Source organism: Perca fluviatilis, chromosome 13 (genome assembly GCF_010015445.1).
Source record: "Perca fluviatilis chromosome 13, GENO_Pfluv_1.0, whole genome shotgun sequence".
NCBI lineage: Eukaryota > Metazoa > Chordata > Actinopteri > Perciformes > Percidae > Perca > Perca fluviatilis.
In genome coordinates, this window is record NC_053124.1 from 14,753,086 (window position 1) to 14,896,635 (window position 143,550).

General features: G+C 40.3%; 10 protein-coding genes and 1 long non-coding RNA gene across 27 annotated transcripts in view; 5 read left to right on the forward strand and 6 right to left on the reverse strand.

Annotated features, from left to right (window-relative positions):
- Positions 1–8,829, reverse strand: part of igf2bp3 (insulin-like growth factor 2 mRNA binding protein 3) — a 19,802-nt gene extending 10,973 nt beyond the window's left edge. Inside the window, exons 1-3 of the mRNA XM_039820753.1 lie at positions 8,190–8,829; positions 7,189–7,249; positions 2,018–2,066 (exon numbers count right to left, since the gene is read on the reverse strand). Of these exons, the coding sequence (XP_039676687.1) occupies positions 2,018–2,066; positions 7,189–7,249; positions 8,190–8,364 (285 nt within the window). The 5' untranslated portion in view covers positions 8,365–8,829. The remainder of the gene's footprint in view (positions 1–2,017; positions 2,067–7,188; positions 7,250–8,189) is intronic.
- A 7,127-nt stretch (positions 8,830–15,956) lies between these two features.
- Positions 15,957–21,397, reverse strand: tra2a (transformer 2 alpha homolog). Of its 2 annotated transcripts, none has more exons than XM_039820427.1 (9): positions 21,229–21,397; positions 19,594–19,727; positions 19,285–19,450; positions 18,714–18,770; positions 17,858–18,046; positions 17,385–17,500; positions 16,920–17,063; positions 16,769–16,839; positions 15,957–16,601 (listed from the first exon to the last, which is right to left on the reverse strand). In XM_039820427.1, exons 1-9 carry the CDS (start codon positions 21,262–21,264, stop codon positions 16,591–16,593), a joined length of 924 nt encoding a protein of 307 aa, XP_039676361.1. In that variant the 5' UTR covers positions 21,265–21,397; the 3' UTR covers positions 15,957–16,590. The 2 variants fall into 2 exon arrangements, with proteins under 2 accessions (XP_039676361.1, XP_039676360.1); XM_039820426.1 differs by having other exon boundaries at positions 16,914–17,063.
- Positions 21,398–22,107: 710 nt separating this feature from the next.
- ccdc126 (coiled-coil domain containing 126) lies at positions 22,108–27,469 on the reverse strand. The gene is made up of 3 exons (XM_039820428.1): positions 27,119–27,469; positions 24,342–25,063; positions 22,108–24,159 (listed from the first exon to the last, which is right to left on the reverse strand). The coding sequence occupies exons 2-3, from the start codon at positions 24,577–24,579 to the stop codon at positions 23,909–23,911; spliced, it is 489 nt and encodes a 162-aa protein (XP_039676362.1). The 5' UTR covers positions 24,580–25,063; positions 27,119–27,469; the 3' UTR covers positions 22,108–23,908.
- Positions 27,470–27,790: 321 nt separating this feature from the next.
- On the forward strand, positions 27,791–30,904 carry fam221a (family with sequence similarity 221 member A). The gene is made up of 6 exons (XM_039819369.1): positions 27,791–27,974; positions 28,234–28,407; positions 28,550–28,740; positions 28,842–28,915; positions 29,075–29,207; positions 30,699–30,904. Exons 1-6 carry the CDS (start codon positions 27,910–27,912, stop codon positions 30,809–30,811), a joined length of 750 nt encoding a protein of 249 aa, XP_039675303.1. The 5' UTR covers positions 27,791–27,909; the 3' UTR covers positions 30,812–30,904.
- An 8,304-nt stretch (positions 30,905–39,208) lies between these two features.
- On the reverse strand, positions 39,209–50,946 carry LOC120571742. 3 transcript variants are annotated; one of them, XR_005641285.1, is made up of 5 exons: positions 50,802–50,946; positions 50,503–50,565; positions 47,656–48,534; positions 42,056–43,154; positions 39,209–40,296 (listed from the first exon to the last, which is right to left on the reverse strand). It is a non-coding gene; the product is annotated as an uncharacterized LOC120571742 (long non-coding RNA). The 3 variants fall into 3 exon arrangements; XR_005641284.1 differs by having other exon boundaries at positions 47,656–47,846; positions 48,371–48,534; positions 50,503–50,946; XR_005641283.1 differs by having other exon boundaries at positions 50,503–50,946.
- Positions 41,157–43,984, forward strand: npy (neuropeptide Y). Its single transcript, XM_039820826.1, has 4 exons — positions 41,157–41,288; positions 41,573–41,760; positions 43,444–43,533; positions 43,638–43,984. The coding sequence occupies exons 2-4, from the start codon at positions 41,573–41,575 to the stop codon at positions 43,657–43,659; spliced, it is 300 nt and encodes a 99-aa protein (XP_039676760.1). The 5' UTR covers positions 41,157–41,288; the 3' UTR covers positions 43,660–43,984.
- On the forward strand, positions 45,114–67,911 carry mpp6b (membrane protein, palmitoylated 6b (MAGUK p55 subfamily member 6)). 6 transcript variants are annotated; one of them, XM_039820817.1, is made up of 14 exons: positions 45,114–45,244; positions 51,208–51,270; positions 54,009–54,267; positions 59,486–59,604; positions 60,168–60,320; positions 62,285–62,437; positions 62,566–62,793; positions 63,623–63,754; positions 63,852–63,948; positions 64,248–64,316; positions 64,408–64,569; positions 64,666–64,868; positions 65,308–65,436; positions 66,664–67,911. In XM_039820817.1, the coding sequence occupies exons 3-14, from the start codon at positions 54,135–54,137 to the stop codon at positions 66,838–66,840; spliced, it is 1,755 nt and encodes a 584-aa protein (XP_039676751.1). In that variant the 5' UTR covers positions 45,114–45,244; positions 51,208–51,270; positions 54,009–54,134; the 3' UTR covers positions 66,841–67,911. The 6 variants fall into 6 exon arrangements, with proteins under 6 accessions (XP_039676751.1, XP_039676753.1, XP_039676754.1 ...); XM_039820819.1 differs by having other exon boundaries at positions 59,486–59,586; XM_039820820.1 differs by lacking the exon at positions 54,009–54,267.
- On the reverse strand, positions 54,242–91,203 carry ago2 (argonaute RISC catalytic component 2). 8 transcript variants are annotated; one of them, XM_039820810.1, is made up of 21 exons: positions 90,957–91,203; positions 89,401–89,448; positions 88,480–88,675; positions 88,274–88,394; positions 87,950–88,131; positions 87,335–87,471; positions 87,116–87,250; positions 86,453–86,540; positions 86,188–86,335; positions 85,970–86,089; positions 84,729–84,851; positions 84,448–84,581; positions 83,227–83,411; positions 82,450–82,609; positions 82,209–82,299; positions 81,137–81,331; positions 79,950–80,090; positions 79,436–79,537; positions 79,009–79,208; positions 78,446–78,580; positions 54,242–54,261 (listed from the first exon to the last, which is right to left on the reverse strand). In XM_039820810.1, the coding sequence occupies exons 1-20, from the start codon at positions 90,973–90,975 to the stop codon at positions 78,472–78,474; spliced, it is 2,634 nt and encodes an 877-aa protein (XP_039676744.1). In that variant the 5' UTR covers positions 90,976–91,203; the 3' UTR covers positions 54,242–54,261; positions 78,446–78,471. The 8 variants fall into 8 exon arrangements, with proteins under 8 accessions (XP_039676744.1, XP_039676743.1, XP_039676747.1 ...); XM_039820809.1 differs by lacking the exon at positions 54,242–54,261 and adding an exon at positions 71,118–74,498; XM_039820813.1 differs by lacking the exon at positions 54,242–54,261 and having other exon boundaries at positions 71,118–78,580; positions 79,950–80,084; positions 88,480–88,660.
- A 281-nt stretch (positions 91,204–91,484) lies between these two features.
- On the forward strand, positions 91,485–95,369 carry dlx5a (distal-less homeobox 5a). 2 transcript variants are annotated; one of them, XM_039820824.1, is made up of 4 exons: positions 91,485–91,798; positions 93,701–94,059; positions 94,481–94,665; positions 94,861–95,369. In XM_039820824.1, exons 2-4 carry the CDS (start codon positions 93,702–93,704, stop codon positions 95,173–95,175), a joined length of 858 nt encoding a protein of 285 aa, XP_039676758.1. In that variant the 5' UTR covers positions 91,485–91,798; position 93,701; the 3' UTR covers positions 95,176–95,369. The 2 variants fall into 2 exon arrangements, with proteins under 2 accessions (XP_039676758.1, XP_039676757.1); XM_039820823.1 differs by lacking the exon at positions 91,485–91,798 and having other exon boundaries at positions 93,496–94,059.
- Positions 95,370–99,348: 3,979 nt separating this feature from the next.
- On the reverse strand, positions 99,349–102,018 carry dlx6a (distal-less homeobox 6a). Its single transcript, XM_039820825.1, has 3 exons — positions 101,203–102,018; positions 100,346–100,539; positions 99,349–100,103 (listed from the first exon to the last, which is right to left on the reverse strand). The coding sequence occupies exons 1-3, from the start codon at positions 101,507–101,509 to the stop codon at positions 99,864–99,866; spliced, it is 741 nt and encodes a 246-aa protein (XP_039676759.1). The 5' UTR covers positions 101,510–102,018; the 3' UTR covers positions 99,349–99,863.
- Positions 102,019–141,094: 39,076 nt separating this feature from the next.
- sem1 (SEM1 26S proteasome complex subunit) lies at positions 141,095–143,378 on the forward strand. The gene is made up of 3 exons (XM_039819176.1): positions 141,095–141,292; positions 141,807–141,900; positions 143,185–143,378. The coding sequence occupies exons 1-3, from the start codon at positions 141,217–141,219 to the stop codon at positions 143,225–143,227; spliced, it is 213 nt and encodes a 70-aa protein (XP_039675110.1). The 5' UTR covers positions 141,095–141,216; the 3' UTR covers positions 143,228–143,378.
- The last annotated feature ends 172 nt before the right edge of the window (positions 143,379–143,550 follow it).

A 143,550-nucleotide genomic window follows, 5' to 3' on the forward strand; every position in this document is an offset into this window, starting at 1 on the left:
CACATGACTACTCTCTCCGCTATACTCTTGCTGTAGGGCTACACACACACACACACATCTACCTGATAAGATAGATACAAGTTCTTTGCATCAAAAGATCCCATTCTATTCCTCCCTTCTAACCACTCTGAGGGGGAGAAACCTCCATGTCACCTTTTGAGAAAGCAAACAGCTTGTGCGCTACATGCTAGGAACATGGGTGGATCTGGAGTTGAGGGACACGCGTAGGCAAAGCGAGCCCTCCATTACAAAACACTGAGCCTGTCCGTGGCTAGGTGATCACACTGAATCGGGCTAAAATCTAAAGCCATGCATTAACCTTATAAATTTAGAATACTAAATTGTGCAATTCAATATAATAATCTCAATAGGCTCCCATACTCTTTATGGAGCAGAAAATGTATTGAGCACAACAGGCACACGCCATCAACGCTAAACCTTTGATGAGGAAGGCAGAGGGGGGTCACGTAAAGCTGCGTTATGTCAGATGAGATTCCACGTGGATGTTAACAATGGAATCTTGACTTTGACACGTTTGTGAAATTTGTCAGACAATTTAAAAAAAATGTTTTGTCCAGATACATTTATGTGCCCAGTAGATTAGTATGTAATCAAAGTAGGATGCGTAGCTGCCACTGAATACTGAAGTTTAAAAATTAATTAAAAACGCTTCTCACATGCAGAGAAAAAGACAAGCACTGCATGGACACCTGCTCACCGCTTGTTTTGTCTTTTACTAATCAGGCAGCGGATTAATTCAAAACATGATTTTCTGATGAATTTGTCACAGAATGTGGGGGTGTATTTTTGCCTAAAATAACAAGGGTCACAGGCTTAATTCAAGATTCGGTCAAATAAATCAAGCAGTGTTGGAATGGTTGTCTGTACAACTATCATTTGTGAGGATTTAGATTTTTCTTAAAAATGTGGGACCTCTAGTCTAGGCGGTTTGTATATGAATGTGCTAGCAGATGAAATTGGCATAATAAAAACTTGTTTCAGATTTATTATGCTGCATCTCTCCTGAAAAATGGTATTGTACTTTATTAAAGTTTATACCATTTCACTTGTTAAGTGTTAACCGTATGCAGTAAATTAAGGGATTGATTCTGTAATTTTGACCATAAAAATGCCTTGTAATATATTTGTGGACACCATAAACCATGCCCTTAAATTAGAATACATTTGAATTTCTTACATACTTAAAATTACCATTAACAACAAAAGCCTCAGACATCCCACGTTTCCTTGCATGGCCAGTGATTTGATTGCATTCATTTGTGCATGGGCCAATTAAGTTTTCTCAACCCTATAGATGTCAAGGAAACCCTGACATGTGCATCTTAAATACATTCAAATCACTTCATTTACAGACTGTGTGAATTAACACAAAATGCCACAAAGTACTGATTAACTACATAGATTTTTATTGGAAATATCCCATAAACCATATATAAGGGTTAATGGGCTACAAGGGTTTCTCCCCCCGCAAGAAAACACATTGTGTGGAAAGATTCACTTTCAAACTTGCACATGTGATTAGTATTGAAAGACACCATGACAGAACAAGTAGTCACTTTTGCTTCTGTATAGCCCCATAATCAATTCCACAGCAAGCCTTTTAAAAATAGTTTAAATACTTGCCTACTAGGCAGCCAGCAAGTGTAGCAATATTAAGCAACAAAGACCATTAACTGTTTAAATCAAATCACCTGCCATCCTTACTTTAATTCTTCCAATGTTTGTTTAGTAAACAAGCTCCTGTGTCGCTAAATTATTTAACCCTAAAAATCCTTATTACCTTATTACATTTGCAATCATTTGTATTCTACCAATCACAGTTCCACCCACTGGTCTGTGTGTTACTATGGCCTGATCTTGTAGCCTTGTTCAAATGAATCATGAAGCGCATGCTCAATTGAAACCCAAAGGGAGGCAAGGTGACTCCAGAGGCCACTAAATGAGCCCAGTTGGGCTGCCCCACCCTGGAAGCAGTTAGCAGCCTGTTAGCACTCACCTCCCACTGCATGTGAGGGGGGATGTTCCTGATCTGCAGCTTACAGCTCCTGGAGAGAGAACCAGAGGAAGAGAGTGGGGGATGGATAAGAGGAGGGAGAGAAAAGAATTGATGAAGGTAGGAAAGAGAAATGGAGACCGTTAATAGCTGACAATACCAAGAGCACAATGACACAAATGACAGATTTTAACTACAACATTCCCTCCGCCATCTAACTAGAGGGACCAGGGTGGAGAAGCTGCAGATATGACTTCTGCTTTAGTTCCAGTCCTGACCCAGCAGGTGCACTGAGACAACCTGGGTAAAACACAGGAGGAAGAAGCAGGCAAATGGGTGATTTGGAATCACCATTGGGTGGCTTGAAATTGGAGTTGTGGGTGCTCAAAATTTAAATTAGGCTAAAAACGCACCACGCCCTTTGTCCCAAATCACCAATTGTGTCAGAGCTCAAAGAATGATGAAAAGCAGGACTGAAGCGGCAGAAAAGAGTAGCAAGGAGGCATCAAGGACGAGAGCAAAAAAAAAATAAAAAAAAAATGGAAAAGCAAAGATGCATCAGAATGTCTTGTCTACACAGTTTGAGTCAAGCATGTGCCCTGTAGTATTGCATCATGAGGATTTAACCACTGCAAACCTCAAGCCCACTCTTTCCAACTAAAATAGACACTTAACCATGAGCATCCAGGGGTTGTATTAAAAATGGGGAAAGGGAGGGAGTGGTGCTGCAGGTGCCAAACAGAAACTAAAGGGAATCTCCACTAGGTGCGTCGCACTAAAAGAAAAAAAAAAAAAAAAAAAAAAAAAAAAAAAATCAAAATTGCGTGCTTGTACATAGTGTGTGCATACACCAGAAGCAACTGGAGACTAGCAGTTACAATGGTGCTGCTGTGCTCTGTCACTTGACACAAGGACAGAAATCCCCAATCCATCCTTTTAGCTTGAAGGTCCACACATTTAGTTGGACTTTGTGTACAGCAGCGTAAGTATACCAGCTATGTGTGGAGGTCATACAGAATGTAGATTGAGTCTCAGTTTGTATAAAAATGTGAAAAAAAGTGCAGGCCACTCCGAAGTCCACTGCCTGTTGATACACAGAAATCTAAAAAGGAACAAAATGTACATATGGCTGGAATCTCTCACACACACACACACACACACACACACACACACACACCTAATTTAATTAATATATTGTGTAGACTTAATTTCCGGTCTTTGAAGAAAAAAAAAAATGTTTAAGTTATACTAAACGCATCTTATTCTTTCCCTTAGGCTTGACTGAGCTGTTAAAAATGTCTAAATGCAGCTCATCTACTTGTACAGACTGCTCCACTGCTGGTGGTTGTTTCCTAATCTGCTGTGTATAACGTTACACTTTACAACATGCGGCTTTTATTAACTCACCATTTACTTTTTAAAAAAAAAAAAAAAGCACATCTATGCAGTGAAAAACGTATGGCACATGTGCAACAAGGGCCGCAGTAGTTGAAATTCCTCAGCCACTACGACCATAATCAAGCCAACAGCAGTTCAACATTTAATGTGAGACATTAGGAAACAACTTTTAAATGAGCAAATTGTAAAGAAAATTCCCAAATAACTTCTAAATAATAAAGAGGAATTCCAGCCCTTTCCGGCCCACTGTGCCATTCCTGGCTGATGGCCCCCCTCTATCCACACATTCTGTATGCTCTGCATTGCGGTGGGAACGCCATGCGAAATGTGCAAATGCACCAAGCACTTCCAGTCGGATTAACCTATAGCTCTACACACAGAAGAAGTCAGCCAGGGTGTGGGGTGGGGGTTGGTATACATTCCCTAGTCCAAGCCTTTGATTGGTGGGGGGGGGTGAGGTGGGGTGTGGTGTTTTTTGGGGGGATGGGGGGACTAACTCTGTTTCAGGCAAGGGTAACAAGGGCCCTCTCTGCCCTGTGGGGGTGGGGCCCTGTTGCCATGGACACGGACAAGTCCACTGACAGGAACATGTAGAGCAGAGTTAAAAGTGGAAGGGGGAGGGAAGGGCCAGGAGTAACTGGGGTTGGTTCGTCATGTGATGGCCAGGAGGAGGCCGGGCTCCTTATTTACTTTTAAAAATGGACCAATATTTTACATGTTCGCCCACTTCCTTCGCTGCCCATCTGAGACCTAAGGCCCTGCACCATGGACATCATGAACACAAGTGGTTGTATAAACACGTATGCAAGCATGCACATGCAGCCATATTTTAAAAAGAAAAAACTGGATTCACAAGCCAAGCACCTTGAGACTACACCACACCTGTATTCTCTCTCCATTTCTTAATCATCCCTCACTGAAGCACTATACGTCAACACCATCAGGGACGGTGGGGGACACAAGACCTGTGCTCAATGCATCCACAGGCCATAGACTATTCAGTATGCAGAGGTTCTGAATGACTGAACCCCACACAGGCTGCTTTCCACTGCCCTCTCACAGGCCTGATATGCACACTGTGCGCCTAATAATCTAAATTCTGAACTTGCATTTGGATAGATTGGATTTTCTGAGGGAATTCCAAACCAATCCGTTTAATAAAACGGACACACACACACACACACACACACACACACCTTAAGGAACTTTGCTTGCAGTCTGGGTAAAACAAGGGGCCACATTCATAACTCTGGCTCCCCAAGTCTCTGTCCCAAATCCCCGTTATTGCAGGTGGGGCCCCAGAGTGACCCCATGACCCAGAATTCTTGTAATAAGAGCCAGCAGCCATTTCTACAAAAAAAAAAAAAACTACTGATACGATCTACCCTTTTGTTTCAATTTATGGAGTTTTCGTACTGCTCGGTTTTTTAAAAAAAAGGTCAAAAGGGCTGAAACGTTAAACCACTCAATGAGAACAATTTCTATGAATGTTAAGAAAGCATTAAGTTGCACACATATCTAAGTATTAACGTCCGTTTCCCATACACTCACAAAACACACTTGGGGGAGTCACCCCTCATACAGCCAAGTCATATTTCTGTACATGCTACATTTGTTTAATTTATCCAAAAAGGGGAGCATAATTTGACCCAGGAAGTTAAATCAGAGTGTACACATTAATGACACTGCAGAAACTCAGTTTGGCTTACAATTGATTAAATACAATAGAGTGAAAAATGGCTGTTTTAACTGAAATTTAAATACACCTGTAAGATTCGGATGAATGCTTGGTTTCCCCATCATAGAATTTACATGACATTAAATAAATAAAAGCTCAAGATATTGTCAAGAACGAGTGGGTGTCCTCTATAAATGCCAGAGAGAGAGATACACACTTTTGTTTTAACAAAGCCAAGCACAAAACGTTTTCATAAGTCAGACAGTGACATGTAATGTCCATAACTTGGCTGAAAGTAGTTCTAATACAATGAGTCTGTGGAGGAGGTTTTTTCAATTTACAGAATTTTGTTGTGTCATGTTGGTAATGCATACAGTACATTTCTACAAGTCACTATTGAACGCATCAGATGTTTTGCTAATGCACTGGAGATTTTAGAGGGCTTCTGGCCAAAAAATGAGGAACGTACATCAAATGGTTTCATTACATGTATTTTGGCCAATGTGAAACACCACACTGCATAAATCTTTGAGCCCCAAACTATAGCCACCCTACTTTTATCTTGGGTCTATGTAGCACTTCCCCTTGCTGGTGGGTTCAAAGGTTAAGCCATGATGACTGGCCGTGCCTCCAGTTGATATTTGCAGGTTGGAATGCGAAGAGGGGCCCCAGTATGAGAAAGTGTGTGTGTGTGTGTGTGTGTGTGTGTGTGTGTGTGTGTCCTACACTCCAAATACTGTTCCCATTGACTAGTTATGTTCCATGTTGTGAAGGGAGGGCACGTTTTACTTTTTTGAAGTGTGGCTGAAACTCGACTCTGTTGCTGTTACAGCCACCACAGCAGGCTGCACTAAAGACAGCAACGTCACCAGTTTCTCGTGATCAGGAAAATTTGGGGAGTAAGATTTGACGCAAAATTCCCTACAGCAGCTCACCTGGTTTATTTAGCCAATATACAATTTTGACAAACTGCCTATACCAAGCTGCCAGGAGAATCGTAAAATACATTACACGTAAAGATGTTAAAAAAAAAAAAAAATCCCCTGCTTGATTCTTTCATCTCCACGCACGTTCTATCAATTTAGAGCACGTATAATAGATTACGTTAAAAAGGCACATTGTCTCACCTGACTTTAAAATGGGATTTATGCTATGCTTTTGTTTAAAAGCAGCAGATCAAACTTTAAAGACACCAAACCATGCATATATCCTAACCTAATGACATTTAGAAATCATAAAACCCAATTACCAAGCGAGAGCCATTTTAGTTTAATTCAAAAAGGGTTAATTATGAGCGAATTGCGTCATTACCTAAAAAAATAAGCAGACAATGCCAAAAGAAAGCCCCAGTATTTTACGTTTTCCGCACAGATTACGCAGACCCTACAAAAGAATATTTACAGGAAATCATTCACTGTCCAAGTGTGGCTACGGGGGTCTAACTCTGAAACTAAGGGTTTCCGTGACTTGGTCCCCAAACCTCCCATTCCACTCGCGTTTGGGAGTCCATCTCATGCAACAGCAGCACAATGTGCAGAGGAGGGCGGAAGCGCAGGGAGAATGACGAGCAGATCCTTCTCAAATGGACGACTCCACAAGGCCTGTACGCCTGCACTCACTCTTTGCACACGTTTCAACAAACACACTCAGGCTTTTACTAATCGCACAGAGGTTGGAGCACAAATAACACTTTACACAAAATGCTAGTAAATGGGCGAGCGAGAAAATACAGGCATATGTGCCGGCTAAAGCCTAATGTACGACGGTTTGAGGAGCACCCTACACCGTCATGGCGAGAGGAGGGAGTACACCACCATACGCCCCTTTCATTTGACCCCAGAGCATTCAGAAAAAAAAAAAAAAAAAAAAAAAAAAAGAAAAAAAAAAAAAAAAAAAAAAAAAAAAAAAACCTCATTTATCCACAATAATAAAATAAAAATACTGAATTAACATCGTTCAACAGCAACATAAACACATTTCCGGCAAATTACACTGGGTTAAAAAAAAAAAAAAAAAAGGCTTCTTGAAGAAAATGGTTAAGGAAATAAAAGTTCCCATGAATTGAACAAAGTAGCACTTTTTTTTTTTTTAAACCTACCTTTGACGTTTAGGGACCGAGTGCTCCACTTCGAGAACTTTCCCATGAAGTTCAACTTTACCTAAAAAACAAAAACAAGAGACCATTACTGTCAATAATCATTTGACCTCATTCGCGGGCCTACTTTCTTTCCTGCTTGGATATGTATTTGGAGTTAGTGTTTACTACTCATTTTGTGTAGTGGACTAAAATCTTCACTAGGTATTATGTAGCCTACACATGGCAATGCCCTGGATATTTTCAGCATAGTGGGATCTTAACACAAAATGCTGAACGTGTACGAGTCTCTGATGGCACGAGACACAAATGAGCCAGGCATTAGCTCAATTCATAGAAATAAAAATCACACGACTTTAGCGAAATTGTAGGTGTCTTGTTATGAGCAAGCTTTACGTCAATTTAATATCAAACCATGAGACGAAGTGTAACATATACAAAAGCAAATGGGTCGTGTGGCTCAGTTAGTTGGCCTACATTTGACCAACACAATTAAACCACCTGGTGTGTCAGCATGGGCGAAATGGCTTCACAATGTAGCGAGTTGTTGCCACTGGAGAAGGCCTCTAGTTTGAGAGGAAGTTCAAATTGAAGCTGCAGCCCCTGCTCCTATCGTGCCAAAGTGGACGGTGTGATAAAGCCCACAATAAGGTTCACTTCACGGCGTCCACAGCCCGCTGCTCTGAACGGCAACATAACCTGCATTAGTAAAGCCAGCCTTGGTATTCCTCATCCTCATGATTGTGTTTACGCGACCATTTTATCAAGCTACACTAAGTGAAATTACAAGAGAGCAATTTCACCCAAACCCATGGCAGCTTTTTGTCTGAGCCCACAGTGTCAAAAGGCCAAGTAAAAGGTTTTGTGTGAGAGAAAGAAATGCTTGGATACTCTCTCTCTTCTCTCCCCCCCCCCCATACAGGACTCCAGTAAAGGCGATCTTCACACAACTGCAGCAGTTCGTGAGTCCTTCAAAAATAACACTTTTTACAAAGATTTCTCACCTGAAAGAACATCGATGGCCTTCATTGCAGCTTTCTCGTCCGGGCAATCCACAAACGCATAGCCAGTTTTGACAAGAAACGGACCACTGTGCGGAATCTTCCACTGCTCAAAGATAGTTTCGAAGTCCTCCTCGCTCGCCTCAGCGCTCACGTTGCCAATGTATAGCTTATTCATGTTCTGTGCAGAAAAGGGACAATCTTTACGCTGAGGGAGAGATAGTTAGTTGCTCTCACGGGTGTGCAGGGTTTGGAGTAGCCTAAATCGCCTTTACTATTACGGAGTGGCTGTGGCGTGCCTCCCGGTCGTTCGAGCCACAGATAGATTTAAACTGGCAGCCTCACTGTGCGTTTGCTCTCCCTCGCCCCTCTGTCTCTATCGCGCAATAAATAAATGCTCAATTATTAATCTCGTGTCTCCAAACGATGGCGGGCTGGGTGAAAAGGAGGAGAAACTATGTTGTGTCTTCCTCCAAACCCCTTGGTAAAGAGACAGAGAATGTCACACACGGTAAGGCTGGTGCCCGCCTCTAAATCTAGAGCCTAGAATGAGGAGAAGAAGAAGAAGGGGGTGAAAAAAAAAATCTTCTGCTATTCCGGCTTTTTTGAATGAGCCACGTGTTCAAACTACAAATCAGCCCACACGTGAGGAATCCCAATTGCTCAATTAAGTGTTTGGGATTGGGGAAAATTGCACGGGAATCTGGGGTGGGGACAGCAGAGGGGAGTGGAGAAAAAAGGAGGGGAAGAGTGGATTGGTGTTGGGAAAAACCTGGCGAGCTATGTGCGTAAAGGGATTCCGTGAGAACCCAGTGTATCTTTACTAGAATCACATTCGTGTGCCTTTCTCTGCAAAACCTCGATTATCATTGGTCGGCAGAGGAATAGTAAAACGGCAGTGCGCTCATGAACGCCCATAGCAGAAACGACGCTGATATTGCGGGGGCTGGTGCGCACGGTTGTGCTAAGTGCGCTGTACTGATGACACAGTAGGAGGAAAAGGGGGTGGGGCCATTCATAAACGATGTTGCACTATATTGTTAAATTGCATGCTGGACACATTTAATTTTGAAGAAACTTGACTAGGGAGGGCCCTGCGCCGCTGCTCGGGCCTTTGCGCAATATGGGAATGACACGTACTACTATCCACATGACGGCATCCATCTTCTCCAACTAGAGTGGAGCCATGCCCTCCCTGATCCACAACTCAAAGTCCAACAGCAGGCCCACTTTGCCCGTAGTCACACAAAATTATATTGAGGGGGCGTCTTTGGGCGAGATGAGAGCTGCCACGCCACTTGATTTTTCCAACTTTCAGACCGTTTGGCACAACGAGGAGGCGTTGGCCATGTGGACCAAATGCACATGGCGAATCCTCTGCTATACCTCCGGCATGGCTCTGCATTCACTGAGGGAAGGAGGGGTCTCCTACACTGAAGTGCCCCTAGCGTCCTATATGTAACGCACAGCCCTATTCAATCACGTGTGGAATCCATGTCTAAAATATTACACAACTGTCAATAACATATTTTGTCAATCAAAGGTGAAGGCCGACCCTTAGGTCACTCTGCAGTGAATGGCCGTATTTACAGGACTAATAATGTGTAGCTGAATCCATACCAAAGGAACAAAGGGCGGTATACTGTCAGAGCAGAAATTGTTCTAGTTTTTCCAACATCAAAATGAATATGCACACAGTTTCATGATTATCATGAGATCAAATCTGACAATGGATTTGTAGATTAGATTCGATTAGATTCAACGTTATGGTCATGGTGCAGTGTACAAGTACAAAGACAGTGAAATGCAGTTTGCATCCAACCAAGAAGTGCAAAAAAAGCAGAAAAGTGCAATGTAATATACAAAGTATAGACAGGTGGTGCATAGGCATTACAATAATATATTAGTGTTATAAGAGCAGAATAAATATGGCTATGTAATATGAACAACATGTACAGATATGTGCAATGTATTAGCAGTGACATACTAGTAGTAAGAATAATATAATAATAAAGGATGAAAGTGAAACAAAAACATAATTTCTTAAAGTTTCAGTTTCTATCTATCTATCTATCTATCTATCTATCTGCTGCCAGTTTATTAGGTGCACAAATCTAAAACTAATGCAGTCTAATACAATACATTTTACCTTAATGTAGGAATTGGACTTATTATTAGAAATGCTTCTTAATATAACGCTGCATAATTCAACAGCACTATATTTATAGCTACCAAGAAGACAATTAAGTGAAATCAACACCTCTCATTTGCTACAAGAATTGAACTTTATAAACTTAATGAATATGGAGTTTATTGCGGAATTGTTGTATTAGTCTGCATTAGTTTGAGATTTGTGTACATAATAAACTGGCAGCTGAGTGTATCTATTTATATTTAAATAGACTTCAGACTGAGGGCTTATAGTTGTCTACATACTTGTTTAGGTGTGCTCAATACACAGCACATGCAACAGTACAATTCAGATATGAAGTGTATTATCAGTCAGGCAGTTTTTTCTAGATCATGTGTGGGCATGCAGGCATCATTTATTTCCTATAATAATGGTATATGAGTTGTCCTATGTGACTTATGAATGACGTAAAAAAGTAAAGTATGAATTGTAGCCAGAAACAATGTAAACAGTTAAATAGGCTACTAGCATTACCTTATTAATTTTCATGTGAATGGATGTTTTTCATCACAACCTACATATGTATTATTTTCAAAATCAGTTAGCCTTTATACAGCTGGAGTTTGAGAAGTTGGTAAAGCTGTATTTCACCAACAAAAAAAGTGATGAAAAGTAAGATCAGGTGGGTGCAACCTCCACTGCATCCCTGCAATTGCAAGTGCAATGAGCTATGCTTTGAGCTGAAATGATAGTACTGTGTCCCTGCAGCTAATGAATAGGCCTAGGTGTGCATACTCATGTAAAGCAAGTTACAAAAGGAGTGTTGGTTTAGTGGGCCCTTCAGCCACTAGCTCAGGCTGGGGCCATGGCTGTCTCAGTGGGTTTTACTCCTCTGCTGCTGAACAAACACACAAAGCTCTCTGATTGGCCCGGAAGGCTATCCAATCAGAGAGCTGCAGCCGGCTCCGTACTACTGCTGCTGGCTCGGCCTCAACGCGCTCATTCATTGGCTCCTCGGCTCCACTATTCTATATGAATCAGCGCGCCAATAATGCATTTTCTCCCCATGTTTCCTCTGCTGGGCTTTGTCATAAGCCAAAAAGATGTAACGAAACACGAGCCAATGGCCAAATCCGCGGCACTTTTATAACCGTTCTCAACTTTTTAGGAAGTTTAGGTTGTGTTTACATGCATGGAGCAATCATATAAATAGGTTAAATGAAAAGAGAATTCAAGACAGCGTTTAAAATGCAGATTTTAGTAGCCTACGCCGTCTTCTAACTTTTAATCGTTTCATAATTTGTTTAAAGTCTCCAGAAAAGTTTTTTACTAACTTTTAACTCAGTGGTTAGATCCATAGGCTACTCTTTCAGGGAACAATACAAGGGATTTATTTTTCGTCGGCCTATAGTTAGGCGCATACATTTTTTTGTTGCCTAGTTTATTTGGCTTTAGTGATTTCCACTGCAAATTAAATAACGAAATGCACAGCAGGAACTCGGTCTACATGTAGGGTACTCCTGCCTGCTGGATAGCACCGTATAGATAGATGGTAGATTTGTATATAGAGACAGCAGTCATGTGAGTGCTCGCTTGACTGTGTCGGTTTAAATGAACTGCATGGCTGCAGTGTGTGTGTGTGTGTGTGTGTGTGTGTGTGTGTGTGTGTGTGTGTGTGTGTGTGTGTGTGTGTGTGTGCGTGCGTGTGTGTGCGTGTGCGTGTGTGTGTGTGCAGGAGGAGTAGTGAATGTATCGCTGAGGAATGTACAGAAAGTCTCCCCGCCCCCAGTTTCTCCTAGCTATGGACAAATTCCATAGGGGCAAACTGACATAAAGTTTCAGACTAGACTGCATCTTATGTGGGAAGATTTCTGCGGTTAATGTCAGTGCAGGAAAAATAACTGACAAAATCGATCTGGTTAAACATAGTCTGGGATATTTCTAGAGAGAAAGAGAAAGGAGAGAGGAGGTAGATTGTTTAAGTAAAACGCAGTTTATAGCCCAACTTTGAGCTGTTGGCCTCATTCCAAGATATAGATAGTCTACATCGCCAAGCGCAAGCCTCTTTTACAAACCCCTTTAGGCTACACTCAATCAAGGGATTCTGTTTTCCGGTGAGATTGCTTTATTTCGTATTTATTGTTAGGCGATTCTAATCTTTAACAATGTTTTATTTCCACTTGAGCCTAAGCATTCCCTGGCTGACCGCTTCGGACAGAGTCAGGAAACACAGTGGTGAACGCCATGTTGAGGAGAATCTAGAGAGCCTTTAACATTAACTGATGGAAACAATGTCGATGTTAACGTAGGCTAAGGCTTTTTTGGGGGGGTCCAGACATGTGTTTTCTATTTAGGCTACATCAATGAGTTTCATGCAGGCTCCAAAACATAAAAATATGGCTGTGTTTTCTCCACAGATGTGATGACACCCTTCATCTCATTAGAAAATGGCGGTTTGTGCCCCCTCAAAACACATGCCAAGGATTGGAAGATTTGTTTTTAACAGTAAATGACTAGTTATTGGAAACTGGTGAAATATTAAAATGGTACATATATTCAAGTTATTGTCTTTGCTATTTTTTAAGGAATAAGATTAGGAAAGAAACTATTTTTTTGTCACGATTTCTCTTCACGTGCACTCTTTTTTTCTTCAAACAAAAGCCAAATCCTGGAAAATAGAATGAGAAAGTTTACTCTATCTGGATCAACAGTTACAGAAACGATTATTTAAATGTGAGGATATTTTAAAGGAAATAGGTGGTGTCTTATTTTTGTAAAAAAACAACTCTAAAAAGCTATTGATAGCAGCCAACACAGCTACCGTCATACTATTGTTGTTTCACAAGACAAGTGGCAACATCTATCCCTATATTTTTAATGAAATATTTGTTTAATTTCAAGTCATTTGATTTAAATTCTGCACACGCTGCATTTCACGAGCTGCATAGAAGAAATAGCTTGCAATTTGTATTTATTTTTATTTCTCATTAATTCAACAAAAATCTATTTTTGTAATAATCATCTGTTGATTTTCGTATTGTTTGAAACCTTGAAATAACTGCATTTTTATTGTTGTTGACCATTTAATCAGAGTAACACCACATATTCAGGCAAGTCTAATGGAAGTGGGTGTTTTCACGCACGGTCACATGAATATTTGCAGACTTACTCACACATTGCATAATTGTATGTATGTTTGTCCCTCTTATATGAATATGTCCCTTCTGGCTGCTGTTGTTTGCTGGTTTCAGCACCTTGGTTAATTAGTTACAGTGTGTTGAGAACATTTCTCTTGGAAACAATTCAGCAATCAATTTCTTCAATATCTTGTTTTCTAAAAGCAGAGAGATGATTTGTGATTTGTTGAGCTTCAAATATTCACATTTGTAATTTCACATTAGATTTTGTTTATTCCTAAATAAAATGCATGATCTGTTGAATCTGGAATGGACCACATTGTGTATTTTCTCAAGTGGAAAGGTCTCTGCTGTATGTGAATATTGACTTGATGTAAACGTGTTGGAGGTAATCATCTATCAACTTGATGATATTGGCAATGCATTTCAGTAAAGAAATACACATTATTAGATGTGGATTTAAAATGCCATGGCAGAGTAATTACCCTTTCCGCTGTCTGAGCATTGTCACATATTAAAATCAAAGAGAACAACACTCATCACAAGTTTTAAAGGGTTTTTAAATGAATAATAACATATTTTATTATGTTGATACAAACGAGCCTACAGCCTAAACACAATAATTGCATTTAACCTCCAAAAATGTCATTTTCAGAAAACATTTCCCTCTGATTAAGATCAAGAACTTTAGATTATCCCAAAGTAAAGTGATAAAAATGTCAGGCGATATTTCTTTTGGACCATCAAGAACACTGACTGATAAGTAAGGTAATCAGCATGTGCTGTTAATGTTTCTTATTTTAAGTGGAGCCTCATGTTTACTGCGTGAACAACTTAGAAGTGAGGAATTTCAGCCTACGCCCCCCACCCCCATCATCCTGAGTTTCAAACCATATAGAATACATGAACATGCTGTTAACCTTCAGACAGTCCCTCCCAGTTTTATTCTCAGAAATACATGATTTTAAAGCTACAGGTTGCACCTGGTGTATACCTTTGGTTCTCTATTATATATCTATTATATATATATATATATGGTAAAGTTGATGGAGAACTGAGAAAAGATTAAAGTTGTGTATTTTATATAGAATGTGTCTGGCCCCAGATTGCAACAATGATGTGGCTCATCTTTTGTTTTAGTTTTGCATGGTAGGTGTGTACTGCTTCCTCCAAGCAATAGTTGACATTCCTCTTTAGATTGTCCTTTCTCTAAACCAGAAAACAATGTACTTGTAGCTATCTTTCTGAATGTCTGAGTGCAAGTTCTATAGGTGAGATGTCGCTACATGGAATCCCAATAATATCAAACTGTCTACCCATTCTGTCCCCTACTGGTCAACCTATTGGTAGATGGCCCCTGCTACACCATGACACAAGAAAAGAAATCCTTACATCACAACACAACCTCACATGTAACCAAGAAAATCAAGTTTTCCTCAATCTGCACCTCTTCTTACTGGAACGGCTAAGAAATGGCTGCACTATGAATTAGTGGAATTTTTTAATTACACAGTTATACAAGAAAAATGTGTCTGAAGGAATACCAGTGATTAATATTCACTTAACATTAAAAGCAAAAGAACTGTTGAATCTTTATTGAGAAAGACTTCATACTTTGACCTTTGTATCCTTCCGGTTAGCAGTTACTTTGGAACCTTAAGAATTATCTTTGAGTCAGTGTTAATGAATGCATAACTCTGAGGGGCCCCATGACATGTCAGCCATGATTGTTAACCCTATTTGAATGAAAGTGCCTTACCATTGAGGCTAATGTTTACAGATAAAGAGCCATCCATTCCTTCAGGTTTACTTTTGTGATTAGCCGCTCAGCATCAAGATCATATTTGTATCAACTGTGTCCATTTGGGACAAATAAAATGTGTTGATGCAATGTGCTAGGTTTGGTTAAATACAGGAAAATGCTAATTGTAACAAACTTTGCCACATTCTGTCACCTTTATAATGTAAAGAATACATTTGGCTCTTTTAAATATGTAAAGGTTCCAGTAAGGTTGTTAAAAATGAAGATCACAGTCACAAGAAAGTAAAGAAGTCGCTGCCTTTTAATGTGCACCAAAATAATGAATTTTGACAAAGCACAAGCTCTTTCGTTATTACTGTGAATAGTTACTGAATATTCTGAATAATTGTCTGTTTTCTTACATGTGAGCTTTGTATCTTATGTAATAAAAGCCAAAACTATAAAAGCTTATTAAAAGTCCCTGATTTGCATGTTTTCAGTGGTGTTAACATGAATGAGAGAAAACTCTACTTTTGGAGAATCTATTGTGGTTTGAGTGGCTCCAGATCAACGACTTTAAATTTGTGTGAACATAAACTTATCATGCACAATGTCTTGGCACTGGTCCTGTTCTGTGAAACTCTCCCAGCGCGTTTTCCCACCTCACCCACTCAATTTAAAGCATTATCTCCCATCGATGCGACCAAAGCCCGATTTCAATTTCATGCGCATTAAGTCAGAAAAACACATTACAAACTCTGGACTTTTCATATATTTGTATTTCCATACAAAGAAACAATACAAAATGTAATACATGATAATAAAACTCTGGAGAAACTCAAATGATGACTTCCTTGACTAAAAAAAAAAAAAAAAAAAAAAAAAAAAGAATGAATGTGAGCAAAAGATCTAACCACCAGTTGCTGGTAACACTCCATTTTACAGCCTGTTACCTGCTACTCACCAGTAAACTCAGTTAGTGCTAGGTAACATTGAGATCAAGCTGTGATTTACTGGACTGATACATTTATTTAATACAGGTTGTAAAATCAAATGTCACCATTATTTATCATGACAAGGGATCAGGAATATCGTTTAACCATCACTTAACAGGAAGAGAAAAAAAAAAAGGTATCATTGATGCAGAAAATGAAAAAAAGGGAAGGAAGGATGCAAGTCTAAAGAAACAGTTGCAGACTTCTTTGCTCACACTCAACATGGATACATCAAAACGTCTAAAACTTAAGACATCTATTGCATGTAAACAAGAACCATCTCAAACGTAAGAGTTCTGTTGATATAGACATGCTAATCCAAAATGTTCCCCTCAGAAACATCTTGATGAATCACACACCGTCAATTATTGGAGGGAAGCTGAACGTTGAAAGAAGAAACTTAGTATCGCCCTGCGAACAGAAAATATGAAATTCATTAGTCCAAGTACATTTCTTATAAATTCAATCTGCTGTCACCAGTGATCAAGATAATTACATCTGTTTAAATATGCATACTAACAACAGTCTGGATGCAGTTTGGCAAGCTTTCTATTGTATGCATTTCTCTTTATACTTACGTGGGCTGTAAGAGCGAGACCGTGAGCGAGACCTGTATCGACTGTAGTAGGGTGATGGAGAGCGCCTGCGACTGCAAAGAGAAAAATGTATTTACTCCCACGGAACAATGTAACAGTGACTTTATACTCAAAAATTATAACTCACCTGTACCTATAGTCATACTCGTCATATCTGTCGTAGCGCTCATAGCCACGGTCATAATGTGAGTCTCTCCCCCTCCTGCTGCTTCCACCGCCACCGCTGCCGCCGCCGCCGCCACCACCACCACTGCTGCTGCCACTGCCACCGCCATTGCTGTTGAAAAAAAAGCAAAACAAGGCCATGAGGTCCAGGTGTCTCATCTCTTGAGATTTACAGCACCATGTCAAAACTGATTTAAATTGTTACAAATCACGGCTGTGTTTCAAGAAGGGATGCACAATCAGATACAAAAATTAGTGAGCTCTGACATCAGAACTAACCCAGAATCTAACCCAGTTTCTTTGTTAAATTCTCCTGACGGCTCAAATGCACATTTAGGCTTCTTAGGGACCTTAACCATGTAATGAATATTCAATTCCACACAAGAGGTTAAGGAAACCGATATGAAAGACTTGACATTAGAGTTGCTCTTACTGAGTTGGTCGGCCCATGTAGATTCCAGGTGTGGGGGTATGCGCCCGTTTAGTAATGGAATAATCCACTCTGATGCGCCTCCCGTCCAGCTCCATGCCATTGGCTCGCTCCATTGCCTAAGGAATACAAGAGGGAGGAGAAGACAAAGATGTTATCAGACTATTGTAAGCTTTTTGGTACTAATCATGTATTTCATAAAGGCCTACCTAAATTACACTCTGTAACCCCCTTGCTATGTGATACATGACTGCAAGGAGAGGGAATTTGTGGCAAGGCAGACACCTAGTGGCATACTTATGTAATCACACCTAAATTTAAAAAATGAGGCTATTTGAAGTGGAGGACCTTTGACCCTGCATGTACTAACACTATAAAAACAGATGACAAGACAGAAAGTGCGTCACTGGGACCAGGACTGAAGAGCCTTAGGTATTTAATAAATAAACAAAACCACCACAAAACAATTCACATACCTCTTTGGAATCCTCAATTCTCTCGAAGTAAACAAAAGCGAAACCACGGGAGCGACCCGTGCGCTGGTCGTAAACCACATTGACCCCTGCCAGAGGACCGTGGCGGGAAAACACCTCCCTCAGGTCGCGCTCTGTGGTGTACAGGCTCAAACCAAACACCCCCAAGCATGTGCTGGGGTCAGGGTTCGCCTGGAAGGGACAACAGAAGGGTTATAGTTAATGGTGTGGCTTACCACGTCTAACCGTCTGCTTATTTGCATTCAAAATCCATTTACTAGTATGCAAAACATGACTCTTTATGCACACCGCAGCACTGTACATGTTTAATGCAGTGTGCACACTGTAGAGAATTCTCTCTTCAAAACGTAGCACAAAAATAACAATACTTTAAACCTTTCAAAGCCACCATATTTGTATATTGTATATACTTCAGATAATACTACCTGGCCTGATGTATTACTAAACATCAATGTTTCCAAGAGTAAAACATAATTTATCAAAACAGATTTGATTTTCTCTTAGCTGGTTTGCTTGCAAAATATCAGCCACCTGGTTACAAGAAAGTTTTAGAATGTACTGACTCAAGAAGAAGGCCTATACATATTTAGTATTTGTTATCCATAATTAATTTATTTAGTCATAATGAAAACCAGAAATACACACATAATATTGATGCAATAGAACGCAGACACACACAGACACACATCAAGATAAATATTAAAGAAACCAAAGAATCATAGTTATATTTGATCTCCAGTAGGTTGTATTTATCGATTTATTATCCTCAAGCAGCACCTTTGATGACACAAAAACATTACATTGCTCTTGCTAAAGACATGTCGGAAGGTACACATACCCTAACATCAGCATCTCCTCCCCCATGACCGTTTGATTCTTTTGTGAAGTCATGGCTCTGTTGATATAATGAAAGGAAAGGAAAGTTAATAACAAGGGATATTACATGGTGGTTTACCACAGCATTAATCACATAGTCTGAAAAATTACGATAAAACAGATAAAAGAATGGGAAAATTCAATTGCTCTTGACTTTAAACTAAGTGTTACTTAAATCATATAATCCTTGTAAATATGTTTAACAATTTAACTCGAAGCCATGTGAAAACTATTTTAGGTATTTGTGATTTTGCTTGTTATAGCCACTGATTTATCTCTCTTCCCAAAACATTTTGAGCACGACTCATTTTCTATTCACTCTATTAACTAACAGGTCATACAGTATACACTCATGTCCTCACAAATTACAGGCTAAGATTTGCAATTAGCCAATCTCCCCAAAAATCTGAATGTTTAGAGGTACTACTAACACCTTGTAAATGTGTGTGAGCATACACAACAGGTCCTGTGGTTTCCTTTTTTTTTTTTAATCCAATGTACTTTGCACCATCTTCAGATCTCATGACACTCACCCTGCTGCCAGTTTGACGGCGCCGGTTCGACATAGGGGAAGTGCTCTGGCTCTTCTTGCGGCGGTACTCGGGACTGTAGGAACGAGAGCGGGACTTCCTCCGGCGGGAATAGGACCGAGAGCGTGAGCGGCTATAGCGGCGGTTTGAGTGCCGCCTAGAATGAGACCTGAAAAGGATGTTACAGACGACAATCAGTGACAGAAAAGCATATAGTTTATAGAATATTTCAGCCCCAATGAGCATTTATTTGGATGTAATATGATGCAATTACAGTATCACATGGGCTATCATAAAATGGCAGCAACATACCTAGTTTTGGACCGAGAACGGGATCTGGACTCAGAGCGTTTGGGGGCCCGTGCTGGGCTTGGGGAGGCGGACCTGCTCTCAGACTTTGCCCGATCTGGACTCCCGCGATCCAATTTAGATGGGGAGCGTGAGCCCTATTGCCACAGCAGCATGTTAACAACTTACTCATGGACAATTACATGCATTTCTTTATACAGAAAAACAATCAAGCACAGAGTAGTAAGATGTGGTGGTAGAGTATGTTGGACACATACAGTACACCTGTCTAAATTGTACAGCTTATGTACTGAGGAGGAAAGGGTTAGTAATGCTATAGTTCCAATAAATAACTACTTTGTTTACAATGTGGCCTATAATTAACCATATAAATCAAATGTACATGACAGGCCTATTTCCATGTCCACCTGGGTCATAAAGGGAAAAATAAAACATGCATTTTCATGTTACATAAAGAGAGCATGAAGAAAAGACATTTGTGACACAAACAGTGTATTTACTTAACCTAGGGACACATTCATTCTTCCAGATTCTTTACGCTACTCCCTTTTCTCAGGATTTCTATCCTTCTTCGTTCTTCTTTTTTCAGTTTTCTCATTTTCTGATTCCAGGTCTGTTTTTCCTCTCTTCACCCAAACTGAAACCAGTTTCATTTTAGCCATTACACTGCAAGCGCTTCTATCTGACACCATTCTTCCGTCACATTTTCTCCCTTTCCACTTCTATGTTCTGCTCTGTACATGTTTTCATTAGCCTTCTTTTATCTTGAAATTTTTCTTCATCATTCTTGGATAAAACTCTTCAAATCCTTCACGGTCAATAACCTTAATGAAAAAAGAACATTTAATAAAATTAAGATCATAGGTTTAAGAAAAGTAGAATATTTTAAATAAAATGAAAAGGAACACTGAATGCAGTACAATTACATTGTTGCTACATAAAGTTTAAATATTCCAAAAAGTATGCAAATGAGCAAAGTTACAACAATTACTTTACATGCTAACAAATAAAGAGCTTAGATATATGTTTTAGCAATATTTGAATAGCAATTTGATAAAATAAGAGTGTGAAAGCAAGGAAGGAAGAGATGCTTTGAACTTAAGTTACCTCTAAAGAAATTGAACGCTAGCTAGATCAGGAAAAACAAGGTTGCCTGAAAAACGCAGGTTGCCAATGTGCTGTAATGGCTGCAGCAGTGATATCCGCACAAAAGGACGATATACAAACGTCGTAGACAGTTCGTATTAAGTTTCATAAGCAAATGTGTCAGGTGCAATATGTTCAACTAGCAAAGCAAAAACAGGAACATTTGCAAATAGTGACGTCTAATCGCGGTGATTTTAAGCTAACGATAGTTAGCATGCTAGTGGAGGAGGCTGGTTGGATCAGTCCTGCTAGCAGAGTGGGAACCGCTCATGTAAAAACTAACATTGTTGACAAAACCAGAACACTTCTCTGCCTCTATAGCACAGGAAACAAAGCACGTAAGTCAACGTCAAGCTATTAATTTAGCGTTGGCTCAAAGTTCGCTGTTACATTAACGTTAGCTATACATTATAGTTAGTGGTTTTCACCGACAGCCACACGGAAGGAATAGGAAGAAAGGGAAATATTTTATCATTCGATGCAACTACTTACCCGTCCTTCATAGTTTCCATCCTCAATATCACTCATTGTTCAGTAACGTTACAGCTCATACAACCGAGTATTTTTGATAGAAATGACTCTCACTGAGGTTTCAACACACAGTTTTATCCTGGCCGGTTATTAGCTAGAAGATGGCGCGTAAGGAGGTGGGTAATATGTTTATGTACTGCAGCATCTGTCGTCACGTCCCGTCTCGTCTTCCACGCCCCCTTAATGCAAAAATCTACTCCAACGTCTCACTAAACTTTTTCATGGTCCCCCATGATCAGCAGTGGAAGTAGCTGTATCACAAGTAATAGTCAATAGTCCTGCATTCAAAATCTTCAAAAGCATAACCCCATAATCTTGGAGAATGCCCAAATTCAGTTATAGTTGTCATATGTTATGTAGGCCTATGTTATTGAAATGATATTAATGAAACATTATTCAGTAAGCATTTCAATGTTGAAGCTGGTTGAGATTTTGCTAGTTTTAACCACTCTGTATACTTTTTGGTAGCTTTATCTGTACAAATGGATCATATTTTGTAAGCTGACCATTTTCATTTATGTAAAATCCTTATCTGCAAAGTAACTATAGTTACTTTACTTGACAACTGTCAAGTAAATGTATTGGAGTAGGATTAGAACTACCATAAAATAGAAACACTCAGTTAAGTAGGAGTTAAATTGTACTTTAGTACAGTGCTGTTGTTACTTTCCACCAGGGTAAGACATGATTTGGCTGGTAAATTATAACAATTCCCTCTGGGTTTTGCGGTGTGGTCAGTAAAAACTTGAACTAAAAACTTGTCTTTATACATTCACTTACACATGCACACACCCCTCATGGAAAATGCCCTCTTTGGGAACCAACAGCTGAATACTTGGAAAGAAGCAAATCAGTCTGGATTTATTGTCTTGTGTGGTACATGATCTCCTGAGTGACACTAGGCATATTTCCCCCAACACATTGTATGTGTAGCAATACAATTCATTTAAATGAGGGGACAATTCTTAGCATAAGGTCAATTTATTAGTAAAGCTATCTCACAGCAGCTGCCTGGCTCACCATCTTTTCTACTTTAGCATTATGAATCAAAGTACAATTATGGCATTACTCAATGCAGACATAGACAAACCAGTTTGAAAATTCAGTCTAAAGGCCTTCACGTATATTTAAGTCTGTAATGTGTAAGCAACATTATAAAGCATGTTTCCCCTCATATTTTATTATGCCACCCACATAGACTTTGTCTCATACAATCCCCAAGTAGTATTGATGAAAGTATTGCCCATCTTACTTGACGCACAAAGTCATCATGTTAATGAACATCATGATGTGCAAATTATAGATCTTCTTCCTCTGTGCAGGCACTAGACTTTCTCAGTATTATGGAAACCATACTCGGGACAATTAGAAAGGGTGGAAGAATGAATATTCCAGAGTCTGACGTCCACCCTCCTAAAAATATCCCTTCAGTCATAGTTGGAAGAGCCCAGTATTTTTAGAAAATCTCTATAGAGTCACAGTGCAACATGAACCCTGAACATGTGTAAGCAGTAGCTCAGTCATCTTAACAGCACTAAAGGGCTTAAGACTGACTACACAGTACATTCAATCAGCTACACACTTAAGTTAAAACACTGTGTCATCCGTGGACAAGGGAACCATTCGATTTCAACTGAGACAAAGCACACACACACTCATGTTTACAGTGGCAAATAGGCATCATCCCATCATATTCTACATAAACCTCAAACTGTCGTGCAGCAACTGTAAATACACAATTATATACTGCCTGCAGATAGAGTGCAAATAACATTCTTTGGATTATCTCTTCCAGGCGATCTATTCCGTTTAATTATTCTTAAAACTATGTGTAAGCTAAAGAGTCTTCGGTAACATTTTACTTTAAGGTATCTACATAAGAGTTACATGACAATGTCATGAACTCATGACACTGTCATAACACATGAACCCTAACCTTAACCCTAACCATAACTTGTCATGACTTACTGTTATGTCATAAACGTTATGACTTCTTTATAATGTTTATGACACGTTCCTGACAGTGTCATGTCACTCTTATGTAGATACCTTCAAGTAAAGTGTAACTGATTCTTCTTCATACAGTAACTAGCAACTGCACCAGCTAAAAACTGACAAATAGCAGTCTGCTATTCCTAACTATCACCGAGTGTACTACAGTTTAGTTCAGCATTTTGATATATTGAAGCAGTATTGTAAAATAGTTTACAATGTAGATAGGGGAGCACTTCAAGCCATTTTTATGATAAAGCGTATGAGAATCTGGTTCAGTTCCAAGAGTATTTATACCTCTCTGCATTTACTAACAGTCATATGATTCAAATATTGCATTATAAAAAAAATGCTAAAATCTAAGCCAAATTAAATTAGCAATGCAAATATATATATAAAAAAAAAAAGTGCTCGATAGTCTTGGTAAAAAATAAATAAATGTCAGCATATGAGAGGACAGAGCATAAAGTCTCCCTTCTTCCCTCTGAGTTGGCTGAACATTTCTAAGAATCATCCCATATGTGAAGTTTCTGGATGTCCGTATGTCTCACTATTGCTTTTCATTTCTCTGATGTTGTGACATCAGTGATAAATGCTGGAAAAGTGTGATGTGCTAAAAATAAAAAATAAATCAATACTTCTTTCAAGACTATGCTCCTTGATGTGGCCGAGGCCTATTAGGGATGTGTGGGTGAAGGCGAGATGTCTCTGGGTGGCTGCCAGGGGACTCCTGCTTTAAAGGTTTCTGTAGGGCAGCGGGAGCAGAGGCAAGAACGCCCCCTGCTGTGTGGGAGGTGTTAGTGGAGGAGGCATTGACCGCCAACTCGATTTTCCCCTCCAGTTTGACCAGCCGCGTCAGAATGTCATCCAGTAGCACAGCGATAGTCCTCTTCAGATCAGCTATGTGTGCATGTGAGAGAGGAAAAGAAGGAGGGAAAAACAAACACGAGGAAGAAAATAAGTCAACGCTTGAGTATGCTTTGTCACAACTATGAAACACAATGTTCATACAGGAGTGATTCATTTCACGCGCAGGAAAGAGAGCATTAACCCCATATATTGCACAACATTCTGCTGCTTACCATAACCAGCCATGGATGTTCCCTGCGGCCCACCTGGTGCATTCTGGTTCTCCTCTGTCAGAACTTTGACGTATCGCCGGCTGAGCTCCAGGATCTGCTCACGTAGCTCGGCGCTGCTCTGATGGCGAGGCTGCTGCACAGTGTAGCGCAGCAGCATAAGTCCCCACGCCAGGCCGAATACCAGTAGCAGCACACTCAGCTTCTGGGACATGTTCCTCCGCAAGAGTGCACCCAGCATGGTACTGCGGTGGCGAAGCGGAGGGGAGCTGCAGAGGCTCAGTCTGAGGCTGAAGGTCTTTTTTGGGGGCTGTGGCTATACCAATAAAGTGATAATTACTTGATTTCTGCAGGGAGATTCTCTTTCCCACTGTCTGTATCTAGAGAGAGTTCAGAGGTCCAAGTCCACTGCAAAGCATTCCTGAGAGCTGGTGTGGAATTAGTGCCTCACTCAAGTAAACTCCAGCAGGACACATGCTTGCATTATACCCATACAGCCAAAGACGTTTCTCTAACCACTAAAGGCATCCTGCCCCTCCTAAGAGGAGATGAGAAAGTGTTAAGCAACAGCAGCGGGGCCAGGAAGTGGAACCAGAAGTAGGGTGATGCCCACAGACACTTGTCAGTCAGGGGTTTTTGGAAAGGTGCTGTGGTTGCAAGATGTCTAACACCAAATCACCAATGCACACTGGGCGTTCAGGCAGGGGGTCCGCAGGCATTGTTGACTATGTTGGAGAAGTGCACAAAGATAGACAGAAAATATAGAATTAACAAAAAGAGAGAAACAGACATACATTAGTTATTTTCAACATTTAGAGATTAATTTAACAGATATTATTCTAATCTCCTTTCTTATATGATGCAAACATTTCCATTGTGCAATGTCATGAATTGGGAAAGGAAACTCATTCCGTTCACTAAAAGGTAATTTCTTCTTCAAGCATTTCTGTAGCTTCTTCAAAGCCCAGTTGAGCATTGTGGTTTTTATTTGTAATGACTGAGGATTTCTGGGTGGATAAATGCACTCAAATGTTCCAGCAGACACACAAACACCACTGCAAGTGGCTTACTACTATTTAGCTCTTAAAGACAGATTTCTTTGTTGCTCTTAGTCAGGGTGCACAATAGCCCAGTCATTAACAAATCAACAAATGTTTTTCAGACCTCTTAGCCCAGAAACCTGATTACCAGTTTAGATTTCATGGGACCCACTTTGCAGCTCCAGATATCAGACAGAGGCACAGAGGGCATTCATTCTCTAATCCCCACCCCCACAAGGGTTGTTCGACTGACAAATGCGGTGCACATGCAGGGCAAATTAGGTGATCATTTGTCAGTCTTCGCAAGTTTTTGTCACTGAGTTCATTCTCCGCGCTCTCTCTTTCTTGGGTGTGGTAGTGTCACTTCCTATTGAGGTCAGAGAGGGGACAGTGACTGAGGGAATAAATTATGAAAAGAAAGGTAACAGAATCCATTTAGTGATGCTTCCCAGCACACACACACACACACACACACACACACACACACACACACACACACACACACACACACACACACACACAACAAACACAAACACACACACACACACACACACACTGCATCACCACTTTTAGGTGTTGCAACGTTTAGTTTCTAGTCTCAATAAGCAATATTTGAGCATCACATTCTGAACATAAAAAGTATAAAATCGGTTTTCTTTTTTTCATAATAAGGTTATAGAAGTCATATTAAATCCAGTTTTAACTGTTCACCAAAGGGCTGTACATTTCAAATAAAACAACCAAACAAAACAAAACAAAACACACACTGCATAATGCATAGGGACCTTATGCATAATCAAGTACAGCTAATATATGCTATGTTAACAGATCAGGGTGAGCTATTACAGCCCCAAGGCAAATAAACCTTCAGGGTGATATTCTGTGCCTTCCATATGTCAGGCAACAGATCACATCAGTTTTGCTTAATTGTATGGTTGACACTTGGTAACAACCAGAAGAGTTTTGGTATACAGACACCGTCCCATCTTTCCTGTCATATCATGCTATTCACCAGGCCTGATCATTGTTCCATGGAAAGGCACACCATTTAGAGGCTTCAGACAATGTTCCACTTGTTTAGAGGACTGTTTATATATAGTATACCTAATGGGGTGATTGACAGTGATAGGGCACACAGTGTCAGCCAAAATACCTAATCTACAGGTTAAATATTGACCACAAAAGCTGTCACTTGTGTTTCAACCTTACCGTCTATCTATGGTTTCAACAGCTGGCAGGATGCTGGGCAACATACTTAATCCCCAGAGTATAAACTACAAACTGAAATGTCAATAATGTTAGGGTGGAGGAGGTAAAAGATATGAAGATGTAGATAGTGTGCATGGCATGACTCTGTAACTTTGACAAAACACACACACAGTCCTAGCTGGTAACAAAACAGACGAATAACTTGTCAAACATGTTGATCCGGTGAACTTGTCATTATGATCGCAAATTGTCAAGAGTCACATGCAAATGAAAACTTAACTAGCTAGCTAACTAACCTACACTCAGACGACGTTGGTTTTTGGATGCTTAGCTAGCTTCAAGACGTAGCCTAAAATTGATTATTTAAATTATTATTAGCAGCCGTTCAAGCTCAGTTGAAGCTATTTCCAACTCCACTAACGTTAATGTCATGTTAGCTAGCTCGACATGTCAGGTCGCCACGCGCGAACATGACCGTCAACAAAAAGGCTAAATATTATCTGCAAATGTAAGGGGAAAAAATGAATTTACCCCAGTGTGTTGAAGAAGGAATGAACAGGCTCCAGCGAAGCAGGGTCGAGGCGACTTGAGAGCTCCAGCTGCTACCTCTGGCTGACACTGAATGATGCTTGTTGTTTGGCAACCCTGGACTGTCGTTGCGGTCTCTGGGGGAAATATCTCGAGCAGCCCACAGTCTCCGTTAAAAAGATTAGCTGCCGAGCTTGATGTTGAGGTGTCAGTTCACTCTGACAGTCATTTCGGCTTCCTTATCTACGGTCTCGAGGTTACAGCAAGTACAAGTCATAAAGTCGGTAGCTAGAATAACGTTACAAGCATGCAACTGTGCAAACTGTCATGGTTCCCCTGAACGTCTACTGCGTGCGTCATTACTACGGAATTATGGGAAATGTATGCTTCTCTTTCGATTCAACACGAGTGAGGGTAAATTAAATAGCTAACATTAATTGTATAGGAAAACCCAGCCTAAAGAAAGCATATATATATATATATATATATATATATATATATATATATATATATATATATATATATATATATATATATATATATATATATATATATATACGCATATTGTTGGGAAGAGTAGAACTTAAAGAAAAAAATCAAACTGTGTATTGAAAGCACTGAAAGGGAATGGCAGAGACTATGGGAAATGACACCAACGCTGGCAGTTCGGTTTGTGGCCGTTAGAGGGACGTCTACAAACATTTCCATGGCAACTACTGTGGTAAACAGTAACGTTAGCTAGCTAGCTAGTTGTTTTCATAGCTGTGGAAGACAAAAAGCCCACAGTTTTGGCAATGGAGACAATATGTCTCGATAAATCAGCTTTACAAGCAGTGGATGACTACTGGGAGTACAGAAGGTTTGTCTCAACGTTAGACGATATGCCTTTAACTCCTGACTTTAGCTTATCTCCAGAGGGGTTTAACATGGATGTGGGTTTTAAATACTTGTGATCAAGCTACCATGTGACAACTAACAATGCTAGCTAACAGAGGAAGGAATGTAACGTGAACAGTTAAAGAACAATAAGGTTAGCTCGGTACATTTTCATGCCAACAATATTCTTTGCTGTTTTTATTGGTGGTTTTTTTGTTTTTGTTTTTTTTTTTTTTTTTAAGGATTGTGGGTGATCATGATGGAGGAAAACTGTTCACTCCAGAAGAATATGAGGAGTACAAGAGGAAGGTTCTCCCTCAACGAGTGAAAAACAGGCTGTATGTCAGCTTTGGGGTTGCAGGAGGTATCGACTGCAAACTCATTGGTCCTGAGACACAGTGTTTCTGTACACACAGGTAGCACATTACTCAATAACTCATGAAATCAGATATACTTCTCCCCTACACGCCCCCCTCTCCCAACACACACACACACACACACACACACACACGTATATACATAAATAAACACATTTGGGAGTAATACAATTTTTTCCAGATATAAGCAACATAAGACCGACTTTGAAGTGGTTCCCTCTGAACGACACCTGGCCCTACCATGCCAGGTCAGAGGATGTCATTGTTCTGCCTACCAGTATGTTCCCCGGATGGGGCCAACCCCTGTCCGCTGTGGGTGTAAACACTATCCTCAGGATCACAGTGAAGCTACTGGCAACTTGTGCAAAAAGTGTGAGTCTGAAATCACTACATTTAAAGACCGTAGTCAATCCATTCTAGCACAAATGTTCAAGATGATTTTCCACATACTTGTTTTCTAATCCATTTTTCAGGCAGGTCCTGTTCTGGGTTCAAGAGTCCCTACATCTGTGGGTGTGGCCAGCCTATCTCTGCCCATCAGACCCTGGTGAGTAGAGACAAACCTCAAAAGCAGGTCCTTGGTGTAAAAAAAAAAAAGCAAACAAACAGGCAAGTGCTGGACATAGACTTACAATATAGATACATTTACATAAAGTTGCACACTTGGAAATCAATTTGAACTCAAATCACATTATTTTCTTGGCAGGTTGAGACAAAACTAGAGAGGGAGGCACGTGGTCGGCCCATAGGCAGGGATGTCCCTTATGCTGCCATGGGTGGGCTCACAGGTTTCAGCTCCTTGTTGGATGGTTACCTTGCTTTGGAAGCCAGCAGCTCAGGTAAGCACCAGATTTGTAGCCCTTATGTGACGATTTAATCTGCAATGGAAAGCTGCAGGAGAGGGGCTACGCTATCATGTGAGAGATGCTCAACTCTATTCCTTGTAGGGTGAGTCTGGAAAATTCCATGCATTTGTAGTCACGTGGAGCAACAACAGCACCAGCAAGAACAAATACAAGCCATTTTTCAACTCAGACATTCTTTGATACACAGAATCAATGTTTTAGTGATTCAGCCTTTGTTAGCCGATGTGGGACGTGTGCATGCATTGCACTAAAGGTGAAGCAAGTTCCTTTAAGAGGCATGTGAGGGCAGCAAAGAGCAGCACATCATCAGTGTTGAACAACCAAGTGTGCAGAGTAGGGATTTGTTCAGATCAAAAGTGTATGGATCCGTTAGATTTCATTAACACATTGATTTCTCAGCCAGAATACATTTGTAGAAGAGCTCTTCGGGATGCAAAAATTGTCATAGTGTTGCAATATTAATTGAGATTTACTTATTTTAAAACACATCTTTAGTGTATGAGATGATTGCACATTGGTCCTTAACTGACATTCACAAAGTTTACATGTAAGGAGAACATTTAGTTATAATTTGACAGTGTAATTAATGGAGTTTGCGAATTATATAAGTCCCAGGCCTGTGCAATTAATCAAATTTTGATCTTGATTTCGACTTTGGCTCCAAACGATAACAAAAACAATATAATTGAGAAAAACGACTATTTTGCACATTACATTTTGCAAGTGAACTCTCATTTTGTCTTGTGTTCTGAAGGGGAATTCAAAAAGTTGAACAGGAAAAGATTTGTTTAAATGTTTCACTGTTTTTTAGGTTCAGTAAATGCAACATCCTTCTAAAAGTCATTTAGTAATCGTGTTAAATATTAACCAAAATAATTGTAATTATGATTTTTTTTCCCATTGAGCAGCCCTAATAAGACTTGACTTCTGCAGCTTTTAAGAAGTCATTTCACCTCCTCTGAAAAACGTGGAAATGTAATTAATGTATGAATGTGCAACATTTTTTACCCATTTATGTGTAGTTAATTACGTGTGATTTAATATTCTTTTGACTGATTACTCCACGATTTAGTATACTTTGCGCACACAGTGGTACTGAGTTAAGAGTTTGAAATCTCACGTTCAAATGTCACACACATTGTATGTAGCCACCATAACTTCTATTATAAAGTTATCACTCAATATATGGTTTTATCCTTAATTGCGAATAAGAAGTTTGAGTTTATTTGTGATAAATAAATGTTATGTTCATCAGTGAATGCAGATACTGTAAATGCATTGTATAAAATATAAGCCTTTACTTTTAACAATATTAACATTATCAGATCCTGGTGTATTTAATTCACAAAAGAGATTTTTTATTTTTTTATTTCAGTAAATTAAGTTTCTTGCCTATAAGGTACACAACATCCACTGCTGGTACCCATCACATGGTGTTCATAATCTCTGCCGTGTGTTTTTCAGATCAAGACAGAGAAGATGGCTGCCAGCAGAGATGCTCGGCATCAAGCATCAAAGAAACGTCTACTAAAGCACCTAGCTCTATTCATTGTAAGAGAGCAACCAAAAAACAGTGAAATGCAACCATCTTCTCAGAGTCCATCTGTCAAACCATCCATTCAATACTGGACAACATTTACAATATCTAATAAATCATACATATCTTCTGATCTGTCACATTTATTTCTTATTAAAAGCTTCAGAAGATTTTGATTGTTTCACAGCTAAACTATTTTCTTTTTCAGTGAAGTGAATGTCTTTGTCAGTGGCGTGACTTATGGGAATAATCAACTGTCAGCAGCAGTAGTGATTAAATCCCTCTTCACAACTAAACAATTAACTGACATATCGATCTAATGTGGGAGCATTACTATGATGATGAAGTTTGACACGGTCGTTTGTTAAATTTTAAGACACATCACAGTTTGACAGCCTGAAAATAATGAAATAATTCCTAAGCACAGTTAGGAGATCTTATTTGTGTTGTTTGTGTGTTCTGGCTGCCACGTGAGCTGTAGAAATACCAATGCATAAACTCACACATGTATCTGTGTGATAAAAAAAACAAAGGTTTTGAGATTAAGTATATCAAATCCAAACACTTTCAGAGTTCTTTTAAACTTTTGAGCTTTCAGGGTAAATATATTGAATTACTAGGTCATACCCAGTTTAACATGTAGTCATCTCTACTATTTAATTCTTCACAGATATATTTGATACCATAACTAACCCTTACTTTATTTATTGCTTTTATTTTTTTAGCCTTGCATTTTCTTTCTTGATACACGCTCCATAAACCGGTCAGTTTACACATCTGAGGTTTGTATGATTGATGTTCTCTTATTGAGAGAAGGCCGCCCACTCACCATGTCACCAAAATAACACCAGAACCATGGAGCTACGTGTTCAGTGATGAGCAGCGTTTTTAATTTGCAGATAGATGTACTGTCTCCGATTGATTAATCCCATTCCTCACGGCAGATCAGCAGTGATGAGAGCTGATTTAATCCACGCTGTGAATGGAGATTGAAGGAGGTCATGTTTTCTCCATTGGCAGCCTACTTTCTAACGTCTTTAACTGAGAAATAAAATTAATTTGGATCTAAATGAGAATTTACTCCTACTCAAATGTTTACACCCTGAGGACGGCAAGTCAAACTGGATCAGCATCTACACTGGTGCTGGCCAGTGCATCTCAAGTCACCTGTATTGTAATGTAAATATTACCTGAGGGAACTTGGTGAGTGTTTGTTTGTGTGTGTGTGTGTGTGTGTGTGTGTGTGTGTGTGTGTGTGTGTGTGTGTTAGTGAGCTGAACAGGTGGTCTCGAGGGAAAGGAAGTAGGGCTACATCTGAAAGGTGGCATGGATGCACCTGGGTCTCTGCATGCAGCCGGGGGGCTGAAGAGGAAGTAAAAGGGGTCCCATCTGAAAGCTGACACTTCACATTCAGCCTGTATCTGCGATGACCATGGTATCAGGTTGCCACAAGATAAAGTATGTACACACACATTTGCAGCGCATACACACTTTAAACCAATCATGTCCCCCCTTTGCTATACAGAAGTGTTTTGTTGACTCCTAGAATCAAGCATCCTTTAAGAAAAAAACACTTGACCTGTTTTTTTTTTCTTACAGAGAAAACACCAATTAATTTAAGAGGTAAAGGCCCGACCCATTAGTCTGGCACAATTACAATTTAGGGAAATTGTCTTCCTATAGCAACCCTGTTTCGGAGGCTGCAGTGGTTGAAGGGAATGACTACTACACTTCCCTTATCCCCATGGAAACCACGCCCAGCTTGACTGACAGATCCGTCACTGCAAATCAGGGCACGAGCACAGATGATTAAATTGGCAATTACTGCGCAAGGAAACACTTAATCACCCCAGTGACAGTTACGGTAAGCACACACTGAGACAAAGAACACACTCCCTAATTTCCCCACAGACAGAGAGAGAGAGACAGAGAGAGAGAGAGAGAGAGAGAGAGAGAGAGAGAGGTAACAAAAACTCAGGTGCACATGAGAGACACAACAGAGTGACAGTTACTGACAAATCACTTGAAACTTTCAGTCAGAAACGTCCCTTTTCAGAGGGAAAATACAGCTTGACATAGAATTTCTGAAATGCAAAACATCTATTGGGCATCTGACCCTTTGCTTTTATTCCCTTATAGTGATAATGATCACCCAACTCCACCGTTCTGACGCAGTCACGTAGTGAAGCATTTAGCAGTTAAAGAGCCAGATTGTTCCCTCAGGAACAGGTGGTGGAGACCTAAAACAGAGCTAAAAAAGAGTGAATGGACACTAATGTTACTCTGTCTACTTGATTTGTAAACAGGCAACAGTTTGCTAGCATGTTTGCGATATCAACTTTATAAGGTGATGTTTCCCCAAGTGGCAAAAATTAAATCTGTTAGGCTATTGCAGGTAAAAAAAAAAAAAGTTAAGAAATAAGTACATATCTGAATGACTCAAAGGTCACATAATGTTTTAGGGCGTCTAATTTACAATACCTTATTAACAGAATAATTAACACAAGCATGATTTATCCCGTGGAAACACAATACTATTTCCAAATGTGTGGAAACATTTGTTTTTATTTTAATAATTATTGTTCACATATAATAATACTGTATATGGACATCCATTGATTCACTTAAGGTCTACTCTACCGTCAGCTTTTTGTGGTAGCCAAACTTTGAATCAGCATTTCATTAAAAAATGGACCTCTATGCCATCAACTGAGATTTTCACAGTCTCAGAATATTTTTTTTCCTCCATGTACTGATTATCAGGAGAATCAGCCTGATTTCTATTTAGGACAGATTTTACTTGAACAAAATACAGCTTGTTCTGTGTCTAAGAAGAACAAAAAACCCATCACAAGCTCCTAAAAGCGAAGCACAATCCTATGTATTACTTTGACACATTGGACACATTGGACGTGTGTGTGTTGCCTCTCTTTTGTAGTAGAAACAGTGGGAAATTGACAGTGCAGCGACTTCATAGAGGCTCTGCTTCGATCCCCTCTGGTGTCGACAGACTCCATAAGGGGGATGGAGAGCGAGTCGTGAGAAATAGATTTGCTTTATCAAAAAGCACCGTAATAACAGACAGAATGGGATGTTGTATAACTGGATTAAATCAATAGTAATGTTTGACTAACAAAAGTGTGTTTAAACACATGCAGCCGCACACACCCACTCAAACATATACAGTACATACATTAATGGATTGACTTTGACCAGAAACATATACACACATGGCATACTGTATGTTTGACAGAGGGGAATTAGTGATTATAATTCTTGTATGTATAGAGCAGTGTAATCTGTGCCATTTAGCAATAAGGCACTTGTAAAGGGTCTATAAGTTGTAATATATTAAAAGGACCAAGTCAATAACAAAGGGTCGTAGGGGTTTCATGTTACAGTAAGCCCTGCTGTTATAGATCAAGTTATTATTATGCTTTTCAGAAGAGGGGGAAACAATTCATAACACAGTTTCTGTGTACTTCATTTAAGAGCAGCCACAACAGTCAATCACTGCTCATGCACACACATTCATTCTCCCTTGTGGGGGGCAGGGGCTTAGGAGACCGTTTTGGGCTTTGGGGGGGAGGGACTGAGAAGTTATTGATGTTCAAATTTTTTGGCTAAGTCCTGCATCTTTGCAGTCCTACCTACAATACCTTTAAAGCACTTTAAAGTTTGTGCCTTGGCTATTAGGTCAGGCCAAAACAAATGATGGTCATAAATCGCGATTATGGTTAATAATATCCTTCTTGTCTCAAGAATCATTTTTGACCTGGGCTTAATTTAAAGGATCTTAAACACCATACAATTCTGATCAGTAAAGCAATAATACATTGCTTATGAATTGAACCCTATACAGCCATTCCTAATTACAATACTGAACTTGTTATTAAAATGTCCCTGTAGTTGCTGCTTAAGTGTAGGAGTGTAGTGTGCTCCTTGTGTGTAACTGCTTGTGCTCACAGTAATTCAGCATTATGCACTTGAATAATAACATTAAATCTAGAAATGCCTTTAATTTGCAAAATAAGTGATTGGACACACTCAATGGCTGATTGACAGCCATGTGGAAAATGTGTTCTTTCATGAATGCGGCACCCTCTTGAGAATCCACGCTTTCAACTGCTTTCTAATGCATTAACCAGACTGCCTAAAATCATACATTTACCCTCCATTATCAGGCTCCTCGTCGGTGAAGCCTGCATCTAGCGTGGTGTCTAACATGCTGGTACTGTTTTTTAAGATGGCTGTGCCAGTGGTTATCACACTCTACAGAGCTACAGTATGGTAAATAGCTGAAAAAGGGCTGTCAAAAAGGTATTCAGCAGACGCATTAAAATACTTATTAAACCACAACAGTGACTTGGGCATTGTGACGTCTTTCTTCATTTGTCTTGTGTTTGAAGACATTGAAGTGCTCAATGGTGTTTTAAGCCCCCAACGTCTCCTTCCAGGCAGCGCTGCGACCGTTGACTTCAAGGCACCTAACCCTAACCCTAACCATAACCATTGCCTAATCCTAGTGCCTAGACGTTGAGACGTTGGGGGCTTAAAACACCGATAAACCATTAAAGCCTGTTAAATGAGGTTTTTAAAAGGTGTTTTTTTGTCTTTGTATTGCATAATACACAGGTTAAAGGTCCCATGACATGAAAATTTCACTTTATTATTTTTAACCTTAATATGCGTATATGTACATGTAGCCTGCCTATGGTCCCCCAGTGGCTAGAAATGGTGATAGGTGTAAACCGAGCCCTGGGTATCCTGCTCTGCCTTTGAGAAAATGAAAGCTCAGATGGGCCAATCTGGACTCTTGCTCTTTATGAGGTCATAAGGAGCAAGGTTACCTCCCATTTCCCTGCTTTGCCCACCCAGAGAATTTGGCCCACCCATGAGAGAGAGACATCATGGCTTTCAAACTAGCAAAGTGGCAGTTGGTCAAGGCCACACCGCCACTTTGCCGTCCACCTTGCCCCCCACCCCCTCTCTCCTCCTCAATAGCTACAGACACAGAAATGGCACATACTAAGGAAAGCTCATTGTGGGACTGGCTCTAGTGGCTGTAATTCTGTACCAAGGCTGAATTTTGGGAAAGAGACTTCAGATACAGTATTAGGGGACCACTAAGGTCTATATAAAAGCATCCAAAAAGCAGCATGTCATAGGACCTTTAAGGTCTTCTTTTTAATTCAGAACTGCCGTATTTAGACACTGCATCCATCATAACCTCTAAGGATAGTCAGCAATTCAACACTGATTTTGTAGTTTATAGTAATGTTTACGAGGAGGTCACCCATTTTAAATGTTTTCAACTCAAAAAATAATGCATATTGCAAGAAATACCACTAAATGAAAACGTTACACAGGTAAAATCAATTGAATATGAATACAGAGCACTCGTAATTATTTTGATAAACAGCACTTCTATAAGCTTGATTAGCATTTGAAATTTGTTTGTTTTTTTAAAGTTCAACAAACACGCAGACACACTGACATAACAGTGACACATCTAGACTGTTCTCGCATAGGTCACAACAGTTATTAAAATAAAGTGTAGTGCCCTTTGGCATGGTTACAGCTTTCATCAGATTTCCTAATATCAAGACTCAGAACTCTGACCTGCACACCTGAGCCAAACCAACCTGTCACAGCGTGATGGCTAGACCTGTCTGTTCATCTGTCAATCTAAAGACCTTATGATGTCACTCTTTGTGCTGCGTTCACCTCAGGAGCAGATGTGGCAGGGACACATTTATACACAGACACACACAGATCACAGAAAACAGCAAGGAACATTGAAAGAAGAGGTAAAGACAGGTACACACTGAGAGTAGATAGGGTGACTTAATTAGAGCGATAGAAGAACAAATGACAAAGGACATACTTTCTTGTTATTTGCTTATTGAGCAGTTGTCAGTATTGTACTTTCTCTGAACTGAGAGTGGAGGAAAGCTTGTGTTCTCGGAGATGTTATATGGTTCAGTAATTGATAATGAAGGCTGTCAATAAATATCAACATCCCTTAAATATGAACCTAATAAAAGGACCTCTTTATTAAAATCACTTTCAGTTTGCAGCTGCGGCCCACGTAGACAATCGGGGGTCTGTCGATGCTCCATCCAAGTAATAGTAGTGCTTGCTTATCCAAAGTAACACATTGTCACCATAGTACGATAGCGAAGTAGAAAGTAGCAATTTCAATGTCAGACGTCTGTGCAAAAGAGGTGTAATAGCCAAGAAAGTACCAAAGCTGTATGAGATGTTGCCTTTTTTCACTTGTCTTCCCAGACCATTTACATGCAACTGCCTGATAGGGACTGTAAATTTGAAAAGTGTGATTCACAGCAGCGGAAAATTACAGGCCTTTTCATCTCAACAAATCTTGGAGAGAACTTATTGTCCAAACCAGGAGGCTGATGGAAGGAAGGGAAAACCAATTTGCATTTAAACAGTTTGCTCTCTTAAGGACTTGTTCTCCATAGAAATGATTTCTGATAACGACAAACCAAGAAATTCTTTTACACAACATTTACCTAAAGGTGCTACATTTAAAGCAGCATATTGTTAAATTAATTGGGGGTATTCTGATTAGCGTAAACAACCGGGACTGTACTGGAGATGATTGGTAGCTTTTATATTATATAATATATACAGTACAGGCCAAAAGTTTGGACACACCTTCTCATTCAATGCATTTCCTTTTTATTTTCATGACTATTTACATTATAGATTCTCACTGAAGGCATCAAAACTATGAATGAACACATATGGAATTATGTACTTAACAAAAAAGTGTGAAATAACTGAAAACATGTCTTATATTTTAGATTCTTCAAAGTAGCCACCCTTTGCTTTTTTATTAATAAGGGAAAAAATTCCACTAATTAACCCTGACAAGGCACACCTGTGAAGTGCGGTTTCCCCCTGGTTGTCTTTGAGACTCCCAGGGGCGTGAAAGATATTTCAATTCCACTAATTAACCCTGACAAAGCACACCTGTGAAGTGAAAACCATTTCAGGTGACTACCTCATGAAGCTCATTGAGAGAACACCAAGGGTTTGCAGCGCTATCAAAACAGCAAAGGCTGGCTACTTTGAAGAATCTAAAATATAAGACATGTTTTCAGTTATTTCACACTTTTTTGTTAAGTACATAATTCCATGTGTTTATTCATAGTTGTGATGCCTTCAGTGAGAATCTACAATGTAAATAGTCATGAAAATAAAGGAAACGCATTGAATGAGAAGGTGTGTCCAAACTTTTGGCCTGTACTGTATATATATATATAAAATATAATATAATAATAGCATTGATATTATTAGTGCTAATGTTAATCAAAATGAATGACCATATTTCCTCTGAACTCTATTTGCCCTGCCACATCTGCCATTTGTCTTCCTTTGAGCTGGAAGAACGGCGCCCTCTTCCTCTTTTGTGCTGCACAAAAATCCAGTGGATTTTTCCCAAAATCTGACCTGGTTGTCAGAGAAATTTTAATTATAGAACATGTTATAAATATTTAATGCATAGAATACTGGCTGAGACTGATACTACCCCAAGCATAGACTTATCCACTGTATGTGCAGTGATAGCTTAACTGAGAATAAAGCTGCAAACAAGCAACGTCTTAGGGAAAAGCATCTTCCAACTCCATGGTCCCACGCTGATTTTGTTGATTATCTTTTATTAGTTTGTTGTTTGCATATTTTTAACTCGCTTTCGATACTTTAACAGGTAAGACCCAACTAGGGCTCACAGTGTTAGATGCATTGTAGAGGATGTGATGTGATCTGCAGAAGCAGCACTAGCATGAAGAGTTGTGTTTCTGTGTTCATGATTTGTTTTATTTTTACAAAGTTTAACTATCTACTAAGCTTCTCTTTCTGACTGTCTAAAGGCTGTTTGGCTCTTGGTAGTAGGGATGCATGCTGTTCAAAAAGCTAAAAATGCATCCCTAAAGACGTGGCTTTGTCTGTGTGTGTTTCTTAATCCGCTGTGTGAAAAGCATATTTAGTTTGGGATTCAACCATTATGTTGTTAACATTTAGTTCCACCAAACGTTGAAATCAAGAGCAAGCAAGGGCTATAAGAGTAATGTGAAATGAATTACTTTGGTGGAACCCAATGGTGCCTTATTTTGCTGTAAGCATTACTGAAAAGGTGAACTTTGACAATGAAGGAATACACAACAGTATTTAGGTGACACTGAGGAGAAGCCCCCAAAAATTCCCCAACCATTACATTACATTTCATTTAGCTAAAGCTTTTATCCTAAGCGACTTCCAATAAGTGCATTCCACCATGAAGAACAGCAAGAATCACATAGACGTACATGAGCTTTCAATAAGCCAAACTACAAAGTGCCACATGTAAATGCAACATTTACGTTCAATTTATTTAATTATTTTATATAACCATCATTTTCTTAGCCAAGGTGCAGTCGGAAGAGATGTTTTTTTAACCTGTGGCAGAAGATGTGTAGACTTTCAGCTGTCCTGATGTCAATGGGGAGCTTGTTCCACTATTTAGGAACCAGGACAGCAAACACCTGCAACAGTCTGTGCTGATGACACCAGACATGATCCATGGGTTTAGGTTGTTTATGCCAAATTCTGACCCTATCATCAACATAGAAACAAGGTTTCATCAGGCAATTTTCACTCCATTTAGCCATGCTAGCATCGTGGCTCTTGGGATAACAATGTAGGTTGGATGATCGGCCTTCCACTGTGGTCCAGACTGAAATATCTCAACAACTATTGGATGGAGTGCGATGATGTTCCCAGAAGATGAATCCTACTGACTTCGGTGATCCTGTGACTTTTACTGTAAGTGCCACCAGCAGGTCAGAGTTTTCACTTCAAATCTTAAGATGTCGCCTGTGACCAAAACACAGGAGTTGATGAATTGATCCCTAATGATCATAATGAGTCACTTTACTCAGTCTGATATTTGAGCAAACATTAACTGACCTCTCGACTTAGTCTACGTGCTTTATACATCTGCCTCATTCACATAGCTATAATATCAGACACTTACATAGGAGCAAGCTGTTTGCTTAAAAAAGGTACCTATTGAAGTGAGCCACTGAGTGTGTGTGCGTGTGTGTGTGTGCATGTGTGTATCCCCTGAAGAGGACTAGAAGTTCTAATTCCTGCTTGCGATCATTATGATTCCGTCATGACTTTGTGCTCCATGTTCTCTCACTTGTGTCTCATTCCTCATCTCCCTCTTAACATCCTGTGTTATACAAAAAGCCCTTAACACATCCTCTGCGCAGCACTGCTGAAGAATACTGATTTTGATAGATTATATGGCTGCGATCCGGTATACAAAAGGATTATGAATAGGAGGTAAATGAAGCACTTGGTGATACAGTTTCATTTGAAGTGCTATTTGGGTTTTCTTATTAAGTAGGTTTCTTGGAAATTGGGCTCTTCTTTGACTGACGTGTCTTGATATTCATATTTAGGCCTTTTGTTCACGTTGATGTCCCAGTCTCTCTTTCCTGATGGAATGAACTGCAAAACGAAATTGGAATGATTCAGTCGAACAGCGTGTCAAAAAAGGGCTCATGTACTGTACGTGTGAGTCTGTTTGAAATCTTTTTATTCCAGATCACCCGAGGCGTCCTCGTTGGAGCTTCTTTTGGTGAGGAGGATTAATTTGAAGTGTGCCCACAGTGTCACATTACTGCCAATCTTGTGTGACTTCAGATGGGATTATTGATCCCATTTTGCAGAAGAATCACTACTTGATTGTAAAATAATGTATCACCTTCCTCATAGAGAAGCCTCATAAACACCAAAACATCACACTTTGCATGTGTGTCTCAATCTGTTTGACAGTGTGTTTGAATGCCACAGTTATTAAGACGGTGTATATGTGCCAACCGTGTGTGTGCCTGTTTATGTACACACACACACACACACACACACACACACACACACACACACACACACACACACACACCTGCATTTGAGACATAAAATATGTTTGTTACATTAACAACACAGTAACTTAGTTTAGTAATATTTCCAAAGGGAATATTGTTAATCAGATGCTTCCCAGTGACTTTTTAGTGAACTTATCAGACTTGCTATGCTGTTATTATTACTGCAATATCCATGTAACGTTTCTATAGGAACATTAGTCTTATTTGGTTAGTATCCTAACGTGATTGTAGAATTCAAAAAAGGACTTCGTCCCTAATCCCTCTTGACTTATTTGGAAAAATAATTATTAATTTACTATAGTTTTAGTTTGTATTGTTATTTTTACGTCATGCAAATGAATTTAAACAGCTTTTTTTTAAGCACACTAATGATAGCATCACCAGTGACGTTCACGCGAAGAGAGGCAGAGACTCGCGCTAAACGGAGAGCAGCTGTGACGCGTTTTTCTGTAGCGTGTCTGGCGCACACATATAAAACCCAGCGCGCACCAAGCGCCCAGTAGAGCAGAAGATACGCCTCAGGACAGCCGAAAATATCCCTCTTATCCACTGGGAAATGTAAGTACCTTGATAAAAAATAAAAAAAAAAATATTATTATATTTATTTTAAATTTTTTTTTTTGTGTTGGTGGGTGGGGGGGGGGGGGGGGGAGGGAAAATATTTTTTTTTTATAAAAAAAAAAAAAATTTTTTTTATTTTTAAAAAAAAAGAAGGGGCTTTCGTGATAAACCTTAGGTCAATACATTGTAACAATTCATTAAAAACGGACATTTAAAGCACAGTGGAAGTGTCCAGTGATCTGGCGTTGACTAACAAAGTTGTATTGTTTTTGCTCGGTCAGATGCATCCTAACTTGATGAGCTGGCTGGGGACTCTGGGGTTTCTGGTGTGGGCGCTGCTCTGCCTGGGCGCCCTGACGGAGGGATACCCGGTGAAACCGGAGAACCCCGGGGATGACGCCCCGGCGGAGGACCTGGCCAAGTACTACTCAGCCCTGAGACACTACATCAACCTCATCACAAGACAGAGGTAGACGGACTGATTACACCTCTTTGCAAGAATATAGAGCAGAAAGCGTATTGACAGAGCTGGAGTTCATAGCTGGAGCCTATAGGTTTAAACTGGTTACAGGGAATACTTACAATACACGTGTTGTTCTCAAATAACTGGATTGGTAATATTTGTCCACTGGCTGCTACCTTATTCTAGTCTATATTATTCTGTCCATTAATATACAATTGTAACCACTGAGTAATGAGATGACTGTTTTCAGATAAAACACACTTGTAAGTTCAGTGATGCGTTAGTATATTCTTACACTTACGCCATTTTCTCCCATAGCCTTAAATACCAATTCCCAGTTCTGCTGAGTAGGATTGCAGGATTTTAATGTTGATGGTTGTTTATCATCGTGTCTGTAAGGCTCACACAAACAAAATAATATATTTAATGTTTCCTCAACATTTGGCATTTTCTGTTATGTTCTAGACATAATCTATAGGCTAACATAAACCTTTCTTGATCCCCAGAGGTAAAATTCAGTTGTTACAGTAGCACAAAGACAGCAATAGTACAGCTAATTGAGAAAGTAAAATAATAAATAAGAGGTACATAAAAAACTAAACTAAAATAAGAATAAAACAAAAAATAGAAAAACTATATAAGAACATATGAAGACAAACATAGCAAGGTAAAGTCACAGTGGTGATTAATAGCAGCAGAGTCATTAAGTCTATTACCAATGTACCAGACTGATGATTTGATTAAATAATGGCACTTAGTGTTTGTCTCTATTAATATAGAGATGTAATACAACTATGATATAGAAACTTCAAAACACATTAGCATAATCGGGTGTAAAATGATAAATTGTCATGGGATATACTATGTACGTATATGTAAATAGTATAATGTGAAAGGTATAATTTAACACAATAGGATGGAATAGAAAAGGGTATCAAATATAACAGTATAAAAGACAGTATTGGTGTAGTATAGTATAATATATGAAGTGTAATATAGTAAGTAATATATAACAGAATATATCAAATCAATATCATATGTAGCAATGTATATATAATAGGTATGTAATCCAACAGGCCAACAGTCCAGCAGAGAAAAAAAATCTGACAATAAAGTGCAAATCAAACAAAGTCCACCTAAAGTTGTGCCTGTTGGAGCTGCCAGTCTGTCTGCAGCTTTTCACATCGTGTTACAGAACAGGGAACACCCGCTGCCCAATTACCGTCTGCAAAAAAAATAAATAAATAAAATAAACACCTGAGGAGAAATGACTGCCACGGACAGCATGGTGTGTCCAATCACCCACAGTTTTCAGCTTTCCTCTGAATGTTAGGGGCTTGCATGCCGGCTGCAGGTGATTAGCCACCCAGGGGAACAAGCACGCCGGCACAGCTTATCATCTAAGGGAGGGAAAAGGAAATATGACCACCTGCGATGCAACTCCTGTCTGCCCCTGCAGGGTATCGGTCTGGCAGTGTTCAGATTTCACTAAGCTTATAATTGGACTTATGACCAAAAGGACATGCAGAGTAATAGGTTCTGTTATTTATTTCCCTGTGCTCAATTCACCCAAGGTCTCTCTCTGTGATGTTTTTTCATTTGACAGCCGAAAGGTCCAAGCCATTTAAATGTCCACCTGTCTGACTGCCTGTCTGTCTGTCTGTCTGTCTGTCTCTTTCTGTATCTCAGGTATGGAAAGAGGTCCAGTCCTGAGATTCTGGACACACTGGTCTCAGAGCTGCTGTTGAAGGAAAGCACAGACACGCTCCCACAGTCAAGGTGTGTGTGTGTGTGTGTGGTGTGTAAAAGTGTGAATATAAGAGCTCTACTTGGTTGTAACTCTCACAGGAAGCTGACCTTGTCCTGTGCTTCTCTCTCACCAGATATGACCCATCATTGTGGTGATGCTGTCATCAGAGTTGGCTCCACCTCACTGCTGCCCCGCCGCCACTGACATTCTGGCCTCTACACAGCTTTCACTACATACCCTTCTACACCACCAAATGACCACCCTGTTTCTTCCCCTTCTACCTTTATGAGCCGCCACGTATATTCAACCCCTCCTACTTATCCATCAGCTATAGTCACAACTGCTTATAGTATGTGCCATAAAATTGTAAATAGTTTATTCAGAGTTATCATCTGTGAAACATAAAAGTAAAGTGGGGGAGGGCATGTTGATGGTATTGTATAATTGTGCTATTAAAGATTAATTGTTTGAAGAAATGTATTTCTTTGCATTGTTTGAAATGTATTATTTTTTAATCAGATTTGATTTAAACCGACTGTAAGCAGGGTGCCAATTCACTAAATGTTTTTACAACTGCTCTCCTGACACTGTTTACTTGATGTCATCCCGCATTATGAGATCAAGTTTGAACTTGCTGTGCCTCCCTGCTGAAATCAATAACAGTAGCAGGCGGCTAACTAGCTCAGTGACACTGGATAATGGGGCAACGGTGCATTAAAACTGGTCTAAGAAGCATGAATGGTGCAGTAAGGGCTTATATGGTCAGAAAACATCAGTCAATTTGAAGCTGCCAATTGGGTGGCTAATGGCGCTCTCTTGTGGCCATAAGGATAAGGTCTACTCTGAAACTAAATGAAGGGAGAAATGGCATTTCCAGGAGCATTATTGCAATTACACGAGTGGTTAGCCTACCGCAACCTGACATCAAGTCAGCCCATAGAGCACAAATCAAGCAGTTAATGCAGACACACAGTCTGCAGTGGAAATGAGATACAACCCAAACGAGGAAAAAACATTCACAGTGGAGCCCGGTGAACTCCTGGCTTAATGTGGTGGTTCAACATTTTCAATCGAGTATCCAATCATTAATACAACTGTAACATTGACGACACTCCACGACCATATTCACCGCTTCGTGGCCTCTCTGGAGATAAAAGAAGATGAAGAATGAATGCGGACACTACATGGATTCTGGTAACATTTGGAAATAATTCCACTAATTGCGTTCACGAGACCGTCAGAACTGTTGCTAACCGCCACTTTGGCTAGCTGTTTTAGCGTGTGAATTATAGTCTTGTCTCGTATGGGATGGATAGGCAAATGTTGTGTAGCTATATTTGTTGTCATAACAAGTAGCATACGTCTTACACTTTTTAAATAGCCTATTTAATTATAGCTTCATAGACCCCATTAGGCGTGTGTTTTTCTGTTCTTTTTAATATGGTGCATGTGAAATGATTACACCATATTACATGTATTTATGTGAATGGGCGAGCGTATGAAATTGTGATAGAAAGAAAATACTACATGCAACAATGTATTCACTCAGCGAGGGTTGTACCTCAGCTGCAATTGGTCGATGTTGTATGACGCAGGCAGAGGAGGCGGGGCGTGTCTGTTTGATTGGCGTCGTGTTCTCTGGTAGTCTGTTGCGGGACCGGGACAGACAGCTGAGGGGGGCCTGAATGTCCAACCGGGACGGTCGGTGGACTACCGCGAACTCACACAAACGATTCACAGGTAAGTCACGGCTCGTGATCATATGTGATTTGAAGATTTTGAATTAATTTGCCCTTTGGCTTTAAAACGGGAGACAAAGACACTTTGCCGTATTTGAGGTGCAGTAGAGTGTGACATGAGGGGATGTTTGCCCCCAATAGAGCCCGCTCTGCTGTGAGAACAGGCTTTTATTCTGACACCTATTAGTTTGCGTTGGACGTCTATTGTGGAGTGGGACGAGTGCTTTCGCTTTTCCTGTATATCATGAGGAAGAATATAGCGGATGGGTTGTAGTCTTAAGTGTGCGCACGCCACAATGGCTCGGATGGGTAACAAAAAATGGCCGCACGTGTGGCGAGATCGGTGTGAATGTAGGATACATGTTGTCTGGTCAGCCAAAACGGCGCAGGGGTTTGGCACGGATCTGGCGCACGGTTCAAGCGCACGGAATCTGGCGCACGGATGTGGCCATGCGTCACAGTCGTGGCGTCGATCCATGACTTGGAAGATATGAGGAAAGCGCTGCAGGTTATAGTGCTGACAGGATGAGGAGGTTGGAACGCGCGACCGTCCCGAAATGATAGACTGCAACACAGCAGAGGGTGGTGGACTTGAGGAAAGACACAGGGAGTGCGAGTTCACTATAAGAGCAAGACACAGTAATATGTTCACTAGGTAGAACATTTTCTCTTATTTTGTTTTCAAGAAAAACTTTCACGACAAATATCAACCAAGCGTTGTTGGTTTTGAGCTGATGTTGAATGAAAACGGAGAGGGGGACCGGTGGTTTGGCACAGGCTGGTCGACTGGAGACGCAGCCAGACGATCCTATTGATTTTTATTTGTTTGTCCTCCACTGAGATGTATGAGTGCACCAACTTATAGTAATGAACTAACAACGATGTCAAATCAATTTTGTGTGAGCACTTAAAATATGAAACCACTTACATATCACAAGAGACTACAATGAATCTTGGGACTTCCTTGCGCAGAAGAGCACAGGGTCATTTGGCAAGGTTTATAAGCTGTTTAGCCTCGCGCACGTGATGGGGGAAGCCCATGCACATACGCAACATCATTTGGGGATCTTTCCTGGGAGGCCACCAGACCACTAAGTGAGGGGGCAGCATGGATCTTGTTGCATGTATACTAGAGTTTATCAATCTTTCTCTCTTGCTCTCAATCTTGTAGAAGTCCAAATCAGATCTGGTGAATGTAATAGGAGGAACAAAAGGAGGAAGAGAAGGAGACCGGGACAGTTTAGTGCATTAGTAAATCTGCGGTCCCTGGGTAGGGATATCCATCAAGACTTGTAAGTCAGGATCCTGGATTACTTTATTGTGCTGCTGAAGTAGATGGACTAAGGCACAAAGTTAGATTTCTCAGCCCATGTATATTCCTTCCTGTTCAGAGACCAAATCCAAAGCTCAGAAGCTTCTACTTTTTACATTATTAATACACAACTATGGGAGAGATGGTACATAAAAAGGAGGGAGGGGTAGAGTTTGAGAGAAAGGGACACACACACACACACACACACACACTCAGTGACTCACACTTCCCAGCTATGAACAACACATGTATCAGAGTGTTTGTTATCCACACAACTACAATCAACCCTTCCTGCCCTGCAGCAGGCTGCACCTCCCTACAGTTATGACTGACCCTATCACAGTTATCATGAGCGTATTGCATCTCTGTCAGAATAGTACACAACTAAATTAATAACCTGTACAGAGAGGAACGTTGTTTTGGAGGGAACTTTGTAAGATTTGCTGCCAGGCAAATGTTTTTTGGCAGTTTTTGCTGCAGCCTATAGTGCTGATTCGCCAGATTTTGTCCATCACTAAGGCCTTAAAGGGGCAAACCACTGCAGATAAACAATAACATTATCAATGTAGCATAAGATAGTTTGGTTTTGTACAGAAACACATCCTTTTGTCTTTCACCACCTCAATGAAGACAGAAATGTGGAATCTATGATGCAACACTGATAAAACTCCACAGACAACAGACTGATAAATATAACAAAATAATTATGTATGTGAGATATCCAGTATATTTTCTGTTAAACAGTCATCCTCTGATGATATTATTTAAGGTCATTATGTAAGCATACCAGCTCAAAGTCACATTCATTTGAACTGGAACAGCACCAGCTAGTATAATATCACAGTATTGCTCTATGAAGGAGATGCATGTGTTTGCAATTCTTGCCAATATTAAAAAATATGACAAGATGAGCTGAGCAAAAGGCAAACACGCTGGGTAAACTCAATTGAGACTAATTTATTTTCCTTATCCCTTCCTCCCTCTTCTCAGATTTTCAACATCCAACATCACAGAAAATCAATTTTCTCATTTTTAAACTTTGCACTCATGTTAAGTGCTGTTGCATCACTCCCCCTCCTCCATCGCCTTCCTATCCTTACCTTAATACTAATGATCAGTAACAGGAGGCTGGGAAGGGAGAGAGACTGAGACGAGGCAGGCACGGCCATGTGGCGGTTAGATTATGTCAGGAGGTGCTCAGATCACTGCGCGGTCGGTGCTGAAGGGTTTTGACGAGCTGCGTGTAATTATATCATCGAAAGCTGCGTGGCAAAGCACAGAAACCCACCAACTGGAACATCACAGAGAAGGAGAATGAGGTCATTTTTGGTGATGCGGGGAAAGTGCAATGATGCAACAATTGATGTCTTTGTGTTAAGATGTGGTAATTTAAATTGCAGTGTCAGATGAAGAGTAGAGGCAAGCATGAATCAGCACAAAGGTGTATTAAGCTGCATTCTCATCATTTGTGGTAGATGTGGAGAAACTGAGTAGATTTAAAGAACTTTCTGTAGACAGCACCATCAACACCTGCATAATAAGGTGATAATAACCGGTTAGAAAACAGGGTTATGATAAATATTCTGCAGATATTAATCTGCTAAAATGGCCATCTTGGGGGTTGCAGTGTAATCCTCGTGTTGGGCGGCTGTGTTAACACATGGAGTGACCTACATAGGGTTTGTCTGGAGGCAGAGGGTGATGGGTGTGAGGCAAGACAGGATAGGGTTGGTTATGGGGGGGTTATATGAATAGCCAGTCATTACACACATACAGTATAGGTCCACAAATACACACGGGCAATCTATCGCTCACTACCGTACTGGTGTCATCCAGTGGAAGGCGAGCTGCAGCTCAGCGCTTGGGGAAGTTTACCCTGGAGTCAGCCTGGACAGAGCTGACTGGCCTCTTTTGTGATTCTCAAGTCACTGAGAGGAACTGAGAGGGACGGCTGCTCTGAGAGCCTTGTGCCCCTGGCTCTGTGGTGCACAGAAGGGAAAGGTTTTTGTCAGGCAGAGAATAGAGGTGGAGAGAATATATAGACACAGATTGAAGGAATTCTCCAGGATGAATGCCATATTGGCTTGACTGTGTGTGTAAGTGCATTTCATGACCCATGAGAGCGATGTAGTGTCGTTTCGTACTACATTCAAGACTATAAATCCACAAAATGTGCCCATTGAGACTCAGAGTCGGAGGTAAAGCGTGATTTCCCGCTAGCGTGACTAGAACTGGATGAATTAAAATCACACAGCCTGCTGTTTGTCTGTGCTTTTAATAGCATGCATACAGTATGCACACATACACACACACACAGGTTTACATGTGTGCGACAGCAAGGATGTTTTGTAGATAAACAAACCCTCTGATCCTCCCATAATCCCGCTTCCATGAGCTGTCCATCATCTGAATGCTTGGAAACCAGGGGGCATTCAGAGGGCTTTTGTTGGCTCGTCCATTCCTATGCATCAGCCAATAGCAGCTGGGATTGCAAATGACCACTTCCTGTGATTTTCCCTCTGTCCCAAAAGGAGTAAAGGGAAGCGCACAGTCGTGGTGATTAAAGTACATCAGGGGAGTCCTGAGTCCAGTGCATGCGCAGAGTTTAAATCAATGTAAGGTCGACCTGGCTGGGGAAAAATTCAATTGCGTGTTGTAACCCATTTACAAACGCTCCACGTCTATTCTATGAAAAGCAAATTCTCAGAAAGCATTCACTGGCATTCAGATACAAAACGATTTTCAGGTGGTGCAACTATCACAAGAGGAACTACAGTTACCTGCCAGTTTCTGGATACAGCGAAACAGATTACAGAGGTGTTTATATTCGACGACCACTCTCACCCTTTTCTTTTTCTCATCTGTTCCCTCTCATCCTCCCAAGATTTGAGATACTTTTCCCACAACTCTATCTAATCTTCAGGGATTCTCCTGTCTTCCATGCATCCCAATGTTCCATTTATCTCTTCCTTATTTATTCTCTTGCTCTAAATCTCTTCTCTGATTCCTTTGAAATTCTCCCAACTCCCTCTGCCCTTTTTTATACATTCCTCAAAATGAAGTTGTGACCCCGCCCCATCTTTTCCTACTTGCATTTATTCACCTTATCTTTTTCGCTCCTCCCTCCCTTTTCGGACCTAGCCCGGCTCTTGCCCTGTGGTTCAGCTCCTGCCCTGTGGTGCGGATGATTTGGCGAGAAATTGCACCTGGTGGCTTTGCCTCCATTAACATTCTTCCAAGGGATATCTTTCACTTCCAATGAGCGTTCCGAGCCTGACAGTAATCTGTGTTGCGTAATGAAGCAACCTCTCACTCTCTCTCTCTTCCTCTCTCTTTCTCTCATACAATAAAGGAACAATTAGCCCCAGCATGATGGGTGAAAAGACCCGAGAACCAGACTGATCTCATGGAGTGGTGTATGTATGACATGCCAATTCGTATGCCATTATTGGTGTGTTATCAAGACGCATACTCGTTTATCAACGCCGTTTGGCCCCCATTGACTTCCATTACCTTGTGATTGCGTGTGAATTGACGCCGTAGCGAGTAGTATGAAAGTATGTATGAATGATCGGCGAAAATCTGCGTATGATGTTTTCTTTCCATGTTTGTTGTTTTCCTAAACCCAACCCCGTTCTTCTTTTCCTAAACCCAACCCGCGTGTGACGTTTCCTAAACCCAGCTGTAGCCTCGCAATAACATGTAGCCTTGCGATAACACGCCACGTGGCGTGTATGTTTACGCTGTGACGTTGCAGACTGCCGTCCGCTGTATACAGCGTAAACATACACGCGGATAGCTCAAAATGCGTACAGATAACATGCCACTTGGCTTTAGGAAAGTGGCGTGTATGTTTACGCGAAGTCATGATATCATGTTGCCAGAACAGCAACAAGTAATAATAGCAAAGCAGTGTTGAGGAGACATGCCCTGTGTGTTGTAATCACCTTGTAAATCTTTTGGCCCATGGAAACTGTGTTCGTTTCCAGTAGAGACTGGGTTGGTATGACCTAGACCAAAGAGGAATGTCAAAGGTTAAGTGGACGGTGAGAGTTTGTCTGAGAAGGTATACTAATAATACACAACCACCTACAATGATATAGATATATCTTTGCTTAGCAAGTATCAGCTAATAATATGAACCCTCCAATATACAGGCCTAGTTCTACATTATACACCTATACAAGGTGTGTATGCATGTGTTTGCAAGTGTCTTGCAAGAGTCTCTCTGGGAATGAATGCATACTGCTTTGTCATGACTTCCCATTTACTACGTTGACGGCACCGTGCCAGCTGATGATGCAGGCATCCTTGGATGGCTGAAGACAATGAATCGTCCTGGGTGACTCTGTGCATCGCTCTAAACGAACAACGGCCTCAGTCTGCAGATGAGACTCCTATTTTGCAGGAGACAGGGATGACATAGATAGATTAAACAGATAATCCACTGGGAAAAAGACAAAGTCATTGAGTGTGTGTGAGGGATAAGCACGAGTACGAATCTGAATGCTCAAGCAACTGTGTGTGTGTGTGTGTGTGTGTGTGAGAAATGATGAAAAATGGTGTGCAGGAATGCAAGTAGGACTGAATATTTGTGTCCTTTAAGGATGAGTCTGACTAACTTTCACACATCTCTCTGTCTCTCTCTTTAGGTCTTCACAGTTGACTGATGAGCAGCCAGTAGGACTGAGGTTGTGCTACACCAACTGGCACAGGTAAACACAACTTCCTCCCCGCCTCTTCCTCAGTACCAACACACTGGAGACATTAAGGCACATGCTTTCTGCGGGCTGACATGATTTTGTCAGTTCAGTGGGAGGACTGCCAGTCCTTGAAACAAAGATGTGCTGATCACTGCTCTTAAAAAACAACTTTAAAGAAACAAGGAAGCAGCTGTTTCTTTCTGGTTTTTTGTGTGTTTAAATGTCCATGTGGATTACACGGTTGATAATACTTTCTCTGACCGTACTAATGTTAAACGTGAAATTAAAGTTCCAGTTTTATATAACAAAGATCTGTAGAAATGCATTTACTGCCTATGAATCTTACACAAGTATGGCTGGCAGAAAGCACAATTGTTACATTATTGGCCTTTTTGTGCTTGAGCCATGTGCTCTATTTTGAGTAGTGATGCCTCTAATTGTTCTGTTGTAATGTTGATGCTGTTGTAATTTTTGTGTTGTACTCGTCTTTTGTTCTTTTACCCTTTGATTCTTTTGTAAAGCACTTTGTAACCTAGGTTTTGAAAGGTGATATAGAAATAAAACTTTACTTACGTACTTAGTTACATACTATAATCCACTACTAATTGGCTTATTGCTAAGTAATACACCAATTATTTAAAAGAAACCTAGCACTATCTTATTTTGCTTATTATAGACTTGGAGCTTGGTGATCAGTTCTTTTATTAAAGTATTTGTTAAGTTTCCATGATACTTTGTTTTGGAGAAAACAAAGCTATGTTACACCACAACAAGCTAAGTGCACAGCTGTTCTACCTCAGCCGAACTCTATGTGGACTTGGCTCTCATCTTGTTATTTTCTAAAGAGGAATAATTAGGTTGACATTTTAAAAGGAAAGTTATATGTGTGATAAACAAACTGTGAACGGCACCAAATTTTGTGGGTCCAAAGGGAAAATCTTCTTTTACACTTGTGTACTTACTGTGGTTACTAAAGGCCATTTCAGCAAGCCACCTTACATCAGCAAAGCAGACAGTGTATCATAATGTTAGCCGTGTAGAGATGTTTGAACACTGGATATGGTGAGAGAAGGAGAGAGAGATTCTGTAATCCCGTGCTTTCGTGGCCAGATTAAAATCCCATGTCCCTGGTTGGGGGAGGGGCTGACTGGTCATGTTGAGGATGGGGTGGAGGGAGAGGCGGGGCAGATTAAAGCCTACAGATATGCTCTTTGCACAGCTGTGTGGCTGTGGGAGGGGCCTGTTTTGGATGACTTTAAACACGGGGTGTATTACCTGCCTGTTTTGCTTTTCCTTTGTATCTTGACAGCCTTAATATTTCAAATGCAAGAAGGACAAACAAAAACACTTCTGCTGAGCTATGGCAGTTGGGATGTGTTATGTTATATTGTAGCTAGAACATTCATGTTTGCAGTGCCTCTAAGGATGGCAATGTTGGCACTTCAGTCAGTCGGCCCAACACTTTGGTCAAGACCAAAATATCTTAACAATAATGGAATTGATTGCCTTGAAATTCCCCAAAGGAGGAATACTAAAGAATTTGCACCAAATTTGATACATTCACCAAATGAACTGTAATACATAACATATCAGGTCAAAATTGAAACTTTTTTTTAATATATATTTTGGTTTATGATCAAATACCTGCAAAACTAGTGACACTCCCATCAGCCTCAGCTGAGTAAAGTAAAGTAAATGTTAGCATGACTAAGATGCCTAACTACCGCCTCACAGAGCTGCCAGCATGACTGTAGACTGCCGTTGCCATTTATTTCCAAGACTACCCTAAGGTAAAGTTTTTTTTAATGGTTTTTGAAACAAGGTTCCTACTTAGAAAGTAGCTTCCCCAAAAGTATTTAGGCTCAGGCATGAAGGAGCTTTAATTGCAGCTCCAAAATGTGCATAATCCAGTCAGCACCGCCAGTCTACTGATTTAGCGAGAAGTAAGGTGGTGAGGGCACATTCATTTAAGGAGGAAGAGAGACCAAAGAAAAAAATTAGAGGAAAAAAAAGCTCCCATTAGGCTGACACATGCTGCTTTAAGGAGGTGGACGACCGCTGAGGGAATACGTACAAGCACAATCTGCTCATGCTGAGAGTTTGCTGCAGAGGGGTGTACAAATCCTGAACAATGTGAATGAGAGAAAGAAGAAGGAAAAGAATTGGAATGTAGGGTCAGGCCCCCTTCAGTAACACTTATGTAAGATTACTTACATAATGACACATTCAACTTGTGTGTGTGTGTGCGTGCGTGTGTGTGTGTGTGCCTCTGTCACGACAAGTAGGGCAACTCAACTTTGGGTGGGGTCGGGAAACGAGGAGGGGTACTTAAGCAAGCCCTCAACAGCAGGAGGGGATTGTGGGATTATATGTGTGTGTGTGTGTGTGTCATCAATTGAGGGGGGTTGATGGGTATGAAGCGAAGGTATTAAAGCCAAAGTGGAGGGAGGGGACTGACAAGCATTGAACGCTTGTCCACATCTGTGTGTGCGATCCAGCTTTCTACCTCTCTCTGTCTGTTTTCATGCCTGTCTTTCTGAACTTATCTTGACATTAGCCTCTTCCTTTCTTAAATGTTTCCCCCCTCATCCTTCCTCTTCTTTTCCACTCCTCTTTCCCTCATCGTCTCTTAATATCCACTAATCTTAATCCCACTCTATTGTCACTCTCTTTGTGTCTCTTTGCTTCTCTCATTCTTTGTCCTCAATCCCCTCTCTCTCTTTGTACTCTCTGTGTTTTTGGGAGTTTAGTGGGTCAGCAGTTACCAGACAAGACGATTGGAGGACAGAAGACATAGTTGCAGAACTACTGGTGGTTTACTAGTGGTTAGCCTTAGCATACTTGTGGCAGCAGAGAGGAAGAAGGAGGGCTTGGCGATGGTCACAGCTATGGAGGACGCCTGTCCCAATGGGGTACGGGAGGAGGAGGAGGAGGTGATGCCCCCGGGACAGCCTGGCGTGGAGGGGCCCCCGGCAGTGCAGTCCACCCAGGAAGCAGATACGTCTGGAGGTGAGAAAAGGAGAAGGAAGAGGTGGGGTGTCACCTGGGAGGAGAGAGCTACTGTAGTCTTTGACTTTGTTTTAAGACTTGAGATAGAGGGATTGATAGAAGGGTTTAATGAAAATGAATAATCAGACGGCAGTATAGTTTGTCAGGTAACTCCAACAAGTGGTTGTCAAATTTTTCAGTTATCTTTAAATGATCTGATGATCCTTTAGAGAACTGGTTCCCAACCATTATTGTCTGATGTATCCCCACAGCCCTGTCAGATTAACTTTAGTACCCCTTCATCATGTTCCAAAGCTGTCATTGAAATTGATTTTAAACTATATGTTATTTAACACTGTTAATTATGCAGCCCACCTATCCCCAATTTAGTCAGGGGAGGGCCCTGAGTTTGTTAAATCAGCTAACGTAATTTACAATAAAGAATACCTAAAGTAATGTTGTACTATTTCTCTTTTACCTATTTACACTTTTAAATGTCCTGAGTTCCTTTAACCACCTTAAATTAACAGCAACTATGATTATGCTTCGTTTACTAAATAAATGTACTGTAATAGCTTTTAAGGAATTGGCATATGGCAATGAGATGAATGTTAACTTGAATTAACTTATTTAACACATAGGTTACTAAGCTTTAGCACCTTAAAAACCTCTAAAGGAAATAACCAAACATCACACTGTAATCCGTTTTAGAGACAGTGGAAAATGGCAAAATATATAAAATGAAATCAAATTAGTCTCACACACACACACACACACACACACACACACACACACACAAAAGCCGTTATATATTAAAATAACAAACCACGTTGCAGGCCTGATAGCGTTAGCTGGGTTAGCTACGTTGGCTAAAAGTCCATTTATTTTGCAAATGAATGCTAACAACATAGGCTATACTCAGTGGCTAATGAGCTAGCAACACACCTGAACAACTGTCCGATAAACTTCGAATAGATAAATATATATAGCTGCTCGCAGAAGATATGTAGTGTACTGAATATCTGGGTGAAGACTGTCAAATAGATAGTCTAAGACAACAACTTCATACTTTTTTGTGCAATCTTTTACATTCCCCGTGTTGTTTGTCAGTCAAGCGGTAAGCCATCACTCTTAACACCACACGTTCTCACACTTTTTCTTCCTGTTTACCTGTGATCCCATCCACCTTAACCAATAGATGACCAGTATTACTCTTATTCACGAATACTACTTCCTCTTACAACCATGAACTCTTCAAAATAATAAATAATAATAATAATAAATCTACATATATATATATATATATATATATATATAATAATAATAATAATAATAATAAATTGAATTTATATAGCGCTTTTCATGGACTCAAAGTCGCTTATATATATATATATATCTTTGTCTTTTAAACATATTTATTACACTGTACTTTTTTACCCTTTCATGAAATACATTTTTAACCATATTTATAAAAATGTAACCGGGTTACAATTAAATAAAACAATAATATTATCATATAATTTAACTGAATTTTATGGTTGGTTTGGTCATGTTTGCATTTGTTCTACTACCACTTGGTAGTGGCAAGAGCTGGACATTTCAATTATTTATCCATGACTTTTAGCTATTTCAACCATTCCACTATGTATCTATATATTGCCTTTAGCTGTTTTACCTGTTTATCGTTAATTTAGCTGTCTGTTTCAACCAATAATGTATTACTTTTAGCTAACGTTAACTATTTCAAGCGTTACCCATTATCTTAAAGTTTAAACTTACATTTCAACAGTTTATCCATTACGTTTAGCTAACCTCTAGACCTCAGTTCCCTCCTAGTTTTCATGCACTCTTAATTGCAACAGGTAGTGTTTAGATGTTACAGCAGAGTCAATATATATTTAAAAAATCATCTAATTTGTACTTTTTCACTTTAGTTTAGCTAGCCTACAACCTTTCCACATACCACCTAGCAACTGCAGTAGTACCACCTGGGGTACAAGTACCCCTGGTTGGAATCCCTGCTTTCTGTGAGAGTTGCCTATTTTCATTGGAGGTGGTTCAGTTCTTGACTTGCATTACTGGAAAAAACACACTGGGTGATGTTACTTTTGTGCTAGTCAAGGTACTCCTCTGATCCCCATCTTGTCTCGCATTCCTTGAAAAACAGAGTAAGGAATTCTTAAGCAGAGAGGTTCTGCATTGGCATTCAAAACAGTGCTAGTAGTTGTACATATAGAGGCGGTAGTTAAATAATGAGAGAGACTGTGGATGGACCACAGTGCCACAGAGGGAGGAATTGAGAGCAGGTAAGCAGGATGATTCATTATGTATCTAGGTCACATGTGTCAAACTCAAGGCCCACGGGCCAAATCCGGCCCTATATCAATTTGGGTTCATAATAAATTTTGGCCCGCCTAGTTTTGCGCCAAACCAAAAATACAAGAAAGTGTTAAAACTGCAATTACCTGACATTCAAAGCAGAATATGGCAGATTTGCCGACTGTGAGACTCAGAAATCCCCCCTGAGGCAGCAGAGAGAGTTTTCATATTCAGGCTGTGAAACAGTTTGTTGTTAAAAAAAAAATTAATCATTGTTTTGCTTGATTTGCTAAATTCTATGATGGCTAAGGAACTCTTTTGATGACTTTTGTAGGGCTTCATGTCAACAAAAATGCGACAAAAAGCATACAAAAATGTCGGAAAAAGTAACAAATTTACAAAAAGGTGACAAATGTCTGAGAAAGCCACAAAAAACAAACAACAAAAACAACAAAATTGAGGAAAAAAGCTACCAAAATGTAAAAAAAAAAGTGACCTGCAGTAACAAAAGCACGTCAATAAACTCTACGTCTGGCCCTTGGTGGGATTCTCTCTTTCCAGTGTGGCCCTTAGTGAAAATGAGTTTGACACCCCTGATCTAGGTGAATGAACCAGCTGGGGAAAAACACTCCACTCTATCTGTCCAGCGTTGTCATCTTTTAGCTTTTACAACTTCTTCAGGCCATGCTTAGCAAGAGGCTCATAGGGGGTTGTATCTCCATGCCATATTTTATAGGATTATAGAAACTTTAGGTAGGAGGCTTTATTTCATCTCCAATCTCAAACAGGGAAGAAAAAGCATCTGAGGGTTGCTTGTTAGGATAAGTAATGTACACACAAGTACACGTGGCAGGGGGGCTATGGACGGGCTGGGATAAGCAAACATTCCTGTGGTCGAGGGTGCAATTCTGACCAAGTGGGTAAAGGTCAACACAGAGAGCACAAAAACTCGGGATCCAACTGTGTGTATTTATGTTAGTGTATTTTTAAGGTTTTGTATTCAGATGTGTCTGAGTATGTAAGTGACTTCCGTTGGATAAGTCTTTCGAAAATTGGAAAACACATTATTCTCCAAATTTCAGGAGGTTGTACCCTGATTCATTGTTATCTTAAGTGGGCGAGTGTTTTGCAATCACGGTGGTGGTTTAATGCTTGTTTATGTGTTTGCACATGTTAGTGTGTTTGGATAGGTTTACTACAATTGCAGCTCTGCTCTGAGACTTTGAGTTTATTCTAGCCTGTGAAACATGTTGTGGGGTCCCCAAAGGAACTGAATATTTTTTTCATACATACTATATGTCTGGAATTTATTGCTTTATGGATGTACATGTTTGACCTCCCTCCCTTATTTGTCCTTATTTAAGAGGATCATAAATATTTAAGGTTTATTTTTGTATGGAGCCTTCTGTTTATGCAGTCAGTCTGTGCTCTGTGGTTGTCAAGCCACAGTGAGGTCTTCGGGTCATTGTTGCATATTTTTTGCCAATCTCCCTCTCCTTCTTCTTAATCATACAACCAGGCAACTTTTGTATGTATGATGAATGAATGATACAAAAATGACACTGTCAAGCTGTAGTTTAACTGATATGACATTTGTTGTGCTTTCCAAACTTAAAAAAAAATGAATTTAAAATGACACTATCTAAAATTGAAATGCTTTTATTTTGGATGAAAGTTATTACCCAACCGACAAAAGAAGCAAATGTTAAAATTATATTTGCATATACAGTATGTCATGTACATGTCCAAAAACCACATATACCTATATGTGATAGTATCACGTGAAATTGCTGTTACACATGAGATTTTACATATGATTCTTATGATCATATGATTTTTTTTGTATCCTTTCAAAAAACACACATGAAATGTATGTTTTTGCATTTGATGCATACATTTCACATGTAAAATATCTGAAACTGCAGATATCATGTGAATTTATCACATATGCTTTTTTGAAAGGGGAAGTTGATTAACATTTTAAAAGTACATGTATCAAACACCATACAACACAACATATAGTTTGTACTTTTTCAAGGCAGCAATGTATTATGTGTCATATTTTTCTAAAAAAGCGATAGGAAGTATTATAGCTTGACTTGACTTTATGACATAGAACATGATTCAAGGTTAAAGATGATAATCATAAGGCTCATAATCATTGAGTGACTGTATACATGTGCTGAATGGACATATTTACTACCCACATAAGAGTATGATGACACAGAGAGACACACTAACACATACGTGCGTACATTCCCATGGCTTTATGGTCTTAAATTGGTCTTAAATTGGCTTATGTGGGCTTTGAGACCCTGGCATTAGGGCGTTAACTGGTTAACTGATACCAGTCCACACCTCTCTCTCTTTCTCCATTTGTGTGCACAGAATACAAGACTCAACAGAGTTAATTCTTTCAAACAACGGAGAACATTTGAATCCTGGAGGTTATGTGCCTCAGCATTTAATTTTTTTAATATAGGTCTATGTGGGGACTTAGTTTTATCACTGGACATTTTCCAAACGAAACATATGCAATCATGCTCATTCTAAACGGACCTTTCATACTGTACATCCAGATGGAGCTTTAATTTTATATTTTTGGGGGCAAGGAGAGTGAATGGGCTCTAAACATGGCTGCTGAAGGTCTCATCATCATTATATAATATTTATGTGACATATGCCTCTTAATTTGAGGCATTTTGGCTTAGATTTGCAATTATGAGTAACATGAAAGTATTTGGTACTGATACTCATAAGCCAGTGTTTACTTCTCTATCTCTCAGTTGCTGCAATATCTGAACTTCTCTTGTGTATGTTTATGCTTTGTATGACTTTCATGCCTGGCTAACTTATTATCACTGTCTCTCTTTGTCCTTGTCTGTATCTTTCTTATCTCTTGACCCATCCATCCATCCAGCCATGCAGCAGGTGTTAGATAATCTGGGTGAGCTGCCCACCTCCACGGGCGCCAAAGACATCGACCTGCTCTTCCTGCGCGGCATCATGGAAAGTCCCACTGTACGCTCCCTGGCTAAGGTAGCACACAAACATAGCTCGGGGTGAGCAGCAGCGAGCAGACTAACCGCTAGCCACCTCCGAGCCCCCACACCCACCCCCTCCCCGCCCACCCCCCCCCGCCTTGCCCTCACTCTGCACCCAGCAGTGCTTCGCTTGATGTGGCTGAGGTGATGAAGTACAGTAGGCTTTGACTAACAGAGTGCTCACTGCATCTGCACACAGAGGAATTGCACAAATGCATACATGCTGAGTGATGCTGCTTCACACTACTACACTTTTTTTAATGACGTCTGCACATAAACACACATCTCCTCTGCCGTAGCAAGCCCAGTGAGCAGTGAGTTCAGTTGGAGGACAGCTGTAGTTCCTGCTGTAACACGAAGCAGACAGCTTGCTTATAGAGCAAAATAATCTGCTCTTACCTGTATGTAGAGTCCAATATAATGTCAGCAATCACTACTACGCTACAAAATCCAGATTCATTCATTTATCCACTCATTCAAATAAATACTAACATAACACACAGAGTCAACTACCAACTATCCACACCTACCCTCCATGAGCCTCTCTGTCTCCCCCAGGCTCCTGAACAGCTGGAGGAAGTGAAGCTGGAGGCGGTGCAGGACAACAATGTGGAGCTGGTGACGGAGATTCTGGGAGACATCAAAAATCTCAACGTGAAAGACGACAGCGCGGCCGAACTGTCCAGGATCCTCCAGGAGCCACATTTCCAGGTGAGACAAGGGGGGGCGGGGGGATACGCAGTCTTACACACACACTCGTACACACACAAGTAAAAGTAAAACAGACTTGATTTCTGGACTGCTTTGTCCTGCTAGTGGATTGAATATTGACTCAGTTTGGGAAGTAATTTATAGGTGCCAATTGACACTATTTTGATCCACTTTTTATCAGAATCAGAAAAGTCAGAATCAGAAGGGTTTCTGACCTTCCTGATTCAGATTTTAAATTCTATTTGTTTTGCAACTTCTTTGCATTCGACACCAGTGATTGACATTGTAAATAAGTGTTTATTTAAATGCTCACTGTTGATAATAATGTGACCTATAGCCACCTCACAAAGGCTTTTCAAATTGGATCTTTTTTAGGCCCAAATTAATGCCAGAATTCTGTAACATGTCACCGTATGTATGTGTGAAGGAGAGATTACACTTGATATTTTTATTCCGTTCAAAGGTTTAAGCTCAGCCTAGAGTTGTAATGTTTTGACTGTAGTTACAGTAGCACAGAGCTGATGTTTTGGATCCCTTCCTCCTGCATCAATAAACATGAACCTTTATCCTTGGACCTACCAGGGACTTTACACAGGCTTGACCAATAGGAGTTAGACTTCTGAGCAAAGTGCCTGCACCAATCAGAGCCCTTTGTGCTGTAAGCTGAAGGATTAGACCCTGTTGACCTACTGAGAGTAGAGAGATAGGGAGGGACGGGTTGGGACGAAAAGAGAGAGGAAATGAGGGTAACAGATATTATCATCAACTATTGAGTGTGAGTTTACACACTTGCTTTCTTCACCAATCTATTTGTCTAATTGTTGCAAAAATATTAAAAGTAGCACTGGTAGCATCTAAAAAAATGGGCTTGGATGAAAGTTGATGGATGGATAGTCAGCAAACCAAGAGTTAATTGATTAGATTTTGGTTGTAATCCATATTTGGGATTAAACCAATAGATTATTATTTTATTATTTTTTACCACAATTAAGGCACATTCAGGACTTTCTAGTTTAGTGTTTAAACAGCTTGGTGACTTTAATTTTGAAATGTTTTCGGAAAATCAAACCCAAAAGAGCGAATAAACTAGAAAGGCATTCAGAGAGTGCAAACCTTCAATAAGGCATACAATATTAATGCAGTGTGAAGAACACATTTTTCAGATTATTCCGACACCACATGAATGCAGCACAAACAATCTATCTTGCAATGTTATAAATAATTTAATAAATAATTTCTGTGTCCGCCTCATAATTCAGATCTGCTCAAAAAACGCTACACCCTTCCACCAGTTTCATGAAAATCGGGCATAACAGTAGTTCTTCCGTAATCCTGTTGACAGACAAACCAACAAACCAACAAATAGACACACATAACCTCCTTGGTGGAGGTAACAAACTGTTCCAGATGCTGCAGCATTGCAAATTAGACAATTACTCATGTTGGTAAAAACTTCTGCTCTACTGTCTGCCCTTGATGTGACTCTGTTACTGCTTTTATCCTACTATACCATTCTGCCATCTGTCCACATATTCCACATTATGCAGCTATCATCAAATTTCTGCTTTCTAACATCAAGTAGCAGTTTTTGTTGACATCATTTACAGCGAGCTTATGTAACTTTCACTTAAAAGTATCCACTGTGGCCACAAGTTACAATTACAGAATAATGCTAAAACATAGCATAATAGTAGCATAAATGGAAAAGAGTCATTAGGTCAACAAACTCACTCAGTATTGGTACTTATACAGCAACATCTTTCTAAAGCTTGCCAACATTAGCCACCATAGGCTACTAGTAATACCAGACCAAGTAATGTTGTAGCACCAAAACCACTGAGTGTGTTGAATTGAACAAGGGTGCGTTTTACTGCAAATTAACTTTTCATTTGTAAGAGGAAAAATGGGCCTTTTCTTTTTTTCATGATTACTCTCTCCCTCTCAATTTGTCCTCTTTCTTTTAGTCTCTTTTGGAGGCACATGACATGGTGGCCTCCAAGTGCTACGAAATCCCGCCCCCGACTGAGACGACCAATGATGCTGCAGTAAACAGCGCTCTGATGCAGGCCGATGCTGTGCGGATGATTGGCATCCGAAAGAAGGCCGGAGAGCCGCTGGTGAGTGTGTGTGTGTGTGTGTGTGTGTGTGTGTGTGTGTGTGTGTGTGTGTGTGTGTGTGTGTGTGTGTGTGTGTGTGTGTGTGTGTGTATGCGATTAACATCACCCTGCTATCTTCTCTCTCTCAGGGCGTGACATTTCGTGTGGAGAAAGACGACCTTGTCATTGCTAGAATCCTTCACGGCGGCATGATTGACAGGCAGGGTCTGCTCCATGTGGGTGACATTATAAAGGAAGTGAACGGGAAGGACGTAGGCAACAACCCTACCGAGCTGCAGGAGATGCTCAAAGACTGCAGCGGAGGGATCACATTGAAAATACTCCCGAGCTACCGAGACGCTCCCGCACCTCCGCAGGTAAACGCACACACACACGCAGAATTCTCACATGAGATGATAATGTAAACACAAGCACCTACACTTATGTAATGAGTGTCAGATGTTGGGCAGTGGTACAGGGCTGGTGATCTGTCCTTACGGCACTCCTTCAATCCCCTGCGCAGGAATGTGAACCCTGGGAGCCCTATTAATAACACTCCACATGCCATCTGGGTCACACTAGCTGTTTCTGTCTCTTGCACACACTCCAAACACACACACACACACACACACACTTCCTGTAATCTCATGCTCCCTCACGTAGAAAGTACAGTAATTTACAATATTTTCCCTTATGCATGCACTACAGATTTTTCGAGTAAATAAAAAAAGGTATTGTGCATCCTGAACAAAATAAGACATAAACTTGGAAATGCTTGTAAGGCTTAAATTGAATGAAGAGCAGTAAAACTGAATGAGATATAATGCAACATCACATTCTGCTCTGTGGCTCGGGGCGCGCTGCACAGTATATTTTACTGGCTTGTTTTATTGCTTCCTCTGGCTGCTTGTTTAATTGAATACATCAGCCAGAGCACTTACCCCTCCTGGCAAAAAGCCGCCACGGTTGGCGCAGCGTGAACAGCTGGGTCGGGTGCAGTGTGGGACGTCGGACATAATGGGCGTGTGAATGAGCCACTGTTACTGTGTCAGTGTATGAGGCAGCATGCTGAGCTTGAGTCTCTTTTTTCTCTCTTTTTATCTGTATGTCTCTCTCTAAATCCACAACCCTTTTTATTCTAAGCAAGCCAATGAAAATGAATTAAATCCCCGCTAAGACTCAAAACTGTGCACGTGTTCGTCACAGGTGTATGTGCGGCCGTACTTTGACTACAACCCAGCAAATGACAACCTGATCCCTTGCCGAGAGGCAGGGATGGCCTTCAAGAAAGGTGACCTTCTTCAGATTGTCAACAGAGAGGATCCCAACTGGTGGCAGGTGAGCTTTCCTCCATCTATTTCCTTTTGAGTGTCTTGTCATTTAAAATGACAAGATTTCAAGACTTAACTGTGACCTGATCTGTAATCTGTGTCAGGCATGCCATGTGGTTGCTGGGGCCACGGGACTGATACCCAGTCAGTTCTTGGAAGAGAAGAGGAAAGCTTTTGTCCCTCGAGACTTTGATGGATCAGGTATGTTAGTGTGCGCGTGCCTCAGTGGCGTTGCTACGCTTTAGTTAGACCTAAAACATCAACAACACAAATGTTTCCTGTTCCTCTCTTTAGCAATACTGATGTTGAAAAGATGGATTGGTCTAAAGTTTGTCAACTGGTTTGCTGCCAAACCTCTGTCACTTCTCTATTGCTTTAACCACTGAAGGCCTGGGTAGCCAATGTTAACAACAAAGAAAATGGTCCATGCCTGCCCCCGTCTGGCCAAATGCTGTAATAGCACTGACATACAAACGCATAAATGTGTCTCGTTTTCGTAGGGATCCTCTGTGGAACCATAGCTGGAAAAAAGAAGAAGAAGATGATGTATCTGACAGCCAAGAATGCAGGTCAGAAGACTTTTCATGCTGTTGGTTTTCATCTGACCTCTTTAGTATCTTTTTCTTTCATTGGCTAATAATTATGCATGTGTTTAAACAGAGTTTGACAGACATGAGCTGCAGATTTATGAGGAAGTGGCAAAGGTGCCAGCATTCCAGAGAAAGACGCTGGTTCTGATCGGTGCTCAGGGTGTGGGCCGACGCAGCCTGAAGAACCGGCTGATGGTCCTCCAACCCACGCGCTTTGGCACCACTATACCCTGTAGGTCATGCTTTTGCCTGTATTTCTGAATTCTGTCTGACACAAACAGCTAAAACTTTTACAAACGATCAAACATTTAACTGAGCTTTTTCGTAGACACTTCACGGCGGCCCCGTGACGATGAGCTGGACGGCAACTCCTATCACTTCACTACAAGGACAGAGATGGAGATGGAAGTGAAGGCCGGCCGGTTCCTGGAGCACGGCGAGTACGACGGCAACCTGTACGGCACCAAGATCGAGTCCATTCACGAGGTGGTGGGCACAGGACGCACCTGCATCCTGGATGTCAACCCACAGGTAAGAGGAGATTTAGAAAGGGTTGAAGAAAACAGTGTTGAGGGTCTTTGGAATATAAAGAAGGGGCTTTTAAAAGATAAGCATGAGACGTTGATTGGGAAATTAAGACATTTTTTATTTTTTTAAGATGAATTTTTTTTATTGTTTTTTATATTTTTGAACATACAGAACAGAACAAGAACAACCCTCTCCCACCCCCCACCCTCTGCGGTCTCGAGGAAAGAAAAACAAAAAAAAACAGGAATCACACCTTGCCTAGTCGCTTTCCTCTACTTCTTGTGATGCTGAGGTCATTAGGACTGATACTTGTGCTGCTGCGTTTTTCCATAGGTCTATAGTCGATGACTTGGCTTGGCTTTGTTAATCCTTGCTGTAGAGAGCTATTAAGACTTAGTTTGTTGGCCATGGCTGTAATGTCACCTACTGTGTCTCTCCTCAGGCTCTGAAGGTACTGAAAACAGCGGAGTTCATGCCTTATGTGGTGTTTATTGCGGCGCCAGATTTTGATACTCTAAAGGCCATGCATAAAGCTGTGGTGGACGCAGGAATCACCACTAAGCAACTTACGGTAGGTTAACTCCCATGCACGTCATCAGGACATTACCCACATTGAGCCAAAAAAGAAAATTAAGAGCTATAAATGCTTTATTATACATTCACATATCCATGTCCATACCTATATGTGGTGGCAACCGAGACACAAAGGGAACTTTAAAGTTAGCAGACATACTCCTTCACAAGTTAAAGTTCTACATTTGAAGTTTTATTTAAAGGCCCAGTGTGTAACGTGTTTAGTTGTTCATTATCAAAATCTGTGTTGCCCATTCACAAACTTTTCCTCTTTCGTTAATATTTACCTCCACCATCTATTCCAAGTATTCCTATTGGCTTGAAATTTTACATTTGCATTCACATGAACTGGGGGTAGTGAAATACGTTAGCCGGTAAGGGACATACAGGACATACTGCTCCGCCTTTCACTTTTTCGCTGTCACATGATAAAGTCACAGGTGCTGCTAATGCTGCTAATGGGTATCGTAGCTTCCCGGCCCCGGCAAGTTTGAAGAAGGAAACATGGAGGACCACACGTATTCAAAATCCAAATTTCAGGAACAGGAGTCTTCTTCTTAGCCCAGAAAAAGAAAAAGGATATTGAAAAGAACAAGAGACCGGCGCCATCAGCAAAAAGCGTGAAGTTTACCGTAGCTGTAATCCATAGCCTTTGAACTGCGTGATGCGAGAGAGTTGATTGTGATATATGATCTCAACGCTAGAAGGGAGAAATTCCTACACATTGGACCTTTAAGTAAAACTACCAGACGTAGTAGTAAAATGTATACAAAGTATCAAAAGTAAAAGCAAAATTTGCCTTGCCACTTTTATAGTCTCACTATATATTATATCATGGAATCCTTATTACTGATACATTAACATGAATGTTGATTTTGTATTTGGTTAAGATGGGGCTCACTCTATATATTGTTAGGAACCCACCATATATTTTGTATGTAAAATGTTTTCAAATTAATTATACTGGCATCGAAGTATGAAGTAGTATATAACTGACCAAGTAGCCTAACTGGTAATTGAGTAAATGTACTTGGTTCATGTACCACTATCATGTCCAGACATCCAAAATGTCTGTTCCTTTTGCATCAAAATTAAACAAAATAATGGATGGTAGGCTACCTGCTGTTTTTTTGTTGTGTGATTTTCATTCTGGAGATACAAAATGCCTCGAGCAGCAGCGTCTATAGTGTGTATGTTTACTCATCTGTCCTCTGTGTGTTGGCAGGATGTGGACCTGAGGAAGACGGTGGATGAGAGCGCCCGGATCCAGAGGGCTTACAGCCACTACTTTGACCTGACCATCGTCAACGACAACCTGGACAAGGCCTTCGAGACGTTACAGGCCGCCGTGGACAAACTGTGCAGTGAACCCCAGTGGGTCCCGGTGAACTGGGTGTACTGAGGACCAGCTCCAGCGACCACTCTGAGCGGGTCACACTGACCCACCAGCATGTCTGTGGCCACAAAGGCCAAAGAAGAGGAGAAGAGTGCAGATACTTGTGCAAAATAACATAGATAATTAAAAAAATAAAAAAATCATATAGCTTTTTCTCCTCTTGGGCCTGCACGCTGTGCAACTTTTTTTCTACTCAAAACTCAAAGGGAAAAAGTGCTTATTTATTTTATAACTTTTTATGAAAGATCTTTCTATTCAATGTGGAATTCCATTGAGAATGAAACAAAAAAATCTGGTCACGTACTCGGGCCATATTTTTGCATTAATTTATTGTTGTAGTTACACGTCTTATTTTATAGTTGTTTCCCTTCCCTTGATTTCTTTGTCTTTGTCTGTCTTCGTGGACATCCATGATTTCTGATCAGCCATCCAAACTTCAATATGAAGACAAGGAAAGGAGATGGATTAGAAAATCTTTGAGCAGTCATCGTCCAAGAAACCTGTCAGTTGTCACACATCCTTGCCATGCCTGAGCAACTTGTGTAGCCGTTTTATTTTCACGTCCAAACAACTTTATCCTTTAGCGTTTCTGTTGCCGGCCCTAAATTCTTCTATCAGTGTCCTCCACGGGATCAACTGGGCAGAAATAAAGAGGTAAAAAGGCCTGTTTGCGCACAACTCCTCCAACACGTAAAAAGAAGAAAAAACTTTATAATGTACTTTTTCAAGATCAAATACTGTCTGTTAATCATGTCTAGTTTTGTTTTCTTACACTAGTTTTTCATCAGTGTGGTGATTTATACATATAGAGTGTAGTGTTTTGTCACACTTGATCCATTGATTTGTTTTGAATGATCCTGTTATCAGCCTGTCTGTCTGTCTGTCTGTCTGAAGTATGGCCATCTACGTTGTCATTGGCCGTCATCGTTGCTGTCTACATAAGCCAATTTGTTCATGTTTTCTATATGTGAATGTGGCACAAAGCCACTTCCTCCTTATGGTCCTTCTCTTAAGTGTTGCAGTATGCCAAAGCCCTGATCATACTCCAAATAAAGTTTGAAATTCAGTATTGTTAAATTTGATTAGTATTTCCACGAATGTAAATGTATAATTTAACATATGACTTTGGATGGTTAATGCATCTAGCAAAGCAAAAGGGTAAAACGGGGCAATATTGTTTGTCTTATACTGTAAATCGTTATAACAAGTACAAATGTTTTTTTTTTTAAATCCATTAAGATTATTAACTAGTTTCCTTTTCAAATTAATTTGTTCTGAAACCAGTCTTGAACCTCAGGAAAATACATTAAAAACCCTAATAAATAACCATATATGGATATTCTTTACAATATATAACCTTTCAGAAATCTGAGGCCAATCTGTTTCACATGTTAGAGAACAGTTCTACCGCCTGTTGAATTGTCTTCACATCGACCTTGTATCTACAGATATGTTTTTACATTTTTATCAGCAGTAAGTTATGGCAAAACCTCAAAATAGTTTTTTTTTTTTAAATCACATATTTTATTTGAATGTACAAGATAAATTACTGGCAAATACTGACATAAGGCTGGGTATAAAATCTCAGTCGCCTACCTTTGTTTTTGGCTTTTTATAAATAAAGTTTTGAGGAACATGTTCACATTCCTTTAAAAAAAAAAAAAAAAAAAAAAAAGGCATCTGAAAAGTTCTTTAAAAAAGCTCAAGCTGTCAAATGACTTTACCATGCTATGGAAGTAAATCCGTTTCATCATCGGCTTTTGAATTTAAAAAGCCATTGAATTTCTAGCATTAAATATTTATGCATTGAAATTATGTATCTGAATTTTTTGCCTCTGAAGTTTACTCTCCAAATTTTCACCCAAGTTCATAAATTCAGAATCAAAAATTCAACGTAAAGAAATTCAATATACCAAATTCAGATGCAAAATACAATGTATTAAATTCAACTAATATATTTTCAACTTGCTCTAATTCAACAGGCCAAAGTCAGCTGCAAAATGTAATGTTTAAATTTCAGTGTAACATCCGGGAACCCAAGGAAAAGCAATCGATTCTAGAATCTAGATCGGGCGTGTGCCATAGTAGCTGCAGCCAACAACTGGAAACTTTTTACAATTTTAGTCTTCTATTTCATCACTAAATTTACTATTACGAGTATTGGTTGAATTTCATTTAGCTGCTTTAAGTTTCAGGGTCCTGGTACTGTACATGCTGACTCACTGTCACAGCTTAGTGGGATATAGAACAGAGCCATAATGTTCTTAACCACACCTGTGATTTTCCTGACTAGTCAAAAAAATGTATGCTGCAATAAAAGGCCTATTGTGTAAACAATCATACAATGATTCAATCTGAGGATAAAAACATCAAATTATTCAACAGAAAAGTCACAACAGGAAAATGTTTTTAAACATTTTTTATTAACGCAACTTACAGTCAAGCCAAAGAGTGAACTATATTAAGTGATACATATTCACATTATGTCCTAACAGGGTTTACAGCATATCTTGTGTTCTGTAAGCATTGTTGTTAACAAAAATAAGGAGATGTGAAATAGAAATCAAAGCTTACATCTTTACAACAAGAAACGAGGAGCTTAGCAGTGGATGTGAACAAATTAAATCAGCAACATAAAGACCCTCACCAGAACAGGAATGACAGCAAATTCAGTTTTGGCATGTCGTGGTTTAAATAAGGGAAAAAAAAAAAAAAAGAGAAATAAAACTCAAAACGGAGCTCAAAATGACACAAATGAAGGGAGGTTTGAATTCACACAGCTGTGCAGGGCTGCCTTTGCCAAGAGACTTTGGTCACTTTGCTTCTCCAACATGGCTTGCAATGAAAAAAGCACAATGTATAAAATGAAAATGGCCAATGAGGAAGAAAAAAAAAAAAATATATATATAATATATATATCATGAAAAATGGAGTGTCCTGGAATTAGTACTATGTATGAATGAATAGGGCAATATAGTTTATATTTTTTAAGAAACTACAGATGATTGTCTGTTTTCCTTAATGAGCGAGAAAAGCAAAAGTTTTGCAGCGACTACAACTCCAGGACAGCCCCTACATTCATAGGAGGTAGATAACACGGCAATGACGCGATGCAAACTCTTCAAGAAATGTGTCTGAATGGGAATCGAGCGCTCTGTCAAGTCTGTGAAATTGTAGTGCATAATTTGTTCAACTTTTAAGGCCAAATAGGAACCTCACATGTAGATCTAAGGTTATTTTAAGACAAAGGTGCAGAAGGAGAACAGGGACACAGTAAGCAGATACAGCCCTTTCACGACAATACCTGAGTCAACAGTCGTGTTATACCACAGAGCCTCGCAGGACGCTTGGTGTGTGTGTCAACTCTTCGTCAACTTAACCCGATATTTTTTGGCTACACAGACACAGAGAAAATGCAAAAACAAAAACGACAGAGCACAGAAATATGATGTGGCTACAAGTGAGAAATAGTCTGATGAGATTTGCGTAGAAATTGCATAAATGACACATCATCGTTTGGCCACAAGGTGCAACAAACTCCTTTGTTCCAATCTCTATCAGATTTACTGGTTGTGGCCTGTGCACAGCCTGTAGAGACATTCAAACCTCCCAAAAGGTGAAAATTAAAAATCTTAATGGACAATATGAAGTACACTACAGAAAAAAAGTCAATGCAGCATATATCAGGCTTATGAGGTACTTCATGAATATATATAGATATATCAACCTTTTTAGAAAAGCTCTTCAAAGTCATATTATTCCTTATAATTCCTATTGATAGCATAAAATACCTCGTCAGTTATTTCATTTTACTTTCTGCCCAACCTCAAGAGGGGCATTTCTTTTTTTGAGACTGCTTTGAAAGTGCAAAACACAAATACTGATCGTTCTATGCAGCATCTACACGCAAGGTTGCATGATAATTAAAAATGGAAATTATTTTTATATGTGGCGCAGCACATTTTGTCAAAACCATTATGTTGAAAGGACTTACAAACCCAATGTTGGGGCAGATGAAGAGAGAGAGATCTGACAAAAGGCACACAAAACGACTACAAACACGCTGGATGTTTTCAGTTTAGACTACATTACAACTATCTGTAGTTAATTGCCACACAGCCTCATATGTACCTTTCGTTGAAGTCTACAATGTTCTGCTACATTGTAAAGATGTTCAAATGTGTATATTCCCTTTGTAAATTGTCGCATGCAAAAACTACATCTTATACCCTTAACAAAAATGCGGTTGAGTCTGGCTAATCATAGGAGAAGCAGAAATGAACTGAGTAGGAGACAGGGACATCCACCCTGATTTTATTGCAGTACTGGGTTAACACGGCAGAGAAATGTAAGCATTTGATCACGTGGAGTGGCTCTATCCAGTATGAAACCTTAACATTTCAACATTCTGTTAAAACAAAAACTGAAAAGGCTGGTTCCAAATATTGACACAAATGAATCTACACATTTGCAAAGTATTGTCCTGCTAACTAAAAGTCCAAAATGTGTATTGAGCCTCGTCTTGACCTGCGTAAAGAGGACAGACTGGCGTAAAGACAAACTAATTACCACGACCCACAGCCCACACACCGACATTATTGCTGTACCAACAAACCTTCAATGCCGCTACAAACATACCTCAATATCGCCAACATTTTACTGGCAACACATTGTCAAAGTGAATAGCAATTACTTTATGATGGCACATTTGTCAACAAATGATCCAGTCATGAATTTCACCACATGAAGGAGTCCTAGGTTGTGCTGGGTTGTTTTTGTCGCCATCTTTTGAAAAATAAAAAAAAGGACTCGTATGAAACAATGAGACTCCCAATTACAAAAATTTGGTCCCCTAACATGTAAGCAACCAGTCATACATGATTACTTGGTTTTCCATTTATTAAGGTTCAAGAAAAGAACAGTGCTCTCACACGATATTGGCTTGTGTATTGGTTTGGTCACAACAATTTTTGATTTTGTTACCATTATTATAAATGAGGGCTACTATTACCTAGCACCTGACACTGCTCTGAGGTAGTTTTTTTCCAAGTTGGTAAATAAAAAGCCAAGTCATTATGAAGACTAGAAATGCTTTGAAAATACAAAAATACCCATATGAGTCATACATGATTGGATACACGTAGATCAGCTGGATGGCATTGGATTGGAGAAGCTCGGTAACGGCTCTACTCAGTCAAGGTCAGATTTCCTACAGCCCCCAAGCCGAAAGCCAAACGTCCACCGGACGCAGTTCCAACACATTGTGGCTCAGCTGCGTCTGCCAGAGATCATCGGTTCCTATTCTCACTATACATGGCTGTATTTACTGGCAAATATAATACCTGGGACATCATATCCGGTATTGACAATTAGAAATTTATATAAAGTACAGCTGAGGCTGACGGGAAAGTCAGTTTTGCATGTATTTGGTCATAAACCACAGTATTGGACAAATTTAAGTTTTGATCCGAGATGAAAAGTTGAGGTCACACCAAAATCCTTGTCTGGGAACAATGTTTGTATGTTTTTTGGTCCAACCCATGAAGTAGATGCTGAGATCGGTTAGTGGATGAGTGAAAACTTTGACCTGCTAGTGGCATTAAGAGGAAAACATTGAAACTGAGATTAATACCGGACATGACAACCAAAATGCGACGTAGCTGCATCCAGTGGACGTGAGCGTAACGGTACTTTCCTCAGGTCCACTCCCCCATTCAAATTTGTACTCAATAATTCAGACTTGTAGCTAAAAACAATAACATAGGCAAACTTTAAATGCAAAGACCTTGAGGACACCGCACCAGTGTCACATGGCTACAGGTAATTGGGTGGACATTAGCATGATCAAGGAAAAAATGAGGCTTCAGAGAGGTTTATCTAGGAATAGGAAGAAGAAAACCATGCTTGCTGAAGCCTGCAGAGTGCCATGTAAATCATAAAGTGTACTAGTTAAAATCTGGGGGGAAAAAAGCGGTGTAGCAATACAATCAACAAAAGTAAAAACACAAGCAACACTCAAACACAAACCTTAGCTTCTTGCTTTCAAGTGGCACTGACTGCACTACTGAGTTAGTGGGCTGAACTGTGGTGAGGATTTTACAGGACAGGAATATCAGACCGGAGGGCTTAAGCAAAAGCCAAAAATAAATCCAACAGCAAACGAGATCACACACACCAAAGCAACCATCATATATACACACACACTCGTATGTTAAAGCACCTCACACAAGCATGACGCCAGAAACAGAAAGACGACTACTCTTTGCAACAGTGAGAAACGTTTGTCTCCTAAAACTACAGTAGCAAACATCCAGAGAAAGACATCTCAATTGTAGACTTGTATACCTTCTGTTAATCAGTGAAAAGATTAATGATATCAGCTGTGATGTGGGCGATATCCAAATCAATGGAGCATTAAAGAACAAAACGGGAGTACTTTCTGCAATTATTAAAGCCTATAAATAAAGAGAAAAACACCAAAAAAAGAAAAAGAAAAGGCTGTACACAAGAAGCAAACATGAGTATAAATGTACTGGATGGATAGCCTATACAATATTACAAACCATGCAGGCTCTACTTTAAGTACATTCATTGTTATTATTTGGAGCTAGGAAAATAGGTTCTACTCTACAAGAGATTTCTTTATGTCAGTAATAGTTTCTCTACAAGAGACGGATGAGAGGCAGGGAGGTGAGACATTACTATACAGTGGGTCATGTTTTAAAATAAACTGATGTATAGGTTGTTGCTTCATTGGAAGTCGGGCTTTATTTTATTCCAAGATCATTCAAAAGCCAAAAAATGTAAACAGGCAGATCGTTACACTTGGAGGAATTTGATCTCAACCTCTTTCAACCCTACATTTAAACATACTTACAAAAGAAAGAAAAAAAAACCTGGTATCGAGAAAATAATATTACTGAATCAATTAAATTAGCTTATGATATGCCATTTAGTTTACAAACCATTTCAACAACCTGCTTTGTCCTAGTTTTGGACACTCGAAAAGATACGAAAAAAAACCAGCCAAAGTGGGATGAAGTCATGTCATTAGAGTTACCACTGCAGGGGTTTTGAATGCCTAACTAAGCCAGCCATCCAGGCTGGTGTGTTTATTAATTTGTTCCATACCCATTCTTGATTTAGCTCATCATGATCCTGCAGATTCAGGTAAAAAGGAAAAACATTTTCTGAATCTTGATATGTAGCCTATAGTCTATGTGGGTGTCTGACACATAAAGGATTCATTAGCATTCATTTTCTATGCACATCTTGAACAGGGACTGTGACCGTCAAACCTTCCGGGACACTTCATCCTCACACAACACTTTGGCATCCACGCCTCTACAGAAATCTTATTGTCGAAAGCTAATCAGCTCTTTTCAACACCTGTCAGTTTGTTTTGCATAAAGCACCGTTCTCCCCATCACTGTACAAAGGCAATCCACCTACGCAACTACAAGTTTCACTCTTTCGTTAACATTTAAAAAAGGCATTAGGATATTTCACAAGGACGACATGCTGAATGCTGGTTAGCTGGGTAGACTCCCTCTTGATCGGCAGGCGCGGCTTTCTGAATGGCAAGTGCCGAACACAGAGGCTCTTAAGCCTGTTGGCTGTGCTCTCTTGTATTTTTGAAATCCACGAATGCCAACTGCTCCTTTCTAAAAGAAAAAAAAAAAGAAACTGCCAGTCTGCCATCTGATAAATGCTCTTAATGCTGCAACAGCTACAAAAGCCCATTCTTGTTTAGTGCAAAAATAACATTGTCAAATGTTTGAGTTTTATCTACAGGAAAAGCAATGTCGTTCTGATCTGCTATTTTAAGGTGCTGGTATAGGTCATGTAAAACACGAAAGGAGCAGTAACAACAAGCACAAAGCCATCTCCCCCAAAACACAACCTAAGCATGATTTATACTTACGTACGTAGGTACGTCGGACTCTACGCCGTCGCCTGATGTGCACATCTCGAAAAATTTAACACATTGCGGGCGACGCACGTCGTGTCTTGGCAGTGCTGCATTTCCCCCTACTAATTTCCTGGTTCTCCTTCTCCGTAAACAACGTGAAATCAAGGAGAGGGTTAACTTTTCCTGCCATAGATTTCCCACCGTGGTCAGAAAGCACAGGGGAGACACTTTGTTACTCTCATCATGACTCTAGAGTCTGTACTTGCTCTGAAGCTAATCACCTTCACTCTCTCACTTCTCACTCGCTCTTCCACACACACACACACACACACGCACACACGCACACACGCACACACGCACACGAACTTCAGACCACTTACGTAGGCTACAGCGAAAGCTCTGCGTGGAGCCAACGCAGAACCATAAATCACGCTTTAATGTTCTGAATTTCAGCACGCTATCATTTAGACACGTCCCACTTTCCAGACAATATGACACTCAAATTTCCAAACAATGGGGTTCCACCTGACATCAGTCTCCATAAAACCCAATGGAAGATCACACTTGTACTTGAATAAAAAATGTCAATGAATTATGGCATTTGATGACAAATTACATAATGTTCTGTGATGAAATTTAACTGATAAAATGTAATTGATCAAAGGACTTCCTGAATCACACACACCGTACAAAACATTCTCACATGGATTTCAATACGTGCGCGACTTTTTTTCAGGCTGATGAGGTACGCTTTCTATTGTTTTAGGTTTGCAAGCAACTCTAACAGTCTAACAGCACCACTAGGGTGCGTTTACAATTTCTCCAACTCCAGGATATGCAATGATCATAGCTGATGTGGGCTTTGCATTTGTTGTTATACTGCTGAGGTGGAAAAATCACGGTGTGAAAAGTCTGTCATTTCACTGGTGCATAGAATAAAAAGGAAAGAAAGAAGGGAAAGCTGTGTGTGAAAACAAACACACTTCAAGGATTTGGTCATACAGCTCAATGCTCAAAACCCCTAAAAGAAAAAAAGAAAAAAAAACACATTCTCTCTTATCAGTTTGAGTAAAATATGAAATAAAATATCACAACATAAACTGAGAAAGCGCTTTCACCATCATGCACACTAAGCGTTTAAAAACCTCTACTGTCAATGCAAGACTCAAACAATGCCAATTAGATAGATAGCAGGGGTAATTATACAGAAATGGCCAGCAGTGTGATGTTACCATAACACTTAAACAGGTAACAAGAGGTAGAACACACAGCCATTTCCATACAATTACACCAGTGTCACGCAATATGGCCGAGCCTCCTGCTTCGATTGAGGAACAAACATCTGAAGTCATACCAACGTTCTGCTATCAAAAGTGCATCCAAATTTACATGTTGTGAGACCAGCACCGATAGGAACAATATTGACATCTTAACAGTAAATATCAAGTACATGATTTTCAGAATGCCCCACAAACACAGTCAGTCGGATTTCTAGTTGCTTTACAGATAATGGCTAAAAAGGGTAACGCAGAGAGGTCGTCGAAGGGAGAGAAAAGATCCTCAAAATGACGAAGGATCTTTTTTTTTTTTTTTTTTAGCATACAAGTTAAAAAGCCTCATTGACCAGTCCAGTGAGGATTTAAGGTGGTTTACAGTGAAAACTTCTAGCACCTAGAATCAGGATGTCCTTTTGTGCTTCCATGTGTTTTGAATACTAATCATGTAAAAGTCAGTAATCTTGTTTGGCTAAGAAATATTGTGTTACAAGGATACATCGAATTTTCAGGCTATAAAATCTACAATGTTACAAATGACCACAAATGCTTCATCCCATTAGAAAGGCATGAAGACGCTGATAAGCACTAAGAAACACTACTAAATGCAACATGCTAAAAAAACAACAACAAAAAGCCCTGATTATCTACCTCTATAAATGACCAAATGTATGTGAGATGCCCCACTGCTAAATCTCTAGGTTAAAAATGATGCATAGTTAGAAAATATTCACTACTCGCCTCCAATCAAGACTATAAGAACATTCACCAGCTTAACTTAGTAGTAGAACTTAGATGGGATGTTAGGAAATGTCTAGAATTATTTGTAGTAAGACTTTAAGTCTTAGAAGGCAAGAGAATAATTGCATTTAAAATCTGTATACAAATAGACAGTGTTAATTTAGACTACATGTGGGCCAGTCATTTAAAAAAATGTTTATATTTTCAGCAGCCTCCACTGAAAGCTTATTCAAAATATACCTTATTACCAACATTATTATATAGTATAAAGACTCACAAAAAGTAATTTGCATAAAACTCAAGCGTTTGTGCAACGACTGCTCCCAATTCATAGAGCAAACACTATATATATATATATATTTTTTTTTAGGGAATTTCAAATCAGTCAAACTCTAAAATGTTGCAGCTTTCACTCCACTGTACCGAATGGCTGGATATCGAGACGCCACACAAATATCCCGCTCTGACAAAGACACCGCAGAAAACACTATCCTGCTGCTATTTACATTAAAACATAGAAGTAGGGTTAATGTTTAAAAAGGAAGAAATAAACAATTATCACAAATGCCTAAGTGTCTAAACATGAGTCAGCTACATGCATATTCATTACAAAACTGATTCAAATTAAATTAGACTATAAAAACCAACGGGAACAAAAAAAAAAAAAAAAAAGGATTTTGTCATGTTCCCCTCTATGTTGATCTTTTATCAACACGGCTCAGACTACATTAGAAAGGTGTCCTTGTTGGGAACCGGTCCCAATACACCACGTCTTAGCATGGGAATAGGGTAACACGAGAGGCAAAGGAGGATACAGCTGCTGTTGTTTCAATCTCTATCTGAACACTAAAAGCCCTCATCCAGAATAAACTAAGTGTTGGTTCAAGGGTTGATAACAAATCTGATGCAAAGAATCCTTTGGTAATTTGTCACCAGATTTGGCATAAAATGGTCATCAGTGTCAATCAAGGACAAATACTGAAAACCCAGCAGACGTGGGACTAATAATTCATAGTTTTACACAGAAATGACAACAGAAAGGTCTCAAATGGCACTTTTCATCACATAGTGCCCTATGTGAATCACACAACCCTCAAATTCCTGATTGAAGTACCCATTTTGGTCAGTGCACTTTGCTTTGATTGGCTGATAAATAATGTTTGTCAGAGGAGCAAATCTTTAGGCATATAAACAGTGAACAGGCCCCCTTATATTTTGATGAATGTGATCCTTCTCCCTTCAAGCACCAAGACCCTAACATACAATAAAAAACAGGGAGGAGGGTAAACGGCTTCTTCTAAATTATAAATCACCCCAATGTATAATGATACTGCCCACTAGTTTAGAAATTGTAGATTTCTTCTATCAGTGTACAAACTTTTCCTTTTCCTTTCATACTTTGAAACATATTTCCCTACAACAAATACAAACACACACTAATGCACGAGATGTAAATAAAACCTCTTCCCGCTCAAACCCCAAGAAAGAGGGATGCCTTTGCATCTTACAGTCTAATAGCTGGCTTGATTTGGGTGGGTAAGGGGCTGAAGTACAATTGAAGACATATGGGTAACTGGACAGGTATGTTAGGTAGGGAGATCACTATGTGAAACCACTGTGATGCTATCCACAGCTGACAGTAAGACAGCGAGGGGTAGTGTGTTCCGTCAGTGGGGTCTCTCACCCATGGCAACCTGGGGTTGTGTGCTCTCAGGCAAAGTACATGGTGCGCAGGGTGTCCTGGTGGATCTGAACGGCCTTGGCCAAGGCCTGTTGGTCACGCCCATTACTCTGGCCTGATGTATGACTGCCCTCGGCACTGAAACAGCAAAATTAAAAAAAAGTTGTAATTACACAAGTGTGAAAACTGTCATTAGTTTCTGTTTACCAGAATACAAAAGGTGGCAAACACAGGAAATGCCTAATACCATACAACCATACTGTTTAGTATGCCAAAAAAAAGATTGTGTATCCCCCAATACATAGTGTGTCAAATGCAGTATGCCAAAAATTCCAGGATGTCCTATTGCATCCAGTCGGATTTTGTAGTACGCAGGCCAGCATGCTTTTCTGGCTACTCGGACCCACAATTCTTTGTGCAGCATATTTGAGCAAGAAGGTGCAATGTTATGAATAATTAGTATGTCTCAATTGTGTGTGAATACTGCATGCAACAGTACATACTTCGAAGGGCAGCTACAGTTTGTACGAAAAGTGAAAAGAAAAAGTACGCAATTTGGAACTTACCTGTCGTGCTCTTTGTCCACCAAATGATAGCGAGCCCGGAATGCCACCAAATGGGCATAGTAAGCTGGTGCTGGGATGGAAACTGATCGGGTGCAGCGTACATAGGTGTGGCATAGCTGGTATGTTAGGACCTGCAGTTCATCTGAAGAGAAGTGGTTGTCGTCCCAGAGCACATGGTAATGAGACGGCCTGCTGGTACCCTGCAAGGCGTGATCATGGACGACAGGTGTTGCTTTTCTGTCCACGAGGAGAAACACTGCCTGCACTATCAACAGTCTTATGCAATTGGCTAATTTGGCGGATGATCCATTTGTTTTTCATGTAAATTCAAAATCCATTAAATCTGATCTTAAACTTGAATTCCTTTCCTAAAATAATTCACAGGCACACTTTCACTTTTTAGCTCAATTACTGATTCAGAACTTACCTGAATGCCAGCGTGACTGCAAAGGTAGAAGTCAAATTCTGATGGGTGAGTGATTTTGGTGTCCACTGTGGTGCCTGCTGGAATGTTGCCACTCTTCCCAACCTGTAAAAAATTCATACAAAAATGCATTAGTGAGTTAGATGGTTGTCTTACAGGTTTGGAAAACAAACTTAATTTTGTGGGAAGCAAACATAAACCACATACAAAATTGTTTTATTATTATTATTATTATTATAGAAAAGTCAATTTCCAGATATGTGAATGCCATTTCCAAGTACAGGTTTGAATGCTGGTGTGCGCTAGTGTCACCAAGTTACTTAGGATTACCTAGTTTTCCCAATATAGGAACATTGGATGAACATATTTTTCTACTGCTGGTTCACGTTTACAAGGTAACCGCAACTAAGTACCAAAACAACGGTTTGAGAAATGTGTGTGCGCTCCTTCATCTTTTTAGTTAGATTTGCTAGAAAACTGACAAAACTCCCACTTCTACCAATAACACAATACTGACCCTCTCGTTTCTGTCCATACAGAACAGTCTCGTGTGGTGTCTCTTCTGCACGACAACAAAAGTAATACCAGGCTGGTAGTCCTTCTCTAGTTTTATGCAGGCCTCGCGGATCGCCAGCAGTTCATGCTGAAGGACCTGCATCTCAAAAGATATTAAAAATTAACATGTAAAAAGTTAGATATAGATGTATGTATGTGAGTGTGTGTGTGTGTGTGTGTGTGTGTGTGTGTGTGTGTGTGTGTATATATATATATATATATATATACACACACATACACACACACACACATATACACACACATACATACATATACATATATATATATACATATATATATACATATACACATATACATATATACATACATATATAGATATACATACATATATACATACATATATATATATACATACATATATATATATACATACATATATATATATACACATATATATATATACACATATATATACATACATACATACATACATACATACATACATACATACATACATACATATACATACATACACACACAAACACAGGAATTAACATTAAGCTCTGCTAAGTACATTATTTTCTTGTACTGGTACTAGCGTCTGGGATGCGTCAGGGATGCACTGATCGGATACTGATATGGGGTTGATACTGACCCAAATAGCTGGATCAGGTTTCGGTGCAATGGGGCTGATGTATTCAATTCAATTCTATGTTCATGTCTATATTGTGATTTTTGTTCTCTCCACTCCGGCATACATGTGGTTATCCGAAGAAAAAAACAGCGTAGCTTACAGGCCGGTAGCGTGCAGCTAACATGGCCACTGCCTAAACAAACAATGAACGGTAAAGCACGTGGAGGGGACTGCATGGTGCATTCAGGCGCCACTGGTTAACCTCTTGGAGCGTTCAGGTGTCCTACTAGTAAACTCATGGTGCATTGAGGTGCACATCATAATGATGTTGCCTTACACATAAAAGAATGATTCCAGTTCCATCCACAGTGGGAGGCATACAGTTTATTGGCATCGGATCAGTAATCTGTATCAGCTGATTCCTAAAGCCCAAGTATGGGTATCGAGACTGAAAAATTTGAATCTGTGCATCCCTACTAGTGCCGAAACATCAATCGTCAATATTTTTCTTATATTAATAGTTTATTCTGCATCATCCCTGATATGTGTATCACCTGGTTGAATTGGCCCTCAGATATGCCATCGCGGTAGTAGATGATTCTGGTGGGCTTGAAGCGGGTGGACTTGTAGAATTGGATAAGCAGCTCCCTCACCATGGTGGCCAAGTCCTGGATGATGTCCTGACGGTGCTGCTGCACCCGCACTGTGGCACAGTATCTGCTGGGATGGGCATCCATACTACCAACGACCTGAAAAGGAAATATAATCATTTAGTATCAAATGAAAGGATTGACTTATGGGGTTTTCTGCTGCAGCTCAGCCACACAATAACTGGTTCCGCCATACAATCAAAACAATTACTTGAAAGAAGCTTCCACCCAAAAAATGCGATTGATGAGAGAGAGATAGAGAGATAGATAGAGATAGATAGATATTATTGTCATTCAACTGTACATACAGAGTGCACATATGAACACATTTTCGTTTCAATGGCTCATAAATAATGGCCCAACTAAAAACAAGTACTAGTCAAGTAGGCTGCCCAGGCTTTGTGAAACGGCTGTCCGCCAGCGAAGCCTGCCCACCCATGGAGCTTTTCGCTTCACTTCATCAGCTAAGGTTTATATCATATTCTGCCTAAGTGGCTAGTAGGGCGTGTGTGTCACCTTGAATGCTATCGCTACGTGGTTAACCATGCGAATATGGGCAACAGTGCAAATGCAGTCAATGCGGCTTCACTGTGGAAAACATCGCACCTCCCTGATAGCCTCTGTGAGCAACCCCGCTAGCGGCACTGTTGACCGCGTTAGCACGGTCAGCCACGTCAGCTGCCTCCCCAGCTCTATCATCTCCACGGCTGCGCGTGTCCCCACACGGCCTGTATCTTGATAGATGCAGCTGCTCTTAGCGAGCTCATAGACTTAATGGTTATCAGTGTGGACTGGGGCATGTGAAGGCATCGCGCAAGTTTTAGCTGCCGATCTACCGACGACACACAGTCGACACCTGCCTGCAATTACATCTTAAAGCCAAAGCTGCCACTAGAAACAACTTAACTTAAATCTTAAGGAGAACAACTTCAACTATTTTGTAAAGGGTAGATGGACATGTTGTGTTGTTACTTACAGCAGCGATGGAAGGCTTTTTTCCATCTCCTGCAGGCGGATGAGTCACATCTGCACCAAGGAAGATCACTGGCTGCTGGAAAACCAATGGCCTGGAACAAGAATGCAGAGTGTAGACACAATTGAAATTTAGCACAAAAAAATTATATTCTCAAAATGTGGATAAAGGTTTATAGGTGTCACATTACAAAGATATACTAATTGATTCATTTCAGGATTTCATTATTAGTATCTTCACTAACCTGCCCTGCGGGAGGAGGATGTTATTGACACCGCCCAGCTTGACATTGATCTTCAGACAGAGGTTGGAGAGGGTCTGAGGCGTTGTCTTTTGAACATTCTTCACCTGCACACACTGTGTGGCCATGCCAAGTACCGTGTCCCCAACACGTTTTACCTCAGCTGCAACACACATCAGGACCATTAATAGATAGCAATTAATTAAACGAAGCGGATAGGAAGAATGTAGCTTTATTTGGACTGTATTTCCTTGTGGTTATTTCCCAAAAGCAGAAATAGAAGCAGTACAACTTGCTCAGTTTGAGACCAACTACCGGAGCTTCAAATATAACTTTCTCTCTCTTTAATCACACAAATCCACACAGATTTGGAAAAGTGTTTTGTTTAAAGCAATGCCTTGCAGCTGCAAAAACTTTACTATAAACATCAGGAGTTTGTGATGTCAGTTAGCATGACAACTAAAACTATCCAACCTTAATTGCATGCTGTCATAGCATTATTATTAAAGTCAATCTGATCTCTAAAAGTCAATCTGATCTCTACAAATAGATAAATACTTGTGAAGAACAGTGATCCATAACTAGCAAAATAAGCGTTAGTAGAAATAAGCGATAGAAAAATTTAACCTGTGGAATCAGCAAGATGTTTGCAGTTTGAAAGAAGTCAGTCAGGATTTCACATGACAAAAAGTCCTGCATGTATCCTATCTCTGTTGCAGGAATATAAATCATGCAGGAACCAAATGACATAACAACAAACTGCATGAGTGGATCCCTCACCGTAGACGGGCGTCTTCCCCGGTAGGATGACGACCACCAACTGGAGGCCCTGGTAGGTGTACTTGAGGTGCCTGAACATGGGCTCCACGCTGTCCGCTCCCTGGGCGTACTTACAGAAGCAAGGCTGACCCTGGATGGGCATGCCTGCATCCCTAGAGATCTTCCTCAGCTGATCTGTGAATGCTCTGAGACAGATTAAGAAGTTGTTTATTCACAGTTCAGTTAGGTTTAGGTTGCAAGAGAAAGTAATGGAAAGTGATAGGCAAACATCAAAGAAAGAACAAGACCAAGTCCAGTTGTGAGCCCCCTGAGCTACCTTGACTTGAGTGTTCAAAAATCAATAAATCCAACTACTTAAATGCTTCTTATAGCTTAAAAGGAACACGCCGACTTATTGGGAATTTAGCTTATTCACCGGAACCCCCAGAGTAAGACAAGTCGATACATACCCTTTTCATCTCCGCGTGCTGTAACGCTGTCTGACGGCTCCAGCATTAGCTTAGCCCAGCACAGATCCTGCAGGTAACTGGTTCCAACTAGCCTACTGCTCCGAATTGTGACAAAAGTGACAAAATAACGCCAACATGTTCCTGTTTACAGGTTGTGATTTGTAGAGTCACAGCGTGTACAAAAAACAACGTAACATGAGACACAGCCATCTTCTATCCGTAAACAAACCGGGAACTATATTCTCAGAAAGGCGAAGCACTGCTACTCTCTGCTCGGGGCTTCTCAGGTGCTGCAAGCATATCACTCCGCCAAAGTAGCAGAAGTAGCAGTGCTTCGCCTTTCTGAGAATATAGTTCCCAGTTTGTATACGGTTAGAAGATGGCTGTGTCTCATGTGACCTTGTTATTTGTACACGCTGTGACTATACAAATCACAACATGTAAATAGGAAAATGTTGGTGTTATTTTGTCACTTATTCGGAGCAGTAGGCTAGTTGGAAGCGGTTACCTCCAGGATCTGTGCTAGGCTTAGCTAGCGCTGGGGGCCGTCAGACAGAGTTACAACACGCACAGAGATGAGAAGGGTATGTATGGACTTGTCTAACTCTGGGGGTCACGGTGAATAAGCTAAAGTCCCAATAAGTTGGCGTGTTCCTTTAAAAAAAAAAAAAAAAAGAAGACAAAACCCAGATACAATAGGACGTTTATGTCTGCTCAAGAAGCACATGTACATAATGACATTAAATACATGCACTTTATGTATCTCACTTACTTAAGCAGGAGTTCAGTGCACTGCCTCTGTGGTGCAAAGCAGGCGATGGCCCACACTTTGATCTCAATGCCAGTGTGGAACTGTTTGTTCCTCATGTCCCATACTCCCTGGATTGGTGTGGCTATTGCTTTGTTCTGCAATTTGTAATGACAGCAGCCTTATAAGTGCTTGTCACTGTACACAATATGAAGTTATTCCAATACAGATCAATTCATTTGAGTTGTAGCTACATGCAAAAAAAAAAATAACTATCAATACATCCAAACTGGTGATCAACATACCCTGCCTCCATACAGAATGGAAGGTGCTTGAAGGACACGGCCATTCACTTCTGTCATCTCATCCCTCACCATCACTCCAAATTCACGAACGTAAGGGTCAGTGTTGAAATTGGCACTTCTCATCTATAAAAAACAAAACAAAAAAAACAGCAGTTGATTAAATGTAAATGTCATCTGAATTCCTGCAAACTTAACCAAGTTAAGATTTCAGTTGGGATTTTTCTTCAACTGCAGTCATGTTATATAAAAGGCTTTTTATATAAAATGTATATAGTTTCTCACTAAAATCATTCATATAAAAAACTTCAATTAATATCACTAATCCTTAGTTCAAATTAGCCTAACTTTCTAAGCAGAATTCTCAATGTGTTGCTGTGGCAGTGTTGGCGTGAATCCACATGCAGCATACAGTATACCGTACGCTAGGGGTGTGACGAGAAGCTTACTCCACGAGACGAGACACATTACGGGATTGGGTTCACGAGAACGAGACAAGATTTCTCGTCGAGGTGAAAAGTTGTCTCGTGAGGCGATGTGATGTCAGCGTTATGGAGCGTGGAATTACTATTGAAGATCCCCCTGCCACTTTTAAATCATTTGTGTGGCAACATTTTGGTTTTCCTGCGGAAATAATAAACGGCGAAAGAGTGACAGACGAGACGAACACAATATGTAAACGTAAGAAAAAAATGCCGTATACCGCGGCTAACACGAGCACTATGCAAAAACACTTGTACCACCACCACCACAGCTCTCTACTAACTACTGCACCCGCGACTCGCGGGTGCAGTAGTTAGTAGTACGGCATTTTTTTCTTACAATATTGTGTTCGTCTTGTCTGTCACTCTTTCGCCGTTTATTATTTCCGCAGGAAGTTCTCGTACAACGAGATCTCGTCACACCCCTACCGTACGCGCATCTACAATATGATGGCTGAAAACTATGGTACGAGCCAAGTATGACCGAGGTCATGAACCTTCTACTCCAGTAGCCGATCAGCAAACACCGCCAAGCCTGTGCTTGGCATCAAACTGAAAAACTTGGCAACACGGGCAGAAACTTTTTCTTATCAGACCTAAGCAGTCAACTAAAGCCTATTTTTGGAAATCAGTCAAGCCAAGAGGACGCCAAGCCACCGAATCTTGCTATGTTTTGGAACCATTTCTGTTCTTTTCCTTTGCTGTGTTCGTGACAGTGGCAATACTGTGCATTCAGTCAACCTTTATCTCACAACAACTTACCAATTTACTAATCTCGTCCTGGCGGTCTGGAGCTGATCGGGCTGTGGCACGAATCATAGTGGAGGTCTGATTGTCTGTCAGCTTTTTTATGCAGCGCTGTCCTGCCACTATGTTACACACCTGTAGAAACACACACAAAACAGGTTTAGAGGGAAAATCAATATTAAATAGGGTACTTTTTCAAAAAGTAAATAAGTACAGGGTGTAGGGATGCTTACCTCTAGAGGGAGGTAGGTGTGCTTCTGCTCCTGTCCCACCTGTAGACACGGAAGGTGAGGGTATCTCAGAATGAGCTTGTACTTGTCTTTGAAGTACTGTGCTACTGTGCATTCAATAGTTTGGCCGTTCTCCTGCTGCAGGGGGAACCTAAGGGGAAGCACACAGCAGAAAATTGAGAGGAAGAAAAATACAGCAATTCTTTTTTTTTATATAATCTGACAAACCTATCAGCGACAACATGATGGTATAGAAGAGCTTTCCTACGTTTGGTGGCTGGCTGGTCTTCTGGTCACGTTGCACACTCTGTACTTCCTCTTCATCTGCCCACAGTGAGTGATCTCCACCTTCAGGCCTGGAAGGAGGAATCCCGATGAAGGATAACATGATTAGAAAAATAACCAAAAACTAAAATAAGACTAGAGTTACCGCCTTGCGGTAGTATGCCTACGCCAACCAGCGAAGTTGCAGTTTAAATCCATTTCTGTCCAGGTTCATATATTATGTAGTGTAGACTTTGAAGCAATTTGCAATTGAAGGGTATTAACTGTATTTTTGGCGAAACATGGATGTTTCACACAGACATCTTCAACCCAACAGACCAGAAGATCTATACAAGCACCACAGTTTCAAGGTGGGCACCCAAGATTAGTGTCACCAATAGAGAATCCAACCAAATGTGATATATGGTCAGAATCTTCTGTTCCAGAGCTATGGCCTTTAATTATGCCAGAAAATGGATTTTGCAAAAAAAATATGATGTTGACCTTTTGGATATTAAATGTCATCACTTCATCATTGTATGCTATTAGACATTTGTGTGCAATGTTGTCATAATTGGCGTAGAAATTCTTGAGTTATGACGAAAAACGCTTTTTGTGAGCTTTGACTTCCAAAATCTAATGAGTGCAGCTCCTGAGCTTAACTTACCTTTGATTTCCTTTGTAAATTTCACTCGTTGAGAGTCTGTTAAGGGCTTCTGTTGTTCTTCAATGCTTTTGAAATCTAAGACCTCACACATGAACTCAATTACGGGCTGGGCTTTGTAGAATGCAGTGGCAGAAACTGCAAACAAAACAAGCACACAGGTAAGATTCATAGAAACAACTTTACTTCACACAACTTGTTTGCAATCAGCAGGAAAGTTACCATCAATGTTGAGCATCATTTTCCAAAGGGAAGGCCTGACAGACTGGTGAAAGCCAAACCACACCTCTCTGCCACCACCGAGGGGGTTCGAACATCCCTCTGAGGGAGTGAAGAAAGAGCGGCCCACCGGGGTATACCTGTAACAGGACAGTCAGTCGTAAAACTTGATTAACATGTTCTAAAAAACACAAGTTATTCAACAAACTGGTTAAGATAACAAACCCTTAATAAAGAAAACAGTTAAACAGAAGTCTTAACTTTCTACCTTTCAGTTAGAATGCCTTCATCCCAGTGGTACATTAATTTGGTTTCTGTATTTGAATACAACTGGGTAATTACTCATATTGTGCGGCCAGATTTTCACTTATTTCAATGGAGTTGCATAGCTTGTGACTCTGCAGGTCTGCACCTCACAGCATATTGAAAGCTTTAAGATAGTCAGATACAAAGTAAAAGTACATCTAATTTGTAATTAGTGCTAAAACATCCACCGTGGTCATTTGACTACAACAGGCATAAGTATAGCCATTCATTTATACTTTTTTTTTACGACAAATATGGGATAATCATAATAAATGAATAATTGTTCATAATAATTCCCAATAATAAACCCACCTCATAGAGGGCAAATGTCTCATGACCACATCCAAGGCTTGGACAGTCTCAAAGGGGACGCTGGGTAGCCGCCCTGATAGTGCCTCATGGAGCGCTTGCAGGCTAACGCAGGACATCCACTTGATGGAAACTTTGAAGCTGCGGTCCTTGCCTTCACCAGGAATGGTTACTTCAAGCTCCACCTGTGTGGGAGATGGGCAAGAAATGAAAAAGACAAGAGGCACCGCTTTGATATTTTAAGACTAACATTTTTCAACAAATGTTTAAGCAATTTCTTCAAAAGTGGAGATTTTATTGTTGCAAGTTGTTCTGAATAATACATACTTTGTCTCTGCCTATGGGCAAGGGCATGGCAGTGTAGAGATTCTTCCTCCCGTCATATACTGGCTTTCGATCACCAAAGATTTGTGTTTTAAAGTGCTGGACCATGTGCTCCACAATTTCACTGAGAACAAAATGAAACAGATAAATTACATTCCAACAACTGATCTACCACATGCCTAAGGCTGAAGAATGAAGTATATACATACCGGTTGACCCTCCTGGGGCATTTCTCAGGCTTGATGTCAATGTCATAATGGTAGACCTCCAGTTTGGGGATTTCCATCTCGAAGAAGTTGGCCTGGAGCTTGATTGTCCTGCCCATGGTGCCAAAGTCTGGCCGTGATGGTGGCTTGAACACATATTCTGGCACTGGGGAGGATGGCGGGTCTACAACAGGGGGGTCAAAAGTTGGAAAGGTGCAAATTGCATTATTAGGATCACATTAGACAGACATCAAACATTTCCCCATCAAGGCACAATTAGTATGTTTTCACCCAACACACACACACACACACACACACACACACACACACACACACACACAAAAAACACACACACACACATATATATATATATATACATACATACATACATACATATACATAGACATATACACACACACACATTCTTTGTATTATCCTGGAGAAAATGCACTAGGCTTTCATCACTGAACCAAGAAGCTCCATATCTGCAACTTCAGGTATAACATTGAGACTGTCAGGGCACACTTAATTGCCCTCAGTGCCTTATCTTTGTGCTCCAGCTCTGTTCATTCAAACAGAATAACACCCATACAACCTAGTAACATATGGTGACTATTATTGTCTAACTATTTAGTGTGTAAAAATGCATTGCCATTCAGAGCACAAAATAAGGTGCATTTAAAGAAACTTGACTATTTAGAAAGACATTGTTTTCTTGAAAATATCACCTACAGCACCAAATTACGTGTCCAATTTCCTGGACAATTTCTTTATTCAGTCAGAAGGTTAAATTGTACTTCAGATGAGTAGCCTACATACTGTAATGTTTGAACAATGTAAAAATGCCAGATGTTGCAACTTACACTGGACACCAATGATGGGACCAGTTTAAGGCTTGAACGCACAAATATGGGAGAAGCTTACCAGAGCCGGTTGATCCAGAGGAACGGGGTCCCTCTTGCATCTCGGTGACTACAGATGATAAATATAACATGTAATGATGAATGCTTAAAAATCCACTTTCTGATACACACTGTACTTATATACTTAAATAGGGTGGTAAAAACATACATTTGAGTCAATTAAAACATGATAGAAATCGAGGTTTACAACTTAACAAGTGAACACAAACAATTTACTTATGTATCAAGTGGCAAAAAGAGTCAAAGTACATTGTGCTATTCATCTGTACTCGTACATTTCCATTGCAAATACTTGCTTCGTTTCAGTATGTCTTGCTCTCTTATCGCTTCCACAACACCATCGTCCACAATCAAGGGCGACTTTTCCAAACTCTTATCAATATGCACACAGAAGGAATCAAGCAAGCTGGCAATCTAACTCTGCTGAAGCCACCCATTCTCCTGGAAATAGCCTGAACCTACATGCAAAAATGTATTAAATTAAAAGAAAACAGAGCTCCATCCAGCAGCATAGAAAACAAACCCTAAAGCAATTAATAAATTCAAGAGAAATATACTACTGATTGTTTATTCCTCAGGATAAAAACCCAACGACAGAGAGAAACCCTTATATAGTAAAAGCTGCAATATTCTAACGGTTAGTCTAACTGCTAAATGAGAGTAAAATGTATTTATTTCTTATAGTGTCTTTTACATAAAGTTGCATTGTAATATTTATATTCTATATTTATGTCCTTAACTGTTGCAGTACTTTGCTCTATTGTTTATTCCGTTTACATAGGTTTATTGTGTGCATCCAACACTCCAAGGCAAATTCCACGCAAGTGAAAATTGACTGGCAATAAATCTCATTCCGATTCTGAACTGCTTACACTATAACTGTAACATTACCTAGGCTCAGTCAAACTTCATATGCCTACTTCTCGTCATCCCCTTATATGTCCAATGTCACAAAGTCCGTGGTACATTGACAGAGCATTATTATGGCGTCGGGAATGTTTTTTTTTATCGTGGACATCAATGATGCAACATAACTACATTAACCAAATTTAAGTTGGATACTGTTAGCTAACCATAGCTAAGATTGGTGATGAGATTAGATGGCATGGTCGGCCGCTAAATATTGCTTTAACTCTGTACTTAGTGTTAAACTGCGAGACAGTCATACCAAACATCACCGTGTTTATACTTGTATGATTTAACAATAAATATATACGCCAATCGATCCCACGTCGTAAAATTACACCGGGATGCTAAGTAACAACAAGTTCAGAAAACGAGGCACCGTTGAAGCTAACTTGGCTAACAGCGGCTTCTTGTTGTTGCACGCTAGCTAGCTAAGCTTGCCTCTACTACTAATGCCTCCACTTAAGACTGGGACGACATGTTCTTGATCAAAGCATTTGTTGAGTTTTATAATAACAATAATAATAGTAAGGTAAATGACAGTAGTCGAGACTGTGTTTCAGCAATGTAGCAGCTAAATGCTGCAACTAGTGTGTTAATTCTTGCTAGCTGCATCACTTAGCCGATGCTAATGTTAGCTGCACCACTTACCTCCAGCAGAGGAATACATTTTGTCGAGTTTTTAAGCGTGTCGTGGACGTACAGATACTCCACTTTATTTTGGACAAATTCCACTTTAACTCATGCGTGGTCGAAAAGTTGTATATACAAGAGCGAGAGAGGAAGCTCAGTTCGGAAATAAAGATATTTAGTTAGCCAAGTGGTAAATATTTGGAGTCTCTCATCCTCGGCACGGCCCCATCCCCCCAACACACAAAACGGGAGCCGAGAGAAAAGATAGCACAGAAAAGACCCATGCAGCAAGAGGTTTTCCTCCCTTCTACTTCCGTATTTGGTACCGTTAAGCAGCCTAAACTTTATGGTTCTACGTTTTGTAATTTTTTTTATCTCACAGATGTATTTGTTCCACTCGCGCAATAGCTTGAGTTGTTAAAAAGCTAGTATTCGTGACATCTATCGAAGCTTGACACAAAAATACAACAATACAATGTGTGCTGTTTCTGCATAAATTATTTACAGTTTAGATAAACTGACATTTATCACACATTCATGCTATTAGTTTCATAAAGTGACACGCGTGAAACGCTTCAAATTTGCTTTAAGGGACAACGTTTTATGTGAATCGGATGGGAACTATCTTGTTAGTTGAACTCTTCAGTGACGTCAGACGCATCAGGCGCAGTTTAAATCTACAACAGCAAAGGCAGTTTTTCTGATTACAAAACAAAAAGCATGACCCTGCACTGGCCTAGTTTACAAAAAAAAAAACGTTAAACACAAATCGAGTTAGTAAAAACTTGTCACAAGCAAGACACCACAGGAAGAAATTCATGGCCTCGATGGGGGGATTGTTTCCGGGGTATCAATGTCAGGTAAGATATTTATTAGTATTTAAACAATCTTCCAGCATTTATCCCCGTGTACTAGTTCAGTTATTGATACAAGAAAAGCATAGCAATGTGTGCGGTTCAACAAGGCAAAGTAGTTTGTTGAGGTTACTTGCCGGCTTGAAGCAGTAGAAAAGCAATAGAACTACAATTTAGACATGTAGGCCTATATTTATTTTATTTCTACAGGCGGTAGGCTACAGGAATAAAAGCACTGGTCTTACGGTAAAGTACACAGAAAAGGATTGAACGGTATAAGAGACATTTAAAAAAAAAATTGAGTTGTGAAAAGAAAGTAATAAAAGAGCAATGAAAAAGTAATATAGGCCTATATGCCATAATTGGTATAGGACTTAGTAGGCTAATAGTAGAAACATAGGCTATAGACTGGACATGAAAGCATCAGACTTTTTGCAAATGTAAAGTGAGTGCAGTTCAATAAGCCTGGTCTCCATAGTGAACTCTTCCTTCCTTTTCCTGCACTGTGTATACTGGGTACAATGTACAATGATGGCTACTGGCAATATACTGGTACAATGTAAGGCTAAATACAATGTATCTAGTATTGGTGATTTCTATCCTCACACATTTTGCCCTAAATAAAGCCTTTTGGTTTGTTCATTTTAGTTTAGGTTTTATTAAGCTTTTATTTTGAATAATTGCGTGTTGTCCTTCGTTTTTATTAGGGGGCTAATAAGGTGAGAACATTCCTCATCTATTTTTCTGTGTCAGTATTATATTTCTTGTCGGTTTGCCACTAGGCTGAGCGTAGAGTGCAGCTCCCCAGTTTGCCCACTGGTCGGCGCTGTTCACCACTGAATTTGTAGACTGAGGGGTAAGCGTTGATTTTGCATTCTCTGCAGCATATTTTAAGATGAGATAAGATACGGCGAAGCTTGAATTATCCCTTTGGAGAAGCTGGTCAATTTTGGTTTTTTTTATACACGCCAATCAAAGAGCAGTTGGCATGAAAAAATAAAAGATTGTTAGGTATGGAATATATTTTATATAGCACATTAAATATTGGATCCGCTGATAATATATTGGACATTTAACACTGTTAGATGTAAGTCTATTTTTTCAGGAATGGGCTAGAATATCTAATTAGGTTTAGCCTATGTGGCTATTAAAACAGAAAATAGTAACCAATGTGCTCAATAATAAGCTATTCTGTTGTATGTAGTCCTATTATTTATTTTTAATGTGAGATGATTGAAACATTTGATTTGATGCTGTCATTTTGGGGTTATTTTGGCTGTAAAAAAGAAAAAAAATAGAATAACGTTGATTTTGATTTTTATAAAAAATGTATATATATATATATATATATATATATATATATATATATATATAACAAACGTAATAGGCTAAGTCTTACAGCAGGTGGCCGTTTTGGCAAATGAGGTTTTGTCCCTCTAATTCATCCTCCTGAAAACGTCGATTGGTGACACGGCCAATACTTTAATTGCTCCCATTGATTGATAGTATAAAAACACAACAATGCAACCTCATAGCCCGGGTGGTTTCCCCTATAAGAAAACTGGCTGAGTGAATTGGGTGTAGCTGTGTGTGTGTGTGTGTGTGTGTGTGTGTGTGTGTGTGTGTGTGTGTGTGTGTGTGTGTGTGTGTGTGTGTGTGTGTGTTTTTGTTAGTGTGCGCGCGCCTTGGCCAATGGAACCAGATCCTCCCTGCAGTGCGTAAGAGCACGATTTAGGATTTAACCAAGTCTTTGCTGCGGGGCTGGCTGCAGTCTTCATCAGAGCCCGACGGCCCGAGAGCATTTCAACAATGCCAGTGTAGTTTTCACACCACTTTGGAGTCAAACTGCCTCGTTTTTTGTTGTTGTTGCTAATCAAATAAAACAAACTCACGCATTCCCTCTCGAAGTATGACTGGAGTATTCGACCGGAGGATTCCGAGTGTAAAAACTACAGATTTCCAGAGCTCCTTTCAACTCTCCACCATGCACCACCCGTCTCAGGAATCTCCTACTTTACCCGAGTCCACCACCACGGATTCTGGCTACTACAGTCCCGCCGGTGGAGTCCCTCACGGCTACTGCTCGCCCAGCTCCACCTCGTACGGGAAGCCTCTCAATGCCTACCAGTACCAGTACCCGGGTGTAAATGGATCCGCTGGAAATTACTCGACAAAGTCCTACACTGATTACAGCTCGTACACGACCCCCGCCTACCACCAGTATGCTGGGACTTACAGCAGAGTACAAGCCCAGCCGAGTCCACAAGGTAAGGCCTGCATATTTCCCCATTATAATAATATTATATATATATATAAAGAACAGAGTATCTGTTGATAATCACATATCCTTACTGAATAACCGAATTGTCAAATGTCATCTTGTTTTATAATTGATTTACTATTTTTATTCTTGCATATACAAATCCAAACTGCAACCTAAAGCTAAATGAGGAAATATATTGTCAATTATGTTATGTTATTTGAAACCACGTCATTCAATGTGATTTTTAATTAGCCTATTACGAGAATACACGTGCTTTCCTTGTTTGCCAGCATAAAATGATATGGTTAATGAAATTGGATTTTCTTGGAATTTAAGAGATATAGGCGACGACACCCACACAAACGATAAAAAAGACTCTTTGTAGTAAGCACACATGCTTATTATTGTTATGAATGTTTTAATAGAAAAAGAGATAAGCGAGCCTGAGGTAAGGATGGTGAACGGCAAGCCGAAGAAAGTGAGGAAACCCCGGACAATCTACTCCAGCTTCCAGCTGGCCGCCCTGCAGAGGCGGTTTCAGAACACACAGTATCTGGCGCTGCCGGAGAGAGCCGAGCTGGCTGCCTCGCTGGGACTCACGCAAACACAGGTGGGATTTTAGATCATTTTTTTTCTTAAACCATTTTCATTATTTTAAATGTTTATAATGTCCCTTCGTTTAAAATAATAACCGTTTTGGTGTGCTTTGTTTCTGTGCGCATTTACGCGCCGTGTCTCTTCTGAATCTATTGTTTATGAGGTTACATTTGAGATATTAATGCTCTTGTTTTTCGCTCTTTTCCAGGTCAAAATTTGGTTCCAGAACAGGAGATCAAAACTGAAGAAGATTATGAAAAACGGCGAGCTTCCACCGGATCACAGCCCCAGCTCCAGCGACCCCATGGTGTGCAACTCTCCACAGTCCCCGGCCGTTTGGGACACACAGGGCCCCTCCAGGCCGCACAGCCTGCAGCCACAAAACATCAACACGACGGCTTCTAACTTTTTGGAAAACTCGGGGTCATGGTACACCTCAGCCGGCAGCTCAATGACTGCCCACCTTCAGACCCCTAACTCGATACAGCACTCGTTGGCTCTTGGAGCGGGGACGTTATATTGAAGAAAAAAAAAACCCTGTTGTTCATTTCAAATCTTTTTTTCTCCTTCTATGGGACTCGTGTTCAAATTTCAGAGGAATATGCAATGTATTTGATGACAGTCATAGACGAAATGTGTAAAATGTGTAAATGTGTGCATGTAATTTATTGCATTTTGGAAGACTATTAAACGTTTAAATGGACAATGGAACTTTGATACCTCCGGCCTCACTGCAGTCTCTTGTTATTTTAACCCTCAGTTATTTACACTGAAAATCACGACGAAGACATACAGACATAAATAATGCTTGTGAGCCTCAGGTGACATTTCCACACAAGGTTGTAAATCACAGCTGCTCCGTATTGAGATGGATCTAGGACATGTCGTAAATCGTTGTAGTTTTCATTCGTCATAACACCCACAATTTATATTTGTTCTGTGTGTTATATATATTTTTCAGATATTTTTAAAATATTACGCAGACAAACTTAACAATGGTTTTGGACATGGGGATGAACTATCTGCTTTTTGGGAAAGAATGTGCCTTTATTTTCCTTTTTTATAACTGGGCTCATTTGTTAATCTACATTTGCGATTGTGAAAGACTTACAGTACAAATGTATGACTTTATTAAACAGACCTTAAGCAAAAATGTGTTATTGTAAATACATTTTTGAGAAAACGGCTATAGTGTGTACCACTGTAAGGCTTAACCCATAATAATTACACATAACTTCATTGAATACCGTTGTTTCTTGAACTGGATTGATAATAGCCTATTACTGTTGTAATTTCTGCAAAATATTATAATCGATAGTATTTAGACTAATAGGGTGCCTGTAGAAGTCAGTGGCTCATTTCCTTGATCATACTCTTTTATACAACCTGGTTAATAGGGATGCTTTGTATCCTGATATTGTTATAATTCATATTTTCAAATTAACCCAAATTGTTCCAATAATCCCACTTTATTTTGCTGTGTATTTTCCCCTCATATTTAACATTCTGAAATCGTTGGGTTATTTATTATTATTATTATTATTAATATTATTATTATTATTATTATTATTATTATTATTATTATTATTATTATTATTATTATTATTATACTATTCGCTACTGCCTCTGATCACCATGCACCAGAATGATCACTTTTTATCATCATAACCTATTGTATTTGGTTCCAGTTCGTCTGTAAAGAAAATGCCCGCTTCTCGCAGCAGACAGTCTGCAGTCGCTCTCGCTTTGTGTCCCCTACAATTAGCCGCTTTGAATGGCAGAGAGGAGGCGAGGGGGGCGGCACGGAGATCTGAGACAATCCGCATTCCTGTGGGGGTAGACCGGCTCCAGAGCTCTGCCACTCCCGGCCGCAGCCCACCTTCCGGGTGAAATAAAAAAAGAAAAGGAAAATCCTTCACAATATCACCATGTTATTAGCAGGCAGTAATAGCATCGCCGCCGCTGCAAAACCCGCTAAACAAACCGTGCCAATATGGGAAACATTGGGGATTTGAAAATTGATCTAATTGTGCCCGGCCATATGCACAAATACGTGAGTTTTTTCAAAGGAACAAGTTGCACAAAATCCACCATTCTCCTCTCTCTCTCTCTCTCATTCTCTCTCTCTCTCTCTCAAACACACTAAACAACACTGCATCTGACCCACACACTGACCCATGCATGGTACCATTTCCACCTGACACAGAATCCTCTTCCTCTTCCTGATTGCAGCCTATACTCCTATACTGAACACACACACACACACACACACGCAGGCGCAAACAGAAAATCTAAAACGGCACCGTTGTTTTCATCTTCATTTCTGCTGTAGGCTAAACGGTAGTCTCTTAATTACAATGCGAGCAGGTCACTGAGAAATTTGGATTTTTCACATTGCACGTGCAAGCTCTCAAGAACACTCAGGCGCGCGCACAACCTCGTGCACACATATGCTTTTATATCTCTCTCATATACACGTGCATACACGTACACTATCCCCCACTATCCATCTCTCTCTCTCTCTCTCTCTCTCTGTCTCACGCACACACACACACACACACACCACTACTGTCCCCCACTATCAATCTCTCTCTCCCTCTCTCACACACACACACACACACACACACACACACACACACACACACACACACACACACACACACACACACACACACACACACACACGCTGGTGGTGCCATTATATTGAGAGCCCCCGTTTATTTCCCACCGAACATTTTCCACTCAGCTAGTTTCCCCCCGTTTTGCAAATCGAGTCTAAATAATGACAGTTAGCTTTACTGGACAGCTTCAACTGTAACACTCCACAATAATTATTCTCCAGGATTAGGGCCTCCATTATCATAATCTGGACATTGACAATTACCTATAATTTGCAAAGATGCGCTTGGTTCTTGATTGCAGAGGGCTTTTTTTTTCAAGCTCGCCATCACTAAACAGTGACAGTAATAACAGCTAATTTTGCAGGCAATATATAAGAGCTTACCGGGGTGTGCAAACACTTTCCCACCTGGATTTGCTTATTCAACCACCAGCAGTAAAACCGTGCAGAGCTTTTTGGTTATCTATGTTAGAGAAGCGGAGAAAGGTAAGGATGGGTCTTATATTTTCTGTCCTGTGACTATACCTGATCTTAGAGGACACTCTTGGCTGAATATTACTATTCATCTTAATCGTGTAGTCGGGGCTGTGACAGAGAAATGGAAAAATGTATCATTTTCCTAAAACTGATTCCTTTTTTTATTTGTTGGAGAGAATATTTGGATTGTGGATGTGTTTATGAGAGGGTACCGATGAGGTGTAACGTGGTAATGTGTGAGATCTTGTCAGGTGCTGTATGGAGCTTTTATATGAGAAGCCTGGTGTACAGTGCATCAGCTACTGCTGATAGAGCTCACAGAGCAAGAAGTGACACATACCTCTCTGCACTCCCCACCCCCATATCTGTCACTCTGCTGCAATTTACATCTATCTATCTATCTATCTATCTATCTATCTATCTATCTATCTATCTATCTATCTATCTATCTATCTATCTATCTATCTATCTATCTATCTATCTATCTATCTATCTATCTATCTATATATGTGTGTATCTATCTATCTATGTGTGTATCTATCTATCTCTCTCTCTCTATATATATATATATAAACTCATCTGATATAGCTCATCAAAGCCTTTTTTTCCCCATTAATTTGCAAAACACGATGAAACGTGTCAGTTCTGTGTATTTTTGAGCTTTTGTTGATGTTTGCTCGACTGCTGCTTCGGGCTCCATGCAGCCTGCAGATCAGGGTGCACATGGCCCAGGAGCAGTTAGGCCCCAGTCTGGGGGCCCAGGTATAGGCTGAATGTGCGCCAGTGGGACATCCGCGACTTGACAGCTGCATGAAGCTTTTCAGCGTTGTAATTTCAAATAATATTCCGAGCGCTCACTCTTCTCAGCAATTTGTATGTGAATAACCGAATAATTTCCCCCTTTTGTTCCATCTGTGCTACCTCAAATCCAAATAAAGATGCCTTTTAGTATTAAAAGTGGTAGAAAATTACAGGTAATTATCTTTGACGGTAAAAACGCTGTAATCAGCAGGCTACATCAAAAATTACCCTAATTATGCCTGCATTTATGAGAATGGGGAGAAAAAAAAAGCCTCACTTGGATAAAAACCCACAAATTGTCCCAAATATCTCCTTCATATTGAACGCCGCTGCAGCTGGCTGCTTTGTTCAACATCCATCCCGTGGAGCTTGGCATTTAACGGCCTGCATTAGGACGGAGAGAAGGGAGAAAACATTTTGTCAATACTTCTAATAATTGAGGGTGAAATGACAAGATAAGCTGGACTTGGAGCAAATGTTTTTGGAGGTGAATGTAGGGAGCGGCGGGGCAGGGTAAGTTAATTTCCTCCGGTGTTGAGTGCATTTGATAAATCTATATACTGTGGCGTTCTTAATCAGCCATGCACTGTGCGCTTTGGATTTATTTAAAATGTTTACTCTGATGAAATGGGCTTTTCACTGAGCACTGTGTCATTACCTTATGTATCGTTTGTTAGAAGCTCGTACACACCAATGGGACGGGAAATGGGCCTGTTATAATGTGATGTTGGCCCAATATGAAGCATTAAAAAGGCTACAATGCATTTATGAAATCATTCCACATCAGGCATCTGTTTTGAGTCACGGTTTACTCAATCTGACAAAACATAAAAAGTGTATGTACAGCTAAAATCGCAGATTATATTTACAGACAGACAATTTGCTTGGTTTTGCATGTTGGAGAAACAACCAAAAAATAGCAGTCAGGAGTCCACCGTGGCGAAAGGCTCTGGGCGCCACAACGCATGAAGAGTGTAAGCAGTCTTTGCCCAAAGTGGCTAAAATGTCACTGGTAATATTTGGTATATTGACGTTCAGATGTTGACATGAATGAAAGCATAACAAATATGCGAGCCCACTGAACAGTCATGTACGCTAAAAAAAAAAAAAAAAAAAAAGTTAGTTCCCTTGTTTGTGTCATCACACCGAGGCTTGGCTGCGTTTTTATCCTTCAGCAGAGGAGTAGCCGAGGGGGTTTTCTCCACTCCAGCATCCAGTCTCTGCGCTGACACAAATTGTAGGCTACGTTGGAAACTGCATGGCGGAGATCCGGGGGCCTCCAGACAGCTCACTGACCTTCTTGTCTCATCAGTCTATCTCTGCATTGAATCTTGATGTGGGGAGGAATACCAGTGAGAGTAGCCGGGCATATAGCTGTTGGCCGGCATGTTTACTCCTTTGGAAGAGGCCGAGACGTCCCATATTGGAGGGATGGTCGGGGAGCGCGGGGAGAGGGACATGGAGCCCGGCATAGGGTCGCTCTCGTGCGGGTTGCCGCCTTGCTTGAGCAACTTCTTGAACTTTGACCTCTTATTCTGGAACCAAATCTTTACCTGCAGGAGAGAAGGGCGCGTGTAATTAGTGTAAGACGTGGATAATGTAGGTTAGTTTCTGCAAGTTTTCAGGTAGCCCATTACATTTAGTATTAAATAGAAATGTATAAAACAAAAACACACAACCAAAGAATATAAACCTAATAATAATAATAATAACATTGTAATCTTTATTATAATTCTATAAATGATGGTTTCCCGGAGTTAATGTAAAACCCAGACAGTGTAAAGTCCCCTCATACCTGGGTTTGTGTCAGTCCTAGAGAGGCAGCCAGCTCGGCGCGCTCCGGTAAAGCGAGGTACTGTGTTTGCTGGAAACGGTGGTTCAGTGCTTGAAGCTGCAAACTGGAATAAATTGTCCGAGGTTTGCGAATCTTCTTGCCTTTCCCATTAAATCGAATTTCCCCGTTTTCAATCACCGTCGTTTTCTGCTGCTCTGCAACAAAAACAACCAATGTTAGTATTCAAAACCCACAGGAATGGCATATCTGCATTTTTGTGAATAGGAAAAATACAAACGCGTCCAAACAGCTGAGGGAAGGTGAATATAAATTCATAGGCGCCGAATGAAACCGTCTAAAAATAAAAAAAAATTCAGGCCGATAGACGTTGACATCTCACATTGCCTTTAAGCGCCGTGGCAGCCACAATCCTCATACGCTGTCATATTTAGAATATTGCTGGTAATGACATGTCAATTAAATGCTAATTACAACAGTCAAGGCGTGCGGGCTGCCTAATTTTCACGAGTAGTTGGTGAGGATTGCACGGTCGTGATGATCACACCCCGGGCATTAAAACGGGTTTTGTGGGAAGTGAGGGGAGAGCAAAACAGACTGGGAAGGTAATAGGCTGGATCTCGAAATATCCGGTGCCGTTTACGCACGAGTTTCTTCGATGTAATCGCCCACCGACGCTTGAAAGATCATTCGTCCGAATTTGGAGTGGCCGGTGACTTGTGTATGACACCAACACCGCCAGGGAGAAAGGTTTGATCCCCAGAACAAACAAAAAAAGGTTTGCGCTAATGGTACTGGCGCCGGGGATGGACATGCCGCGGTGCATTTTCCACATGGCTGGTGAAAAGAAGGTCTCTTACCTGTGCCGTCTAACCTTGTCTGTCCTCCCGTGTTGTTGTGATAGGATGGCAGGTACGGGCTGTGGTGCGGATGGCTCACGTAGGGGTAGGGTAGCGACCTGTTGTAGGTGTTGGTCCCGGTGTACGCGGTGTTGTCGTGCTGGTGGTGAGCGTGTGAGCCGGAGTGGAGACAGTGCAGCGGGTAGTGGCCGCTGGCCATCGACGGGGAGCTCTGCTGTGAGTGCGACTGCTGCCCAAACTCCATGAAGGCAGACTTGGACGAGTCCTGAGCCTCCAGACCGTCAGCCATCGTAGTCATGGTCATCATCGAATTTTCTGCCTTGAGAGCACTCACCCCCCTCTCTCTCTCTCAAGACCAAATCGGGTTTCTCTCTCTCGCTGTGCTGTTGTCTCTCTCCCCTCTCCACCGCGAACAGATATTGTCCTATTAACACCCGTTTTTTTTTCTCCCAGAGGCGTCTTTATTTCCCCCCTTGTCGTGTGATATGCTCACTCAAAGTGGCGGAAGGTAGGCATAAGTTAAGGGAGAGATTTTAAGGTGGATTCTGTTAAAATTGAGCCCTTGCTTCCAGACTTGATGCAGACACTACAAGTAAAATGGTTTGTCTCCAAAGGGCAGCGTCTCCCGATTGGTCATCCAACCCAACGTCATCAGTGCTCTGCGCTTCACGGAGACTTGAGCTGGAGTTAACCCACCTTACCAGCTCCCACCACAACTATGGGGGAAATAATATATGGTGGGAAAGACGCATAATTCCTACAGACAAGCTTCACACAGTAAAACCAACTATTTTGGAATTGCCGAGTCGATTTTGTTTTTTACCCAAACCCCCCAAATTACGCACGACGCGCAACATATAGCATGCACTTTGATTTAGCCTGATGAGCCAGCAGTCTATGTGCCTCTTTTTCTCAGCCTTTAACTCCTCCTCTCCTCTGGAATTTATAACTTATAAGCATCTAGCAAGCATCCCATTTTTTTTTAACAATATTAAAGTCAAAATTGATTTTCAAACCAAATACCAATACATTATTTACAAGATAGCCAGGAAAAAACATCAATCTTCACAAGTTATCTATTGTTGTTTAGAAGGATAAGATATTTTGTATCAATTTTATTAACAATAAAAAAGTATAGAATTATCCCTGTTGTATTTAAAATACCTTTTTAAAGACACTATACTTAGGCTGTGGTTACTAGTGATGGGATCGGTTTTATATCAAGGAAGCTTCTGAAACAGGTGGAAAGGCCTTGAAAATAAGTGTTTACAAAAACAAAACCATACAACTCTTACTATTTTTTTTAATTTACAAATAAGAACTTTTAATTTTAAATAAGTGTAGTATTTGCTTTGAGGTTGCCAAATGAGCAGTCCCCCTTTAAGCCCCCCTCCCTCTGCTCTGAAAGTAGACTAACACATATTATAACTGTTCGTTTTCCCTGGGGCTACTGACCATATGATTAAAGATCTTCAGACAATTGAAAATGCGGTACATGTGACACATCAAATAACAATATGCCTGAGGTACAATAGGTTATTTTGCACATAGAAGGATGGATACCGTGATAAACTGACAGTGTCTTTTATCCCTGCTGTAATATGAGGCCTGATAGGGTCCTCAATATATGTAAATTATACAGTTTGCCTCTGAGGGCTGCGATGTTCGATTCTCATATAAGAATGAAATGTTATTTCCGCTTACATTAATGCAATAGGTAGGCTATTCAAATCATGTTTTGCAGCACTTTAAGCGCAGTTTTTTGCCGCAATGTAGCACATTCAGCGATTTCACCCCAAAAAGGGCGATGAAAAATAATTATGGTTGCAATCAAACCTATTTGATTAGCGGCCACACTTTACTCAAATTGCAGCTATAAAATTAAGAACAATTCGCCTGTAATGATTATGGACTGGATCTATTTTGGGAGGGTGGAATAAAAGTGGATATAGCATAAATTATCCCCTAATTATACGCCAGTGTCGCCTCAATTATCCTCTTATCAAAAATGGTTGTCTAAATGCAGCGTTTAGTTTCAATTTTCTCCTTTTCTGTAACAAGAACTTGGTACCTTGCTATTATCGTCAACTACGGTTGTTATTTACTTTGTGGGATTTAAAAGTGCACAACCCAGCCGGATAATCATTTTACAGCAGCGGACCAAGAGAGGAGCACAGAGGCAGGGATGTGAGCAGCAAGACATCCAGGCGGACTTGCTTTATGCTTCCAGTCTTAGATTCATTTCCATTTTATTTAAAAAGAAAATATAATAACAATAAAAAATCAGGATTCTTCTTTGTCGTCAGGAGGGCTGCAGGTAAGAGCTTCCTTTGAATGCTGACACTGATGAATGATTTGCATTGCCTCTGATAATTCTGCCTTTTAGGCACACAGTAGTGCGGCCGTGCAGACCTCGCAGGAGTCAGCACACCTTGGTCACCCCTCAGTGATCTAACATAGAGGCCAATTCCCCTGCCCGTGTTCCACTTGGACACGCAGAAGAGAAACCAGATCCTATACCTTTTCTAATCGCCTTTGAGTGCTACTACAAAGACACGCATGCTTTGCAGTGATGTTAGTTGCTTCCCCGCGGGCGGAAATCTCCGGGCTCGATTAAAATGAGACATCTTCATTCTTCAGGGTTTTTGTTTTTGCAGCATCATCTGCGTGCCATTGCAGGATTATTAAGTTGAGGGATAACTGTGCGGGTAATGCCAAACTCTTGGTGTCCCGCAGGCGTGATGGGAGGCTTTTCTAGGCACACTGAGATTAAGTGAAGTGGTGAAAGGACGGATTTGTTTGAATAGAGAGAACATGACATACTCGACCTTGGTTCTTTTGAAATGTTTAAGATGTAGCCTATTGCGTGCATGCTGACAACCGTGTCTGATTGCAAGGCACAGGAAGAAACCTCCGGCCTATACAGGATGTTATCAGAGGACGGAATTCATAAACCATCATTACGTTTTCGTTTAATAATAATAATCAATTGTGCGAAATCTTTTGAAATTTCGAGACATTATGCCCCTAACGCATGCTCCACCTGCTGTATCATGCCCCCTGTTGTAGCTACTCTGCCCTATTAGGAGTTCATAGCCTTATTCTGGAGAGAAATTATTTTATATTTCACTTCGTCAAAATGTCAATCCCAAAATGAACGCGTTCAGCTGCAAATCTAGAAATCACTTTGTCCCTAAGTAGATGATTGACCTTCAGCACAATCAATGGCCGTGGTGGTTTAACAGAAGTGGTCTTTATTTTCATCTTTCTTATAAACGCTGATGAATGACTCTCTAAAATCACTCCAGGCCTGGGATTTCCCTGACATCCACTGTCCGCGCCGGGACACATGAAAACAGAATATTTTACATTGCGTTTGTAGGTGTGACCTGGCGTTATTTTAAATATTATTAAGACGGGTTAGGTACCTTAACCTGAATTGGTCATATCAGAATACTCACTTAGGTAAGGTCTTTTACGCACATAGCCAATAACATGGTAGTTTTATGCTCAAATTGCCACTAGAGCAGTTTAAAAATATGTAAAATATGACTAGTTCCCTCTCTTCTCTCTCCTCCTCTCTCCTCCTCTCCCTGAATCCGTGTCACTGACTGTTTTTAACTCCGCACGTCTTTTCTTGTCTATCTGGGCACATGTGTTAATCATATGTGAGCGTTAACACGGAGTTCCAGCAAGACACAGGTCATAATTGTAGCGACAGGCTGGGCGTTTGTGGTCGGTCCCTCTAACAGCTATTGACTGGCTCGCATGGAAAGCCTCCTCCTTGGCTGCTCAGGGTCCGGGCAGTTTGGGGACGCTGAGGCTTGTCACTGCAGGCAGAGAGAGACCGGGAGGCACATCCTTCTCCGCATCGCAAAGCCACTGGCGCTTCACAGACAGCAAGGCGTCGACGGCTCTCCATCTCTACTGTGTGAATGGCGGGAAGTGGCGAGGGGAAGCGCAGATGCATACACAGCCACACTGCTGTCAGTATAACATGGTTCATTGTTACTAGATTCAGAGGGAGCACCCCCCCCCCCCCCATTCACACGCACAAACACACACATACATATAATGATCAGCCTTTAATGCTCCAGTAGAATTCATCCGTTCCATAATGGTGCTACGCCGCTTTTACGCACAGAAATTGCGCAAAGCGTACTAATGCAAACCCACTTATGCAAAGCTTTGATGTGTTTTGTAAAAGCGTGTAACTACACCAAGAAAAATGAGTGCGGTTTTGTCATAAAGAAAGCCATGCGCTCCCAGCCAGACGACTGTTTATAATAAGTTTTGCATCATAAATTAGGATTGCATTATCTCTCCAGTAAATAGCAAAATTGGCATATGCATGGCCCCAGGTGCAGGCGAGAGCCTTCAGATGGACCCAGCGTAGCTTGTTGGTAGTGGACTTAAATGACCACAAATAAGCAAAGGCCTGCACCACTGAGTCTTCACAGCCTCTCATAGACTAATGGATTTAATTTGGCTCGACTGAAACTGCACTGGTCCCACTCAGGGCCCGAGTCCTAATTAAGACTGCTTGTTTCTCTTGTCGCCTTCTCTCGCTGCATGTTTTGGTCCAGCTGAGTGATTGCATCGCTCGGTTTCCTGCAGCAGTCGTATGGTTTTTATATGCTGTCATTTGTTTCTGAAATAATGAAAAGAAACGTTGGCCAATAACTTCACTCATTTGGTGAAGTGTAACAACATATGATCCTGATCAGCAAAAGGCTATTGAAATGGAAACAATGGCTTTAAATGTATAGCCATATTATCAATATTATTAAGACAGTAAACAGAGAAATAGCTAAGGAGAAAGATAATACCGTTTTAACATACACTTGTTGTCTTATGTTGGCAGTTTTAAGCCCAGAATATCTATATGGCTTACTAATGTATATTTGTGTCCGTTTAGGCTCAATGTTGCTGGTTAATATAAGACCTGGTGAACACGCCTAACTCTATGATCCTGTGTACCAAGTCAATAACAAAGAAGCTATATCCAAAAAGTTGATCTGGATTTTATGTTGGTGACAAATAAGACTATAGAGCCGGGGCATGCTTTGGTCCCCCTTTTTCTCTCTCTCGACTTAATACGCGACATTATTAGGTCTGACAGCACAGTGGTCGGTCTTGAAGGAGAGGATTTGGTCGATAGATGACAGACAGGAAGGCCAGCAATCATGTGCTCTTTTTTTATCAGAATGTACTGTTCGATGCCGTTTATCCCTGATGATAGAAAATTGCTCTGTTGCCAGGACGCTGCCGCCGAAATAGGGAGCAGGAGCAACATTTCCATTTTCCTGTTTGAAAGCCATTGAAATGAATTAGTAGAAATGAAAAAAAGAGGAAAAATGAAAAAAGAATCCACTGGTAAACAAAGGAGAGCAAACAAAGATACCATTTTCTTTTGCCGAGAATCCACCCTCCTCATTTCCCCCGTTGTTTTTTTTTTTCCTCCTTCCTGCAGCAGAGTGAGGGTTTTTACTTCAACAGTTGCAAATCACATGCTTGGCTTCTAATGTAGTCCCGGGCCCGAGCCTACTTCAAAGACAATAATTTATTTCCCAACCTCCTGGAATAATTAGAGCGCCTTTTCATCTGTCGTGACCGAGAGAAAAAAAGAGAGAAAGAGAGTGAGAGAGAGAGAGAGGGAGAAATTAAGAAAGAATACTTGACGACGAGAATTAAACAAACTCCTGAAATGTTTAATCATTAGGCAGAAATAAATAGTAACCTGTCACAGTGGGGGAAAAAAATGAATATTAAAGAACGAAATCTGGGTTCATCCGAATTTAGAAAGCGTTTGGACTTCATCACATATAGCTAAAAAATATGTAAAATATACTAGTCGGCAATTATTGCAAGCTCTTTGCTTTCAGTATTTGTGTTTCTCAAGCATTTTGCGTCGAAACATTATTATGATTAGTGGTCTATTATTCTTGATGTTTATGTTGCTGCTGTTATCGTCACAATCCCCAGTTCGTTTCAAGTGTTTAAATATTATATTTGGCATTATGCTGTAGACACTGTTGTATTAAAAATAAGAAAAGGCATTTACATTTTAAAAAAATATAGTAGAAATCTATTAAACAAGCATAATGTCAGGATGGAGGATATTTTAGGGTCTCTTATAGAGATTTTTCGTTAAGGTAATCTGATGGTGGATTATTTATCAGTGACGCAGACAGATCCTGTGGCTAGACCATCATCAGTACACAGGACAGGGGCTACTGTCTGTGTCCGAGCAGGCAGGTGGTTAAAAACCTCCACACAGTACTCTGAGCGCGCCTCCAGTGCGCGCCACACGCTGCATGGAACCTGATAGATGGAGAAAAAACACCCGAAGCACTGGATTAAAGTGAGCCCTTAAAAAAAAAAAAGCATTTAGGCCTATTTAATTGCGCAAAGATACTAAATGTCCCACCTGTATCAGTCCGGCTGGTATAATGGGATAGAAACTGTCTGGATTCTTAATGCGGTGTGGTAGCAACCTATAATCTCAAATACAAATGCGACGGATAAAATGAAGTGTTTACTAAATAAGAAATAAATGAAACTCAGAACACAGTTCTTCTTTTCACACTACACGTATGATATTAAAGACCTAAATAAATAAATTGAGTTATATGCTTTGTAAGGCCTGCATGGACTGATGTGAGCACATTTCTTTTATGGGATAAGCCTGCATAAACATGTCAATATAATCTTTATAATAATAAAGATAATAATGACAGTGAGACTTAGAATTCGGTGCATATGATGGATAAATAAAGCCACTATATTGACCAATTAAAATATCACCTGCATCTGAGGTTAATTATGCAAATGCAACCAGATGAACATCATAAAAGAGGAATAAACACTGAGAAAGGGTACTAAACGCTCCATGGACTGCTTTGAAATGGCACTAGAGAAAATATAGACTGCTATTGATCTTATACAGGATTAATTGCTATGAATAGGCCTGTGTGAAAATACTGAAAAATCCTGTTGGTGGGAATATTTTGTAGATGCGTGTCTCACAAGAAGACACCCACACATCCTCAATGCACACAACATTAATAAAGTTGTGTGTGTGTGTGTGTGTGTGTGTGTGTGTGTGTGTGTGTGTGTGTGTGTGTGTGTGTGTGCGTGCCACCGCCCCGCCCCCCCCCCCTCCAAAAGTCCTCCTGGCTCTCATGCAGGAATGAATGCATCACTGGAGGAAGTGCTGCACACAATAGCCAACACTGACTGCAAAATAAAAGAGCTTGAAATTTAAGAGCACGATGTGAAGTGAAGTGGAAAACAAAGTGAAGAGAAAGGGAGTCACACCTGGTGAAATGTGGTGGTGGTGGGGAGATGCTGCTCGGGTTCTCGTGAGCTGTGAGTTGTAGGAGTTTGTCAGGTGATAGCTGTGGACCTTTGTCTGCTGCACCTTAAGACACTCCTACCTGAAACTGCATTTCAGATCAGGCTCGGTTTTGGTTTAGTCTTGTGCTTTGCCCTCTTAAGTCATCGTCTCGCTCACAGAAAGTTGGGATAACAGAGTAAATGTTGTGTGGTATTTGTGCAAACCCTACATTTTTACCAAGAGTAGGCCTGCAATTGAAAGTTCAGATTCTGAGTTCAGTTTTGCATTGAAGAAAAGAGAAAATAAGGAAACATTCCTCTTTCCGCTGAATGTCTGAAACTGAATATGAATATTTGTCTAGTTAGTAAAAGTGCTAAGACCTAACAAATGTTCTGTTTCAAAGGAAAGGCTCAGATCACATAGTAATAAGGTTTTCTTTGTTCCAATTGAATTCTACCCTGCAATATAATATAAAAGCTGATCCATTGTTGCTTTTATAAAGACTCAGATTAGTAAACATATGTTTAACATATGTACTCAAAAACAATTAAATAACCTATCCTTTTCTCACATCTTTCATAATCACCATTAATATTCTTACTATTATTATTATTATTATTATTAGCTGGCTCTTGTTTATTTTGGCGCTTTTGTTATTGTTGCTGCTGCTGCTATTATCATAATCATCATCATCACATTCATCACATCTCCAGTTCATTTTAAAGTGTTAAAATCTTGCATTTGTTATCATACTGCAGCTAATTATTAAAGAAATCCCATAATAACACCAATATATAGAACAGGAAAAATAGCAATATTAGAAATATAGAATAATTATTACAGCATTATTATTGTAGGTTTAAAAAAAAGAAAAGTAAAAAAGCATAATGTCAAAATGCACTCATCACTGACTACACAGACACATTGAAATGCCTTTAATAACGCCACAAGATTATATAAGCTTAAAAGTACCAATACAAAATAAATTGTCTATTGGGGTGCACATATAACGCAGAGGAAGGCCATTCACATTACTTTTTTTTTTTAATCAAAGTCTGTTTCACAGCTAAAAACTGATAATAAAGTGATTATTATTTAAAATGTTCCGAAGAATCTCTTTAGCATTTTTGGATAAATGAATCCAAAAATGTGACAAAATCTCATCAATTCAATGGCCTCTTAGTTTTTGTGACGTGCAAAAAAAATGTTTCATTTTTGAAATTATTAAGGTTTATGACTCAAACCAGGACCATATTAACATCACTTGAGCCTTGATAATTAAAATATTAGCTTCCTCACAGAATCCTATAAACTGCTGTGAAACACTTGTCAGCCGGACAGTCCAGGGTCCTCTTAGTTAACAAAATCGCAGATCACAGATCAGCGTAATGATTTGGCCAGCAGGCCAGCCTCATAATATCATAGTTATTAATTTGTTGGCTGGAAAGCTCTTAGAGCCTTTATTTTCATTTGCTATGAACTGACAGATTCGAGTGGAGGGATTTTTAGGACTTAGTCCATTTTGGTGAAGTGAAGGTAGCCAATTATTGTCATCATTGCCCTTGAAAAGGCATTACGCCTCACCTGAGGGCTCACTCAATCAAAGAGACTGAAGGGGCGATTAACAGATGACTTCTGACCTTAATCCATCGCAAAATCACCCAAAAGAGACAGCAATCAACATTTCTCCTTCAGTTTCATGTTGCAAACTTTCTTATTGTTGACATCTAACCTTGGGCATCAGAATGGCAGTTCTGGGTTTGGGACCTTGAATGTTGTCTTCAGTCAGTATTGTTTGAAAATGGTTTGGCCACATTCATTCTAAGTTTGTTCAACTTTTAATATTTTTGAGTCCATCAAACAGAGCTGGTGCAGTTTGTGAATCTCTTTAATTTTTATGAAAAACGTGTCAACAAAAATGTAGCCTACTTCAAGTCCCTCCATTTAGCATGTATTAGCCATACATAAACATTTAATAAATGGTTAATAACACACTATAATGTAGTTGTTAGCAGATGTGTAAATGAATGTACAGTGTGTGTCTGAAATTATAACTTCTCCTATGAAGACATAGTTTATTACAAATGTGTTTTACTATGTCATTCACTTATTCTGCTTACAACACCATTATAGTGTTATAAACCATTTCCTAAATGTGTATGTATTGTGTATAGATGGCACATATGGTATATATGGGGGATTTCATTTAAATTGTTACCCTTTAAGGTAAATTCAGATTATTTCAAAATGAGCTTAATCAAAGAAAATTACTTAAAACTTAAATAGACACAATATGGTGTCTACAGAGAGTTTAAAATCAAACCATTACAATTTTTCAAGAAAAACAAAATAATCAAGAAATAACCATCTTTGCATCATTATACCTGATACTACTGTATGGCTCTGCACTTTGATTTCAATTGAAACGCCTGCTTTCTCTGGTGTACTGCAGGCCTGGCATTAGCAGCTTCTTCACCTGGGGAAAGATGAGCACGAGTCAGGCATCATGTTCTGGCGGCAGACCTTTTCACTCATTCTTTCCCACCTGAGTAATTAAAATGAGCACTAAGCGAGTGAATATACTGCACAAAGGCAAAGTGCAGTAACTTCATAACTTACTGAAACTAGATTAAAAATGGCTTAAAATTTTTTTCAGCAATGTTTAACTCTTTTTTTTTTTTTTTTTCTCTTTTTTTTTCCAATATCTTTCCTGGCTTTTCCATCACGCCCACCTTCCTCTCATGTTCTCCTCCCCATGCATGTCCAGCCACTGGTCTCCATCTCTCCTCCATCCTCTCCCCTTCTCTCCTCTCCATATTCCTCTTCATACCCACTCTACTACTCTCTTCCTCTCCCCTCAACCTCGCTCCCTCTCCCTAACCCCACACCCCTCTCCCCCCTTTCCTTCACTCACCCCATAGGTAACGCCTCCATCCCCTCTTGGCAGCTCCATCTACTCCTCGCCTCCCCCGTCTCTCCTCCCTCTCCCTGGTTGGTTTCCACAGCTGTGGTGAGTGAGGGGCAGATGACCGGAGAATTGGCCCCTGGGAGAGCGCTGAGCCATCCTGGTGCTATTAGGCTCGTGGCTAATAATAGGTGTTTCAGACCAGGGGAAGATCAATCAGGGGGAATCATGGGGAATGTTCAGAGCAGCGCTTTTTACACATCGGCCCAGATGGATGAAATTACACTTGTCAGTTTTTAGTTGCATTACTCCCAAATTGGTTGTCTACTCTTTTTTTTTCTCTCTCTCTCTCTCCCTCCCTCGCTCTCCCTCTCTGTTCTCTCCTTTCTCTCTCTTTGCCCTCATTCATGTGTCAGTGGCCTGCTAAAGGGATTCAATGGTGAAATCCCTGTCATTTTTGTCTTTTCCCTGTTTAGCCCTCAGCCAGCAACTCTGTTTCCTGCATATGCACTTCACAGAAGAAATCAGTTTAAGATCTGGTCTTATGGCTTGGACAGTTTCCATGTTAAAGGCAACCGTGCAACTGACATTCTGTAAGTGCCCTGCACGTAATGTGTAATATAACAATTTGATTAATTCTCAAACACACATGAAAAGATTAGCCGATCAACAGAAAATGAAACTATTTTGATAATTGATTATTTCACAGATTTTTCAAGGCAAAATGCCAGCTTTCACAAGATGAGCATGTGCTGCTTTTGTCTGTTTTTTATATCACATTAAGTTGAATATTTTGGTGGTTTTAGACCGTTGGTCAGACAAAACAAATTTGAAGGTGTAACCTTAGGCTTTGGGAAACTGTCCATTCACTATTTCTTTGACATTTCATAGACTGAAGTCCTTGTTTAGTTCTGAGTGTGAAATAAAGGCTTACAATTATATGTATATTATATAATGCATTTCTAATGTTAAGTTGATTCACAGAAAGTTGTTGATAAATTGATAAATGTGTAAAAGTACAATGATTGTAATGTAATTAAATCTGTCGGGTGCAAATGAAACCTTTAGGTTGTCTCTCACTGTTTGAAACGGAATAAAATTCACCACACAAAACGCCCTCGCTTTGGTATTTTATTATTTTAACACAGTCGATTTGTCAAATACAATTGAACTTGTTGCAGAAAGCTTTGAAGGAAGCGCCTAAACAAAGATTTTCAGGAGGACGAAGAAAACAATGAAATTATGATGCAGGAGGTTTACATTCGGTAGATATCAAGGCTTTGAGGAGTAGGCCTACAATGCTTCTGTACTATTTCCACCCTAATACTCCTCTTGTGATTGACTGATTAGACTCAAAAATTTGAAAAAGCTTCACCAGCAAGGCAGCGCAGAATATGATGGCAGAGGCAGAATTGTGGTAATAGAATGACCTGAGCAGGGAGACAACAAGCTCAGGAAGGTGAAAGGGGGTTTCTGCCTGGCAGTGCATGCAAGCCATACAGCATATCATTTAAAACCCCTTAAGCTCCTGATGTGTTACATGATAACTAGCCCAGCATGTCAGTCACAAAGGTGACTACAGAGGCTGAGAGGGATCATTTTGAGGCAGCCACACAACAGCTATTTGTGTCAGTGATTTCCACTTCTGACTAGGCGTTGACAGACTAAAATGTTTAGTGTTTACAATGCTTTCCTTGAAACTTGTCGTCACATTAGCAATTTCCCCTTGATGTGGCTACCAGCTAAATCATCTGGCTCAAATGGGGGGGTATGGTATTGATATATTAAAGTGCTTGCTTGTGCTACTCCTGTGTAAGACATGTGACTACTACACCCTGCCATGATAACACAAGCATGACAATCACACCAGAAAATTGGCTGTGTGCTCTGAATAGCTCACTAGGGAGACACCCCCCCCCCACACACACACACACTGGAAATCAATACAACCCCCAGATGTTGGGGTCTCCTGGTCCACGGAGCAGCCTAATGTGGAGATGTTCCTCAATGTCTGATTGCACAAGGAAGACTGGAAACAGAAAGGCTTCTTTGACTGAAAGCACAGTGACCATGGGGGAGGGAACCAGTCCCTCTGTGAGAAAGAGTCTCCTTAGCAACTGGAAGAAAATTAACATTGACATCCTGACTTCCCAGCAAAACTCATCCCAGGGCTTCTGCTAGATATAAAAAAAAAAAAAAAAAAATAAAGTTTTTTTAAGATATTTTTTTTTTTTTTTTTTTTTTTTTTTGTCTTTTCCTCTGTGACTCTGTGTTTGCCTCCTGCTGTGGTAAACACAACATTGCTATGATAGCACATGCATTTCAGAAAGCTTGCTCAAAACACCGCAGAGGAGCCGAAACATTCATTCTCTCTCTCTCTCTCTCTCTCTCTCTAAATCTCTCCCCCCCCCTTCCCTCTGCCTCCGTCAGTCCTCTCCCTCACTTCCAGCCAAGGTATTCAGCTCCCATGATTGCAAACACGCATAATGACAGCATCTCCCGGGGGCCAGCGGAGGTACCCCACTGATGCTGAGAGACTCTATCCTGTCGTCACATTGCAGGGAATTTGTCGGCAGTGCACAGTGGAGCCTGGTGAGCCTTGGCAAGGCATAGCCAGAAGCTGGGCTGGCTGTTTTTTGTTAATAAAAATGAAGTGCAAATTGTGCCGGGCTCGTATGCATTGGAACAGCTCACTGCTTCCTCCGATTACGAGGCCAGGGCGAGCGCCATGGAAGCATAAGCGTGAATACATTATAAAGTAATGAGGAAACATCCAGGAGAGGGTCACGGGGGGCGTCAAGCGGCTCCAGAGGCCTCACCAAGAGCTTTCAGTGTGCTCCGTGATGGATTAGTCATTTGTGTTTGAAGAGCGAGCGAGAGGTGGAGTTCAACAATGTTACACATAGCAACAGTTGCTAAGAGTTGCAGCAAGCGAGGCCTATTCAGTTTATGAATATGTAGCCTACAGTTGCTGCTGAGCAGGAATATAGGTGAATAGAGATGTTTTGTGTATCAATGATGATGATGATGGTGACATTTCCAACAATGCCACATAATATTCATGAGCATGGTAACACTGCTAGGAACCATGGGTAGTGCGTAGTGCGGAGGATACAACCATTCATACCATAGCAGCAGAAGAGTGGTTAAGACAATATTTCTCTGATATTTGGAATTTTCAGCAAATCTTGCTTTGTGGTTGTAAAAAATGACATCCCAGTTCCTGCCATGGCTGCAGCTGGAGCATATTGTTCTGAAAAATGCCCCCCAAAAATGAAACCCATACAGGCTTGGTATACTTGGAAGGCCTAGGGTACAAAAAAAATAAATAAATCATGCACACCACTCTTACCAGCAAATCACCCGCCTAACAGGAATTACCAAGCCCTATTTTAAACTCTTTCAGATATGTCACAGAAAACATTCAGTTAGCAGTGACACATTTAACCGAGGAAGCCAGCCTTGAGTGCATTACATAGCCTAGACTCTCCCTGTCAATCATGCATCACACAAACAGGTCACATTCTATACATTCCTGTAGGGTGGGGTGGGTGGGTTTGAGCCCAGTGCTTTAGAGCCACTTTCGGTTTCTCCACAGCGCAAACACCCTCCCACTGGCATTCAGTCTCTGATGAGCCCGCCGAGCCGCAATGGAGTCGCCTGATGGAACGCCATGGCAACGGCCGACACCTGGCAAGAGTTCATCCCACCTCCTCTCTCTCTCTCTCCCCTCCATCATCCTCCTCTCTCCTCCCCCCAGATGCTGGAACATATTTCCCTCAGACTGACTGAAAGCCCCTGTGAACAAATAATGGGTGCACGCCAGTCTAAATAAAGTGCGGTTTATGAGTTGCGGTCAGAAACGTCTCCCTCTCTCTCTCTCTCTTTTTAATGTTCTGCACAAAAAACAGTTGCCAACATTTTTTCCTTTTTTTGGGGGGTGGGGCATATGGCTGGTTGGTGATTATACAAAGCCATTTTTTCCTCTCTCACAGTGAGGCACATAGTCAAATAGAGCGGCTCCACACCAGTAGTCTGCAAACCCATTTCGTAGAATGGAACAAGGCTCTCAAGCCAAAACAAACTAATGTGTCCCTTTGCCATTTCTCAGGCTCAGCATTTCAATAATACGTTAGACCTTAGCATTGAATAAATCTTCTGCAGCAAGCTTCAGCTCAGCTGTGTTATCAATTAATCAAATTAATCAAGACTGGATGGAGTTTTGCAAGGCCCTTGCTATTCACTGAGAGGTTGCATAAATATGCAAGTAAACCACAGTTTGATGGAAACTCCATAAGTATTAATCACATAAATCAAACTTACTGATGATGGAAGATGTTGTTTCAGAGTTCTTCGCACAGAAGTCATGGTTTAAGTCTTTGTTATTAGTAATATATTATTGAGTTGTTCAACATTTTGAGAATCACGCATATCTTTCCAAGAGTGCCCTGAAAAGCCTGATATGAATTTCAGGTCTTCTACGGAGCTGGAGTCAAAACATGTTTAACCAAGCTTAGACTGGAGACAGAAACCTTGGCTCTGTCCAAAGTGGAAAAAATAAGCCTATAACTCAAAAGCTGACTAATGAACACATTGTATCACTGTACATTTAACCTGTATATTAAAGGGAAAACGCCACTGTTTGTTTAAATAGGGCTTATCACGGTCTTCCCTAGCTGTAGATAGGTGGGCCAACGCATTTTTTGCATGCATTGTTTTAGTCTGGTGCAACATCGGCAGTGCCGCCGCTAGTTAGCTTAGCGTAGTGAATGGAATCCTTTGTTGCCGGTTAGCATGTTGTGAGTAAAAGTGAGCCAACAAAAGACAAAAAAACAACCTAATTACTTGCACTGACACAAAAAAATGCGTTGGCCCACCTATCTACAGCCAGGATAGACCGTGATAAGCCCTATTTCAACAAACGGTGGCGTATTCCTTTAAATGGAAGGACAATTTGTGGTTTCAGGGGGGGGGTTATGTGCTAAAGCTTTGCTAACGAAAAATGGAGAAAACTAGCAATACTAGCATGAATGGATAATCATGACATCAAAACATCTGAGAAGTAGCTAATGCGTGGAAGCAGTTTGAATTTGAAACAAAATGGTGGATGAACGTAAGGATATTTCCAGAGTTTGTAAAACTTTACTGCAACACAGTAACATTAGCTTGTTACTCAAAGCAGTGTAGCTAATAAACGGAGCTTCATCAGCGGTGCAGTGGCCAAATTTACTAGCACTTTGAGGCAAGAAGCAGGCAGGCTATTAATAGCATGGACACGCGAAACAAACAGCGGGAGCTAGCGTTGCTTAGCCAACAACACCCTTCCTCAAGCTAAAAATTATACAGCATTTTTACAAACACTTTAGTCATTACAGTATATTAATGTATTTTACTCACTGCAGGCAAGTAGCACCCCTCCTTCTCAAATTCAAATTAATTCATATTGACAGCCCCAACAGAGACCAAAAGCCAGAGGAGCTGGCCACCTGCTACGCTATAACTGGAAATACTATGTGCATACACTCACCTAAAGGATTATTAGGAACACCATACTAATACCGTGTTTGATCCCCTTTTGCCTTCAGAACTGCCTTCATTCTTTGTGGCATTGATTCAACAAGGTGCTGGAAGCATTCTTCAGAAATGGTGGCCCATATAGGATAGGGTAGCATCTTGCAGTTGATGGAGATTTGTGGGATGCACATCCAGGGCACGAAGCTCCCGTTCCACCACATCCAAAAGATGTTCTATTGGGTTGAGATCTGGTGACTGTGGGCGCCATTTTAGTACAGTGAACTCATTGTCATGTTCAAGAAACCAATTTTAAATTATTCAAGCTTTGTGACATGGTGCATTATCCTGCTGGAAGTAGCCATCAGAGGATGGGTACATGGTGATCATAAAGGGATAGACATGGTCAGAAACAATGCTCAGGTAGGCTGTGGCATTTTATTTTTTTTAAAGATTATTTTTTGGGGCATTTTAGGCCTTTAATTGACAGGACAGCTGAAGACGTGAAAGGGGAGAGAGAGGGGGGAATGACATGCAACAAAGTGCCACAGGTCGGAGTCAAACCCTGGCCCGCTGCGTCGAGGAGTAAACCTCTATACATGGGCGCCTGCTCTACCAGCTGAGCTATCTGGGCGCCCAGGCTGTTGCATTTAAACGATGCCCAATTGGTACTAAGGGGCCTAAAGTGTGCCAAGAAAACATCCCCCACACCATTACACCACCACCACCTGCACAGTGGTAACAAGGCATGACAGATCCATGTTCTCATTCTGTTTATGCCAAATTCTGACTCTACCATCTGAATGTCTCAACAGAAATCGAGACTCCTCAGACCAGGCAACATTTTTACAGTCTTCAACTGTCTAATTTTGGTGAGCTTGTGCACAATTTGTAGCCTAATTTTCCTATTTTTAGTGGAGATGAGTGGTACACGGTGGGGTCTTCTGCTGGTGTAGCCCATCCGCCTCAAGGTTGTACGTGTTGTGGCTTCACAAATGCTTTTCTGCATACCTTGGTTGTAACAAGTGGTTATTTGAGTCAAAGTTGATCTTAATAACCAGAATCAGTCGGCCCATTCTCCTCTGACCTCTAGCATCAACAAGGCATTTTCGCCCACAGGACTGCCGCATACTGGATGTTTTTCCTTTTTCAGACCATTCTTTGTAAACCCTAGAAATTGTTGTGTGTGAAAATCCCAGTAACTGAGCAGATTGTGAAATACTCAGACCAGCCCGTCTGGCACCAACAACCATGCCACGCTCAAAGTTGCTTAGATCACCTTTCTTTCCCATTCAGACATTCAGTTTGGAGTTCAGGAGATTTGTCTAGACCTGGACCACACCCCTAAATGCATTGAAGCAGCTGCCATGTCATTGGTTGATTAGATAATTTCATTAACAAGAACTTCAACAGGTGTTCCTAATAATCCTTTAGGTGAGTGTATATGCAACATATAAACTGTTGTTCCGTTAAGAAATAGCTCCAACATGTGACCCTAAAATTGCTAATTGGTGTTTTTACATTTCTGTTCATCTATGGCTTTAAACAAACAAGGAACATCATGTACGTAAGAAACCTATAGAGTTCTTGGTAGTGTAGGCATATTATTTCCAGTTTGGACAGAGCCAGGGCTCGCTGTTTCCTCTGCTTCCAGTATATGCTAAGCTAAGTAAACACAATCTCACACCAGCTCAATACCTAACACATGACATTGATATCAATCTTCTCATCTCATTTTTTTGGAGGGGAAAAAGGAAATAAGTGTATTTCCTAAAATCTTCATGGTTTTGAAGAATGCTGTTCTATCAAATTCATTGTGAATACTTTACCTTCTACGTTCTAGATATCAAGTATCATGAGTGATGCATCATAAAGTACACCTGATATGCCATCATACATAAGGCATCACTGATAGCTGACAAGATGAATCCCTGTGTCAGACAATAAAAAGGTGCAGAGAAAAATTTTATACATGTATACATGTATACATGTATACAGTACATGTATATAAATACACCCGCTATTAGGACCTGGTTTAGTAACCTGTGATTAGTGTCTGGGTCAGTGCTATGGTTTGGTGAATCCCTTAGTCTCAATTTCTTGGCATGTTTAGGCCTAATTTTGTACCTTCAAACTTATCTGTGAAGGTCAAATCATGGCAGTAAGAAAACATCCAGCTGGCCAATGCTGGTTTGAGCATGGAGAATGGCACAGACAATCATATTCATGAATGTAAATAATTCATTATTACTACTATTAATTGAAACAGTTTAATAGAGCTATGTGTAATTCTAGCTGGTGAGCATGCTGCTCTCACCATAATCACATTTATGCATGCAAGCAAGGTGGAAAATACTTTTTGTAAGTCTATTAGGACAACGCTGTACTGACAATCACTGCATGAGCCTAACAACTTTCAGCAAGTTTGATAATTGCCTCTAATCCCAGTAAAAACTGAGCAGGACAAGCTTTGCATTGTCATCCTTGTATAAAACTTTGGAAAAGGTGTGCTAAACTTGAGAGCTCTTAGTGAATGCTCTGCTTTCAGTCTCTCTGTGACAAATTGTGCTTCGTGTGTAATGTAATGTGTGCTAAGTATTTAAATGGTTTATATAAATACCAGTAGCAGGATACTAACTCCATATTTATGGATGCTTTAGAGGGTCTGGATATTATCTAGATATTGTGGCACTTACCACTCAGGTGTGTCAGAATGATACACTTGCTCCAACACTTACATCAAAACGTCAGAGAAGTTTCCGGGTTTGCAAAATTCCATTTAAATTTAACAGTTTTTAGAAATTATCTTTCTCTTTTATGTTTTTTCAAGAATGTACAATGTTTTAATCTCTTACATTTCAGGTCCAGCTTCATCTCAGTTAAAGGGAGAAGCCAGGATTCAAACCAGTGGGTTAAGCAAATCCAGAAAGCGTACCTCCTATGGGGAGATTCTGAGGCTGACAAGCCATCACCTTCTGCTAGTATTCCATTGACTCCCACTCTCATTTTGGCATCACTTTGACAGCGAATAACTTTACATCTGAAGCGTTTAAAGACTCTAAAGAAACACAACAATGTATAAAAGGCCCCATTACCTTGTATCTCACATTATGGCCCCATAGCAGCCGTTTTTGTAAAAAAAATTGGCTCACGATCGCATGGTAGAGAAATTACCGTATAGTCAGGAGAAGCTCACAGGCAATCGGGGGGACGTGGAGGCATACAGTCAAGGGAGAAGCCCATAGAGAGTCCATGAAAAGCATCAGAACAAAATTTTTTGCTCCTGCTCCTACGCTCATGGACAGCTCCTACTCACGTTATCCGTTTCTGCAAGATTCGGAATTATTCTGATTTCTCTTGGCACAGCTACCAGAAGACTTACAGGTTGCTCACGTCACATCTACGTCGTCAAGCTCAGTTTGAGGCTGCGCAGTACGCTCAGCCATCACCGCAAAGGTGCTTCTAATTGACTTCACGGGTCTCTGTCGAAGTCTATGTGTCCATGTATTTTACTATCTATGATTCAAACCCAGGCCTGAGAGGATCCAGAAGTGTTAATGAGCATTAAAAAGCTCTTAAAGTGTAATCATCTCCATGGCTCACTCTGAGGTAATGCCTATCACATGGCCTCTGTTGGCACCCTCATTCCAAACAACAACCCACTCTCCTCCAGGCCAAGAATCATGAGACTAGAACCCTTGAATCAACCAGCTCACACTACAATGTTACAGGAGCTTTCATAGATGTGCAATATGATGGAGAAAAAAAGGAGATGCAGCTATGATATTATTGCATTTAGCACAACAATCTACTCTCCGATGTGAGAATTCATTTTCATGTCACTCATTCGTTGGAATAACATGCCTGTTGGTTATTTATGAATTTGTCTTTGTGGGAACAATTATTAAGTAGGCTATTTTGTATAAATTCAATAATCACATATTGGTCCATTCACTGGGAAAACAATGACCTTGTCATCATGCTTTTGAATAGACAGGCTGTGATAGACGTGAATGACAGGTGTGAAGTGGCCAAAATACTTTATAAACAACAACCAAAAAATAGTCAATAGTCTTTGTGTTCTCTGAAGACAAACAGGTGACAAAAGACTTTGCTTGTGACACGCCACATCATATGTCACATTGAAGGTTCTGAAAAACGTGGCGGATGTTTGTTTTTCCCATAAATTGAATTTAATATTAACAGTCTATGGTTTTTCCTCACATAGACTACTTTCTGGAATTCCATTAAGGAGGGAAACAAAATGAAAAGTGATTACTCCTATGTTTTACAACAGCCAAAAACTGTCAAGAAGAGAATGAAAAAGAACTTATCAAAATAGCGAATCTTATATCTTAAAAAAACAACAACGAATTAATAGGAAATGTTCTGTTCAACCAAGAAGAGAATGAAAAAGAACTTATCAAAATAGCGAATCTTATATCTTAAAAAAACAACAACGAATTAATAGGAAATGTTCTGTTCAACCATGTTTCATATCAGGCAGAAATACCATGCATTTGTAATTGTCTGTGTGAAGGGGATTTGGGGGTGCAGGATGGCCTAAAGGTAGTCAGTAAATTATTTGGGGACTACTGGTTTAATTTCCTGTAGGTCTGGCAGTACTGGGGGGTTGCCATTGAGCAAGGCACCATCTCCCCCAAATACTCCCAAGTGCACTGACATGTTTTCAAGTGACGTCATTGTGGGATTTGTGTGCATGGGGCGGTAGAAAATAAACCTTAATGACTGAGAGTTTATGGGGCGATCAACATGAGAATAGCAAAAGTTATGGGTGGAAAATCCCAAGAAAAAACCCCCTCCTTTTTAGCTCAGATTGCATAATTAGCTATTAGCATCTATTAGAACATTTGTCAGGCTGTATGATTGATGCTAAATGATTAGTTTGACAGTAGGTTTTGCCCCTTCACACTGTAGACATCTAATTTGAGGTTTTTCTCTATCTTAAAACACCTGACATCTATCTAGTGTCTGGTATACTGTGATGGTAGCATTTTATACATGCTGACATTACTAATGAAATATACCAAATAAGAGGGCTTCTGTGCTCTTAACTTCTGTAGCAGTCATATAGTCATAATTTCATCTATGCTATCAGAGTACTCAACGTTCCACTGTCTGTTTCCTTCCACTTTCTTTGTATTGGAATTTTAAACTCTGGTGGATTTGTGAGGACTATGGTTAACTGTTCCTCAGATCTCTGCAGGGTAAATCGAGACCGCTAGCTAGACTATCTGTCCAATCTGAGTTTTCTGTTGCACGACCTTTGAACGTTAATGAATACATTCCACCAAAACAAGTTCCTTCCCGAGGCTATTTTGCAGTGGCACCGGTGCCTAGCGCTGCCCAAGACGATTGTGATTGGTTTAAAGAAATGCCAATAAACCGGTGCATGTTTCTCTCCCATCCCCGAATACTATTTGGACTAGCCAGTGGAGGATGGTCTGGTAAAGCGAGACTAATGCTAACGTTACTTGTGTGAGTGTGCTTTTAACCCATTTGGGACAATTGCAGGTATTGCAGCGCTGTCACTGCTACTAGCTGCTGTTTCTCACCGTGCGTCATGTTTGCACGCCAGAACCAACAGACGTCTATCAAGTTTTAGGAAAAGGGAGGATGAGTGCCACATACTGTTTAACTAATCAGTATTTTTACCGTTTTACAGCAAGTTGCTTGAAAAGCTCCATATAAGCTATCATGGCATTGTGGCAATTAGCATCCTAGATTGTAAACAGAAAACTGTCTGTATAGTGGCCAACCACACACTCAAACCCCTCTGAAGTGAATACATAAATTTGGCGCCCACTGATACTAGTTCTTTTCACTTTTCACAAGTACATCAACACCTACTGGGTGTAACTAATTTTCATCACAACAGTTACAGTAACACTAACTCACACTACCTCTGGGATTTATTAGCTTTCAGTGCAAAATTAAATGTGTCTGCCTTTACATAACCACCTCAGAATGGCATCGTAAATTATAACACGCTTCTGGTGTGTAACAGTGTTGTACCTCTGCTGTAACAGGAATCATGTACAGCAAGCACTAGGGGACAAACATCACTCTGTCCTCTTGATTACAACAAATAAATAGTACTGGGAGACGGATACATCTTACGTGAGAGTGTACACGGAGCACAGCACCAGGATGTATTTATGAATTAGAGCAAAGAAACTTGAAATGTCAATCTCTCCTTTGAGCAGCAGGGTAGCGATGGTTAGTTACAGAACACTTTCTGACTCACTCATTCAGACTTTGTTTTACAGCGCTGACACGCACTCATGACAAGCAGCTAAAATGCTGCCTAATAAATATCGCCTTCGTTTTTATGCCTGCTTTGAGGTAGCCCAAATTAACCAGGCACTACACGCACTCCCCAGTGACATATGTCCCAGCCCAAGCCAAAAATAACACTGCCCTGAAGGAGGACGGAGGACGAAGGAGGAGAAGGTGTGTGCTTTGTCATGTGTCTAAGTTGCATGCGTAGGTATGTGTGTCTCTCTGTGCTGCTTGTGTGAAAAAAAAATGTTCCAAGGGCCACAGTCCCTCAGATTTTCAATTTGAGTGTGGCTGCACATTTGCATCAAGAGTGCAGGCCTGGTTTTCTGGTGGATTCTCCCTGAGGAGTGCTTCAGAGGCCCCGGGCGATGAGAAGAGCCTGCTTCCATGTGAGTGAGGCTGGGGCACAGCCACCTGTGAGAAGGGTGGAGGAAGAGGAGGGGGGAAATGAAAAGAGAGGGAGGTAAATAGTGATAAATAATATAAAGACAGAGGAGGAAAGAAAAATAATTCATCTGCGTTATATTTGTTAGTTCATGCATACATATGGATGCCTGTCATTGTGGTTTGCAGGGGTGGAGGTCAAGCTGTGGTAGACTGGTCAAAGAAGGCTGAGCGGTCTATAAACCCAATCAACTTTGCAGTAAGGTAAGGAAACAAGCTATAAGTTATCGCAGGGGCTTCTGCACATAAAGAGCAGCGTGTGTGCCTCTACACACCTGTACAACCTTTCTTCTAAATGGTTGTTTGCTCTGCATCTTCTCTATAACCTCATTGCTCCTATTTTCTGCTTTTAGTCACCTCTCACCTCAGTTTTAGTCATTAAAGATTGTTGGCCTGCTTGACTCACCCTCAGTTTTAAGCCTTGTGCATCCATGTATAGTTCCAAACAAACAACAGAAAAACAGGAAAGTTGTAAACATTAAGCACTGTACCTAGTGGCCAATATTCTACAGGATGTTTGAAGCAAAGTAAATGTAACAGGTACATGTAAGTGAACATACAACATAGTCACACACGGAAAAATTTGCATTTGTGTGCTCCAGGTCAGTTTAACAGTTGTTAAACCTTCATGGTTAAAAACTATATAATACGAACAAACAATTAACCTTTTGTGCTGTTGAAGGTGTCCTGTTGCTCTCTTAACATGGCCACGGTTCTTTTACAGCTTTTCATAACCTTACATCTTAATGAGACATTTATTTTAATAGAATTTCCATAGTAATAAAGATTATGCCAATGAAATCTGTTTTTGTGGCATGTTTTTTTACGGCTGCATGCACTAACAGGCACACGCAAGTAGTTTTGTTGTTGGTGCCAGCACATGATTTTAACACGTCATTCACATGATTTTAACACATGTCATTTTATCACATTACGTGCCACCACCACATAATGTGGTGTAATATGTCGTGGTCATTTCACATATTCAGGTTGTTATAGAGCAACATTAGCATTAAATTGGATCTGTGTCTTTGTAGCTCTGTTTTTGCAGCTCCCACTAAAACTTGAGGGAAATACCAAGTCCTTGCTGTTAAATGGTCCACTGTGTTCAACAGCAACTGTGTCCGTCTGCTGTTTAGTGCTGAGCAGGTAGTAGTTGATGAAAGCGGTGAGAGTCAACCAAAACAGTAGTTGCTGGCTGGAAAACCAAACCAATGAGCTGAAAAACATTAAAATCTTGTGTAGAGCTGAGGGGAAGTAGCCTGCTCTTGGTTTCATAAAATGTGTTTTATGTCACTACTGTATTTAATACATATGACAGTAGTGACAGAAAACTCAATTGGAAAATGGTTAAAACAAAGACTTCATAAATTCAAATGTACCCAATTCCTCAAACTAATTGTAACCCTGCACTATTAGATTTATATGGCAATGTGCTATTGAACCTAAAGCCAGTCATCTACCACTAACCCAAGAGCCCAGAGTTGAAGAGCTGATCCTTTTAATCCAAGAGTGATAATTGGTTGTGTCAGGTCTTGATGCAAAAGTATGGTTTCAAGACAGTTGCTATGTCTTAAACATCTTATGCATCACCTACCAAATAAAAGTCCACATTTGCGCCTAAATGTGCCTCTAAATGTTCACTAAGAGCCAGAACCTCAGATCCAAAACATTAACCGCTTTTTGTAGCCAAGAGCTAATTGATATTTTTCCACAAACAGCATCCAGTAAATGGTCTTAAATCTTAATCATTGCAGTTGCTCTAGACTAGACATGACATCATGGCAACAGGTAGCCCAGTTTGTTCCACGGGTCTTTAATCATCAAGATTGCCATCATAATGGCTGAGTGGGCCACAAAAGAAGGCCTCTCTGTGTGGAGGACTCAGATAAGGTATGTCTCTGCTTCAAACAGTCTGGAAACAGAAGACAGGAGAACAGTGTTTCCTTTATTTTGATGATCTCGGAAAAGATGATACTCCAAAACCGTTCCATTTATGAATACCTGGAAGCTGCAATAAACAACCAAAATGGGAATTGACATAACAGATTGAAGACGCTTTCTAAATATGGTGCAGTGCAATGGACTAAACAACCACAGATGGCTCTTAGATTTTGGACAATCAACAGTTATAGATTCAAACCATCACCAATGACCAGACCCCTGCCAAAACACAATCAACTCCATGTCAACACGTTCGCTGCACTCCTTCCTCTTTTCTCTCTCCTCTTCCCTTCTCCTTAGCCCTGCATGTTGGATGCCTCAGTGTCAGCCACACCAGTTATTCCTCTAATCCTAAACAGATTGGCTTCCGCCACAGAAGAAAACCCTCAGTCTGGCCGTCTCCTCGGTGCTTGCGCCGCAGAAACCCCATTAATCGGCAGCACATGGCGATAGGTTATGGAATGGATTATGGGCCTTGCAACGTATGTGGTCCACTGGCTGCACCGATGGTTACATGGTGGTGTTTAGGGACACACTCCCTAACGAGGAGACAAAATTGATCGCCGCTGTTCTCACTTTTACAGCCGCCTCGACTAAAGGGGGAGGGGGACAGTTGTCAGTCATTCCTAATAGTTGCTCCCCTCAACAGCGGAGTCAATGGCTTTCTCCCTGATGTGAACACTGCATAGAAACTCACGCGGCGGGCTGAACGTGTAATTATCAAACTTGGAGCTGCTTATTAAGATGAGAAAGAGGACAGGGCGATTGTGTTTCTTTTATTTTTTGTTTCTCTGCACAATAGAGTAAGTGGAGGTCTGTGAAATCATGGCGAGGAAGAAGGATCTGAGAGGAGGAGGACAAGGGAGGGAGAGGGGAGGGGGCAGAGGAAGAGAGAGACATGGGGAGAACGAGATAAAGGAGAAAGAGACAATCAAACACACACATACATGAACACACACACGTGCACACACACACACACACACACACACACACACACACACACAATAGTCACAGAACATAATAGTGAGGTAACCACAGTTCTCTTTTTTCTACCGCTGTGCCAGTAGGTGGTATGTGTGAACAAGTGTGTGTGTGTGTGTGTGTGTGTGTGTGTGTGTGTGTGTGTGTGTGTGTGTGTGTGAGTGCCTCTAATGGGGTGGGTGAGGTCTCAGAAACACAGCTGCAAGGACTGCTCTGTCATTTGTACAGCAGTAGTTTGCAAGGGTGAAAAGTGACCAAAATTATCCAAGAATCCAGGGTTAACGGTGTTTGTTTGTGTGTGTGTGTGTGTGTGTGTGTGTGTGTGTGTGTGTGTGTGTGTGTGTGTGTGTGTGTGTGTGTGTGTGTGTGTGTGTGGTAGGGGGTGCCCTAATTCAGGAAAAAGGGGTGAAAATTACACCTCTGCACACATGTCCAGAGAGTGGATCATACACCGGGTGGTTGCAAAGGCTACTGAAAAGGGAGAACAGTGTGTGAGATTGTTTTTGTGCGTGTGTGATATCTCAGATTTTGAGCTAATATGCGAGACAGATACATCTCACGACCCTAGTATTTAAAAAAAAAAGAAGACCAATCACATATTTATATAATGCTAGAGCTAAATGAAATGGAGAAGCTAATACATGTGTTTATCTCATTATGGTTGGACTACTGTAATTCTCTTTTTAACCTGCCTTAATAAATCTTCCTTACACCGTTTACAAACTGTCCAAAATGCTGCTGCTATGCTTTTAACACAATCCAACAGATGATCACATATTACACCTATTTTAATCTCACTGCACTGCCTTCCTGTTAGTTTTAGAATTAATTTTAACATTTTGTTGCTTAATTATAGAGACCTACATGGTCAGGCTCCACACTATATAATGGACCTTCTGCATCCCTACACCACGTGCTAAGCTCTTAGGTCCTCCACTCAGTATTTTCTAAGTGTATACCTATACATAGGAATAGTCTCTCAATAAGCTTAAGGTCGTTGGACTCTCTGGACTCTAAAACAAAAAAGAAAAAAAAAGCTGCTAAAAACCCATCTGGCATTTAGGTAGCATGTGTTTTTAAACTTGTGTCTGTTCTTCTTGTATATTTTATCCGGTGTCTTCTGTTTGATTCATTTATTTGACTGTATAAGATTTTATTTCTTTTACTGTGAAGCACTTTGTGACGAGTGTCCGTGAAATGTGCTATATATAAACTTTGCTTGCTTGCTAATTTGCTTTGTCAACTTAAGCAAAGCACAGGCACTTGACACCGGATATCGGGGTTCACATGTTGTGTCTCATGTATGTTTTAGGTCTTGGTTAAGATTAGCGAAGGTTGTGGTTTTGATTATATATTGAAAAAGTCAACGACTTCCTGCTTCAAATTAATGTTGACTTTTTCAATATGAAACCACAATTTCCCCAAACCTTAAAGAGCTTTGAGTTGCCACAACAAAACAATAAAAATATGAATCATGCTTATTAGTTGCTAGTAGAAAAAGAGAAAAAAAAATGAAACACATAGGCAGTGAACATTTTGTCAGATATACTCAGTATGAACATTTAGTGCTGGCAATGACCTCAGTTTACACATTCAAAATAAACAATTCCTCATTATTTTTGACAAAAACAAATCGTTGCAAGTTTTTTACATTTCATGCAGCAATAACAATGTAATGTAGGGATTACAATTTGATTCATTACAGTTACTCTTCAGTAAATCTCCATCAATTCAACATTTATGGAGGTCGGTTTATTTTCTGTTTTACCAGGGCCTAGATAGGAGGTACTGCCAATTAAAGCCATTCGACACTATTCCACTGATCTACAGGTGGTGGTAATGCGCCAAGAAACGCAATGTGCCAACAAAGGCAGGGAAGAAGAAGACTACTAACAAGTAAACATGGATGTAAACAATGCAGGATTTAAAATGTGTTTTGGTGAGTACTGAATGTAAGGGGGTCTGGATATGGGGAGGGGTGGATAGCCTCTACCAAAAGAGGAGATATGTGTCACCCAACTCCAAAGTTGTCTTGACATGCGATGCCTTGGAGAGCTGTGTACAGTCACTGGGACTAAGGTTAAGATAGCTATTGATGGGTGTGGAGATTTGGAGTTTTATACAAATATAAAGGTATGGAGCTATGCAGAGTAACAGAAAGTTACTTTCCAATTCCTTTTGCTGTTAAGTAATTTGTAAAGTAATGTATTAAGTAAGTAAGAAGTAATAATGAATTGATAAAGTATCTTGCACAACTCATCCCACATCCCACATATTTTATTGAATTAGTGTGTAGACTTGGTCTCAAGCATTCACTTGCTCTATGCACAAAGCACACGTGATTGGCCATTATGTCTGAGTGTGTGTGTGTGTGTGTGTGTGTGTGTGTGTGTGTGTGTGTGTGTGTGTGTGTGTGTGTGTGTGTGTGGCCTATGTATGGCTGTAAACAATGGAACTGGTTCATAGACGCAAGCGCATGCAAGCGGCCTATGCAAGGCCAGAAGGACATTGGCCTGACAACAGCTCATACAGACAACTTCCTGGCTTCTCGCCCACGATCTTCCCCCAACCAGCCAGCCAGAACTACTCTGTGTTCTCTTTCCTTTTACAAAAGGCTAATAAATAAACGCAGTAGCAAAACTTGAGGATGCCTAAAAGCCCATTCTGAGCATAACACAACTTTGAAAGGACTGTCTACTCATCCAGTAAATACCATCACACCTTTTGGATGGTGTATCTTAAAATCACAAAGATTATATCATGCTCATAGTTTAAAAATGACAAGTAAAAATACCTGATGTATAAACCTCTCTTTGCAGATGATAGCCCTCTTTTATTTTAAAGTAATGCACTTTTTTGACACATTAAAGAACGATGAACAGGTCAGTATTCGACAGATTAATATGCAACGTTTCTAGAATAAAAAAAGTGATGTCCCCAAACTTTATTTCCTTTAGTACCAAGCAATCAGCCATATTTTTTTAATTTCATATGATTTTATTACTATCCAGAATCAGCTGGATTTGATTTCATTAGAGCGAGCGACCTCTTCACACTGCTACTGTGTACTGTACAGCATGGAGTGTTACTGATGATATTACCAGGTATGTGTTTTTTTAAATGCTTATTATTCTGAGCTGCTGATGTTCACATAATGGGAGAGAAGAGGTGTTTCACTGAATAGGTCAACTCAAAGTTACATCATTCTAAACTCTTTATCATCTCTTCACAGAGTTAAAAGCATTTAAAAAGTGTGTACTTTATTACATGAGAGGATTTTTAGGAAACTACTATAAAACGGCTTCATGCACATGGTTGTGTTTGTGTGTCATTGGACAATTATTTCTGCAGCCTTGCAAAATAAATTTCAATAATTAAATGCCACTGAATTTGAGCTTTGTAAGGCATGTATACATAAATGGTAGGCTACTGTTTAAAAACTGAGGCGGGTAGAAAGCAAGAAAAAGAGTGAGACCTCTTCCTGCATGCACAGATCAGCCAATAGAAACACTCTCTCTCTGAAATGACCTGTGATTGGTCAAATCCTACCGTCACCGGCTATATTTTCTAAAGCCTGAAAACAGAGCCAAGAGGAGGTTCAGAAGTAAATTGTCTTTCAGACCACTTGAATTACAATATGCTAAAAGATTATTGTGGAATTTATGCCCAACGACAAAAATAAATTGCTTACTACAGCTAAAAGTTAGTGGCTACAAATACCTTTTGCATGAAAATGTTTTTCGGGGAAAATTCACTGATATCAAATGTTTAGTCAAAAGCAACAGAACAAGTATGTTGATGTTGATTAATTGACTCATTCTGGATCAAAAGACCAGGTTATCCTCTACAGTAATCTTTTTTTATGCAAGTGGGTGGGTCCCATTAACTTTGCTAATAATTAACTATAATCTTACTTTCAAATTACTTTTAGGAAAATCTCATTTTCTTCTGCAAATATGGCAGAAAGCATCCAGTGCAACCCTAAACTGCCCTGTGTTTCCCCTTTGCGTGTGTCGAGATCTGAGAACCACCCACACAATCCCAGACTGCCTTGCTCTTGATCAAAGGTACAGTGTGTTATTAAGAGAGCCTGGAACTATGATAAAGGGGCTCCTGTTACAATTAGTGGGAAGCTGTACTTTTTTCACCGCTACCCCTCCACCATTCTCGTCTTGTAGACACATTGATCGGACGATTGTGGACATGAGAGCATCGGCTCTGACCTCAGTTTGACAGTAATGATTGCGCCTTGACCCCAGGCTTCTCTGTCTAAGTGATAATGACCCTGCATGTATTTGTCTTGAGACATGACTAAGCAAGATCTAATGCAGATGCTTGGGTAATATGATAAAAACTCAATTTTTACGACTAGTGACAGGATGGTTAAACAGTTAGGGGGGTGATAGAGTTTCACTAACCCTAACTTGTTCCCCTCTTTAAACTTTACCTCTGTGGGCTGTAGGACTCTTTAAACCAGCAGCTGCACTTTCAAATCTCATATCCCAGTATATATGCATGCATGGGAACTTGTCCTTTTTCCCCTGCAGTCCCCCCTCCCTGCATCCCCCAATCCACTTCCTGCTATCTCCAGGGCCAATCTAAAGCTGCGCTATTATGAGTCCTGTACTCGGTGTGTTGGCGGCCAATTTAGAACATCAACACCATCAATCAACAGGCCGATGGGGCCAACCAGCTGGCTGAACCGTCCTGTCCCACTGCCGGACAATTTGTCATCCGACGAGGCCAAGTTGCGTTCATGTATCTACACCCAAATCTTTCTCCTCTCTGTCTCTCCCCTTGCTAAAAACCTCTTTTGATGACCTTTCAACTACTTCCTTGAAGCCTTGGCATCTCGACTCACAACAGCCTTTTTACCAAAAGCTTTACAAATGTTTTCTTTCTGTCGCTCCACATGAGGATAATAAACTCACACACATCCACAGGACAAGGCTCACTTTGGTTCTTCTAGACTAATGGTTTTGTTTCTGTCCACAGCCTGTTTTATTCTCAGTTGTTTGCCATTACTTTTGCTGGAAAAATAAGCTGTACATTGGCCATTACAAATGTTTCCCCTTTTGCTTTATGTGGTTTGCTGTGGTGGGCTATTATTCAAAAAATGCCCAAAAAATAAACAAACAAATAAACATGCAATGGAGAAACCATGACTCATCGTTGTATAAAACATTGGATATGGCTATCCTGCACACATAAACTACACAAATATGTGATTGTATGCATGCTTCCTGTATACTTGAGCAATAATAATAGAGTAGAACAGACTTTAAATGTTCATAAAAGTCGTAAACATGGTCAATAAAAAGGAAGGCTTTCCCCAAACTAATAAAAGATTTATCTTCTAAATTCAACTTATGGAAAAAAAGAGAGACACTGCAGCTTTTTCAGATTAAATGACTGTTCATTATTTGGTTAGTATTAATAATAAGAAACCTAAATTACTTGAGCTATACATGAGACAAATGGCTTTCATAAATTCCTGTAACAATGATGTCATAGATTCCTCATCACCCAATAGCTCCACACACACACACACACACACACACACACACACACACACACACACACACACACACACACACACACACACACACACACACACACACACACACACACACACACACACACACACAAACTTGCAGACACACACACGTCCCCTCGTAATTGCTCAGTGTTCACTGCTTTGCCTTATTACTTGGTCGCTCTCACTCTCCAGGCCAGCTGAGAGGCCCCTGGGGGCACTGTGGGGGCCTTAGAGTTGTCCAAACACCCAAAATGAAGGTCTGGGGAAGTTCCTTGCTCTTTTGTCTCTGCCGTCTCTGCCAGGGAAACAAGTGCAGCACAGTGCGCCGACTTGGGAGTGTGTCTGCTGGGGTCATGATATGGCTGCTCCACGGTCCCTCGCAGTCACGCTACCATTTCTTCCCTAAGCACCCCTCTGCCCTGGCCAGCCAGACAGCCGGCCCCAGCTGCACAACTGGCTGCCCTTTACCAGTTCAATCAGCCAAGGTCACCAACAATCAACCAGTGATGATGCACATCTGTGTCTGTGTGTGCGGGCAGGAAGGTATTGAGCAGCATGCCTCTTCTGAATTTTTTAATAAAATGGTAATGTCTCCCCCACTACTACACACATACACTTTTACACATGAACAAGCAACTGTATGCACATATACACATACAAAATCATGTTGTTGCCATCTGCAAAGAGCTATGTTAAATCCAGATGATCAGCTTTAAGTGTGTGCAAAGGATTAATGAGAGTCTGCAGCAAATCATTAAACGACACTTTCGAAATTTCAGAGTGAAAAGGATTTCTGCTAAACAGAACCATACACCAAAACTGGGCGGCTTTTTACATGGGTCGCACGCAACTTTATTTGCCTGTAAATAATTTTCCAACATCCCATTCAAGAATTGGAGCGTTTGATTTCGGTTTTATGAGAGCATGTTTTACAAATGCTACACGGGCCAAGAGAAACTGTACCTGGCAGTCACACTGAAAAAGGCTTTCCTCACCTTCTCTCGGTATTAATGAGCCCAGAAACAGCTCGGATCCAAAGCCAAAGTAGATTACATACAGTGCGAGGCAGTTGCCAAACCTATTGCATGACAAACATTGGTGCTGCTGAAAAGATGCTGAACTGGATTCCATCACATTAAAACGGACTGGTTACAACAATTAATGTCTAAAAATCCAAGTAGAAAATGTATAGAAACATTATAAGAACATTTCTGGCATTGTGAGGCATGTGAGGCATGTGATATATTTGCATTTAATCACATACTCCCAGTTGCAACTTGTGTGGTGTTCTTTGGATACCTGGAAGAAGAATGTGTTTAGGGGCATGGGGGAGCGATTGGAGTGAAATTATAACAAGCATAAATTGGACCCTTGGCACTGGCCTTTGTTTGAAAAGTCTTAATGACAAATCACCACTTTCCCTTTCACCTCCTAGTGTTTCGTCTGGGCTCTACCCAGGGTGCTCTGCTCCTATCCTGAGCGCCACATCATTGGCTGAGCCTGCTTAAGCCTCGCCCGTGGCCATATTCTCAAGAAGGCATTTTTGGTTTCATGCCTGACTTCTGTGCTAAACTGACGTTTACTGTTACTGCTGGCTGTTACCACGATTTGAAAATACCGACAAAGTATGTGGGAATTGTGGTGGTTTGTTGTGGTGCGAGGATAGATTCTGTGTCATTAATACCCCTTGCAGAAAATATAGCTTAAGTGATAAATCATATATGTCTTTAACAATTTCTTTCTCCTCTAATTTTGGAGTGTGTAAATGAGAACCAAACTAAGGAAACATTTAAATTGTTCTACGTGTGGGGAGTTTATTGGAGCCTTTTGCTCTCTGCTTAATTTAAGATGTTTATTTTCTCCCTGAAACTTGTGAAATTGACGATGAACAGGCACACTGTGCATCTTTGCTTAAAAAGTCATTGAAGGAGAAAAAAAAAAAAAAAATTTCTTTTTCTTTTTTTTTTTTTTTTTTTTTTTTTTTTTTTTTTAAAAAAAAAAAAAAAAACTTTAAAAAAAATTTAAATTTATAACAAAAAAAAAATAATAATTTTTTTATTTTTTTTTTTTTTTTTTTTTTTTTTTTTTTTTTTTTTTTTTTTTTTTTTTTTTTAAAAAAAATAAAAAAGATTTTTTTTTTTTACAAGAGGGTAAAGAACTGAAAATGCTTAATTAAAATGGCAGACGTCATATTGTCCTTGTGGACAAAGTTGGATTGTTAACATGCCAATTCAAAACACACACGATGGGTTCCTGGTGGTTTTGATATAGTGCTAATAATTACATCTTTTTACCTGACCAGGCTGAACAAATACACAACCCTTGACCTTAGTGCAGAAGAGAGGATTGTGTCCCATTCACAACATGAAACCACAGTCAGACCTCCAGACCTGACTGATGGCTTAGGGATGCCAAAGCTAAATCCAAGCCCAGGTGACCACCAGCGGTCCCGGTCTAACTACTTAATAAGTGGCTGTCCCAGGTTTCCTGGACATAGTCCAGACCCACAGAGGCCCCCTTCGAACGGACGCCCAAAAGCATAAGGAGGGCTTCATTTATCAATCAGACCAATCACAGACTTTTCCGGGGCTAGGGACGGCCACATGTTGGGGATTAGGCACACGGAATTCAGTACAAGCAAATTGTGGATGGTTAGTCAGTTAGAGATTATAGCAAATCAACAATGAAAAGAGTTGGATTACACTACAGTTGCAGCTGGATCAATGTGCTCTGGGTATCACCTATCAATGTAAATTTAAGACACATCGGCCGCTGCAGCGACTAGCATTTTCCTGCAATAAAGGAAGCTGCAGTTTCAGGACCGCATTTCTAGGACCCTAATTTGTGGTAGATGCTAGAATGTAGTCACCCTAACTCAAACCCTCTCTTTTAACCTAACCTTAACCCTTTAACTACGGCTGTAGAAATGTGGCCGTAGAAATGTGGTTGTAGAAATGCGGTCCTGAAACTGCAGCTTCATCTATTGCAGGAAGATACAGTAGTATAGACTGTGAATGAACATTTAGGATAATGCTAAATGCATTAGCTAAAAAAATATTGTAACATTGGCATATAGGAGTAACGAAGAGTCATAAAGTCGGCAAACTGACCATTAAAGGTACTCTAAGTGATGTGACGCGTTTTTTAGGCTAGAACATTTTTCGTCACATACAGCAAACATCTCCTCACTATCCGCTAGCTGCCTGTCCCCTGAACACACTGTAAAAAAACGCGGTCTCTGTAGACAGCCCAGGCTCCACAAACGCCAACAAAAACAAACTGCGCCAACCTGCCCCACGAACCATAACAAACAGTTTTCCAGCCAATAACCGACAAGAAGGAGTTGGTTGAGTCATGAATACACATTGTGGAAGTAGCCTACGTGCTAACGCTGCTGCAGTGATGGCTCAACCAGCTCCTTCTTGTCGGTTATTGGCTGGAACACTGTTATATAGTGAGGAGATGTTTGCTGTATAGAGCACCTGTTAGAGCACCTTTAACAGCAATATTTATACCTAAATTATGCTAACATTAGCCACCGTATACGCTACTGGTCCTACCAGACCAAGTAAGGCTTTAACAGCAAAACCCTTGAGTGTATTGAATTGAGCAATGTTGCATTTTATTGCTTACGAAGACAGCTTTTCATTTGAAAGAGAAAGAGTTCATTATTTATTCTCTCAAAAGTAACATGGTCTGACTTTAAGCATCTATAGGCTTGTATGTAGTGGTATATATTTGGCAGCATAAATTCCAAACTCATTTGCAGTTTGCAGTAACATGATCAGACACATGCTGATGGACACTCACTGTGCACATTTCTCACGCCACATTCACAGCATTAAAACTCAAATATCCAAGTGAGTGTGACATCACTGCATTACAAATAAGGTTCTTATGAAAGTTTCAGAGTAGATAATTATTGTTACCCAGCCAGCACACAAGCCGTGAGCTGTGCAACTGATTTAGAAGCCGCCGGAGAGAGGTGAGCCGTTACCGTCACCTCTGGCATGTTGTGTCACTCCTGCTCATTTCCATCTCTGCACACAGACGAGGACGAGGCTCTGACAGGTGTCAGAGCGGAGCAGAGCAGGTCTTGTCACTCATACACTGAACCCCCCCTGCTGTGTGGGACACACACTTTGATATACCATGACTATAACTAGAGAGAGAGGGAGGTGTGTCTGTTTCTGTGTGCAATAGATATAGAAATAGAAAATTACTGGGGAGAGAAAAAAGGGAGAAAAATGGTAAAAAGAGACACATGGGTAATGATAGATATGGAGGCAATAGACAATACATAATGATCCTCTTAAAATTTCAGTATAGTATAGTGATATAGTATATATAGTTAAAGTATATAAAGTCGGAATAGGGGAATATGTATTTGTTCAGCACATTGGGTGAAAGCTAAAGACTTTTTTAAGCAAAACAGTTAGAAATTCAAAAGCCAGCAATTCTCTATGGACATGTGCCGTCTCTCACAAAGCCTTTTTGTGACACTGATCTTGGGCCACATCACAGCACAATAGATGCACTTCAGGCTTAAGTTAGCAAAGGCTCAATAAGTATGGAGAGAACATGCATCCTTTACCTATTTGGCCTAAATGAGGAATTGCCATTCAATTATTTTATTTTTTTCAAGTGGATTTGAATTTATCTGTATGTACGGTGTACTATTTTATATCTGTTGGCACTATTTAGTTTACTTGTAATTTATTTGTAGCAGTCAATAAAAAATATGTCAATTCACTGTGCACTATTGCCAAAGAAATTAACAATGATTTAACACAGAGGACAGCTTAAGCTAATGACTTTGTGTCAGCATGAAGATAGACTTTGCAGATAATAGGTACTTTCAATAAGAGTGCTTTTCACAGAGGGGGTTATCACCTATGGTAAGAGTGTGTGAGTGCTTTTCACGTACAGTATAGGTCCATGGCATTGGACCATGGACACAGAGGTATTACACTATTAGCGCACATTACTGGAAATAAATTAGCATGTAATTTTATGATTTTATTAAATGATATTTTTGAGTTCTAAAAGTACAGCTGTTGTAATTGTGATTGAAAGTGTTGAGCAGCAGGATTATCATGCATTTATGCAAAGAAATTTAAAATCTATAAATGGTTTGTAAAGCTTGTGAGATGAATTTGTACCCCCTCTGTGTTGGTAACAATATTAAACAGTATTGGCAAATTACTATTGCTGTTTATTCCAACCCTATAGTGCTGTCTAGCTACCAATAGAGGTGTCATTGTTCCTCAACTCTAGATTTCAACTAGAGGCTCAGGCTAGACCCCCCTCCCCTATTTCTTTTCTCCCTCGCTGATAGCATTTATCAGCAGCGTCCTGATAAAAACAAAATATGCAACTTAAGCCCGAGCACGGCTAAGCCGCCAAGGTGGACAGGATTACCTGGAGGGTAGCCGGGACAGGCATCAGATTGTACTGTCATAAAGGGCCATTAGCCTCTTGGCAAACTGTACCTCAATCCGAAGATGACAGAGCTTTTCAAGACGGACAGGGGGGGAAAATATGAAACTTAAATTCGTCATGACAGACATCTCAATGAATGAGACCCCCAGAAAAATGGCTCTGTAGAGCAAAACAAACATAAAAATTTCCTTTATTTTTATGTTCATATGACACATATGGGAATTTAATTGATTGTATTACCAAGTTTGAAATAAATCATATCCACTGTTCTCTACTTGGTTTAAGTATTTATATGAAAAGTGAGACTGGGTTTCCACACAACACACAATGGAGTAGACTTAGTGACTGGCTGGGATTAAATTTAATACAGGATCTTGACAGACATATCCTGGAAGCATATCGCTCTCTCTGCAGATTTCCTAGGAGCAAAGCTTACATGTTTTTTCTTGGATTTGCCTCATTAATTGGCTACTTAAGTCCCCTTAATCCATGATGATCACTTTCTTGTATGTCTTAGGGCATTTCTTTAAGCTAAGGTATCCCGTTACTTTCTTGTCTCACAGCTTTGACAACAGAATTCAGCTCAAACAAATCTAAACTTTTTACGGTATGCACACGCTCAGTTTAGAGTGGCACCCGGAAGCCTCCATTTGGAGGCAGGGAAAATGACAATGCAAAGTGTAATTGTTAGGAGGGAGGTGTCTAGACAAAGTGTCCGCAGGTACAGAAAGTATACGGCTAGACGACACAGCAGACAACCAGCTGTCACCCTATGTGCTGTCAATTTCTCTGACATGTGGAAGAAGAGGTCTTGTCCGTTATCTCTGGGACACACACACTTCTGTCTTCTCTCTCAAATCTCCACCCATTTCTATCCATCTACCTCTCACTGTGCACCGCCTCAAGGCCATATCATGAGCAGGGCCTGTGATAAAGAGCCAGGCAGTAGTGGCGGGGTTGATGGGGGGGGGCAGACTGGCCAGGCAGGCTTCAGCTGGAGTCTTCCTCTGTCTGCCCTGTCTGTTTCTTTCAGTGCAGCGACTGCCGACCTGTCCTTTCCCAGAGGGCTTTGTGAAAGGACAGAAATGTGATGCTGCTACTCAGACATAAGTTGCGGTGGAGTCTGTCTGCCATGTTGTATCTCCCTTCTATGATCCACCCTCCACCCTCCTCAACCTCCTCCTATTTTACCTGAGCAGAGAGACTACAGGCGCCAGCCACGGTGTAACTGCAGTCTCAGGTATGCTGGGCGGACATTGCAGCCACTTCCCAGGGCTTCACCTGCACCAGGAGACTGATTGACGCGGGCACCACAATCAGCTAGGGAGGGCAGCCCAAAGCAAGTCTAACTGTCATTCATAAATCAAATTCTCTGAAGGTGTAAATTAAATTGCCTCTTTGGTTGTCATTTCATAGCCTTAGTAAGTTTAACTGCACTCATCCTTTCAATCCTATAGTCTCTTTAAAAATAGTGACACTTATTCTTTTGTCAGAAATATTGTTAGAATCAGGCCCTGAGAGCGGCTAATAACTAAAGAGCTATCACGTAATGGGAACTCTTTCTACTTTCTCAAGATAGGAATTTTTCAATATATTTGGACATTTCATAAATCAAACAATTGATCAATTAATCAAGAAAATGATCTGCAGATTAATCTGTGATGAAAATAAACGTCAGTTGCAGCCTTAAAAGTATCAATAAGCATGTAATACTTATTCCTTCATTCATTAATTCAAATGTCAAAATTCAAACGTTTTAAATGCTCTTTTATATTTAAAACATGTAGTTTTTAAGCATGCATTTCTACATCCAACTGCAAAGAGGCTATTTAAACACATTGGCATTTACTTCCTGCACTTTCTCTCCATGTCTTGTACCTCTTTCCTCCGACTGTTGTGGCATTGTCATGTGCAAAGGCTTAGGATGATTACAAAATAATTTGAAAATTGAATAAGTACGTAGAGCCTAAGTTGAGGTTTGCTCCATCTGTCAACATATGACAGCTGCAGAGCCATTTTCATTGTGGTGCGAGCGGTTTTGTGGTAAATGTGCACTCTCATTTATCCAAAATACATCCTAAGCTGTGGCTGCCGCTTCATTATTTGAGCAGGCCACATGGGTTACAATGCGCATTTGTTCCTAAATGAAAAATCTATGCAGAAATTTGACTGACTTGTGTGCATATGTTTTGAGGAAAGAAGACTGCACAAGGCTTTTGTGGTAGTATGGGAGAGAGAGAGAGAGAGAGAGAGAGAGAGAGAGAGAGAGAGAGAGAGAGTGTGTGTGTGTCTGGGAGAGAGTGAACCATAAAAGGGGAAATTCAGGGAGGCAGAGAGAAATAGCTTTCTGTTTTCCTAAATATTTGCAAGTATTTTCTAAGCTTTGCTCCATCCTTTCAATGTCAAACCACTGTTAGTGAAAGCCATCCAAGCTGAAAACACGGAAACAAGCAAACACATGCTGTACAGTAGCCCTAGCTATATCTGCAAAAGCTTTTTTAAAGTTCACATCAAATCAAAATCATCTAAATGTATTTTATGTTTTTTCTTGCTCTTCACATCTTTTATTAAAATACAAACTACAGTTTGGAGCCATCGGAGCCTATTGAGATCTGTTCATGTTGAATCAGCATCATACTCAGAATGATCAGCAACTTAATTATGTAAGAAATATTACCTTCCATCCAAAAAACCACAAGACACAACATCACACATCAACTACATCAATCCGCATATTGCTATGCTAAAAAGTGTTTAATTTTTAACAAATTATTTGATGGATAGCATACAACAATATTGAAATTTCCATGACACCACAACCATGTGGACTCAGGTAGCCTACATCTTACATATTTTCATGAACATCAAATCTTTTATTTTCACATCTACTGACAAGCCAGTAAACGGTATCCAGAATCATTTTACAATTGAATAAAGATAAGATTGACATAACCTAGCCTACTTGTTATAATGATAATTGAAATACACTGAGCATGTCAGGAAACCTCATTTCAGACGTAGAACTTTATAAGTCAGTAGGCCTAGGCTAACATATGGGGCAGCTATAACATGCCATATCAAAAGTTAGTTATTAATATGCAAAGCTAATTTGATTTGTTCATGTAGCGTATTCATCGCAAATAGGTTAGACTACTGCAATGTGTGTGTGTGTGTGTGTGTGTGTGTGTGTGTGTGTGTGTGTGTGTGTGTGTGTGTGTGTGTGTGTGTGTGTGTGTGAGAGAGCTAGAGATAGAGATAGAGAGATAGAGAGAGAGAGAGAGAGAGTCTGATTTAGTGTGTCTGTCTGTGTCAATGCTGTCTGAGCGGTGCATGTGTTTTCTTTTACTGTCTCTGAGTGAGTGCAAATCATAGACTACAGTCTATGGTACAAATGCATATTAATGTAAAGCACGCTGAGTTTACTTTTAATGAAATATGCTACATAACCTACAACAAAAATATCTTACCTTGCCGTAAAGCATGGTGCTGCGCTTTCCTGCGCAGTCAACGCAATCTATAGCCGCACGAACAGCTTCAGCGTCCCACAAGTCCTGCCATAGAGAGCCATTCGTTGACAAACAGCAACACAGCGGTAACGCAGCTAACATGTCAGACAAGAAACAGACAGTGGACCTTGGCTTACTGGAGGAGGATGATGAGTTTGAAGAATTCCCAGCCGAAGGTAAATAATACAGATGTTATTTGAAGTCATACTGCTCTTGTTTTCTTTTTACTGACCATCGTTAACGTTACTTGTTACAGTGTTTTCGTTGCGGGGCCCTGCAACAGTGACTCAGCTAGCCTAGCCATGTTAGCTTTACCTAGCATTTAGCTAACTAGCTAGCTGGTAACACGCCACAGCCAGCTGATCTGGCTAAGTTAGCTAACTTTACTAAATTACTCATCCGATGGAGCTTGCTGTCTTCTATTGTCATAGCCGTTTCCTTTTTTACTTTACTTCTCTGTTTGTTATTTTGCTAGCGTGTATAATTAATGCGAGACGACAAGCTAACTAAAGTGAAGCTAGCCGTTCAGGTAAACTGTGACCTATAATAAGTTAAAGCTAGCTAGCTAAGTGGACAGTCAATAGCACCTATGGTGTTTTTAACGTTTCTTTTTGTCTCTCAATTGAGTATTTGACTAGCTACAGTACTTTGTTTTCTAATGTTGTTGAAATCACACTTTTAAATTCCTAGATTGGACGGGGCTGGATGAAGATGAAGACGCTCATGTTTGGGAAGACAACTGGGATGATGACAACGTAGAGGATGATTTCTCAAATCAACTGAGGTAAATAAATCTGAATAACCTTACTCAATACATTTCAGTGTTTAGCTACACTCCCTCATAGGCTGTCAGTGTATCTAGCAGTGCAGGCCAAGTAATTAAGATGCTGGGTACAGGTGGATTAGTTTATTTTCATATGTGGTTTTAATAGTATTACTAAGTTATTGAAGTCATTCTTGGTGTGGACTAATTGCTTTACACTTGATGCATACAGGCCAAATTGTCTTGCATGAAATACAGTGCATGAGACACACAGCTCTTTGATGAATTATTTGACATATACTATCTGGGACCGAAAATAACCACTATGTGAGACCACTAGTGACAGGCAGACCTTTTCTCCAATAACTTTCACTACAGTATTGCATTTACAAGATATTGATTCTTGAAAGATTTCCAAATTTCACTGTATGATTAGCTACTTTGGTTTCACGTGTTAATGGTTATTTTTTGCTGACTTATAAGTACTGTGAGGTATTACTGTAAAACAAGGGGACTTGTTTAAGATATTGCTCTTGATGTCTTACTTTAAGTGTGTGTTCTTAAGAAATAAAACACAAGTAAACAATATGCCCATATTTGAATTGCAGTTAATATGGAAACCAATGCTAATGGTTAGATTGGTTTAAACAAGTAAACATTTTGATAGGACCAAATTAAACAGGAACGAAATCCAGTGCAAAGCTTATGGTCTCTTTAACGATAAAGAAAGGTTGTTTTTTTTTCCCTTCAAATATACAGCTATAAAAGGCTGTTTAGGAAGCTACTTGTGGCAGATTGCTCTTGGATCAGTATTAATACAATTTGTGAATTGCAGAAAATCTGGTTTCTTACTTTGCAGCCATTACGCAGCTCCTCTTTATAGCTTAGGTTGTTATGAATTGCAGTAGGCCACTGCATGTTTCACTTGTATCTGAAATTGTGCAATAAGCATGTTGCAAATTACACATCAAAGTTATCCTAAGATCCATCATGCAAACTCACACTTATTGGATAATCAATAACTGTTGATATAGAAGTGGCTGGTCTGTTTTATTTGAGTACACTTTAAACAGTAATATGCTGTTTAGGCCAATTATGATAGCCATGCTATTAAGTTGTTTCTTAAAGATATCATTATCGGTGTGTGTGCGCATCAAATCCATAGCTGCACACATTATGCAATATTTATATATATTTTCCACTCATCTCTTAATGGTTCTCACAATCAATAGCAGAGGGTGCTTATGCCTCAACCACCCACATGTAATCATCTCTACTGACTTGATCTTTCTATTTTCCTTGCAGAGCTGAGCTGGAAAAACATGGTTACAAGATGGAGACGTCTTAGCGGCTGACAAGGCCGTTCAGTATTTGAAGACATTGGATATGGACATTTATATTTCAATATTACTGGTTGACCACACACCGCCAGAATAGATTTGAGGATGTTAATTTGTTTTTGTAAGAAATATTGATGGAAGTAAATTGTTAAGAGAAAACTGTTCCTCTGAGTGTTTTTACTTACTGACTATAATGAAAATGTTTAGACATTATTTATGGATACAATACAATAGAATACATTTGCTATTTTACGCAAACCTGAGCAACTGGATTGCATTACTTCAGTATTCACAGGAACATTGCTGAAATTGAGCAAGTTATATTAGTAAA

Coding starts and splice junctions, on each gene's coding strand:
- ccdc126 (XM_039820428.1), bottom strand. CDS start 24,579: ATGCTGGGTGCACTCTTGCGGAGGAACATGTCCCAGAAGCTGAGTGTG. Junction 24,160..24,341: donor AACATCCATGGCTGGTTATG/GTAAGCAGCAGA, acceptor ATGCACACATAG/CTGATCTGAAGAGGACTATC.
- dlx5a (XM_039820824.1), top strand. CDS start 93,702: ATGACTGGAGTATTCGACCGGAGGATTCCGAGTGTAAAAACTACAGAT. Junction 94,060..94,480: donor AGCCCAGCCGAGTCCACAAG/GTAAGGCCTGCA, acceptor ATGTTTTAATAG/AAAAAGAGATAAGCGAGCCT. Junction 94,666..94,860: donor TGGGACTCACGCAAACACAG/GTGGGATTTTAG, acceptor GCTCTTTTCCAG/GTCAAAATTTGGTTCCAGAA.
- sem1 (XM_039819176.1), top strand. CDS start 141,217: ATGTCAGACAAGAAACAGACAGTGGACCTTGGCTTACTGGAGGAGGAT. Junction 141,293..141,806: donor TGAAGAATTCCCAGCCGAAG/GTAAATAATACA, acceptor TTAAATTCCTAG/ATTGGACGGGGCTGGATGAA. Junction 141,901..143,184: donor GATTTCTCAAATCAACTGAG/GTAAATAAATCT, acceptor TTTTCCTTGCAG/AGCTGAGCTGGAAAAACATG.
- ago2 (XM_039820810.1), bottom strand. Junction 87,472..87,949: donor AGACATTTGCCCTCTATGAG/GTGGGTTTATTA, acceptor GTCCTGTTACAG/GTATACCCCGGTGGGCCGCT. Junction 82,610..83,226: donor GGGGAAGACGCCCGTCTACG/GTGAGGGATCCA, acceptor TGTGTGTTGCAG/CTGAGGTAAAACGTGTTGGG.
- fam221a (XM_039819369.1), top strand. CDS start 27,910: ATGGAGACAATATGTCTCGATAAATCAGCTTTACAAGCAGTGGATGAC. Junction 27,975..28,233: donor GACTACTGGGAGTACAGAAG/GTTTGTCTCAAC, acceptor TTTTTTTTTAAG/GATTGTGGGTGATCATGATG. Junction 28,741..28,841: donor TGGCAACTTGTGCAAAAAGT/GTGAGTCTGAAA, acceptor TCCATTTTTCAG/GCAGGTCCTGTTCTGGGTTC.
- npy (XM_039820826.1), top strand. CDS start 41,573: ATGCATCCTAACTTGATGAGCTGGCTGGGGACTCTGGGGTTTCTGGTG. Junction 41,761..43,443: donor AACCTCATCACAAGACAGAG/GTAGACGGACTG, acceptor TCTGTATCTCAG/GTATGGAAAGAGGTCCAGTC. Junction 43,534..43,637: donor GACACGCTCCCACAGTCAAG/GTGTGTGTGTGT, acceptor CTCTCTCACCAG/ATATGACCCATCATTGTGGT.
- dlx6a (XM_039820825.1), bottom strand. CDS start 101,509: ATGATGACCATGACTACGATGGCTGACGGTCTGGAGGCTCAGGACTCG. Junction 100,540..101,202: donor GACAAGGTTAGACGGCACAG/GTAAGAGACCTT, acceptor TTTTTGTTGCAG/AGCAGCAGAAAACGACGGTG. Junction 100,104..100,345: donor TAGGACTGACACAAACCCAG/GTATGAGGGGAC, acceptor TCTCTCCTGCAG/GTAAAGATTTGGTTCCAGAA.
- mpp6b (XM_039820817.1), top strand. CDS start 54,135: ATGGTCACAGCTATGGAGGACGCCTGTCCCAATGGGGTACGGGAGGAG. Junction 59,605..60,167: donor CTGTACGCTCCCTGGCTAAG/GTAGCACACAAA, acceptor TGTCTCCCCCAG/GCTCCTGAACAGCTGGAGGA. Junction 64,869..65,307: donor TCCTGGATGTCAACCCACAG/GTAAGAGGAGAT, acceptor GTCTCTCCTCAG/GCTCTGAAGGTACTGAAAAC.
- tra2a (XM_039820426.1), bottom strand. CDS start 21,264: ATGAGTGATATTGAGGATGGAAACTATGAAGGACGG. Junction 19,728..21,228: donor ATGGAAACTATGAAGGACGG/GTAAGTAGTTGC, acceptor CTGTGGCAATAG/GGCTCACGCTCCCCATCTAA. Junction 16,840..16,913: donor GAGTATGACTATAGGTACAG/GTGAGTTATAAT, acceptor TTCTCTTTGCAG/TCGCAGGCGCTCTCCATCAC.